The following is a 111,226-nucleotide window of genomic DNA, read 5'->3' as shown; positions in this document are numbered from 1 at the left end:
TCCGGTACGTGCCGATTATTATAATTCACCATAACTAGAATAAACGATGGATTAGATAAAAGTATACAATGTCCAAGTGAAAAAATTATAAGCTGATCAACATTCAGTGTTCACTGTTTAGCTTTTATGATGATTAATAACGGTACACTCTCTGAATTCACAGTTTAAATAAAACATTTCTCTCAAACAACAAAGTTGATTTTTATTTCATGCATATTTTGAACCACCTCGATGTCTCTTAATTTTGATTAAGTCGAATTGTTGTTTTTCAGTCTCCTGAGACATAGAGTTCACTATATAACTAACATCTAAATATTATGTTTCTGTATACCTATTAAACTTTTATAGAAATTAATAAATATTAAATACTATTTAATTATAAGATACTTAAGTATAACAATATGAATACGTCAATAATTATTGGAACCCGATAATAAACGATATTGTAAACTGATCAAATATATACTTTATAATAATATTACATAATATTTTGATAGTCTCCAACAAATCACAGTATAAAAACCACAGTACAATAATTTGCCTTGCAAAAATCTATGTGCGTGTAAATAATAAGAAACAAAATCGTATACAATAACGCGATCTGGTGATGAAAATATAAAGCGGCGCTATCAATCGGTAAAAAACAATTGTGACCATGTTACTTTAATCCTGGATGCAAGATAGGTAAAGACGGTAAGACCTACTTTAAATCATGCATTTTTCATAATACGACTTGGGGACCTACACTTATCTTCTTTACACTGTCCCAGAAACTTCAATTTATAGTTGCGCTTCTAAATGTGCATAAAATTGGGATGTACCCATTACAATTTACAAGATTAAATATAATTTTACAAGCTATATAATTATTAAATCCAAATACATAAATTTACAGATTAAAACAATTATTAATAAAATTCAAGACATCATGCAATAAAATATGATAACAGATTAATTAAAAATAATAGTTTATTTTTATTAATTAATACAACACATTTAAGACAAACCGCCTAAATATAAATATGAATAAATTTTGACGTAAAAGATGAAATTCTATTTATATATCACTTTTTGAAGTAAAATATTAACATGTTAAGTAAGGCGATAAAGTTTATCATCGGAATCGCAAAAACCTTAATCCAATCCAGATAATGATATGTATTTGATAATCAATATTATAAAATAAATATATCCTAAGTATAAAAAACAATAGCTACAATAGAATTTTCTAATTAAGTAAGTAACTAGTTAAATACAAAATACTAACATCAGCTATCCCTAATATGTAATTATAAACAATATTTACATTCTAGTCTAGTCTAGATAATATAAAACAATAACATAAAATATTAAGTTATGATTTCCACAATTTTTAGCCTAACAAAGCTATAGTTAAATTTACTTAAAAATTACTATTAATTCATTCATAGGGCGTATGTAATTTACGCCAAAAACAACCCATAAAAAAAAATATGTCATTTGCGCCACATCTAAAAATTTATTTTGGTAATTTGCGCCACTATTTAAATTTGTAATTTGCGCAAAATAAAACTAAATAAAAAGGCATTATGTAATTTGTACCATTGAGTACCTACTAAAATTGTAATTTGCGCTATTCTTCATCTTATTAAAATTGTAATTAGCGCCACTAATATTAAAATTATATAAATAAATGTACATAAGTAAAACAAACTCCATATACATTAAATAAGTAAATTTTCGTTTAGTAATAAAATATATAAAAATTAAAAATAAAATCAAAATCAATATAAAAATTATATTAGACACGCGTCGGTACGTAGTATTGTATATCTTATGCGATATCAATAAATTTATCTGCTGGTAAATTCTAACTGCAATTAAAATAGAAAGAGTAGCGCAAATTACATATTCCATTTCTTTTACTGTCGTGGCACAAAATACCAAAATTAATTTGTTTATGTGGTGCAAAATACTGTTATATTTTTATATTTTGTCGCAAATTACATACGTACTCAAATGTACCTATTCGTGGCGCAAATTACAAATAATAAAATTGACGCAAAATACCATCTCCTCAATCATCGGGTGTTTTGTTTTTCTCTTTATGATTGTACAAAATGATAAGTTTTTCACGGAATAACTTATGTTTTTATCACGCCTTATTTACAGATCTATTTTATGTAATCGAATACAATTTCAGTTTGTGTTTGTACTTTATATTAAAACAGAAATCACAACTGTATAACTAGAAGATGACGCTTATCAAACTTCCCGTTGAAAGTGAAGTAAAAACTTTCTGCAAATTTATAAAGTGATTCAGTAAAAGTTTTCAAATATTTTTTAAGCTCACAAATACATAGTTTAAATACTTTCAAAAAAGTACTTGAACAGAGTATTTTAAAAACTCACTAAAAGTATCTATATTTAAAATCAAATACTAATGTTTAAATACTTTTTTTTTAGTTAATATACTTTGTATTTTTAATTAAATCATAAAAAAAAAAAAAAAATACGAGAAATAATTATACAATTTAAGTCGGACAATAAAATCTATATTTTATATAAAAAAAAATATATATAAACTAATATTATACAAATTCGCCAGGAGTTCTATTTGTATTTGTAAATTTAAATATAAAATTAATGTAAGCCATCAAAATGCTATAAAAAATCTGTTTCATTAATTTATAAGATTTCAAAATATATTAATTAAAAATATTGATAATATCTATAAAAATCTGGATACACCAAGACGATATTTTAAATTTATACTTAGTCATAAGTATAATGTGGAAGAAGTGATATCCTTCTTTCTCTCAAATTATAATTTATAATAAATTCAATGTAGTCACTAAATAGAAGTTCTTTCTTCAAGTCTTATATACTTGCAAAATTAGTGAAAATATATCAAGACATCACTATTCACGTTATAATAACATGTATTACTTATTTATTTTATTTATAGAATGGGCAGGTAGCCCAATAATTACACTACAATATCATTAACTTATATACAATTTTTAAATATTAATAGAAATGAAAAAATAAAAGATAAACAAGTAGGTACCGTTTATTGTTATATTAGGTGTCGAGTGAAATATCGATAAAAATTCCATTATTCCACCAAGCCACAGAAATACTCAATGTGAGGGTTTTTAAAATGTAAATGCAAAAGTACTATGTTATATTAAATGAAATTCATGATACAATTATTAAGTTAGTGGATCCAATATAAATTTACAAAAGAAGATAATATATTTGTTTGAAGAGCATAGATAATATACCAAAGTTTCCCAACTTTTTTGTAATGGCGGCCCATAAATTTGCTGCTTGTTGGTTAGTAACCCACCCCAACAAACACTAAAAAAGAATAGAAAAAGATAGTATAGTATTATTAATAATTTTTAGTGTAAGCAATTTTATTATTGAATTTTAATATAATATATGTATAGAGTACTGAATGATAAATATAATAATACATAATTTACATAATTCTGTCTAATATGTACAAAGATTATATGATTATTTTTTAATTAAAATTGTATACTTGATATAAAAATAAAATATAAAAAAATTCAAAAAAATTAGTACAATATGGTAATAATAAAATAATTATATAGTTGCTTGTTTTACACTTAGTGTGACTTCTGATTCCAATGTTTCATAATATTTCCCACTGGGGTACAATTTCAGATAAGCTGATGTGCATGTCGTGTGTGACATCTTATAATATTTCTTTGTTTTGTTTTAATATTGGCCATGGATTACACATTAATATTATATGTAGAGGTATCAAACAAAACATAACTTAGGCATTTATAAATGTACTGTTAAAACTATTTTAAAATATATTTTAATTGTAGGTCGCGATGACTGGCACCCCTTAAAAAATATTTTGCGACTTAAAATTGGGAAACACTGCGCTATGTTATTTAAATTCAAATAATAAATATTTCTTGAACATATATCAAAAAAAATTTCAAACTTGTCAAAATTATTTTTAAATGCATTTTATACTGGTTCTAAAATTATTTTCTAGTGATTTTAAAATATTTTTACAAAAGAATAACAGTTAATGATATAGTTAATTATGAAGTCTTATGTAAAATTTAGATTAATAGTTAATGATACTAAATGCTACATAGCATATAAAATTTGCCTTCATATTTAACAGCAATGATTAAAACACTTTTGCAACAATGCACCAAGAAGGTTTACAATAATTTTTCTTAATCATTAGTCCTTGTAAATTTGATTTTGTACAAGGTCAAATACTTTAGAACATAATCAAATCTGACAAATGGTTCAACTAACTCCTCAATACTCGATATATTTAAACAGAATTAAGCTGCAAGTACAGATTCATTTTGTAAACAAAACATATTACAACATTGAATTCTTCTTTATTTTTATTTTTTTGAACACAACTAAAATTTTAACAAAATTATATGAAGGTATATGTTAATAATTCATACATATCAAAATATAAAATCATTGCAATATATTAAAAAAATTTTTGAAAAATATTGAAATACAAATGTAAAAGTATTCAAGATCCTCAAAAATAATTTTAAATTATCATATCAGATTTAATCATAGAATTATTTTATAACATAAAAAGATAATTATTTAGTATTTCTAGATAAAAATGCAAAAAAAAAATTATCAAAAACATAAAGAAGATTTAATTACAATAGGTTATACTATACTATTACTTGTTGTAAACATAAATTTGATTGATTCAATATAAATAAATAAGATATCACAACTATTTAGTTGTCAAATAATTGACAATTCACAACTGTATAAACATTTATTAAAATCTGAAATACACATGGTAGAATTAAACAACCTATAAGAGGCCTAATTATTAATTGATAAATTGATATTTGCCTAACTTTTCAAAAAAAACCAAACAAAACATTTTTAATTAAAAATTATAATTCAAATGATATTTATTAAAACATTGTTTTCATAAATCAAATACATTACTTTTCTACCTAGTATCAGGTAGTATGTATTAAAAAAGATACCTCACAATGAGTTTTGTTATGAGATGGGACAATATAACACAATATCTAATATTAGTAGTTGAAATCAATAAGCTCAACAAAAAACATTTATTTTAAACAAAAAAAAAATTAAAACAAAACTTTTATCACAAATTTGTTTCTAATAAAAATAATGAATAATATTAAAACTTACTAATTATTACATATTTTATATTGTTATCATATATTTAATTTTAATATCCTTATTACACAATTAAAATTTTTATTAACATACAATTTTTCTCTAAGATGTTTACTAAGAATATTAATAAGAGTAGTACATTAGAAAAGACGACAATTTTTTATTGGTCCCTCCAATGTGTTGGTTTTATAAGTCTTTTAAAATATTTAACATCTGTTAAAATTATCACTTAAACTATCCTGACATACTTTCAACAAGCTCATTAAAATAAATAGAAACAATTTTTAACTTTTAAAAAGATATTTGATTCACAATATAAATAAAAATTCAAATTTATATAATTTTAACATTATAATGTATACAATAATATACTATGATTCAACAAACATTATTAAATAATATAATATTGAAGAGACTTATATAAACTACATATCTTTATTTGCAATCTTTTTTATTGAGAAATTAATAAATATTTAATCAAAGTAAATATTTCAACTAATACTTTTATGTGACATTGGTTTTAACATTATTATATAAATTTAACATATTTAACATTATTGAAAAAAATTAAAAGATGATATATATTTTTAATAAGTGGATAGCTAAATGAATTTAATAAATATATATTTAACTAAGTATTGAATTTTTAGATGTTATTAAATGCCACTAGTGAATTTTCATAAAAGCAATTATTACACTATTTAGAATTTAAGTATTCCTTTTACAAAAAATGGAATTCAGTTTTTATCAAAAGTAGTTAAAATTAATATAATAAAATAATTTGACCATATACCTTGTTAGATTGGTCTTTATTAAATACAATCGGTCATATATAAAAATCTGAGTTTATATACCATAAAATATATTCAATTATTTGAATTAAACTGCATTATGAATGGCATTTGTCCTGTCTAAACATTGATCTGAAAAAAATAAAAAGACTGGTATTATAATTAACAAAGATTTAAAAATATTTACAGATGAGTACAATAAATTTTAAAAAGTAAAACTACATAAATAACAAAATATGTTCATTATTTTGTATCATATATTCTTCAAAAATAGAGTTGCTATATTTGATATTTCAATATTGATAAAAACAATTTTAAATATTAAACAATAGGTTTTGTTTTAAAAAAATAGAAAATGGTGTGTAAAAGAAAGATTCAAAAATTTGAAATTCTACAGAGTCATTTTTATTTAACAATAATTCCATAGAATAAAAAATGAGTTTTTTTAAATATTATTTTTTATAACAAAATTGCTATTTAACAATTTTTTTCAAAAAGCCATCAAATTTGATTGGAAATTCTACAATACTACAAAACAATATTAGTAAAAATTAAAAACTAATATTCCTTAACATATTTTTAATTTATAATAAGTATTAAAATTATAAAAGTATATCATGCTTTAGACTTCTTATAAAAACAGTGACAAATAAAAATAAAATCAACTAGGTATAAATTATGGTTGTAAATTATGGATTTTTTTTTTTTTTTGGATACTAATTTCACTAATAATATATTTTATATTTTAAATATAAATGTATATATATATATAGATATGGATTAACTAACCTCGTCTAAGTTGATTGAAATAAGAAAGCAATCGCACTAGTAATGACGGAGACACGGTAACTGTATCTTTTGATTGTTCCATCATTAATTTATTCCTTTCAACTAACTGAAATTAAAATTAAATACTTTAAATAATATGTATTTAAATCAACTTTACAATTTAAGTTAGATGCCATAGTAAGAACTATGGTTTTAGAATTTAATAAAGCATCTAAAATATTAACTTAGTTCAACTCTAAATAGTATCTTGTCCAAATAACAGTCAATTTTTGTTGTTCGTGTTTAAGTTAATCGTGATCGACCAGTCAATCACAAACAATTTCAAAGTCGATCGTGTTAGAATTTATTTTTAGACTACGCACACAAAAATTAGTTATGGTGGTATAGTAACTTAATAAAACTTTTTTATTGAAGTTAATCCTTAAAGGTGAAGTATATTTTTAGTAGATTGTGACCAAAAAAAGTTTGGCTTTTCCTGTTATACAGTATACAGAAATAATATTTGAACGTCGTTGATAAAAATATTAATTGATTATGACTGTTTGTGATAGCAAGAACTTCTGAGAAAAAATTAAATCAATGCTATAAGCAGAATTTTGGTGTAGTTCAAAAAATGAATATCCTCAATAATTATTATACAAGGCCGTGTTAGCAGTTTTAACATTTGCAACCACTTAAAAAGAAGTAACCTAATATAGGTATTAACAAAAACAAAATACTGCAACAGACTCGATGCTAAACCTAATATGATAATGCAACTTTCATCAATAAAGCCCAATATTAAGAGTATTTTTAATAACAAAAAGTAATTTCACTAATCCCATTAAAATTAAAATTTAGTCTAATTTAGATAATTTAAATACCTATCATTATATACAATTATTATTATTTTTATTTTTATTTTAACATATTTTTAGAATTAAATACCTTTAACACATAATTATCATATGAAAAAATTATAGTTTTTATAGCAAATAATTCTAAAAAAAAAAAAGTAGGGTTCCACGATAAAAATGGACATTAAAGAAGGTTCCACATATAAAAAAGTTTAAGGACGTTGTATTACCTTAATAGATTAATTAATATTATTTCATATAGTAACGGATGATCCATAATTTGTTTTAGTTATTTTTATATTATATGTGTACAGTACTCATATAATAAATTGGGAAAAATAAATAAATAATAAAAATATTTTATTAATTTTTTATTACATGAGAATTTTTAGTTTAATTTTACTTTTTTTCTCCAGAATTTTTAATTATAGTATGAAGAACTTAAAACCACAAATTGTGGACATATGTCACTACTCTTAGGTAAAAAAATACATTCTAGTCTTAATATATTAAACTCTAAAAGTTTAGACTTTGTTAGTCACAACCCAGCAAACTAATATTATAATAAAAACCTAGTAATTAAAAATTAATTAATTAACTAGAAATTTTAAATTAATATTTTAATCATACCTCATTTGCAAATGATTGATTAAACATTTTATCAATAGATATTGGACTCCAAAGCTTAACATTATGATCAACACCAGAAGTTGCTAGTAAAGGCCTACTTGGGTGTGGTTTAATACAATTAACCACATGTGAATCTGCCATTAGCAACATCACTATTTCACATGTATAACGATCCCATATAAACACATGTCCGCAATCACTACCTGACATAATAAAATCATTGCCCCAGAATGTTGCTTCTTTGATTAAAGTTCTGGAAAAAATTAAAAAATACATTATTTTTCTTTATCAGCTACCATTAAAATGTTGTGGATTAAATTTAAACTGTAATACTTTACTTTACCTAGCATTTCTATGACCTTTATACTGTGCTTTTATTGATTGAAGTGCAATAAAATCATCAAATACTGGATGTTTTTTATTAGTTTTTAAATTATTTTCAACTCTTTGGTTATTGCTATTTGAAGTAGACTGTACAATATTATATACACGTGATCTAGTACTATAATTATAAACAAACATTATTGTTAAATAAAATGTTTAATAAAAAAAAGAATATACAGTAGAACCTCGATTATCCAGGGTAATGATGGGGAGAAGGTCACACGGATAAATGAAAATCATGGTTAATCGAGACTTTTTATAATAATGAAATTTTTTATTTAATTATAATTGGAAATACCTAGGTACAATTTTATAATAATGAAATTTTAAAAATTTTGATTCAATTGTAATTAGAAATATACATAAGAAGACGTATACATACAATAATGTTATACATACATCCATAATATTGTATTCCTACAACAAGTTGTTAGGGCTTAAAATATGAAGTTATCATAAAAAATGTCATTAATACGATTGTCGATATCGAGTATTATGTTTAAAAATATTTGGAAGAATGGGCATAGTTAATCGCAAACACAGATAATCGAGGTTCTACTGTACTATTAAAGCCAAAATATATTATTAAGAAATTATGAAACTTGGTACTTTTTTTTTATATACAGTATGTTCACACTAAGAGGTATCACTAAATATTTCAGTTCGATGACTTTGTATTGAAATGGGGGGTTTTCACTGAATGATAGATAGTACTCAACTATAAATTCTCAGACAAATTTCAAATTTTTAATAATTTCGATACGTGTATGCGCGATACAACTTACTTTTTTTAAATGGTAACACCAAATTTTTTTGCATATTCAGATAGAGTATTTTTTTCTAAACAATTTATGTTTAAAAAATTTTTTTTCTGATTACAAAATTAGCATATGAAACTTGACGATAAAATTTAATATTTATGAGTAATTTGTTTTTGATAAAATTTAAATTAAATTCAACTTATTGTTACTTATTAATATCCAATATTGTTAAATACCTGTTTGCACACAGATAAGATAATAAAAATAACTTTGACAAAATTTGCCAGAAGTTAAGATAGTAAATCCTGTTCGTTATACATTTATTTTATAAATAAATGTTGATAAATTATTTTTGCTGACTAGTAATAATTATTTTCATAATTTCAAACTAGTCTTGTGACAATTACTATTCATGTAACATAATATTTTATTCTGGTTAAATATCACATCTTTTTCTGAAAAAATTGTTATTGCTTTAATGCACTATTTTACATAAAATAAATTTATTAAAATAAATAACAGTGATAAAGTCAAAACTTATTCTAATTATTGGCGAATGTAATCATAGTTCTCAACAAGTAGCTCAGGTGTACGCAGATCGGTATCCAGATAGGTTTCATTCACTTCATAATTATGTCCATAGAATTTTACATAGATTAAATGAAAACGGTCAATTTCCTAACAATCGAAATAGACAATGGCAGCCTAGACCAAATAATTTTGATGAAGACACTAAATTGCAGGTAATGGCCTACATACGTGCTTATCCACGTTCATCAATAAGACATGTATCTCGACAAATTGGTATATCAGTTGGTGTAATACATAAAATTTTGAAAAAAAACAAAATGCATCCAAATAAATCTGAGTCTATCCAAAATTTACGAATCAGAGATTTTGAACGTAGATTACAATTTTTGTCATGGTTTAGTGTTCAATTTTAAATCGATAATTTATTTTATAATAGTATTTTGTGGACTGATGAATCTAAATTCACAAACAATAGTATAATGAACAAACAAAACAATAGATTTTAGGATGATACAAATCCACACTGATCCTGAGAAACTAACTTTCAGACAGTTTGGTGTATAAATGTATGGTGTGGATTAATTGGTGGAGTCCTTATTTTTACGACGGAACACTTATAGGTAGAAGATATCTAGATTTTCTTGTTAATCAATTACCGTTACTGTTAGAAAATGTTCCATTAGCCACGCGAGAAAATATATATTTTCAACAAGACGGTGCACCAACACACAATGCCATCATTGTTAAACAATATTTAAATGATATTTTTCCTAACCGATGGATTGGTACCCATGGAGTAATTCCATGGCTAGCAAGATCTCCAGACTTAATCCCAGTGGATTTTTTTTTATGGGGACATTTAAAAAATGTAGTATATGTGGACCCACCTATTAATCTCCAAGATTTAAAAAACAAAATACGACTGGCTTGTAATAATTTGAAAGAAAAACAAATAAACGCTGCCACATTAAAGGAATTTTTAATACATTTGGAATCATGTTTGGAACATTAAGATGGAAACTTCGAACAATTCATTAGATAAAACTGTAAAACTTAATTGCAAATTATTAAATCTTTATTTCAAATTTATAGTGTGTACCTACAATTTTATAGTTTTCATTATTTTCAATTAGTTATCTTATTTCAGAAGAATGAATGAAAATAATGAAAGTAAATTATGATAAAAAAGTATTTATTTATATCTTATCTGTGTACAAACAGGTATTTAACAATATTGGATATTAATAAGTAACAATAAGTTGAATTTAATTTAAATTTTATCAAAAACAAATTACTCATAAATATTAAATTTTATCGTCAAGTTTCATATGCTAATTTTGTAATCAGAAAAAAAATTTTTTAAACATAAATTGTTTAGAAAAAAATACTCTATCCGAATATGCAAAAAAATTTGGTGTTACCATTTAAAAAAAAGTAAGTTGTATCACGCATACACGTATCGAAATTGTTAAAAATTTGAAATTTGTCTGAGAATTTATAGTTGAGTACTATCTATCATTCAGTGAAAACCCCATTTCAATACAAGGTCATCAAATTGAAATATTTAGTGTTACCTCTTAACGTGAACATACTGTATATATTTAACCACTTCTTAATATTTTTCACTAAAAACAACTTTAAATTGAAATCCATCTTTGTTAAATTATGTACCATTATTTTTTTAAATATTTTAATAGATGCAACATATATAAATACATTTTAAAATAGAATAGAAAAAATTAAAACTTACTTAGAATTAACTATATTATCAATATCAATAGGAACATCAAATTCATTTAATTCACCTTGTGGTTCAACTGTACTTATAGTACGTCTCAATGATGCTGAAACTGGTGGAGAATAGTTTGGTCTCCCTAAAATATTATTTACATATTATACTTCATTGTATACATCAATATAAACTATAGAAGTTATATATAATATATTAACTTACAATTTTGCATAACAACAGAATTTAATGATGGTGTATTAAGTACATGAATTAACATGTCAGTCATTCGAGTCATAACTTCAGACTGAATTCTTGATCTTGTAAGATTATCTAAACAAGAACAAAAAAATAAAACATTTGATTCAAAAGTATTAAAATACATAAGGTATAGCCTAAACTTAAAAATTAATATAAGATCAAGGTGAAAAGTTATTATTCATCAACAAACAGCATAGACAATTATATTAAAACTACAAAAAAGTATCTATATAAATGAAATTATATTTAAAACTTCTAGTAATAATATAGTATAGTATAAATCTTTCTACAGTAGCTTAGTGTGGTGTGATGTGGTGTGGTGATTGGCATAGGTGTAACTAGACCTTAAAGTTAGGGGGAGGGGGCTTCAGCACTAGAATTTTTATTATAAGTAAATTAAGTGGGAGGCTCTGCCCCCCATACCTCTCAAACACCTTACATTCATTGATTATACACATAATATGAATGTAAATTAATATTTAATTATAAAACAAATAATAAACCAAGTGGTATTGAGGTTAAATATTTATATATTAACATATTATTAAGTATTATTCTAGATATAAAGAGTTTAATGATTTTTAGTTTATTGATAACTTCTTAGTAGGGAATATTTGTGTAGTAAAAATTACACAACATGATACGTCTTACACAGGATCATTACATACAATAATATAGTTTAAATTAATATTTTTATATTAAATAAAACAATATTTTAAATTTAAGTTTAAAAATGTTACTATTATTGGCGGGAATGTGGGACTAGGAATTATGACAGGGGGGGCTAAAATTTATGTTGGGAGGACTAAGCCCCCCAAATCCCCCTAGTTACGCCTATGGTGGTTGGCCTCTCTAATGTGCTCTGAGGACAAGCATCAGTCAGTGTCGCTAGCTCTTGGATGGGTAACCACCCGGGTTCTTATTGACGAATCTATGAAACACACATATACACCCACATGTTCCAACTCTACTAGTCAAACCTTACAAACTTTACACAAAATACCTAATGTTCCTATGCATAGCTAATAGACCTTAGTTGTTGGGCTTAAATAAGATCAATAAAATTTTTATTTTTTTTTTTTTATACCTATATTCCTTTAATCTAATTGAACTATTTTATTTTTCTTTCAAATTAATTCAGTTAATACTTATAAAGTATATTATTTCATAACTTCATACCAGTAGATGGTCGAGATAAAGGTCCAGTATCACCCCAGTCACCTCTTAATCTCATTCGCCTGTATGGTGGTGGAATTGGTGCATTTTCTAAAAAATCATTTGCAACTGCTGTCGTACAAGAATCTTTATTCAAACTAAACAGATATATTTCTTCATAGGAGTAACTGGCAAGCATGTCTCCGCCATCAGGTGAATATGACAGAGATGTTATACGATAAGCACGATGATTTAGATGAGGAACAGTAAAGGAAAATTCAGGAACAATTTTTTGAAGTAATCCTGAAAACAAATTTAAAATAAAATTAAACTTAATTGTGCCAACAATTTAGATAAAGAAAACAAAGGAGTTTAACTATAGACAGTTTGCCTACATACCTATTCACAGTCTAAGGTTATTACCAAAACAAATAATTTCCTTATAAATTAATATATTTTTGGTAGAGAAAATTATAATGTTTAATAAGAAGTAATATTAAAAAGTTTACATAATATAATACACCATATTAAAGCTGATGTAATAAATAAATAAATCAAAGTTCTTGAAGGATATAAAAGTATAAATTAATGATAAGTTATAAATGTTTAACATATCACTTACCTTTTTTTATAATTTTTCTTCTGTCAACTATCCTAACCATACTGTCTATTGTTGCAATAGCAAGTTGATAAGGTTTAACTGGGTTTATTGCAATAGTGGAAACAGGTTTACCGCAATCAATCAATTCATGCTATTTGAATAAAAAAAATATTAGTATAATAATATATATATTTAAATAAAAATAATTTTAATTACGTCATTGCAACGTTGTTTAGTACATTTAACACCAGTTCTGAGATCATATTGACGAACTGTACCATCTTCACTACAACTTAGAAATATATTAGGTTCATCAGGTATTGTTTCTAGTTTATAACATTGGCTACAATGGCAAGTAAAAAAATTCCATTCTGTTTCTTCTAGTCTTTCTAAATCTAAAACATAAAAATACAAATATAATTAAAATTATTTAAATTAATAAATAGCAAACATGCATGAATATTTACCAAGATTAAGAACAGAACCATCTGCGGCACATGAAATGATACGGTTATCAAAAGTAGGTAAGAATTTTGCACAGAAAATATTAGTTTTATGTTGTGTTTTGTAATCAACAAGAATATTATATGAAAACGGATTAGTAATCACTAGATGTTTATCGTCTCCAGCCGTAAGTAATAACGATCCAGAATCATTCCAATTCACAGAATTTATACATCCGTGATGATTTTCCAAAATTTTTTCCAAGCCAAGTCGTTGTACAAAATGCTTACTATCTATAAAAAAAATTAGGGTATTTAAGAATAATAAACTATAAGTCAACGGTTCTTAACTTGTGCTCCTCGGCCTCTTGAGGGTCTGTGATACACATGTTGGGAGTCTGCGACAGCCTTAACACATAATATGTGTCAATACGTTAAGTATTATAAAAAAAAATTAGCAAGAGGGTCTATGATTTCTAAAAATCTTTGATCAGTGGTACATGATCGGTACAAACGGTTAGGAACTACTGCTATAAACTATTTACTGACTACCTCAATTTAAAATTAATGTTACTTTTAAATAATATAGTAATTTAATTGTTGTTCTACAGTTTTACCAATATAATACTATTGATTTTAAATAAATTATAATTAATGTTAATATACATGCAATAGGATACCATTAACTACTAATTCTAACAACTGTCAGGAAATATGTTTAGCAATAACAACTAATCCTTAGAATGGTTAATGCAAGTCGCAAAAATAGAAATCAGATTAGATTATATGTATAAAAACAATAAAATTCAGAAGAACAGCCAAATCATCAGAACCTCAAGTCTAAGAGAAAAGGTATAAAAACACCACATACAAGGAACTCCTCAATATGATACATTCAGATGTACCAAAGCCATTGAGTCCACACTCCACAGCACTTTATACAATTTCTTATTATACTTAAGGTTTAATTAAATAAATGAATTATTTTTGATGACAAATAAACTTAACAATCATTTCAAATCCACTACTTAAAGAGATAAAAAGTAAGCATGCTGCATAATGTATGTACTAATTTTTTTTTTTATTATTTATTTATTTAACAAAGTAGATCACGAGGCTAATAGAGTTTTAATCAACAGGGAGGCTTGCCAGGGAGCGATTTAGAGGAGAGGTTTGAAATTAGGGGGTTTGAATGATTATTAGTATTAGAATGAAATTGTTTATAGTATGCAGAAGTGAAGATGTGAAGAGTTAGATAATAATAATTCATTATACATTTTTTAACTAACTTTATAGATGCTATATACTGTATGCAGCAAATTTACAGCTAACTGTGATACAATTATAGTAATATACCTATCAACGCACACAATACATGCCAAGTAAACTATTGAAAATATGACCATGGAGTTATAAAATTTCATACATGGACACATCCCCACAGTTCACTGGGTCATAGGGTGGGTGAGTACAACTTACTCTTAGAAGAATTCCTCACTCTCGCTGAACCCTGGTCATTGTAAGGCTGGAAGAAGACGTTCCGAAACAATCCCTTAGACGGGAACATAGTCACGTTTTCACGTCGAACAGTAGCTCTTTGAATAATAGTTCACGTCGTAGAAGTCAACCGTTCTTGTAGCGACCGTTAATTGCGGTGTTTGGGACAACAGACGAAGGCCGGTGGCCCGGTGCCAACGTCGAACGAATATTCTGCATGAACTAGTCGCGCTGACGTCGGCCGCCTTAAATAACTCTCGTACGACCAAATAATAGATTATATTTATATACGTCATATTATCAGCGAGGGGGGAAATAGTAACAATAAAACTGTTTTTATTTTTGCCATTTCTTTTCAACGCATAATTGTCGCTTAACCAAAATAATTATATCCCGATGTACAAATATTTAACAACTATCCACCACAGAACACTGACTAGTGAGTAGTGACTAACTGAATACGTCTTAGCTTCATAATTATAAATATTATGATTTGTTTAGGAAGTAGGAACGAAACACGAAAGATCAGCCGGGAAAACAAAATAACATACAAAAATGAATAAGGAGATAGGTAACCATAACCATTAACCAATCATTTGAACCGCCAAAATAAAAATATTATTATTATTATTATTACTTAGGAATATGGTAAAATAATAATCATTGTATATTATATACTATGATCGTGGTCAAACTAAGTAACCGGAGTACCGGACCATAAAAATATAGATTAACCGGACGTGGAGGTGGTTCCTGTGTAGTGCGTTTGCGCCCGTTTGTTGCGTTTTCCGTCCGATCAGCTGTGGTGGTTGACGCTACCACTGTCATTGTTGCATCGCGAACACTGTGGACAGTGCGGACGCGGATCAAGGTCAACCGACAAAAGCGAACGGTCTCCACTATCGTAGTTGTCCCGTTGCCACCGCCACCGACGTTTCTCGCGTTCTACACACGTCCATCGGTTCGTCGACTCGACCGCCGTCAGTGTCAGTCGTCGACCGTCGTAGTGTTGTACTATCACACGTCAGTTTGGTTTTCGATTCTGTTGAGCGGCATCCGTCGTCGCCAACGTCGCGTTATCCATTCGATCACCGCGCATTACCGAGAGTATTTCCGCAAATCACTTAAATCTTTAAGCGGTAGACTCTGTGAGTATTTTCGCGCGTGTCCTGTGTGTTTCATTGCGAATAAGTCTATTGCGTGTTTGCTGTGACTTAGCGACTGTAAGGTACATAATATCTTTGGTGTCACATCCTGTTGGGTTTCTCGTCGGGGAATCCCGCCACTTCTGTCGATCGCCGTTGTTCAGGTCAGTGCGTGACCCCTTGTTGTAACATATTTCGTGGTTCGCCAACACTAGTAAACACGGCTCTCCGAACGCGCGCCTCGCGGCTGCTGATGACATGCCATCGTGTTAGATCCGACGACAGTGGATGTAACATGAACGACATTGAAACGATCGCAGCCTCGGTGTTCTACTCCGCCAGGGACGGACGGCTGAAACGATTGCAGGTGAGCGAAGTTGGCGCGTGGTTACTAGTTACCTCTAATACGGGGTTACGGTCATTGAAGGGGTTGGTGATAACTTTTGGTGCTGTGTGTTAGGATTAGCTATGATATGTTAATATAATGAATACAGTGGACAAAGGCTGTTGTCACTGTTTGCAAACTAATAGAATTATTTTGGTACACTTCGTTTCTTGAGTCACTGCACTTAGCCGATAGTATCAATTGTCAAAGGATACAGTACACTTAACTTCTTCATGTTGTACTTTCTATGATTATTTCTATCTTTGCACTTTTTACTTGGATCATTTTTCTTTTCCCTTATCATCTTATCCTTGATACAAATTTTAGTAAAAATATCTATACATCTAAATTAATCAAATGTACATTTTTCTCACATTTTGTACTTGATCGTATAATTATTTAATTTTATTAAAATATAGATATCTATCAGATTAAAAAGTTTTTTTTAAGTGAATTAGTTTACATTTGACTTAGATATTTTAATTTGTCTTTGGCTTCAACATTTAAATGTCATTCTTTAATTACATAAGACCACTATTTTTGTCATAGGTTATCTACAAACTACATTCCTTAATTTAACAGTTATACAAAATGTTTGATATATTTATTTCACTTATTTTAATTATATACCTACCATAAGTTTAAAATAAATTATCTTATGGACTTTTTACTAGTACTTAATTAAACAGGAATATCAACATAAATTTCATAGTTATTAAAATTGTTAATTAATGAAGTAGGTAGCTCATTACCTTCATAATGTGCTCATTTATCATGGCATTTGCCTAATAAGTTTAAAATATTAGTTATTTTCATTATAAAAAAAAATGTTTAATAATTCTGTAAGGCGAAGCGGATTCTCACTTTTATATTATATTTATTTTAAAATGTTCTTAATCAATTGATTAAATAGAATAGAATTCATTACTTAAAACTAATTGTTATTACCTGTACCTAATTATTCATACATTTCATAGCTTAATTTTTAAATAAGGTGTGTAGTTATACTAAATATTTCACCTTGTTGCATATGTCTCTAATTTTATTTACTTAACATATTTTACTATCAATCCTTTATTTATATTAATATTTGAAGTTAACTTTTACATCTATTTAAGTATAATTATATCGTAGATAATATCCCTGATAATACTATATCCTCTTAAGTTTCTTTTTACATTACACTGTGTACACACAATTATTTTATAAGTAGGCTAATAAAAATAAATACGTTTATGTTTATTTCCAGATTTATTTAAATAGATACCTTTTGTTGTGCTTGACACTTTCATATGTTTGTATTACCTTTATACCTCACTTCATACTGCATGCATGTATATTGTATACAGTAAACTATGTATAATAAAATATAAGTCATATTTGAATTTTATTAATAATAACATTGTTATGAATTATGATAATACTTACTGTTATAATATAAAGTGAAAACACATTTTATTTTCTTAATAATCTAGTTATTAGGTATTCAAATGGGTTAACCTAATATTTTAAATGAAATTTGGTTTTCTAGATTATAACTATAGGTATAAAACTTAAATATTAAATTTTTACTTCGACTAGCCCATTGACAGTTTAATCTTGATAAAATATTATTTTAATTTCCCACCATTGTTGTATTATTATTTGTTTATACTACTTTAGAGCTTTGATTGGGGCTCTTTTAGTAGAGCATTTAGAAATTTGATAAAATTAAATTAATTAATTTTGTATCGACATCGACAATGCTGATAAAATAAAAGTTGAAATCATTTCATGATTTATTTAGGTACTTTCATGTAAGTACTAAGTATATGATACAGATTATAGATACATATATTTAAGATATTATGTTAAATTATTGATTAAGAGACCCGACAAAAACAATTTTTTCGAACGTTGTCTTACATTTTTTTTTCTCAACTTAGAACCTACATGACAACATGTATTTATGCGATATGTATATAAAATAACGATATTAAAAATAATATAATAACACCCTCCCAAAAAACGTTTTGGAAAAAAACAAATTTTATAACACATATTCAAACACGTTTACCAAAACATTCTTATAGCAATGCATCATTTAATATTATGTAGTTTAAGTTTTTTTGTAGTTTTGGTAAAATATGCAAACACCTCAACCTGGGAGGATTCAGGGGGGATATTGGTGGCAAGTGCCACCCCTGTTGGAAAAAAAAAATAAAAATTTTAGTATCGAAATTTTTTTTTGTGGGGGATATATCTATATTATAAAATTTTCCTATAAAGTGCCCCAACCGTAAATACATGCTGGATCCGCCCTTGCACCTCAATTAATTAAACAATCAAAACGGTCGGATCACTTGAAACGATTTTTATTAATTTTAAAATAACATTGTCTAATAACATAATTACGCCGCGAAAAAAAATACAAAAAACGTGCTCCCATGTTTTTTTGTTTTTCTCGTACTCAATAAGAAATATATATATATTTAAACTTATTTCGTGTGGTACACGGTAACGGTGATTATCATCATTCATCATCATTTTACAAATATGAAAAATTGTTAACAATATTATTATTATTATTATCGTAATTACGTATGCACACGCGACCGAATAATAATATTAATAAAATTATTGCGCGTCGACATAAAAGAAAAAATACGCAAACCAAACACATTGATCGTACATTTTATTGCGCACCGCCAAAATAATATAAATCGGACGTTCTTCTCATGGTCACCACGTGACTGAGACGACAGCCGTAGATTGTATTTTTAACATTATTCGAAACCAAAAAATAAAACTACAGCTATCGTCGTAGACCGTAGTCCAGTTTTACAAACAATAATAAAGTTATTTAAAAAAAAAAATAATAAAAACACCAATACGTAACAATAGTGACTCTACAAACAGCCAAGTGTTGACCACGCGTGCATTTACGCAATTACATCGTAAACAAAACCTCTGTTGTCGACTTTCTGGCTCCTCGCTGTTTGGCTCTCGGTTTGCGTTAGGCAAATTAATACGACATAGCGTTGTAGCATATTTTATTGTAACGATATAGTAATACTATAACATCGGCCGATAACCCAATGACGATGACCCATTAAATTGAAGTGATTTTTCTTTTAAGACTTGCTCGTTTTCTCCGTTGGTTTTCCATAGATATAATTTTTAACGATTTGTAACACTACTCTTGGCGCACGGTAGAAGTCTTATTATTATTATCACCGTGTCCGGAGCCGATTTGATATTTCTCACAACAGTCAATGTATATATGGTGTATAAAATAACCAAATTAAAAGCGTGTATCGAACCAGTTCAATTTCGTATTTACGTTAATAGTCGTTTATCAACGTTGTTTAATTGCGTTGTTTAACAGCTGCTGCCGGTTATCGTATTTAACAGTTCCACGCGTCACTACTTTTCTTATCTAAATACTCGAATGAAATAATCGTTGAACACATTATTCAGGTTCAATATCCTATAACGGCTACGACTTTAATATTTTATTCTGTTCTGCGAATATAGGTTTATGTTTTTGGACTAGTATCTACGTCATGGGCAGTTGTATTTTTGTTATTATTTACATTCGTTTGATATTTCTAAATAGTATTTTTTATCCTTTGTTTTACTTTTTATATGTAGTTATTATGGTGTTAAATTAAACAAAGATCTATACATTTTTAAAAAAAATTTAAATTTAAATCCGGGTGTTCTTAGCCACAGAATATCTAAATGAAAGACATCAAAGCATTAATAACATTGAAAAAATATAACAATCCCTATTCGAAAAAATAAAATAGTAAATTACCATTGACCATTGGTTACACCAATGTACATAGCCACCGAGTTGGATGAGATTATAAAAATAATATAATTTATAGTTATTATATATCTAATATAGTTTATCATTCTTAATTCTTATCTTTGACTAAGCGTACATAATTTCTTGGAGTACCTACTGGGACGTCAGGACGACAAGTACAAAATTATTATTATTATTTATTATTTCTCTGAATATTCTGATGTAAACACGGCAGCAATAAGCGAACCGTTGTCCGTCGTTCAGTTCTTCTTTCCGCCACGAGTTTAGTTGCGGTTGCCAATCGGCGACGGCGGCGCCCTTGTCGTCGTGTCCAGCTCTAAAAACGGGTTTCTTTGTGTGCTCGCGAGTTATTTTCATATCGTACCGGATGCCGTCGACCGTCTCATCAACAACGCAATTGGTTGGCGACTGATCATTTTTCAACGAGATCTCCATCGGTATAAAAGATATGGAATAATATAATATGTAAATAAAAATAATAATCTTTTTCCGTCGTAATCTTCCAAATATTAAACACATCACACGTATGTGTGTGTTTATATTACCATGTTTATTAATTATCAATAGCCTACTCGCTTGTCGGCCGTCGCTTAACGCTTTCTACCTCGACGAATAACAATATTATTATGGCCGGTCATATTTACAAATTTGAGCGATTGGGATCCATCATCCCTTGAATTTTATTTTTCATCGCTAAACTTTTTTTTTTTTTTTTAAATAATAGTAAAATTAAAACTTTCCATGTTCGTATCATTTTTTCACATAAGACCATAGGTTGAGCATGTCGTTAAGAAGTAATTCAGATCAACCTAATAAAGTGATAGACATATTTGTTTAAAAACTTTTAAATTCAAGTCTTAGATACTATTTGTTTAGTAATAAGTAGTATTATGTTTTGTATTATCAACTATTAAGTTAAAAATTAAATTACGATTTTTTGTAGGTTTACCTTGTAAAACTAAATATGAGCCTAAAACGTTTTTCTCACTAGTTGGTGGTGTTTATGTATTATCATTTTACACTACTCTGCTTTCCAGTTTCCACAATCACGACTATACAACCAGGCACCAACTATGGTTTATTATTTTGTTACGAATTCTAGATAACGGTTTTCGCGATAACTGTTCCATTTTCTACTTAAATTATTGCTCTTTCCCACCGAATTCGCGTGTATTCTGAAACCAAAAACTAATTCTGTCTACTAAAAAATAAATATACCCGCTTGTTTTTAATTTGATTTACAAATATTGATTTTGCAATTACATGACTTGGTTGTAGTATATTAATTGTAATCTAGCAATTTATGTTCAATTGACAAGTTTTAAGTTTGAGACAACTTTTTTAAATACACGTTTCTCTTGTATTACAAAATTTGAAACACGATTTCCTTTCGTGATTTTCTGCCAAATTGACTTGATCTTCTATATACTTTCATTGTTGTTTTTACTGAACGTTTTCGGTTAACTAACTTAATTAATACCATAAACTACGTTTTAAATTGAACAAATTTTAAAGTTTTTTTTAGTTTTTTATGAATTTAAATTGCATGTTCAACTTAAAGAAGTTATTTATTAATATAATTTTAATATAATAATAATATTATGTATAATAGGTTTATGTTATATGTTGGATAATTTATTTTATTAAATAACAAATTAATACGAAAGTATTATAACACCAAGTCTATGACCTACATGTCTTAATTCAATAAATTAACCAAAACAATATATTAAGTAATATTAGATAAAATATGACCACGTATAAAACGGCTTAACGGATTTATTTTAGTTACGAATTGTATACAAGTACATTACATTTTAGTTCGTTTGTAATTAATTTTATTGTCAAGTAAAACAATTTTTACCGCCCATATATTATGGATGTACCGAAACTATTGTAAAGCCTTTATTAAAATTAATGAGTTTTTAATGATTTTGAGAATTTTAAATACTTTTACGCGCACCCGTTATTCTGGTTAACTGTAACTTAAATAATATTACTAAAACTGAAAAACATAAGTATATTATTTTCATATTATTTATGTGTTTTACCTACACCTAAACCAAATCCGCATATTATAATAAATAAAGAAAAAAGTTATAGAAATAATAATTTGACCGTTTTTGGTAATACTTAGGGTCATTTAGTATATTATAGAAAATAATTATTTCTCTATATACGCATTGGGTGTGTTTCTGCAGTAGAATACACGTGTATTAAATCCGCACGTGTTCCGGGCTTCTTGGCATTAACACTACTATACGTCTATACATATACGTCTGTTAATTATTGCGTTTGGTCTTTGGCAAGGTTGTTACACGACAATACCTGTATAATATTATGTTTTACTTCCTTGTTTCGTTTTTGCTTGTTGAATCACGATTGAAATATATTATTTAAACCATCGTTGATATAAAATTAAACGCAAATGACGGATGAAGGTGGACATAAATAGGAAGGGACGGGAGGAATACACTGTTCGCTATGTGAAAATAAAAATTTGTGCGAAGTCGAACGAATTAAATTTGTTTTCAATTTGAAACATTACAATGATATATTGTGTTGCGTAGTACCTGCTAGTTCATACACGATTGATTTTTATTACGGCAATGTCAATTAAACAAATGTATTGCTGTTTATAACGCGACACGTGTTTTAAATAGTGTTAACGTCCGCAATATGATTTCGTTCTATTTTACCTAACTGTAAGAAATAATAAAATAAGATATGGTTATTTATTAATTTGAATTTCATTTGAACCAATTTAAATCTATTTGATTTTGATATTTTCATTTTGTTATGCTACTTTCTGCCATAAATGTTTATATCTACATCCAGTTATAATATAGTAAAAGTAAATATTAACTAATATTCCAGTTTTGGCCCCTTGTACTAAATATTTTTGCGGGTCCTATAGAAAATTTCTAATTAACAACATAATATAATATTAAATATATAAAATAAGTAAATTTTAAAAATTTAAAATTCATTTTAACGACTGCAGTACTCCAGGTCCACCCCCTCCACTATGTGGAGGCCTTGATCACAGTTTTATAAAATTATAAAGTTACTAGAAAGTTATCAAGAAAAAGTCACCAAAATCAAAGTCCCTATTTTTTTTTTTACTATATTACATAAAAAATTTAATTATTGAAAATTATATTTATTAATTATACTAAATTATTCAACTAATTACTTATAAATAAATTTGTGTGTAATACAAATTGAATGTACCTAGAATTGTTATCTATATTCTATTGATAAAAGTTATAACATATTTTCTACATAGCTGTGAAAAATGTATTATTTCTGTATCTTTTAAAGTTAACCCTAAATGTTCAATATTAAATACCTACTCGTCAATCTTCAAAGCTAATAATAACTAAACACTATTTGTTGTTAGATTTTTGATCTACAAAAAATGTAGATATGGCATAATAATAATTGAATGAATATAATCAACAGATTTGGAAAAAAAAATAAAAATAATCATTCTAGTATGAAATATTTTTTTTTTTTTTAAGATGCTACATTAGACCTATCAATAAATCTTATGTATGAAAAATATAACTTTAAATCATAATCTATATTTATTTCAATTAGACATTGTATAGACTATATGTGCTTCAGCTTAAAAATAACAAAATGTACATTTTTAATGAAATAAAAATTGTGCATATCAAAATTTAATTGGAAGAATAATTCTTAACATAACATTCTAAACTAGGATAATAGAAAAATTATAGTGTTCCTGTCTCTAAAAATAACACTTCAGTTAAATAATTATACATACTAAAATATACTTATCTGTAGTATCTATATATTCAATAAGTTATTGACTGAAACTTGTATTTTTAAACACATAAAACTACAATATGGTATATTTTATTAATGCCTGCATACATTGTTATATTAATATTATCATTGTATTAAATTTCTGGAAGTATTACAATTGTGTACTTAAGTTTCCATTGTTAATTAGTATAGTAAATATATGTAAGTAGTTATAATCTATTTCTGCAAAGCATATTAAATTATGAATTTATTTACAATATAACTATATAATTGACCAATTTTTAAAATAAATTTCAATAATCCTTCAATGTATAAGACTAAAATTATAAAATATATTTTAACGCAATAAATATAACAATCTGCTCTTACGCAATGAATATACAAAAAGAATTATTTATTTAATTAATATATTATGTTATATGAAGTAATCCCAGTTATACATGTTGTTCTCTTTAATCAATCTATATAAATTTATGAATTGCATTGCTTTTTATCTATATTTAAATAAATTCATATAAATACTATAAAACTTAAGTCTCATTGATAAAAAAAGAAAATGATGTGTATTATTTAGGAATTTTTTAAATACAATTATGTAAATTTGGTTATAGTTTTTAAAAATATCTCTTTTTGAAGTCAGTGTCAGTCATATTGTTTAAGTATATAAAAAAATATATTTAAAGTAAATTATGTAAATAATAATTTGTGTATTCCATATTTTTTTAACCAATTCATGACGGACTTCATTCTTCAAAAATAAATTATGTTATTTGGGCTTATGGCGTTTCACATAACTATTATGTATGTATATATATTTTATATCTTGAAATAAATCAAGTAGATAAGAAAGGTCATTATGAATTATAATAATATTATTTTTAGTTAAATCCATTAAATTTTTAATATTATTATCATTACAATTACAGTTATTTACAACGATTAATTATATTAGGTAAATTTAATTCTATAAAATAAAATTCACAGAGTAATATGATTAAAGCTTTCTATTATAGTGACTAGGAAGTGAAAGGTAGAGTGACATTAGATGAAGTGATTCACAACTTTGTAGGTACTTCACAGACAACATATGTGTTAGCAAATAGTTCAATACCAAGGTCAATATTTTTCATACTGACAACAGTTTATAGAGTGTGATAATTTGTACCTATCTCATATATTTTTATATTGAAATAAAACAATGAAAACTAAAAATTAATATTATTGTTTGTTTTTTTTCTTTTTATGTTACCTATTTGTTATAATTTTATTATTTAAGTATGACCCCAAACAATAAAATCAATATAATTTGTTTTTTAGTTACCTAATAAATTATTAATTTGAATAATAAACCTTTTTTAATGTATTACCAATATGCTACATTTATTTAAATTGAAAATTAGTTATTAATTTAAAAAACATTTTAGCTAAAATAATGTTAATAGTTTTCAGATATTTTAATGGTAAATTTTTAATATCAGTTACTTCTCTCGGTTACTTCAAGGTAAAATAATATCCTTGTTAAATATTTTATATAAAGTTATTTTGTGTGTATTCCCTCATATTTATAAATTTAATTAAAATCTAAAAATTCTCTTTCAAATAAGAATAAGTTTTTATTATCAAAAAATAAATAAAATAATACTTCTTTTGAAATCTAATTACTCATAGTAAATAAACATTAACTAATTTAATTAAAATCAATATTCTAATTATATCTAATTATTGTTTTAGTAGGTATCTGTATACTTATTGTGTATATATACGTATCATTATTCATGAACATCAAAACAGGTTTATATTTGCAATTTTTAACTTATATTGAAACAATGATGTGCAATAAGCAACTAATCTACATATAATATGTAATTAAATAAGTATACTATGTGAGTATTTCATAAAAAGTATGAAAATGAAAATTATTTTTTTTAAACTGCCATCAATAGTGTTTACAATAGATATAAGTAGGATAACTGAGTTCAATGTCTGTATTGAGTGCATATGTACCTATACTATCAATATCCCACTACATTTTACTTAAAAAATTAATGTGCAGCTTTGTCTCCTTTCTTTCTTTTCTCTCTTTGTCTTGTCGGAATCATCAAACATGATCAATTATCCTCATAAAGGTGTTTATTTTTTCAAATAAATAAGATATATTTTTTCATCAAATTCATCTCAGTAATTTATTTGGATCAGCCTTGAACTGTATGAAATGACCACAATGTTGTACCATGTATGGAAGTATTTATTTATCGATGAAGTCTAGTTGCAGGTAGCTTGTTCCCTTGACCCTTCCTTATAAGCTAGTACACTTTGGAACTTAAAAACGTGACTGAACTCTACTTCCTGGTGGTGACAAATGTTTGCTAGTTTTAGGGTTTAAAAGTATTGATTGTCTAATGTCTAAATTGTCATTAATTGTTTATATTGTATAATTTTATTTCACCATAAATAATCTTAATATGTTTGTTTGCAGTTGCTGTTGGAAGGCAAATCAGCAATGGAAAATGCCAAACTGTTAAAAACCACTACAACTGGCGCTACGCCATTGCTGATGGCCTGTAGACATGGCCACTACGATATAGCCTTGTACTTAATCAAAAGACACAAAGTTGATATTGAACAAACAGGCTCAGGTAATAAATTAATTATTTCTGATGCATAATCTTTTACAATATTAGATATGTCCTTTGATTCCAATTTTATCCTTTTGTTTTATAAATTAATTATATAAGTATAAATAATAACTCTATACTATAAATCTGTCAAATTATAACTAATTTGATTCTATTTAATTTTAAATATTAGTATTTTATTTATCATCTTAACTATTGATAAATCAGATGTAATCTATATGTTTTAATATTTATTTTATATAATGTGCATTTTAAGAATCCAGTACATAGTAAACATATTTATAGAGGAAAATATTTGTTTATATGTGTATATTAGATATCATTACAACTCTTGTGTTTTTATTTTTTAATAATTTATGTTTATTTACATACAATTTGATTTTTTACTGATTATGATTTGAATTCATTCTATGATAATATAATATTATTTTAAATTATGCAGATTGATAGAGCTTGTACTTTTGACTTAGTCTTAGTACTTTTGTTGTCAGATTTTATTTATAATTTAAATAGTTATTACATCTTTGTTTAATACGTAAACATTCTATCAATTTTGTAGGCATATTAATCATTATATTACTAAATTTTATAGCTTGATTTATAATTGTATTTGAATTTTTTTGTTTAAAAGCTGTAGATTGATATTAGTAATAAATAAACAAATGAACTTTAATTAATGGCTTAAATTTGGTACCTATGTTGTATTTTTAATGTTCATAATTTTTATTCCATGTTGAATGATGTAATACTAATAAGTAACATTATAATTTATAATTTAAAACTATTTAGATAATTTCTACAATTTCTTAAATAATTATAATTACATAAACGTAGGTTACTTAACTTACTGCTGTAATTGTTTTGAATAATTATTGTTATTATTATTATTTTCATTTAAAGATATTTAAATATTGTTTTTACTGTTTAAAAATTAATAATTATAAAGTTATTATTTTAACTTCTGTAAATGAGATAAATTTATTCTGTGTATTGATCACAATGAAAATATATGTTGGTAGTTTTAACAAAAAATATTTTAATACCAGCATTAATATTTTAGAGCATATGGACCATGAACGTGTTCCTCTAAAGGCGTAATTTATAATTGTATAAAACATTTCTACTTCGCTATCAAAAAAGGTCATAATAGATTTTTTGTTATTATCTGTCATAACAAGGTTATCTATTCCTTACGCAGTGTTTGACCGTTAAAATATTTATATATTTTATTAATTATTTGATTCTTGTATTGAATTGTAGAATCAGTTAATATTTAGATGATTTTCGGTAATTGTTTATACTTATTCAATTTATTTTATTTAAATTTCTAGATTTGAAAAATAGTTTTTTTTGTTTCGCTGTTATCTATATAGTTATAATAAATATAAATTAAATTAATATTGTTATTAATTAGTAGCGGCTTGTGGCCAATGGGATTACGAAGAAATAGTGCATAATTATACATTAAATTCCCATAATATCGCATAAATAATATTAAATATTATCATAACTATTTTTTCCTTGTTAAATAAATAAATAAATACAAAAATTACAAAATAATATTATAGAAATAATATCACCTAAACAAAAACATACGAAAATGACCGACAACGAATAATTATTAACAAGAATTGTTTGGTTATGTGGTATGTGTAAGTAGTTTGTCGTATATTACTATTACTACTTGTATGCATGCACGCGCAGGTCTACTGAGTTCAGACTACGGACATGTCTGTGCACGTCTGTGCACGTCTGTTCGGTTAGCATCTTGTATTCTTGTTTCGACATGCAACGGTTCTCGTTTGGTATTTATACATGTTAGTGTATGTTAGATGCTGTAGTCGTAGTACCACTATACAAGAATCAGACTGATTTTGTCATTATTATTTATTACAATTTACAACCGTAATATATTATAATACCATACCACTGAAGTACTGAGTCAGATCACAGTGTACTGTGTAGGTTTTGTGTCCAATAATACGAGTATTATGAATATTTTTTGTGTTATTATATTTTATAATTAACCGGCGATTATATTATTATTCTATTTTTTTTTATTATTATTAGGCATTAGGTGCCAAGTATCCTATATATTACTGGCCACCATTGAATCCGTAGCCCTTTGTAAATTTAACAGTGTCTTTTAAAGTTATAAATATAGTCCCACATTTTTTTTTTTTTTGTAACAATTAAATTTAATAACAGATCTTACAAAACATTCCTTAAATCCATCCTATTAACTTGTATCTAAGTAGTTATTTAGCTTATAGAGCTCCAATAATTAAAAAAATTATCAGTAAATGTTACATATGAATGAATAATGTATATTATAAGTTATAACAAAGTTGGTTATGTAAAAAAAAGTTTTAATAATTTTATAAATATGTAAAGAAAAGTCTATGATAATTTTATTTTACAACAAGACGTCAAGACGATGTTATAATAATGAACGTACAATCAGTTATGCTAGATTAGTGTTACATAAAATTATTTATCTTTATATTATAATGCGCCTTTATGATAATGTTTATCTTATCATTAAATAAAATATCAAACTAAGGTTTGATTTAATTTTTGTAAAAATACTATAAGTATAATCATTAGACAAATCATTCAAAAATTACATTTTTAAATAAAAAAATTTACAATTATTAAATGATCACAGCTAAGGCAGTATTTACTATGAATTTTTTGTAAAACCCTGATTTTTGTTCACAGTTATGTTTGATGGTGAAACAATAGAAGGAGCTCCACCACTATGGTGTGCGGCCGCTGCTGGACACCTGAACATAGTAAAATTGTTGATCCGAGAAAATGCCATAGTGAACTCTACAACCAAAACGAATTCAACGCCGTTACGCGCTGCATGTTTCGACGGACACTATGAAATCGTCAAATATCTAGTCGAACATGGTGCAGGTGTGTTTGTCGTTCGTTTGTATACATTATTATTTCTACTTTATCGGCCTCCCTTAAAAATGTCCCGTTCACAATCCCCGCCCTAATCGGGGGTTCAGAATTTCAGATAGATCTTCACGAGATAGTAAACTCAAATATACGGATGCCACAATAAATCATTGTATTATAATAGAACACATAAATAAATAATTATTTAAATAATTTATAATTAACACGATTTTTAGAAATATTTAACCTAACCTTAACAAATAATTTATTACCATCTGTAAACGGTTAATTCTCAACGACTATGATTAACAACTACAACATGTTACTTTACATTAAACTTTTTCTAATTCCAGTAACATTTAACTTTTGAGCAATCTTTTATTATATTTTCAAGCTTTAAGTATTAAAATAAACATTCATCAGTAGGATCTAGATAAGACAAAACTAGAAATCCAAATTTGTTTTCAAATTCTATATCGCGTAATTAAATTGATCTTTCTTTTTTTAGCATGAAAAACGGTCCCTCTTGAATACCTCCAAGTTTTTTTTTTTAGTACACATTCTGCTAGAGTGGCAAATGTCCTATTTTTCGGGTAGCAATTAACCGAATACCGTTGGGTGGTTATTTACTAATGACTAGACGTATTTATAAGTGCGTCATATACTCCGGGAAATGAGAGTCGAAATGTGGTGCAATCGTACTCGAGCCAGAAACCTTGGTAGTCATTAATGGAAATTATTCCCACTTCGATTTTTATTCAAGTAAACTTTTTTTTTTAATCGTTTTTAGGTGTTATGGTTTAAATTATACACTTAATTGAATTAGTAAAAAATAAAAACAAATTCAAAATTTTTACCAGCTCTAATGCGTATGTATCTATAATGGCGAGTGGTCGTATGCTTTTTACAAAGAAAAAAGTAATTATGAAATTTCTCGTGTACGTGCGACACTCATCATACTCCTGTTTAATCGTTACCGTGAAGGTGAAATTTATTAATTACGGGAACGACAAATTATTGTTTTTCTTCGTCATCTAATTACCATTTTTTTCGGCGGCACCCATTCAATAGTAGATAATCGCTCAAGTGTTGAGAGAAAAGCGTATTCTATTACCTGGACAAATTATTTCTAAATAGTAACTAATAGTGATGTTTTGCCACTATTAAAACGTTTTATGATGTATGTTATTACTTGTTAAATTTATGTGTTTCACGAAAATTATAGATGGTTACATTTTTCTCTTGACAAAGGTATTTTCACCGTTTTCGACCGAGATCTTATTTTTTCTTTTACACAGATATCGAAGTATCCAACCGTCACGGTCATACGTGCTTGATGATTGCTTGCTACAAAGGCCACTACAAAATCGCCAACTTCCTGTTATCCCTAAAAGCTGATATCAACAAAAAGAGCGTCAAAGGCAACACTGCGTTGCATGATTGTGCCGAGTCAGGTAGCCTAGACATATTCAAAATGCTTATACTCAACGGAGCTAAAATGGAAGTGGACTCTTATGGTTAGTGTTGCTTGATTTTATTATTATGTTTTAAACACTTGTTGAAATATTATTAAAACAGTAGAAATAGTAATACTCTAATTAAGTAAGCGATAAGAGTCAAAAAAAAAAAAAAAATCAGCCGTTATCCGATAAAAGTAATAATTCTTATTTGTGTTTCCTATTGTAATCTATAGGGATGACACCACTGTTGGCCGCGTGCGTCACCGGTCACGCCGATATCGTCGACTACCTAGTTAAAAGTAACAACTTGGTATCGCGCAAAGAGAAAATCGAAGCCTTGGAACTGCTTGGCGCCACATACATTGACAAGAGGAGAGACTTAATCGGTGGTTTCGACCTATGGAAACAGGCCATGGATCTGAGGTTCAACGTGGACGACGAACAAGACATACCAAAACCAGACAACGCACTGCCGATTGAAGCATATGAATGGGCTCAAGAAGTAAAAAACCACGAGGAACTTAATGAACTTTTGTCTGAACCTGACGAGATGAGGATGCAGGTTAGTCGTTTTTGTTTAATCCACCGGTCACTACTCTCATTGGTCTAGGCCCTAGGGTTTTTTAAATGTTTGTCTTCAATTAAATTTAAATATATTTAAATATTTTTATTTTTTCAGGCCTTGTTAGTGAGAGAACGAATCCTCGGTCCTACGCATCCAGATACCAGTTACTATGTGCGCTATCGAGGCGCTGTGTACGCTGATGCCGGCAAATTTACTCGTTGCATATCTCTGTGGAACCATGCCTTGGACATCCAAAGAAGTTCTCTCGAGTCTTGCCACCAAATGACTGTCTCTTCATTCTTCTCCTTTGCTGAACTCTTCTCTTTCATGTCTGATGCATGCGCTACCAACGAAAACAACGGATACAGACAAGTGCCAGCGCTATTGACTTTTGAGGACATCATTCAAGTCCTGATCAAAGCTGTTAACGAATTATGTGAACCAAAAGTGCTGCCATCATCATTAGATTTATCCCCTAGATTATTGCTCATTTCATTGGATCTCTTTAATATGGCTCTCAAGTATGCTTATGTTTTTTTATATATATATATATTAAAGTACATTAAATTTGCTTGCACACAACATAATTTATTTTAATTCTTTCATATGATTTATATTTAGATTGATCAGGAATGATGAACATTCTCACCTGACTCATCGCCTGCTATATCGTTTGAACAAGTGCAATGTTGTCGGACATCTTGGTCAGACTCCTCTTCATTTGGCAAGCGCTCGTAAAACTGCTCTGGCAACATCTCGTCATTCTCAATCCATCAATTCTGAAGATGCGTCTATGTTGCTGAGAGCATTGCTCAAAATTGGTGCCGACCCCAATGCCCGTGATAATGAGGGTAATACACCACTTCATTTAGTCTCCCCCAAAGATATGACTACCATCAAATTGCTTTTGGGCGGTGGAGCACATTACGATTCTGTAAACATGGCTGGTCGCACTTTTTGTGACATGCGCAAAGCCACTCCACATAATCCGCTGTGCCACACGTCTTTGGCTTGCCATGCTGCTCGCACCATACGCAAAAACCGTATACCATTCGTTGGACATATACCAGTCACGTTGTACGAATTTGTGGAAAAACACTAGTAAAATAGACATTAGAAGACATACATGTATAATGATGGTTTGATGTTTCTGTAATTTATTGTATGCACGTAAAAAGAAAAAAAAATAATTATTATTTTATCTATATATCGTTGAAAGTTATAGTACAGACTACTACTATATAATCATTAATCAATAAGAATAAACTTTTCATCAACTGGAAACTATTGGGTTTCCATGTGTGCAGTTGTGTGTATACCCTTCTAATTTTTTTCTCTGTGTTACAATTTACTTTTATTATATAATATTATAAAGTAAACAAGCATTTACCTGCCTTGCTGGCTGTCAAATACCAAAATAACAATATAACATTTTTCTGTACAAGATATTATATTTTCTTCTTTATTTTATATAGAGAGAATAGACGTTTTAATGCTATTTTTATTTATGTACATTATAGTGTCTATAAACTTTGTTTACATAGATGAAGTTTAATAATTCTATTTTATAATAAACGTATTTAAAAAAAAAAATTACCTGTGTGTTTTATTTAATAGTATTTTATAAAAATAAATAAAAACTCTTACTTTTTAGGTACAGGTGACATATAATAAATAATTAATTCCTTGCACAACAAATTGTGAATATTTTTCTTATAAAAAATTACTTAATTTGAAGAGTGAACTCTTCAGTTATAACTAGTGGATTTAATTACAATGAATTATAATTTTATTGAAAAAAAAAAATGTTTTGAAAATTGAATTGAAATAAAATTGTTATTTAAAAAATTTGTAATTAATAATTATCTATCACATTCTGGAGGTAAAATGAAAAAATTGAATAATAAACATTGTTTTCATAACATTCAAATTTAATACATTTTACTTATGTCCCTTAAAAAACAGTTCCCAAAGTTTTTAGTTTAGTTTGATTTTTTTAACTCTGAAGCTAAAAATTTTTCACGGTACTCTACTGTGAGTACTTAAAGGAATGTGAATATAAAATGAATACGAAATACTATAAATAGTTGGACGAAAAATCTGAACATAACTTTGTTGATGAATGGCTTATCATATAAAATTGCTATTACTATTATTAATAATTAATAGACAAATAGTTATTATAAAATTCTAATTTAATTTAACAAAAATAATGACAATAAATTGTTAATATATTTTTATTTTTATATGAATTGGGCAATGGTGCACAGTTTAGAAACCATTGCCTCAATTTAATTAAAACAATTCCATTTTAAGCAATATATAAAAAATATTTTAATAATTCATTAAAAATAGTAAATATACAAGAATAATAAACAAAATAATTTTATTAATTCAATCACATTACTTCAACGTTGAACTCATTTAAGATTATAAAATTAACTAAGAACCAAGACATTAATTATGTTCAATAAAGAATAATTATCTAATTATATGTCTTATTGTATATAAAGGCATTGTCTTGTTCATTGAATATTTAAAAATCAAATTATGAGATAAATATTATTAAAAAATTCTTAATTATAAATTATACATGGAAGTCTTGTGTTATAACTGGTACAAAAACTAAATCTAACAGTTCTATATTTATTTAAAAATAAAATAATAAACTAAATTAATTACTATCTGAAGTTGACTCATATGAATTTACATTAAAACTTTTTTTGAAAACTTCTGACATACGTTTCATTGCATCCAGTTTTGTAGTTGTAAACCCATCTATACTGTCATCGTCGTCATCATCATCATCATCATCATCATCACTACTTTGAATCATAATTATATTTTCTTGTGCAAACAAATCATCATGAGCTTCATTTAAGTCCAGATCTGAGTTGATGGTCAATGGTACTTGAGTCTGCTTTTTATCCATTTCAGTGGCATCAGCTTCTTTTTTATTGTTTTTTCTTGTACAAGTTTCTTTTTTCCTTAAGATTGGATCAAATTTATTCTTAATCTTTTTCAAATATTTTGAACTGTTTTTATCATCCAAATTTTTTAAATATTTAATAACACGTGTCAATTTTAGACCAATTTTGTTTACTAATTCATTATTATCAAAATCAATTTCTAACTTATATAAAGTATCTACTAACATGGCTGTATAGGGCTGATTTTCGTCTAATAAATAATCAAGTATGGAACATGTCAGTTCACCATGAGCATTAATAGCCTTTTTTTGATTCCTGTACATGTGTCCTCGAGCTAGATTAATTAAAGTTGTGTTAACTTCATCCATTTTAATATCCAATTTTTCAGCTAAATTGTGATCATCAATCTCTTTTAACATTGGAACATAGCACATGGCCATTGCAATACTACTTGAATCAATATAAAACACATAAGATGTAAAGAATTTTGCCAAATGATTGTATGTAATGAATGCATCACGTGTTACACGTTTAAACCATAATATCAAAAGTTTAGACAATAAAATGACAGACTTGACTTTTTTAAATATCAATAAGTCACAAAAACCTTTTACAACAACTGACTTAAAGCTACTATCATCTAGTTCATAATCAATACAGTTAACTAGTAATTTTAAAACACTAGCAACGCTAAAGTCTTCTCCATGTTCTTCACCTGTATCCAAGTCATCATTTACACCAAATGTTCCAAGATCATAACGCAAGAACAATTCAAACATTACTTTGAATATCAAATGTCTATCAGTCAAAGGACTTGCTATTTCAGCGCATAAAGTAATTATATGTTCTTTGGCTGCTTGAACATTATTTACCAACAAATATGGTGAAAGAGAACGAATTGCTTCCATTCGTATTTTTACCATAGAACAATTTAAGTATTCAACAACAATGTTCTGAATAATATCTGTTAATAGGGAAAGTTCAGTGCCAACTTTTGGTAATTGTTGAACTTGAAAAATCAGTTCACAAACCTTAAGAATATTTTTCACAGCCATATCTACTAATATCTCTTCTTCTGGCAACACATTAATTTTTTTATACTGTTTTTTTATTTTCTTAACTTTAAATAATAACATATTTAATTCATCTTTATTTGAATGTTTATCAAATTCTAACTCTTGAATTTTAATAGTTTTTGATTCTATTTCATGTATACACACTTCTTTTTGGCCCACTTGATCAATTAAAGGGTATACATCCATTATTCTTGTTTGAATTTTATTTAAGATTTCTTTAACATAATTTAAAAGATCTTGACCACTTTTAAAAGTCAAACCGAATAATACTGCTATAGATTTTATTGGTCTTACAGATAACTGGTCATCTAATATTAAATCTAAGCAAAGTTTATTTAGACTTTCAGCCCCGACATCGTCTATAGCAAATGTACTACTCATATCCAACAACTGTGTCAGTATAAATTCTTTACTATTTGTAGAATTAAAATAATATTCACGTATATAATCAGAAAATTTTACCAAATCTGGTAATAAAACATCTATGTAATAATCATCAATATGTCCTTGGTTACGAGCTAATTCAATTTTTTTCTCAGTAGTTAAGTATTTTGCTACACACTTCCAAAGAAAAATTTTTTCAACAGTTAATTTATCAAAAGTAATCATTCGTGTATCTGAATTTAAATATTTGTTAATTAAATCCAGAACTTGACTATCATAATAGGTCTCAAATATTATATTCAAAGCTTTTTCACATACAACTTCATTTTCAACTCCCAAATTGTTCAAAAACACTATAAAATCATTATTACATTCATCAAGCCATTTTTCCAAAAATCGTTTTTTTACTAATGATCTAATAGATTCATTTTTATCTTCAAAACCATTTTCCAATAATGTTTGTCTTTGCTTTGATGATAACCTTGAAAATGGATATCCTAAAAAACGGTTGTAAGCTTCTTTTCTGACATTATCACTAACATCAAAAATTGTATTCTTCATCATTTCTTCAACAACATTGCTAAACATTGCAATTCCTTTAACAATAGCTATCCTAACTTCAATGCTAGAATCGCAAGTCATATGAAACATGAATTTTTTAACAATTGGACATTTAGAATCGTCTGATGTTTGCAACAAATGTAGAGCATATGCAGCTTGTGCTCGAACTTCTGGTTTCTTGTCTTGCAAGCGTTCAAACAACAACATTGTTGCAACATCACACAGTTCCATAGATAATATTGTTCCTTCTGACATGTGATTCAATAAGTGGTTAAGAAATAGACAAAATCTCCATCTGATAACTTTATCATTAGCATTTCCATACTTACGGCATAATTGAAAAATCTCGGATATCAAATACAAGCCACTACGACCGTCCTTGGTAGAGTATTCAGACAACATAGATACACCATTAGCAGCAAACTTGATCATGTTATTGATAGTTACACAATTTATGGTTGTTTGTGAAATCATAACAGACATAGTTGAATCAATGAACAATTTAGAAAATTCCTTCCAATTCATTTCAAGAAATTTTTCTTTAAGCATTTTTAGCAAATTTGGTTGTGGACCGACCTCGCCAGACTTCTCGAACAATTTGACAAAAGATTTCTTTAGGGCCATTTTTTGATTTTCAAAATATAATGCTATGCACGTACTGACCTATTCAATAGAATATGAACACTACGTTATTATACTGAATAAAATATTTACAAATATTGTTTTACAAAATACATAGTCAGAACTAGAAATATTCTACACAATACTCACATTTATATATATTAAGGTGTTCACTTAATTAGAAAATTACATATCCGATATATTATATTGTTATGAAAAATATAAAATACATCGTTCAACCAACTTCAACAGGCAACAGTGAACAAAAAATAGTAAATTCAAAATTATCACATAGATAACTGCCAAGAAACAAAACCACAATCACGGTATGTACAATCGTAACCACAATAATTATCATCAATCTTATTATATTATAATTCTATTCAAATTCTACAATCATCATCAACTGTAAAATAAATATCAGTAAATATCACGAGAATACGACGAAATAATAATAATTATTATTATTATTTATACGATTTAGACTCATAAAACAACATAGTATAATATCTAATAGAAATAAACACACTAACAAATATTTTTTTTAATTAAATAGTATATTATTATGATCTAATGCCGCGGGTAACTGAGGTAACTGATCCCGTCCCGATATTGATTACATATTTTTCTATTCCATAACATTAATGTTATTGATAACATTTTTTGTACCGTACTACCGTCTGATTTTTGATAGTAAGTAATAATAAGTTAAAAATTAAATAATAATAATTAAATATTTTGAAGTATAACATAATATAAATGACTGTTACAGTTTTATTGTATTCTATTATCTATAGTCGACTATAGAGTTTGGCAGTCACCAAGCTTTCCGACTTCAGATAAATTACTAACTTTCTACTGCCAATAATAATTACTGTCGTATAAGTTATTTCACTCACAAATTCCGGTGATCAGTGATTATTTCTCAACATTTCAAGTACAAACGTGTTTTGGTGCTCAAGTCGTAAGTTATATTATTCTGCTCTAACATTATTTTGTATTATTTCTGTTTTCGAACTGTTCAGTTTTGATAGTTATCTTTTTTTACCTATTTATTCAATTATAAATTATTCGGTATACAGTTTTTTTTCTAATGCACTCAGTACCATATTCGAATTTTATCTTTGAAGAACATAAAATATACGATTATAGTCTATATATTAATCTAATTTTTCTGTTGTTATTATTAAAGCATGATAGATAAATATACTTAAATTATAAAAAAAAAATGTTAAGACAGCCATTTCTTCCAAAATATGAAATCTTATGCCTATAGAAATTGTATAATTAAACATTATTTATTTTTATTTTTTTTAAAGAAAAATTTATACGTAGTCTTCTCAAAAAAAATATGGTTTTAATAGTATTATTCTTACAAACAGTTAACAATCATTTAACCAGTTATCTGTGTCAATGTTTATATTATAATTAACTAATTTGATTAAGGAGTTACAATTACTATTAAGTATTATAGAGCTTATTATTTATTGTGAATTAATATGTTTTTTATTTTTAGGTAAATAATAATGGAAACATTAATTTTGGAAGATTTAAGAAATTTAGGAAAATCCATTTCTGCTAAAGAATTTAAAAAATTAATTACTGGTGGACCAAAATCTATTAAGTATACTCAGTTAGTTGAGTGGATAACCAAGGAAATTCAGATACTATTAGGACTAGAAGAACATGTAAATTCTATAAGCACTGAAGCAGATTCTAGTTCATTTTTATTGGAAGTTAGTAGTTTCTTAAAAGAATCTGGTTGTTCTTATAACAATCTTGTTGCAGGTAACTTTGAAGATCGTTTAAATTCAGATGAAAACAAATTACTTTTATTAGATTATTTAATTGGTGAATTAAGAGCATCTCGAATATTAAATGCTAGCACCACTAATACCAAACGTAATATGCAAGTAACATTAATTGAAAGCAATACATCTAAATATGTTAAAGAGATCTTAATGACTTTAAAATTACCTAAGCCACCTCAAGATATTAGCACTACTTCTTTATTCGAAAAAGTTAATAAAAAATTGCAAGAACTTCTAATATCTGTTCCACCTGCATTAATTGGAAAGTCATTAGTTTCTAATTCATATAGTAGTGAACAATGGAAATACATTAATAATAGTATAGAACTTCTTAATGAAGAATTTAACGTACGAAGTAAAATGTCATTAACAAGACTTGACGTAACAGTACAATCATTTAAATGGCCCGACAGACTAAAAAATAAGAAACAAAAATTGGATGAAATTTACCAAACTAAATTAAATATAATTAACAAATTACCTAATTTTTGTATATCTGATTTTCTATCGGCTAGAAATGATTTGGCAATTGTTGAAAAAACTTCTAGTACATTAGTTGTTCAAAATACAAATTCATCAGTTAACAAAGTTATGATTGGTCAGGTGCCTGATAGAGGTGGAAGACCAAACGAGCAACAAGCACCGCCTCCTGAAATGCCTAGTTGGCAGCAAAGAACACAATCACAAGGTGGTAGAGGTAGTCAATCAAATAGAGGTGTACAGTTCAACAATAGAGGAGGTCGAGGTGGAAGTTCACAAACTAGAGATAATCAACCATATAGAAACTCAAACACCGGTGGTTTTCAAGGCGGATCTAATGTTTACCAGATGACTGATGGATTTCAATCAATCAGTGTTGGTAATGAAAGCAGAAATTTTCATCAAAACAATAGACGAGGACGAGTGCAAGGTGGCTGGAACAATAATCAGTCCAGGGATTACCATAGCGGAAATTTTCATGAAGGGCAAAATAGGACGTATGATAATTATAGTCAAGGAACCCATCAAAATATGGGATATGATAATAATAGATTTCAAGGTACTTCAAATGAAAGACAGTGGAGTCAAGAACCTCATTATGGAAATAGTCAAGATCAGTATGATGGCAATAATAGACAATATAATGACACAAATAAACGTGGTTATTCCAAACGAGGTAGAGGTCATAATGGACAAACATATTACAATCAACAAAGAAATTATTAAACTGATTGATTAAAATTTATTACTAAGTAATTAATATGATTGTAAACTTACCCCTTTGTTTTTAATAAAATTAAACTATTAATTCTAAGTAGGTTTATGATTTTGTATATTCATACAATTAAAAAATATATTTTCTTTGATTTTTTCTTAATATATTTACTATTTAGTATAACTAATTACTACAACTTGTATAGTAAATAAATAATTGTGTATTTCTAAGGTATCAAGTATGTTTATTATAATATTTAAAAATCAAACCTCATGTTGATATTTAAAGATAAACTTAATAGTATAAAAAATAATTTTAATTCATATATGATGCATATTGTAAAATTTAAACATACTATGAATAAAAATGTATTTATCAAGAACTAAAATAGCAGCCTATACTTTTTCCTTTGATTATTTTTTTATTTTATATTGTTTAGTTAATTATTTGACAAAAAAATTAATGGAAGCTCAAGAATCTTGACATTAAGATTTATTAATTTTTATGAAATATTGTTGGTATTATATTTCTAGACTAGTGTTTCTCAGCCTTTGTACTATGTATTACAATACATAATTAAAACATTTCGTACTTTTATGACACACATTAAAAATATAAGAATAATGAGTGATATTTTATTTGAATTGGTAATATAAAATGTGTAAAATATGTCAATAACAGATAACTTATTTTTAATCAACAAAGAAATTTTATCAATGACCTAATACATTTTTACAATTAATGTCAAAAATGTTTGTATATTCTGTGCCATTTAATCTACTCGTATTTTGTGATTGTGACACATATGAACTTATTCAGCAATACATTGATTGAAAAAAACTGTTCTAGACTACAATATTAAATATATAGATACAATAAATAGAAAATAATAATAATAATTTTAGCTATTATGGATTATAAATGTAAAGAAAAAGGTTATTGAATACTGGTAATTTTTGATATCGATGTTCAAAAAGGCAACAATTGTAACAGCATTAACTTAATTATATTTTTAAAAAAAAGTAACAAGATTTTTTTAAATTTAAATTGAAAAATTAAAGAATCAATTAAAATATTTAAATAATATAAAATTTATATTCATTCTCAAATTTTAAATCTATTTTATATACTTAGTTTCATTGTTTTTTAAAACATTCACGCCCTAAATAAATAAACTTTTGGTTATTGATGTAAATTTTCGATTAAAGATAACATGAGTCCTTTGTTTAAACACAAAACAATAAAATATTAATATTTAAATAACTATGGAGTTAGATTGTCAGATAGAAGTTTTAGTCTACAACTACTATAAAAAATAGATGTACATTGTACCCATAATATAAAAAGAAAGAATAAATAAATCAACTATAAGGGGAAAATAATTACAATAAGGATTCAAAAAATAAAAAAATATGTTACATGACTTATAATAAATTTTAGCAGAAAACAAAAAATTAAATTACGAGCTTATTATTATTTATTGCATTATTATATATATATTCTATGACGTTTATTTACACTTGACCATCTTTGAATATATTTAATTTAATCATATAGGTAAGTAGTATAGTTAATAAAATAAATACTTAATCAATGATAGGTAAAAACATATTATGGTAATTAAATCACTTAGATTTCCCAAGAATTAAATTATTTGTTTTTAAATTGATTTCTTATTAATTAAATGGATTTATAACTATGCAGTTGTTTCTTCTGCTTCTATGGTACCTGGATAAAATAATGCAACAATTAGCTATTATTAAACACATTACTATAATCCTTGCCAAATTAAAAAAAAAAAAAACTAAAAATATGTCTGATATAGAATAATTTTTGATATCAGCAGAAGAAGTACATTCTTCTGTAAAAAATAGTAATAATACTATAATATATAATGCTTCAAAAGCCTTATTAAAATGAATTTATAATAATTTACCAGCTACATTGCTTGAAGCTTCAATTTCAAAAATATCTGATTCTTGCATGATATCTCCATCAACAACAACTACAACTAATTCATATAATTTTCCTGGTCTCAAACCTTTTACATCTATAAAATTCTTATCAAATTCATGTTTAGTTTCTTCGTACAAATGATCAGATTTAAGCCTATAAAATAATTTATTAATTAACATTATTTTTGTACTTTTTATCTTTTTTCAAATTTTTTTATACTTATATACATAAATAAGTATTATGAACACCCATTATTTCGAAAAATATTAATTGTATTAACATTACTTTGGAAAATATAAGATAGGAATATCTAGTAAACGTAATTAATAATTTAAACATTTTAAACTATTCATTTTTCACTCTTTTTGTTTATATAAGAAAGATGAAATCATTATCAAACATCAATATACAATTAATTTAATAATCTAGTGCAGAGTATTTTAAATACAAATGTTTATGTATATTATACATCTAATACTAAAATAATAGTTGTTTTTTTCTAAAAATATTCATTACATCCATTAAATACTCTATAGTTCCATATAAACATTTAAAAAAAGTATTTTGTCCTAGATAATATGATATTAAAATGTTAAAATTATATAATTAATAAATTACTATTTGCTTGACTTCATTAATAAATATAAAGCAAAATAAGTAAGGTTTTAAAATTAAACATTTTTATATTTTCCAAAAAAAATGTTCCTGAATTCCTTATTTCACATTTACTACTGATAAAACTACCTTGAATATAGATGTCAGCTATAAATTTATAATTTTACTTGTATTTCACAAAGAAGTGAGATCCAGGGTTTCCATCAAGGTTTGGTGTCCACAAAATACGAACTGTATCAAACATTTTATTATATGTTTTATGGACATAATTGAACACTGGCTTATCTAGTTCAGTATCTATTGGTAAAGGAGGTTTGGTTTGCTGTTCAATAAAAAATCTATTGAGAGAAAAAAGTAATATAAGTATTTCAAATATAATATAAAATACCTACATAAATTATTTACGTACGGTTCACCAACACCAACTTTTGTAGTTGCTTTAATGTAAATTCGATAATTAGTTGATGGTTTTAATGAAGTCAATTTAGCAGTAGTCTGCTTAGGATTAGTAATAGATGGACGTTGTGCCCTTTCTCCAACCCCTTGTGGAGTCATTGATTCATAAGAAATCTCATAGCCTGTTAATACTCCATTTGTTTCATCTGGTGGTTGCCAACTTAACAAAATTGCAGAAGAACCCCATTGTTTAGCTTCTACTCCATTTACTGGCTCAGGGACTTAAACATACAATTTTGTCCTATTTAGTAATTTATATACATAATAAAATGATTTATAACTCCATCTTGATATATATATAAATATATACAAATTATTACATACATGTCAAATTATGAATCTTAAAAAAATAATACTACATAACATTAAATTAATGAATTAAATTAAATAAAGTAATAAATATTACAAAATTCATTAAGTACCTCCTTCAGGTGTATTAAAAGATATTGGTGGACTATGTTGTCCATTAAAACGACTATTGTATGCAAAAATAGATACAAAATTTTTAGCATTTGGAAAAAATTTTTTAATTTCCACTGATGTTTTGTCTAAACTAACTTCTTCTTCAATCTTATTATCTTCTCCATCTCTTTCAGCCCAAAATTGGATCTATATTATTAAACATCACATTATTTTAATGATTAACCATAAAACATCATATATTTACATAATAAAAAATATAAATACTTGAATGTAAAAGAATATAATATATATGTAGATAAATTTACTTTGTAGCCTTTAAAGTTTCCTTTTACAGATTCCGGCGACACAGGTTCCCAACTCAATATGGCACTTTTACTTCCAGTAACATTTATAACAGTTAAATTTTTTGGTATATCAATTGGAACTGTAAAATAACTTGGATAGTTACAATAGGAATAGCATCAATAAACAAATATAAGTAAATTTACCATCTTCACATGAATATCCAATGATTTCTTTTTGAAATCCATTAGATTCGCCTTTTTCATTAAATGCAACTATTTTTACTTTATAACGTTTGTATGTTGGTTGATTTGGGATAACTAATTCATTTATAGTATAATTCATTGTTTCATTTAAATTCCAAGCTTTGTTGGGCATATCTTGTTTCCAATAAATTCTATATCTTAAGCCAGGAGCGTTATGAGCAATTTTAGGCATCGGCTTAATGTTATTAAATTTTTTGTTTAAAATTACATCAAATAACTTAATTTTTTTAAATTAAATAATTACTTACTGTCCAATTAATAACTAGATTAGACGGTTTAGTACCATACACTTCAATATTTTCTGGATTTTTAAAAGGTACATCTGGCTGTGTGGTACAAGCACTTGAATGTAAAGATGGATTCGACTTACCAATTTTGTTCATTGCAATTACTCGGAATGTAAAGTTTGCCCATGGTGTCATTTGTACAATAAACTTGAGATCAGTTGCTGGTATATTATCTGATGCAACTAACCAAGTGCCAGGTTCAAAGCTGGTATTGTACTCAACAGTATAACGTAGTATAGGTGCACGATTATCTCCGTTAGGTTGCCATTGTACAACTGCATTTATTTTATTACAAGTGATTTTCAATAATGTTGGCAGATTTGGTTTGTCCTAATAAATTATGTATGAATATACATTATAATAAGCTAATCCATAATTAATGAATCTTTACTTGAACGATAAGAGTGGCATTAGCTGTTACTTGGTCCAACTCAGTTTTAGCTAAACATGTGTAAGTTCCAGAGTCCAATTCAATAGTCTTAGTTATTATCAAAGAATAGTCATTAGTTTTGACAAAACGAGGTTGGGTGTCATAATCTATGGGTTCACCATTAACTAACCAATCAATGTTAAGATGTAAAGAATGATCTGCAGTTGCTATACAATGAAATGTTGCTACTGATCCGGCAACCACCTCATTGTCTTCAGGTTCAGCGATAATTTTTGTATGTTCTACAAAAAGTTGTGGTTATTTTAACTGTATAGTAGGTAGGTACTAAAATGTATACACTTTAAATTGTGCACCTTTAACAGCAAGTGTTCCAGATGCAATTGCCGTTCCATAGTTATTAGTAGCAATGCAAGTATAAATTCCAGCATCAATAAAACTAATTTTACTGAAAACAAAAAAAATTAAAGATTAAGTATAGGTAGTATAATCTCGAATTGAAATCCTATACATTTTTTAAATAACCTTATTTGTAAATTGCCATTATCTAATGTTGTATATTGTCCACCAGTTAATTCAATACCGTTTCTTATCCACTTTACATATGGTTTAGGTACTCCATACGGTTTACATTTAATTACAGTATTACTACTACCGTCAAACGTTTTTATATTAAGTGGAAGTTCAGTGATTTCAGGAGCTAAAGCTATTATTATAATATTATATAATAGTTATTAATATCATAATACATTTATTAATTATTCGTTAAAACATACCTAATACATTAATGTAAACATCCTTGTATACATATCCAATGCTGTTAGTAGCATTACAACCATAATTTCCAGTATCATACTTGGTCAATGATGTAATTGTAATAGAATTAGAAGTGACAAAGCGTCTTGGATTTGGTGATGCTTCACTCAGTGGACGACCATTATGAATCCATTCGATTGATGGTTGTGGATTTCCACTTGCTTCACATTTAATAACAGCAGTTTCTCCTTCGCCTCCTTCCACGATTTGTGGAATAACAGTGAAAATTGGTACAGCTGTTAATTAAAACTGTATTTACTATTTAGTACGTTTGTATTTATTTATAACAATAATTAATCATATAATAGTATATTATTATAGTTGCTATAAATAGGTATATTATTATTATTATTGCAGTATCTACCCATGACATCAAGTAGAATATTATACGATTTGGATAATCCCACACCATTGCTAACTTCACACGTATAATTTCCTCCGTCTTTAAAATTTACTTTCTGTATAGTCAAACTTTTGCCATAATTTCCTAGGATAATTCGTTCATTAAATTGTATAACTTTTCCATCTTTAAGCCAAATAGTTTGGGGCAATGGACTGAAAGTTATATGTGGAAAAAAAATTACATTTATATTGACTCATTATCTAATTATAATTAATAAGAGTAGGGATTACATACGTTCCACCATAAACACAAAACAATTCAACTTTTTTATTTAACAATGCAACTTCATTCCTCCTGGATACATATTGTCGAATAGGTGGATATTTATTTTGTAAAAATGTTTCAGCATTTTTAATGACATTCACATTTACAGGATTGCTTAATTTGTATTCACTCCTAATAATAACAATTAAGTTAGACTGTTACCCTATAATATAATTTTTTTAATTATAATGTTAAAATTTTTTATACATTATCAACGACTTAGCATAGCAATAATACGTAAAGCTAGCGTCATATTGTGTTACGTTCGAAAACCAAAGATTACCCTCTGGATCTGTCGTCATTCTACTGCTGTCAGCAGTTTTTATCCCACCATCTTTTACCTGAATGTATATGAAAAATAATCATTAACCATATATTAAAATATACACTGTTGATAAATAATATTATTGTTAACATTTACCCTTATTATCCAATTTACAATTGGTTTAGGCCACCCAGTTGGAGGATGACATGTCAGTTTAAATGGCTCACCTTCTTGAGCGTCAATATAGATGTTCGGTTCATTATCGAATGAATTTAGTTCAGCTTTCACAACCATCACAGATTTAGAAGTAGCTATACCCCATACATTTTCAGCAAAACATTGATATTGTCCTAAAAAAATATAGTTTTTATTAAGTAGATATACATAAATAGTAAGCTTTTTAATATTTTAAAAATAAATATAGACCTACCGCGGTCTTCATCTCTAGGTCTAGTAACAATGAGTGAACCACTGCCAGGCTGTTGAGCTATTCTGTCATCATATGCTTGCCAATCAAAATTCTTACCATTTTTCATCCAACGATATCTTTCAAAAAATCGTTAATTTTTCAAAAATGTATTGCACACGATTTATAAATAAATTATTTATAATACTTTGGAGCAGGTTCTCCTTCTGCTTCGCAATCGATTATAAATGGTTTATCATTTTCGTATTGATCAGTAGTTACTTGAAATAGTAATTCATCAACAGATGGTTCTTTAACAATATTTGGTGGCGATTGAACTAGAATTAAATTATTTAATAATAGTATAAATTATATTTATATACCTACATCATATAATATGTCGTACCAATTAGACATTCAGATTAATTTCGTGAAATTTATAGAAATGTTATTCATTTCACAATATGGAACTTAATTTTTTACGCATCACATAATTATATATTGTGAATAACTTATTAGTTACCTATTACTAAAGAAACACGGAAACTATTAATACGAAACTTGTTCCGTAATCTATTCATGGGCGTTCTCACGGGGGGAGGGTGATATGGATTATGGAGCATAGATCCCCTCAAGATTCTTTATTTTACTAACTTTAATTTATCTAACCTAACCTCACCTTACGGCTTATTATGTAACCATTTTTTTCATCTCCTTCCATTGAAATAAAAGTAGAAACTTATTTAAAATGTTAATTAAATTCAGTTAAAATTATTTATTTAAAGTAATTATACATTTTAGTAAATTATTAAGTAAATAAATATTAATTAATAAGTTATAAATAAATGATGAAAAATTTCAGAAAAATAAAAATAAACATTATAGTATTACAATACCTTAACATATGATTTATCAATACAAATTATTAAAATTAAAAAAAATCAAACAAAATTATAGAATACATTATTTATTTGAACATACAATATTATATTATTATGATAACGACTACTTATTGAATTTAAAAACTATAAGTTGATAGGAATAATGGATAAAAATCAAGGATACGCGTCAATTTATCGTAATAGCAATTGACCGCAAACAATTGATCGCAATTACAATTTACCACACGGCAATTTTATTGATCGGAAAATAACATTTTCAGAAATAATTTTTAATTTGAATAAATTTGACATAACTCTATAGTTACATGTATGGTTAAAAATATATTTTTTTCATCTTGGATTGAAAATGTTTAAAACAATATTGTTAGGTATATAAAAATCAAACAAATTAAACTTAAAATTTTAAATTATAATATTCAATATTTTTTTATATAAATTGATAAAATTTGTACATTTAATTGAATATAAAAAAATAATAATAAATCATAAAGGCAGGTATATAATAATTAAAAACACTAAAATATATTAAGCTTGCAATTGAAAATCATAAGTAATGCCACAAAGAAAATCTTCAATATTTATACTTTTATAGTACAATTTTTTTTATTGCAGCTGCTCTATTTAGGTAATTTTTTTTTTTTGGGGGGGGGGGGGCGGATAAAACAGGGTACGAGTATAATGTTATATAATACTTGATCGATAACGACCGAATAATGTTATGAAAAAATACTATTTGCCTTAAAATAACCCTGCAATTACCTACAAGTATATAACTATGTTTGCGATCAACCATAATTTTAAATTGTAAGTTTAATTTGTTTAATTTTTATGTATCATACAAAATTTTTTTAAACATTTTTAATCTAAGATGAAAAAATATATTATTAACCATACACGTAATTAGAGTTGTGCCAAATTTATTCAAATTAAAAATTATTACTGAAAATATTATTCTTCGATCAATTGGTTTGCGATCAATTGTTTGCGGTCAATTGCTTATGATAAATTGACGGTATACCGCAAATCAGTGATTACTTTTAGATTATATATCTATATAAAAAAAAAAAAAAATAATATTTTTTATTAGTAACTTGCAAATAAGTCTCCTAATACAATAATTAGTCATTATGTCTTGTACTAATTTTAAATCAGTAAACTATTAACTAATAATGTAAACATAAAGTGTACTTACTTATAGATGTAGTAACTACTAAAAACGAAAACAGTAATGTAGTTGAACACAGCAAATATTGAGAATTTCTGTACATTTTGATTTACTTAAATTTCAAATAATGTACTAAATAAGCTAAAATTAATAAAATAAATAGTTTTGATTTTTATATTATTAATTAAATATATTAAATAATTTTTATATAAAATGTTAGTCAATAACCATTGCTGTCAAGGCCTATTTCGAATAATAAAAAAAAAAAATAGGTACTTAATCATTAATCATATTGTAATATTATAGGTACGATGATTTAAAAATTAATAATTTAAGTTATAGTTTAAATAATTTTTTAACGAAAAGGTATTTAACATTTTTATAATATTCGTTGTAGTAATAGTTATTTGTAAAAAGCATAATTAGTGCTAACAAGGACTAACAATAAACCAACAAAAAACATAAAGAAATTTAAATATAAAATTAAAAACATGAAATTATTGATTAGGCATTTGGTCAAACATAAATCAAAATATTAAATATATATATATATATGTTTGTAATGTTACGATAATGTACGTTGAGACGACGAACGATTCCCATTTCGCAGTTATTGTCCGTCACCGATAGACTTGACTGTATTATTAATATTCATACATCACACACATTCCCAGGTTGTTTTCGTTTCGTGCTACAATCTTATTAAGTATATAAATAAGGTTACCTACTACAATAATTTTACAAATTTTAATATTCTCAACAAACAAAATATTAAAAGAAATGTTGTCAAATTATTAAAGAATGACTATGTATTAGTAATATTATATAAGTAATTATTTAAAAGCAGAATATATATATATTACAATTAAAAATCCAATTAAAAATATGAACACTTAGCAAATTGATATCTATTTGCTATAAGTATAGCCATGTAAGACAATTAAAACAAACTAATGAGGAAAATATATGATGGCTATAGTCTTAACCTAACCTGCGTGAACTCATGTGAACTCTTAAACCCTTACACGAACTGTAGATTGTTGTAAATTCGACAGAAAACCGAGCAACACAACAGCTGTGTTAGCGTGCACAGCACAACTACAGTATTGTGAGAACACAAAAATTGAAAAAATCGTAAGAATAGATATTGACTTAAACTAGTGTAATTATATGCTCACATATCATTGTTTATTACATATACATAAAATTCAATTAAATAAATTAACGGTCAAGTTGTCGCACGCAGATTAAACCCTAAAAACATCCTTTTGCCGCTGATGAAAGAAAACGACTTTTATTATATGATCACAAAGGAATTGACACATGAGTTGTGACAATATCTCGCAAAGCGTGTGAACCAATTTCGTTAGCCATCGAAGGCGGGCCATGGTATAATGAAGCTCTGTGTCGTATAGAAGAAAGACTATTTCTTCGAAAAAACGCTGAGTCCTTTTTATGATGGCATCGCCTGCGACTCTGGCTGGCTCGACCAGGTCGTCTTCTCTCGGTAGTGCACAAGAACCAGACAAGCTATGCGTGCATGAGCACCAGCCAAACTATCGAGTGCATGAGCACCGATAAAAATTATGAGTGCGGGCGCACCAGACAAGCGAGCAGGAGCCTTTTTTCCAAAACCACCACACGACATACACACAAGACTCTGCGAGCGACAACTGGAATTCTTTCTTTTTCTAATTTAAATCAGTGTTGTTTTTCTTATTTAAACATAAGTTTTCCTTAAATCGTATCGTAACTTATGTCATCTTATACCTTTCTCCCAGGAACGTACTATAAGTATTCACTGCGGCGAATCAGGTAAGGTGCATGTCTAAAATACTAATTTTTAGTACAGGTTATGTTACTATATAATTTGTGTAACGGTGTATTTACTATTTGATCACATTCTTGAATCACGATCTCGAGAACCCTCCAAAAAACAGGAGGAAGGTAATAACACGAGAACAATAGAGACGATAAACTGCGGCAACCTTGCGTTAATAAGCATTTTATTTACGTTAAACGTTAAAAAATATACATAAATTTCGGTACCTAACCGCATAAAAACGAAAAATTTAATATAATTTTGCTTATTGAATATACATTTGGGATGAGGGAGGTCCTGCAGACTCAGTGGACCCTTCCACTTCGCAAGTACACCTCTGATGCCATGATGTGAAGTAGGTACAAAATTAAAGTAATAACATTTTTTTTTTTATTCTTACCGAACAATAAGGTATACTATTAATGTTTTGGTTTCTTCGACGTTTCACAAAGGCCTGGGCGCTTAAATTTGAGTTTATGTCATATTAACGAAAATTATTATTAGTCGATCATAAATATTGGCGTACGGTAATTCAACCATATAATGTACAAGAGTGCGGTTTTACTATTAAGTACACGAGATAACGGAGCGAAAGAAAATCGTGCGCACACATATCAACTGAACGACAACAAATAAGATATTACTTTAAAAATTCAGAATTTTTTCAGACTGTCATATTATAATATAATTGATAATAATATAATATAGGAAGTATATGTTTTCGTTATTTTCATAATCAGTTTTGTTTTATAAATATGCGAATTCTTTACTGTAGCGTAACAGTTTTTTGCGTACTGCAGTCTAAATTAAAGCATAATAAATAATAATTTTTTTTTTTTTTTTACTTGAATTTTGAATATAACTAATGTAATCACTTCTACTGACCAAATTTTAAAAACAACTATAAGTAGTCAGTGATGTCATTTAAGGAGGGGTCATTTTCTACAATCTTTATGCCTGAAATGACCTACTGTATTAAATTACTAATTTTAAATATATGATTGTATTTTGTCTACGTCATGTTAACTGTTAAGTGCGTAATTTATTGTTTTTGAGTGCATTAGCGTTCAAACAATTTTATAACTTATAGGTACATATTACTATAGAAATCAAAACGCTATTATAGGTAATAGAAATTTTATCAGTGATGTAGTCAGAATTTTTTATTCAATAGAGTAGGTTAACAATTTTTTAAGAAATTATTTAATCTGTAATGTTTAGTAATATAATATAATAGTTTAGTTTCAACTATTTATGTTTAAGATATATTTATCAAATAAAAGTTATAAGATAAAACAAATTAAATTTATTATTATCATAATACAATAATTAATCGCTAGGCGTTTTAGATAGACAACCCTATAGAAAAAATCATTCTTGAAACATGTCTCTATATTATGAGGCCCTGGTACCAAAAATCAATTTTAACGCTATCACACGTGAAAGGTTATGTTAACCGAGTCTGGACTTGCAAAGAAAATAAATAAAAAGTAATTTCTAAAAAATTGATTGTAAAATAAGTTTTGACTCGTCCAAGTAAGTAGCTTAAAAATTCTACTTACGCTACGTTCGCATCTAAGAGTCAGGACCCAGGTTTCTACTTACATTTTTATTGAATTACTTTTGCCACCTTACATATTTTTTAATTTAGATAATTTTTCTCTCATATTTACAACAAAACATTTTTTATTAACTAACAACATAACATACGAATATAAAGTATATTGTAAATATTGTATATTTTATTTTAATAAAAAATATTTTTAAACTATTAGTGGATATTCTCTTGTTTTTCATTTTTGAAAATACTATATCCACTGCACAGAAATAAAACCATAGAACAATCAATATTGTGTGGTAAAAGTAAATGATTATTTATGATTTCCAATATAACATAATTATAACTGATGCTATTCAATATTATCATATTATTGTTCAAGTACATACGATAATGTATGCAATAATCCTTTTCTGTCACACAACACACACCAACTTTATGCACGTCCCCTCATACGTCTATACCAGACTGGTATAACTAGTCCTGTGTCAGCGAGAGAACTCGGCAATTTATTTTGTGCATCTTCACGAGTCAACGGAGTCATCCCACCATGGTGGAACCATTCTCGATGGCAGGGTATCGCGCGCGGATAACCGATTTTCGTAGGATCGCGGTATATTCTTCCGTTGGACTGGATACAAAAATATATGTAAATACATTTTATTATTTAAAATAACGGCAACAATTGGACACTGTCCCATCGGACTGCTTTTAAAATAAGACAGAGGTCTCATTATCCCCACTAAATGAAACTATTCATCTCGGTCTGTAATGTGGAACTGGCAGCCGTCCAAAACTACTTTAAAATCTAAAGTTGGGTTGGGTTGATACATATTTCTGCCCTATCGCCTCTATTCCACCCAAAAAAACGTCCCTGCTTTAATGTAATGTATCACTGAGGAACTTAACTGGCAATTGCTTTCGCCGGCTGTATTCACTAATCATCATATTTTAATAGACAGTTCATAGTAGTAGTGAATGGCGTGGATCAACGACATAAGCTAAATATTTTAATTACGGAGTCGTGTACTCGTGTGTTCATTTTGGATCATTCATTTTTATTTTCCTGTTTTAATAGCATATTAATACTTAAAAGTAAAAATATAATACATCGTATATGTATATTGTGTAACACATTAACACTTTTGTTGCTATACTGATAGGCAAAGGTGGACATTAACTACTTAAAATGTTAAATTTTTTCACTTAACTAGTTAGTTTATTTTCTAATCAACTTATGAACTTCAAGAGTTTAATTGACAGTTGAAATGACTTAGCTTTTTGCAGTTGATATTAGACATTTTTTTAATAAAATTATAAATTATAAATTGTATTGTTTTAATGTTTTATGATCTTCAATTGCTGTATCATATAAAAAATGATATTTGTTAAATTATTAATTTGAGATGTGTATAGTTTAAATAAATAAATAATATATCATGTAACGTAAAAGGGTATTTACACTGTACAACAATCATTATGACAAAAATTAAATTGTTTTTTATGATTTAGTAAATTAGAAAAATATAGGTAGTCATTCTTTATGTGATTTACATGCTAATTAAAAAAAAATAGATTAACTTTTTTTAAACTGAGTTAAATTAGTATTTTTTTCTATATTAAATATTAACTTGTCGAGTTAAATTTATAATTTGTTAACGGTTAACTTCCAACTTATCGATCTTGTGCTCTTTTAACTTAACTTGAGTTAAATATTTTCATTAACTTGCCCATCTTTGCTGATAAGTGATAGGTTAGATCATTAGTGTTTAAACACTTTAAACTTTAAACTTTAAAATAAAAAAAAAACTTGATACACATCAGCTAACTAGAAGTACTAACTATATACCTATTAACTTCTTTGTAGCCACTAAAGTACTTAGTCTGACGAAAATTTGTTTTTATATCCTGCACAACAGCAAACTTAGCACAGTATCACAGTATTCCTTACTATCGTTATCTCATAATCATGTCAGCAGTCAGCAGTCCTGTAGAGTGTAGATAATAATTATCTATAGCGATAGCCGCAAACAGTATTACGTTGTTATCATAAGATTATTTCAATTTCAAATAGATTTTGATAAAGAATAATATAGTTTATTAGTTATTGACTGTAAATTGTAAATAATTAAATATGAATGTTAAATTACAATAATGACATTTTATTCGGTAAATTTAATACATACTTTTACATTTAACGATTAGTTTAAATCGTGCATGTCGTTTGTATTTTGCTATCTTTGTCAAGTATGAAGTTCTTTAATAGCAGATATATAATCAGATTGTATAATAGAACCTTGTGGCCAATTAAAAGTGTTCAATCAACACTTTCAAGTCATAAATTCTTAGTATGCCGTTCATATTCTTCTTTGACTACGGTGGACAATGGAATTTCTACTGAGCTATTAGGAAATTCAGGAGTACGATCATATTTAAATAAACTTATATCAGAAGATTACTCAGAAAACATGTCTAAACCTAATGTGTCTGCGTTAATATCTGCTATACGTTTATTAAAAGTCGATTTACAATCACTTAACGAATTTGATATAGGTTAGTATTACGTATATTTTTTCGTACAAAATATATTTTTTATTTAAATATTAAATATTTATGACTTATAGTATTGTATTTGTTAATCAAGAAAAAGAAAAAGACAAAGAATTCGGTGAACAATTACAAAAAGAAATAAAGTCTCACAAAGAGCAATTGACAAAACTAGAACTAGAAGTATGTGTCATAGTACTTAATCAACCTAATGCTTAAATCATAAAAAATATACAATATTTATAATCGTGCAATTTGTATTAGCTTCTTAATTCATTAGTGCCCAATGAGGAATTTGATTGTGAAGACATCATGTTAGAAATAACAGCTGGAGTTGGAGGTCAAGAAGCAATGATATTCACACAGGAACTTTTTGAAATGTACAATTCATTTGCACACTATAAAGGATGGAAAAGTGAAGTAGCTGATTATTGTCACACTGAAATGGGTAAATATTTAGATAAACTCAGAAACATATATTGAATATTATTTTACTAATGGTATATCTAATGTATCCATGTGTGATTTTATAGGAGGTATACGTCATGCATGTCTGATGCTTTCAGGCAGTGATTGTTACAGTTTGCTGCAACATGAAGGTGGTGTACATAGAGTTCAACGTGTTCCAAAAACTGAAAAATCAGGACGAATTCATACTAGTACTGTAACAGTAGCCATATTACCTCAGCCAACTGAAGTAATTAATTATTTATAATTAAAGATATCAAAGAAATATGCAAAACAAATGGGTCATTAATATATGCATCAATATACACAAATAATTGTAAAATTTGCTTCAATATGAATCATACATTTATATTATTAAAAAAAAAAAAAATGAGGTATTTTTGTTTTAATAATTTTTATTACAATTGAAGTAAAATAAAGAAATCATCATTTCAGTTTTTAGTAACAAAATTAAATACTTAAAATAAAATATATTTTAAGTTAAAAAAAAATAAAAGTAGAATCATTAAAACAATTCAACCAAAATAATAAGATAACTGTTTAAACTTTTAGTGTAAATACTAAACAACAACAAATAATTTTTATAGAACTTAAAAAAATTAATTTATAGTAATTTTGCTTATCAAATAGCAATTAATCATCAATTCACAATACACTTTTTTTTTACATTAAGTAATAAATAAAAATTCTAATTTCCAGAATCAAGAGATAAAATGATTTGATTATATACCAAAATTTTACAAAATATGCCTTAACTCTCCAAATATGAAATTAAAATTTAATCTAATAAGTTTGATTTGAAATGCAGACATTTTCAATCTTGAATATAGTGCATAAACTCAGTATGAATGTGAATGCAAATAATAATGATTCTCTATTTATAATTTAAAAATTATAAAACATCACATGATTGACTATTAAATTATTAATATTTTATTACTATATAAATTACCATTCAAAGCATTCATGTCACTAACTGTATCATAACAATTATAAATTTATAAAAAGTTAATATATTTATATATACTGAGTTGTAGAACCTATTTTTAACATATTTTTTATCTAACTATTTAATTAATTAGTATTCAAATTTATTTATTTTAATATTAATACTAAATTTCTTATTTATTTATTTATTTTTTTTTCAACTAATTTAATGTCTTTAATTTTTTATTTTAGTTAGATGTGGTGATTAATGATAGAGATTTGATTATAGAAACTAAGCGGGCATCTGGTGCAGGGGGCCAACATGTCAACAAAACTGACAGTGCTATAAGAATGCACCACAAGCCAACAGGTAAAAATAATTTCATTACAGGATTATGTTATCTTTTGTAATTTTGTCTTGTTATCAGGTGTCGTAGTTGAGTGTCAAACAGACAGATCACAAATTAAAAATAGAAAAATAGCGTTACAAAAACTAAGAGCTATAATTTATAAAAAACAACTTGAGCAACAACAATCGTTGACTAGATCTGCTAGAAAACAACAAGTAAATTCTTAAAAATAACATTATAGATTAAACAAATTGTGATAATTATTTTTTTAACTACAATTACTATTTGATATTATGTTGTAATCAGGTTGGTTCTAGTGCAAGATCAGAGAAAATTAGAACATATAATTTTAATCAAGATCGAATCACAGATCATCGTCTTTCTAAAAATTTTCATAATTTAGTCGGGTTTTTAGAAGGCAGAGAATATTTAGATAAAGTAGTCATTGAATTACGAGAAAGAGCAAATAAAATACTCTTTAATGAATTTATTGAAAGTATTTCTGAAAAAAAATAAATGTTCTTTAATTTACGTAGAGCTGAAAATTATTTAGTTAAGTTTGAAGCATAATTGTAAATAATATTTTTGGTGTCATAAAAATAATAAACTATTATATAGTTATTTCTTTTTTTCTTTATATTATGATAATAGTATAGAAGATAATGGTTCTATACCATGTTATTAAATAAATAATAATAATTCTTTATTATATATATATTATAATACATAATATATTGTTTATTATATATTATATTAAGGTTTATAAATATTATAATTATCGCCTAAATGTTAAATTATTTAAGACTTAGTTTTTCAATAATGTGTTTTTTAACATAAAAAACATTTTTATTTTAATAAAAACGACAAATAACATATTCATGATCTTGCGGATATAAACCGTGTTCTATGAATAATAACTAAGTAATTATTTGTTGTGTTATTATTTTTCTTCTTGCTTATGTTTGTATAAGTTAAAGTAATAAGCAATAATCAATTTTAATTACCTTTTACTAAGGTTGAATCTACATTCTGTCCAGCGAGAGAATATCAGAAAACACATCAATTCTGCACATTCTCACATGACATCTTGCCATCGAAACTGATTCCACTACGACGGAATGTCAACATGAGGATACGTAGAATAGATTTTTCTTGGGTTTAGGTGTGCCCTATAACTTAACCGAGTAAAAGACTTTTTTTCAGTTATGTTAAGGACTTTTATTCTTGTTAGATATTAAATAGTATCGTTATAGAATAAATCCAAAACAAACTTAAGTCAACACAATAGTAGTAATTATTTTTATTGTTGTTATAATTATTTGTTGTCAGAGATTTTTAAGTGAATTAGTTCATACTCAGTAGATTTGGTTGTTCGCATAATATTATGTTACGTAGACACAAAATGTATTAAATCTACATATACCGGTTAATATGGAGAATTGGAATATTAGGTAGATAATGTTATGTTTAGCATTCTCATAAGTAAAACATAAAACATTCAATTTCTACCTACTTACATCATCATCAAAATATTACATTTAATAAAGGTAATAATATCATGCTATTATAATATCAAGATTTAACATATATTATATTGTAATAGACGCAATAGACAAAATATTTAACATCGATGATAACTTTATGAACAATATTTATCAATTAACATAAGTAAGAGAATTTAAATTTTTGATTTAGAATTAAAAAATTATAAAAACCTTATCAAATTAAACGTAGAAAAAAAAATTATTGACAAAGTAATTGGTGTGATTGTAATCGTTGTACTGCTGCCACACATTTTGTCATAAATTTCGTGCTCCTAGAAAAAAAAATACAATTTAATTGAGTAAACCATTTCATTACAGTTCCCTAAACAGCTAAATAAAAACTTTATTTCGTGTTATGAATTTATTTTCAAAACTGAGCTTTTATTAATCTTCTTTTTTTTTATTGTGTATGGACACATACGCACTGTCGTACGATGTGCCTAATAGATAAAATACCTAATAATTCATTTATACACGTTTAATTTTTGAGTATTGTTAATATTACCTCCGATGTGGCTATAAATGAAAAAAAAATAAATAACTAGGTAAGTATTTTAAACAGGATAGATGTAATACAATTTTTGACCATAATATTCTCTATTTTTGGCTATACCTTAGGTTGTACTGTAGGTACTTCAATGATTTTAAATACTTCTCGAATAATGTGTTGTATTTAATAGGTACCTAGTTAAAAATAATGGGCATTCGAATTTGACATGTAGACGAATGATAATTATTGATTTAAAAATATAACAAGTCCGTTAGACTTCAAGTACCTACTGTTCACGAATTACCTATATTTACCTATCTATGAATAATTAATATATTATTTACATAGGTACCTACACATAATATTCGTGAATAGGCGAACCTTAAATATATTTTTTTGCTTGATGATTTATGATGACGGTCATAGGAATATACTTACGTCTGGATGTGTCCTAATGCAAGCTGTTTTAGGTCTACGCCGCGGTAAACTATTAAACGCTTTATGACAACCCAGCGAACTATTGAACTCGTACATAACTTCTTTTGGCAAGGTATCAAAATTTTCCGATTTAGATGTTTCTGGACAATGCCCATTGACGACCAGTAAGATAAGGTTGGTGTTCATAATTTTTCGCAATTCATAAGGCCTGTTAAGAACATATTATATAATAAATGTGTATAGAGGTATGTCACTATAGGCATACTCCATCATACAGGATTAGAAATTCAAGAGTTAAGAGATGGGTTTAAATACAAATAGTTTTATATTTAGTAACGTAACTTTTCCATAGTATACAGGTATAGTATAGAAATTATATCAGTTAAAAAATATTATTTTGGATTAGGTTTTATAAAGTAAAAAATGTCACATATTAAATTAATGCCTTTAAATTGAACGGTCACGGAGTCACGGTGTACAATAATTTCGTTAAATAGGTAGGTATAGGTAGGTACGTCGTAGTTTATACGTACAATATCACTAGGAAAACCTGCAGTGGCGGGCCAATAGGAGAGTGGAAAGGAAGAAAATTTTAATCAAAACTCCAAAATAATTATTAGACAATTTCAATTTTAGATTAAAAAAAAATGTATATGGTATATTACCTGTCGCACATAGATTTACGTTCAACCTTTTCTGGAATTCTTGAAGTTAGCGTAAATAAATCGACGACACGATCGCAAGATTTTGGCCGAGTTCGATTAATTTTAACGTATTTTAATGCTTTTTCACCTTCGATCTTAAAACTGGCAATAGTATCTGCACTGTAGTTACTTTCTTCATCTTCTTGATAATCTGGAACTGAATATAACAATCGCAATATCGTTAGGGAAATGAAAATAAAAATAAAAATTATTAAAACATAAAAATAATTATACTAACTGTCTTCGAATATGGCTTGAGCCTTAGACATCATCCATTGGAAATTTGAATGAGCAGCCAACCATAATACACGCCCAATTAGCCATCCAATTAATTGTTTTAAGTGATGTATCGGCTACCAGAAAAACAAATTAATTTTTTTTAATTTAACTTATAAGACATTGAATATTAGAACAATACGTATATTTTATAAAAAATGTATTCTTTTTTTTATTTGCTGTTGGCTTCTATTAACATTCAGCTCCAGTAAAACTATAGAAGGATACTAGTGGAATTAGTAGTTGGCGTATAGTATTAGAAGCATTAGTGGGTTTAAAATTAGAATTTAGTTTAACTGAAAATCTAAACTACTAAACTAAAATAAGATTTTTTACATATTTTTTTAAAAAAATACGTTTTTGTTTACGTCATAGTGTCATACTCTAAAACACCGGAAAATGGACACACGAAAGAGGTGTAGCTAAATAGCCTATCCAAAATGCCGCGAGAAAAAATATATTTATGAATATTTAATTAATAATATTTTGTTTTTATAAGCTTTATAATTAAATAGTGTAGTTAAATAATTATATAAGTGTATTCATAAAATAAAAATTACTAAATTAAGAAAAAAATTTCAGAAGAAATTTAGATAGAAAAGCTATCGTTAACGCTAAAATTCATGATGACTATGGTCCATGGGCTCCTTATGATTTCAAAAGAGAGGTGAACAGAAATTAAGAAATTTTATATCGAAAGAAAGTTCAGCCAAAAAAAGAGCAATCTTGGAAAAAAGTGAATAACTTTCGAAACTATAATAATTAATTAAATACTTACAGTATACAAAAATGACGAACTATTTGAATCGTCTTCATTTTCTCGCTTAAAACATACTCCTTGATAGTCAAATATTGTTATTTTTTTGTAAATTTTTTCTTTTACCATCATGTTCATAATTGGTCCTTTGACTTGACCAAAGAATTTTCCAGTATCCATCGGATTTTCCGATGCAATAATATAACCATTGTTATCAAGTAAGTAACAATCTCGTTCTAAGGATTGACAAGTGTCTTTTGCCGATGTACAACCAGTTTCTGAGTAACACTAAAATATTTATAAAAAAAAAATACCCTTAATTCAAACCACCTATAATAGTTAGAATGTATAAAATATAGAATCCACCTGTTTTGTAATGTTTGAAAACAATTCTTGAAGAGCTGAGTGTCTGAATTGATAACCGACAACTGCAGCAGCACCTTTCTTTTTATTTTCTTTACTTGTAACGAAAACCGCTTGACTCGCTGTTACCAATGTTGATTTAATGTTTTCTAAAAAACAAATATTATTTTTTTTTAAAAACGACTAAAATATTTAATTAATTATTTTTTTAATGTATAATATTTTTGTTTATTCAAATAATTTTAAACAAGTAAATTTAATTGATTTCTAGTAGTTAATAAACAGAAGACATAACTATATGTAGGTAGTTTTGATTCGATGAAAAGCGAATGTGTATTAGAAAAAAATCATAAATGTTTTAATAGGATACGTTTATGTAACTTATTCCGGTTAGGTGAAAACGCTATTTGTATTAAAAATGCAAACATGGATTTTTACTTATTTTATATAGTTTGTTATTGGACATTATAAATTTATTTATAAAAATTCTCAATATTTAACCATCAAAATTGATTACTTGCCATTTTCAAACGGTACAGAATATACATAGCTTTCATCGTTTACCATGTTATATTCGACCGCCCTCCTGTACCAAACTTCTTCGATAGAGTAAACATTTTCGTCAATGAAATGTCTGTAAATTATATAAAATGAATTTACAATAAATGATAATTTATTAAGACTATTGAATATTTTATTTTACGGTTGTTGGTTTTCTTGGTTATAAGAATAATTGTACGATGTCTTGGGTTTGTCTTCATAATCCATCCATCGGGTAAGACCACTATGAGTAGCAACAAAAGCCAATGTAACTCCAAATCTCTTTTCAAATTCGTTTCTAAAAACATATAAATAAAAATAAATGTTAATTAAATTAGTTTAACCGACCCATACAAGTACTTTACCTCGGTAATAAACTCATCAAGACCGCTGCTGGACTTCATTAAGACAAAATAGTGCGATGTGTTAACGTGAAAAATATTAAGTGAAATATAATATATAAAAGCGCGTGAGTAGTGCATATAATGTGATTTTAATTTTACTCAAACTAATAAATAAGCTCATAATAGTATAACATTTTTTTGGATATTATACATTTAACTGTAGTTTCTCATATTTTGATAAAATCAAATCAATGAAAAATATAGGTGTTATACGTATACATCTATAATACGCATAACTATCATGCGCATGAGTAGATATTAGTCTTCAAATTATTAAATCTCAAATTGTGAATAATTGGCTATGGTAAATTAAGAAATTCCAAAAAAATGTTATTGCACAAACATATTTTTATAATTTTTAATTGAATACTTAACTATATATTGTGCAGTTGGATTCGTGAATTAAAAAAACCAAGCTAAAATTAATCATCTTATAAAATAACTTACTTTTTTTTCTTTTCTGTATCATTTTTAGCTTCTGTAAAAATACCTTTAGTCATATTGGCATCGTATATCAAACTAAGCATAAGTTCTTTGTCACCTGAAAACAATAAACCTTAAATAATTGTTACTGCAAGTCTATGCATCATAATTTGTTGTTATTTATTGTAAGCCATGCTTTTTGGATAATTTTAATTTTAAAATTCTTTAATTTTTAAACTTCATTTACGAGTTTTAAGCCTTTATATTTGATTTATATTTGTTATATATTGCAAGCAAATAATATCAAAGCCAAATCATAATGAAACACAAATACTAACACAATCAAAATATTATGTTAACTTTTCAAGTCAAGGTGCCATGTATTATAACTAATATGTACATGTGTGTATAATTCATAAAAATCATGAAAACATTTTTATATACAACGTTTGGTAGAGGGTTTCCGGAGTATAATTTTATTGGATTCAAATATAGGTAAAGTTATATAATGTAGACACTAAACAATCTGAAGTTATATTATTCATGAACAAAATATAATCATGAAATATGATTTACGCACGATAAATAAAAAATATTAATTATATATGATTATAATCACTTTACATAGGTACACGATATCATTCACAAATATTTCTGTTATTATTTGGTTAGTAGTAAGAATTACATTTTTTCGTTAATTGAGTGATATCCAATGATAGGTATTATAAAATATATATACTATGCTATACCAGTTACTATTAAAATTATCAAACCTATATGACTCTATATTTAAATGAAAATTAAGTATATAAATACATACGCTATGTAGGATGTAGCCATTACAAATACCTAATTAAATTTTTCATCAATAAGTATTTGATACAAAATATAGAATGTAATAAAACAGAAGATATTATATTCTAATAATAACAACAAAAAATAATAATAGTTTATCTATTTTCCTATGAGTAAACTAAATATTTGAAAATGCAAGAATTAACTTTACTACAATAAGTAACTAATTGAATTGTTTTTATTTTTATTGTTATTTGATTTATAGAATTACAATGATTATGGATATTGTTTAACCAAAACTAATATTAATTGATATAGGTAAAATAAGTTAAACATATTGGTCCAATATTATTGGATGCCAATTGGTTATTAGCTATTGGAAACTCATCTAATATAACTATCTATAGTTTGTTTCTTCTATGTATTTTTAAAAGTACTTTAAATTTACTTTTATCAGTTTTAACTTTCAAAAATACTTATTAAATCCAATTCGCTATCAAAAACCACCATTGAAGTTAAAATTTGAAGCAGTGAAACAACTTAACGCAATGTAAGACACAAACAGAAAATAAAATTGGTAAGTATAAAAAAAAAACATAAATCATTATAAAACAAACAAACTCATTCATTGCTTCACTCGGAATTTAAAAAATATGACATTGTTTTTTTTTAATATTGCCTAACTATTTTGTAAAAACATTTTAATATTTCATAATATAACGCAAAAAATAAATTATACCTACTATTTTTATTTTTTTTTAAATATTTTTTTTTTTGGTTTACGTGTTCAGGATTATAAAAATCAAATAAACTGATTAAAAATATAAAATAAATATTATACTCCACAACATTTTAACTTGCATAAAACACTGCGATCAAGCTTGATCATGCAAAAATATTAACACTAAACTCACAATGACATTTGCAATCGAATTTTTCTTCGGGTAATATTGACCCGTTTGCTGCGAAAACAAATAATTACTAATCCTACAGCTCGTTAAAAATATATATCATTATTTATAAAGCTAATACATATTATATTTTAAGGTATTATTAAATATTATTACAAATGTTTAATGTTACTTTTTAAAGATGAAAGGTAAATAGCTATACGAGTATAGGAAGCAGGTTATTAGAAGCAAGACTTAGAATATATACTCACAATCGTATGATTCACTGTAAAATCTTGGAGGAGGCCATTTATTCCAACTATTATCGGTTTTACTGATTCTCTTTAAAAAATGCTTAAGTTCATCTTCCGGGGTTTTAAATGACGTATTATCACCATCATCGTATGAATATCGACAATAAAGCCTGGAAATAAATAATAATACGCATTTCAGTTTGAACTAATTGTTTTAGCAATACATAAATATTTTTAGTTTAATAATTTGTAATTTCCAAGTAAAAAATTATAAATTAATATGTATGGTGAAAAAAATGAAAAATAGATTAATAAAATAAAGTAATTATTAACTGATATTATTTGATAAAAAATAATAGCTTAAATATGTAAATTATTTTTTCAAATAAAAAATTGTTGAAATGTATTTGTTGAAATGTATTTATTAAAATATATAAAATCATTTATTTTACTACTTTTTTTTTTTTTTTTTTAGAGTGATACAATTTAGTGTTTACCAATCTGGATGAATTCTCCACTCGTCATCTTTGAAATAGTCCAAAAGGGATGTTCCTAGATAGTTTATAATACAATATTAATTTCAATTTCATCAATTAGCTTATTTTTATTAAAAATTACTTGTTGTATTAAGATTTTGAAATCTGTCTGGTATTTTGACTCTGTATCCAAAATGCTTTTCTTGTAAAGCAACCACTACTGTAAACGGAGTTCCTTCAACAATCGAAAAATAATAATGCCTCTCTGCCGTTGTTGCACGTCTCTTTTAAACATAAATGATACTTGTATTATTCATTTAAATCAATAATTAATTAATTCTATAGATTACATTTAGTTTATTTATTTATTTGTGTATGCATTAGATATATTATTTTTTTCACAACTTAAACTTTAGGTTTTATGATCCGTACGTGTATAGATTGTATATAACAAATAAAGAAAACAAAGTTTTTATGATAAAAATTGTTTGTCATACTAACAAAAAACATATGATTTTTTTTTTTTATTATTTATTAATTAATTATCTATCAAAGTACTATTAGTTATGAATATACATAAAATTATTTATTTTGAATTTAGTCTCAGTTAAATGCTTAATATAACTCATGATACACAAATTTAGTATGTAGATGGGATAACCAAATTGTTAACATAAAAATATATTATATTTTTCTTATTAACAATTTTAAAGTAAAATTTGATTTATTATTTTTATTTTTTAATAGATATAAATAATTTACTATATTGTCGTAATGATATTTCACAGTGATTTCTCGATCGCCAGTTGTTTGATTGATGATATAATCACGAAGCTGTAAAATGTAAAAGAGACAAAAAATTTAGTTTTAGGTGCATGAAAACAAAGCGATTTATATGGTTTTAGATAAAATATTTATTTCAGCAGAAAATATTAAATTGATTAGTCAAGCTATAGTTCAATGAGTATTCCTTATAAAATATAAACCCAATGACCATGATTTTGATGAACTGGAAATATTTCCTATTTCATAATATTATATAAGACAGTAATAATTTCAGAAGACTTCATTTATGTTAGATTCGTCATCTACATTATTTCAGCTGTTCGAAATAACCACCTAAAATTTAACAATGACACGGAGCTTTGTAAGTAAATATTATTCATAAATAATTTTTGTTTAAATAATAAATGATGTATAAAATGTATATTACACAATAAAATGTTGAAAAAAATCTTCTAAACTACTGTATTTTTTTAACACGTATATACTTTTTATTAATATAATTTTTTTACATTATTTTAATTATTTAATACCTACCGTATAACGGCATTACATTATAGCTTAAAATACACACATAAATCTTTTATTTTAAAATATTTCTGTTTAAAGAACAATATTTTCATAAAATAAAATTAATACTTTTGTTGTGTAATAAATTCAAAAATTAAATAGTATAAAGTAAAATAATTTTACTCTGTTTTAATTTTTGTCAAAAAACAAATACAAATTTACAAATTAAATTTCATTACAACAAAAATCTAATAAGCATATGCAACATGTTTTAGAAAAATTCAACAAACAATAATTATAAAACAAAATTTAATATAATAATTAAAGTATTTTTGCCTTGTTTTATATCTAAAATATATTACGAATAATACTTAAATTATAGTTTATAGAAATATTGGTTAATAGATTGAATTTAAACGATTAGTAGTGATTTTTATTATATTATCACGAGTACATGATAGATATTTATTGTATTAATAAACAGCAATATATTTTTAAAATTCTATTGATATTTTTGTCTTTATAATGTTGTTTATTAAACAATGACAATTAATTGTTTTTGTTTATGATTATTATTAAAATTTTATTAAGTTATAAGGTTATATTAAGTTTTTATTTAAACCATCTAATAGGTACTAAAGAAAAATTACAAATTGGGCGAAAACAGTTGTTTGTAATAAATAATTTGAGTTAAAACCTAATCAATTATAAATAAAGATCATTATTATTTAATAATGACAACTTTAATATCTTAGGTATGCTAATTATTTTTTTTCGCAAATGTATAGGTGGTTTGTATAGTTGTAGCTATTTTTTCTCGTCTCGATTGCAAAAACATAAATGTTATTCATAAGTCTGGTGGTCCAGATAATGTCATCGAAAAAATTCTTTTACCACAGAATGAAACAACAGCTTTTTTTGAGACAGACAATACAGCAATCACTGATGACCACAAAGTTATAACACCACAGAATAAAACAATGAAATTTCAAAAAAACATCACGTCCTCCACCACCCAGCAAAATGAACCTGTGGTCGAACGGGATCATTTAAGAACTGATCGGAAACTTAAGATTCGTCAAGTGCCTGTGGACGTTCTAATGATGGCTAATACCAACGCGATGAACAATATGAATGCCGACCAATCATACTACCAAAGTCCTTTAATGGTATATCCGTTTTCTATGATGAACACATATTATCCCAAATACTTTCCATACACATACCAGAGAAACCAGGGCATTCCTTACATTGGATAGTAATAACAATATATTAATATACATTAAAAAATAAAAATAAATTAATAATAATATTACGAAATCATATAATTGTTAATTTATTATGTAATGTTAATTTTTTTACTAACCGCGAGTATACTTTCATTGAATACCCTTGCATTATTGTCAGATTCAACAAGTTCCACTTCAGTCACATCAATGCTATTGTAATTCGGCTTCAAAATATCTCCAAACTAAAAACATTTATTTTTGTAAAAATAATATTCGTTTGTAACTAATCTAATAAATAAATTTTATTTTAAAATGTAACCTAATTTAATTATATTTTATAATAATTGTATAATAAACCATACATTTATTCATTAAAAATTAAAATCAGTAATTCATATCAGATATATATATATATAGTGATTTTAATAAAAAAATAATTGAGATTTGATAAGAACATTTTAAAAATAATATACAATCTAAATATACATTTTTAGACAGTAAGTTTATATGTTTATTTTTATTTATTAAGATACGTGTTAATAAGTGGAGAAAAAACGATTGTAGATTAAAAATTTAAAATATTTAACGATGGAAAGATTCTCAATATTTAAGTAGTAAATTTGACATGGTCAAATGTTTGAGAAATGTCCAAGAATACTGTAATGCAAATTTTTCTCCAAGCTAAGTGATTTTAAGTCAACAAATTGATGAATTTGATGAATACTCGATTAACGTTCCGTCAATCAAGCCAATAATTGTTAGGTAATATTAATATTTTTATTAAATGTGTATATGTTTTAAAATATGTTTTTCAAAAATGTTTAAAAAAATAAACTAATTTGGATGTAGAATAATTTAAAGATTCGTTGAAGATTTTTCTATTAAAATTATAATTTTAATTGTCTACTACAAAATCGAACAAGATAATCAAAATTCAGAATTTAATTAAAAAGTTATCATTTTTTTTTTTTAGTAGTTGTCGTAGGGGATAAATCATATTAAAAATCAATTAAACCAATGTTTAATGTGTATCAATAGCCAACGAGATCGAACAAAACTAGAACATTATTTTAACAGAAACGAATTTATACAATTAAAAATTCATCTAGGGAAAAATATAATTGATATACATGATACATTTTTTTTTATCTATATATTTCGTTTTATACTAAATATTATCGTATGTATTATAATACTAAAATGTGTTTAAAATATTTAGAGAGGCAGTGTTAAGAAATGCCTGATTATTTGTTTTCATATTATATTGCTATCGTTCATTTAACATTTAAATGGAACCGTTTAATATTTTTTCATTTTTTTTGTTCAATCTTTTAGAATATTATTGTTTTTTTTTTTTTAAATAACTAAATATATATTTTAAAATATACTCAATAGTGAATAAAAAAAGAGAAACATTTTATATTTACTTTCAGAAATCACAATTTACTTACAACTGGTCTGAGATCTGGATGTGTGACAATAAAACCATTATTTGTAACGATGAATGCATAGTTATTGACACCCAACTGAAAATCACGGATAAATATTATTTATATTATAAAACCAATAAGACATATTTCACTAACTATGTGAGGTGACATTGCTTCTCGTAAATCAGCTTCGGGAACATCAGTTCCAACAACACCAAGTAAATGGGCCACTTTTGTCTGCAAACATTAAACTTTTTTACTTATAATAGGTTAACAAAAATAATTATTTCAATAAAAAATGTGCGACATTCAAAGTCACCCTTTTAAAAATCGCACACCAACTAGTTATATTATAACTTAAAATTATATTTCAACAAAACAAATTAAATAATACTAATAACATAACATTAAATTTGTCTACTCTATTTTGCTTAAATTAAATCAATTTAAGGTTGTTGTTTATATCTACAATATACTTAAATTTCAAATTACTATTGATTCTCTACGCGCTAGTCTTTGACTAAAATATATAAAACACCTTTTCAAATTTGAATTGGGTTTCAATTAGGCCAAGTATCTATTTGAAACCAAATATTAGTTCTAACTATAATTTCTAACTAGGTACCTAAATAAATATAATTAAACATATTAGGTCCCTATCCGTCGCCATTATTTAGAAATTCTATCTAAAAAAATATTAATTCTAAACATAGATTTCTAGGCGTTCTAAATTTTTACATTTAATCTATCTAGTGCGTTAGTTAGGCACCAATATTTGACACTTAATTTTAATTACTAATAATACAATATATAATATAGTTGATAATAGATACAGAATTGTTTGATATAGAAGAATAAATTTCACAATATAATGTACTATTATAATAAAATATGATTACTATAAAAATATTAGGATTTTTCTAAGGACGACCAAAAAAATTATGGAAGACTACCTGCTGAATTTTTAAATACCTCTTTTGTTTCCCAAACCCAGTAGTTATCATTTATTAGCCTTCTTATTGTGATATTCTGTTGGGAAATAATTATTAAACATGTTTAGTATGAGCCATTAAAAAAAATTATATTAAATATTTGTTTAATAATCTGCCGGTATTAAAGTATTTGTCAAAAATATACATACTATATACAATAATAAATTAATATGTTTTTTTTTTTTTTTGAAGGAGGGGAGGAAGTAAGTACCACCACATAACGTGTAGTATATACATTAATAATATAAAATTTAAAACTCATACATCTTAATAGTTTTTATTAAATTAATTTTAAATAAAAAGTTTTAGATGATGTATTATTTTATAGGCATTAAAATAAAAATTTTAAGTTTAATTGAGAAATTGAGATTAATAATTAATTTAATGATAGATAAATAATTTATAAAAATAAATACTTAATATCTATACATTACTTAATACTTATATTTTTATTTGTTTGTAATGTTGTAAATTCAAAAGACTGACAACCAACAGGCACATATTTTTAACCAATAATAGGTAATTTAGACTCGACACCAAACTAACGTGTGATCTACCAACAAATGGCAATCTAAGATAAAGCGTTGTAACCGTTGTAGCCTGTAGGTAAAACATATCATCTACTGATTGTTGATAATTGCCATTAGAGTTCTAAGTTTAATAATAATTTAATAATTTAATAATAATGTCGATATTTTTTATATTTAAAAAGATAGGTCAACAAATACTTTTATAAAATATAAAAATGTGGTAAACATAATAATATTCACACTGATTGAAGGTAAGGAATATAAAACTCTTGTCATTTTAAAAACCACAGATTATACATCAATCTGTAAATCATATTTAGTATTTTTTGTATACTAATATTATAAAATAGTGAAAAATAGTCAAGATCACACAAAGGACTCATCCCTATAGTTCTTAGAAAACATAAGATACATCCTTTTTTAAGTATTTTAGCCTTAAAGTATAATAGTGTTATATTATATTATATTGATATACAACTTAGTATTTATATAAATTATTTTTCTCGGTTATAGTGCTTATAAACTATAGAATCTAAAAATATTGTGTTTTCGAATAACGGTATCTTAAAAACTATAACATTTTAATCTAGTTTTTACTTAAGTAATGCAATTTACTATGACAGTGTAAAACTTTATGATATGCCGTAGTCAGAACTTTATTTTTTGGATAACTGCATTTCATACTTAATTTTTAAGTTATTACTAAAGATCTAGTTATATAACTCATTTTTAAAAATAGCAGTTTTTGACTTTTGTCAAAGCCAATCCAAGTAGGTATTACGTAATTAGGAAAAATCAATTCGAAATTAGCACACTTATTTTTAACAGTTCATCGAAACGAGACCAAAATTGTTTTATTTCTAGAATGCATTAATATATTAAAACTTAAAAGAAAACATAAGTTCAATAAAGCTGATTTGAAAAATGTATTTGACAATATAAACTAGATTTCTTTTGAAACAAATAGGTAATTAGGGAACAATGAAAAATTGATTTAATTGGTCTGAAACACTATGTCTACAATTACCTACGAAAAAAAGTTCAAGAGGGAAGCGAAACACGCACTTCTAGTCTCTTTTTGACTACGACATGGTGACTATGTATATGATGTATAATGTATTTAATATTTTAATGTGGTGTGTATTCAAATAATTGAAATTGTATAAAATCAATAACAAATCAACGTTGCGTTGGAATACAAAAAATTGTATTGAAAGTATTCCAAAACAATGTACAGCTTTAATCCTTCTAAAATGAATTTATAAACAAAATGAAAGAAATTGATGATTGTTGCATGTTAATGTGACTTCAAAAATTATTTTTTATAAACTTACCATTTCAGTTTTTTTGTCGAATGCTGGCATCGCAAGAGACGTTATTAAATTGTGTTTTTTTTGCCTATTCACGTTAACATTTTGATCCAATTCCTAAAAACACATGAAATATAATTTAGTTTAAAAATATATTTAAGTATCAGTATGTACTTTTCTTTTTCGATCTCGTTCTCGTTTTGCTACATTCTTTGGATAGAAAAATGTGTCTTTTGTTCTTTTATAACTTATCGTATCATCATACTGTTGTTGACATTCTTCTTGTTCCCATAAATAATCAGTCATTTTTGGATCCTAAAAAAATTATCAATTAATTTTATTTTGAACTATTTATAAATGATAAACTATCATTACAGTAACATCGGCGTATAAAGGCGTCCAAATAACCGGATGATGAGATTGGTGCAATACCAAGGGCCTAGCCATTACCGGTAAATAGTGTACCACTTGCTCTCGAACTTCTTCTACCGTACTTAAATGAACAAAATACCCTAAATTAAAAAATGTTATAGTTCTTATTATCTATTTATGTATGGTTTTAAATTTAATACCTATCTAACATAAATTTATATCAATTAAATTTAATATTTTAGATTATAAAATATTTACCATGATTTGCACAAGCCATCCATTGCATGTCTCTTATTTCAGGCAGTTCTCGACTAATTAGATAGGTAAATACTCTTACTGGCATACCCATTGTACCATTCTTCCAATTATGTGATTTAAATAATTCATAAAAGTTTTCTGGTACACCATCAGTGACCAACATGATGGCCTGATTACACATAGCACCCAAATTTCGTTCGCGGTACTAAAAATAAATTGTATTTTTTATGTTATCAAATTTAATTATGTTTACCAAAAAAATAATTAATCTAAAGTATTAATTTATTGTGAATATTAAATACCGTTTCAAGCGTGTCAAACGCCTTGGTTAATGCTTCGCTAAAATCTGAGATATTATTTGGATCAGCAATATTTTCCACGCCTAATTTTAGTTCTCTGATATTTGCAAGTGTGGCCTGAATAAGAATAAAATATCCTTAATAAGATTTAACATTTTTTTTTCTTATAAAATAATAGATTATAATATTATTAACTAGTAAATATTTGATTGAGCTTAATTATATTTTTACAACAATATCTTGCGAAGATTTTTTTAATGTATCTACACTCTACAGTAGGTAATATACATTAAGAAGACGCCACACCCGTATGTGTTGTTTTCGTCTCACATAAATATAACAATACATTTTTGTTTGACAGAATCCATTTTATATAGTTAGCTTTAATATTGGAGTAAATTTACCTATTATCAAATTTAAAGGTAAGAATATTATTAAATTCATCTTATAGGCTTTTATTGATATTTTCATTTTTAAGTGAATTATATCTCTATACAATATTACAACTTTAAAATGTTCATAACTTATTTTAAAATTATAATATAAATAAAAGCCTATGTGATTGTTTAAATAATATTCTTTCCTTCGAATTTGATAATAAGTAAAATTATTCTAATATTAAAGTTAACAACAAAATATATAAATTCTACTGAACTCAAATTTGTCTTTGAAAAAAAGATGTGTATTATCAAAAAATGAGATAAGTATAATAAATAATTTATCATAAAAATTAAATATTTAATAATTCATTATCGCTTTAAAATTGTAATTGAAAATTAAATCCTTTTAACTATTTTATTTCTTAATTTTTAAAGTTGAATAATTAATGCATACTTGTACAAGTAAACCTTTGAAGCACGGCACGACTTCATTCGTTACATTACTAAATACAAGAACATTCACGTAGTCGTTCACTGATAATGTATCCAATAACGTATTTATCACATGCCTGGCAATGATTTTACTTTGTCCCATCATTGACCCAGAATTATCGACTAATATAAGAATATCTTTTGGACTGGCTGCTGCTTCTACGTACCATGGTCGCATTCGACAGTCGTACAAATCTTCTGGTTGATCTGGTTTATCTGGCCATTCCATTGCTATAAATAATATACGAGTAATAGATTAGTAAGTAATTAGCTAAATTAATAAATACAAAAGAAATTGAGAAATTTGAGAGTATTTTTTCAACAAAATAGTTTAAAGCTCAAAACATTTGTAAATCTAGAATTTATTTAATTTTGATAAATTTGTTAGAAGTTCTAAAGTATCTTATTTGATAATTTTAAAATAAATACAATACTATTTTAATATACCTGATTCGTGTTTTAAAAATTTTAAAGAATGAATGAAGTTTTGTTTATTGATACATTTTATTTATTTAAAGAGACCGCAAGTTTGTATTTATTTTAATATTAAGTACTTTAAGATATACTTATAGAATCTGAATCAAATAAGTAGATACCAGTATTTTTGGAAATACGAATCTTAACTAAGTAAAGCATCATGCTTTCATGATTCGTCCGATCAAAAGCTTTTGCAAAGACAGTATAAATTGTTGACGATTAAAATGATACACACACATACATTATAAATATACTAATAAAAAAATATATACTTTGTATAGTTAAAAATATATTGGTATATATTATTATATAAACATATATATTGGAATATACCTGGAAATTGTCGCATAAAACCAGTTGTACTACCAAAATATTGCCATGATAATCTCGGATCAGTTTCGTAATTTTTTTTAAATGTCGCATCCAGGTTTTCTGACCATTTGATAGCCTTAATTACATCAGTTGCTAAATTGTAATGTATTAAATATTTAAAAATTATTAATTATGAATTAAACAAAAAAATATTAGAATCACGAACACGATTATGAGTCTAATATGTTCTGTTTATGTATATAAATATTTTAAAAGTGTAGTTTAGTGTCTAGACATTGAACTCACCCCGGTCATAAACATAAGTTGGTATGTGTACAGAACTATACGTAGTGTTTACAGGTGTATTGTAAAAATGAGAATTTTCTTTTAGATCATCTAATAATATATTTGTATTTGGTGTAGCCTTTTGTGGTTTTGCATTTCGAATCTTATAATCATTGCCCGGAGGTTCATCGTCATGTGCTGAAACTGCAACTTGTTCAACGCTTTCTAAAATTCTCTACAAAACAATGTATAATAATATAATCATATTTATTAAATAGTTAATATTTTTTATTAAATATCGTGTATGTATACATACGAAATTAATTTACAAAACTTAGTTATCAGAAATATATATTGTTACTAACTTTTAGAGATTGTTGTTTTTTATCCATCATTGATTTAATAACACTCGAAATGTTTGCTACCAAAATTTGTCCATTCCTTGCTTCTAATTTTGATTCTTTGTTATATTTCTATGCATAAAAATAATCGCAAATGAACCAACAATATATTTAAATAATATTTTATTGTAAAATAGTATACTATTTAAATAAATTAACTACTTTTAAAAAAAATGCAAAATTGACTGATAAATTAAATTTTTAATGTATATTAATGGTTAATATCCCATTGAATAAATGTAATAAAATTTAAAAAATGTTAATTTAATTTTAGGAAAAAATATTAATTTTTAAAATATGTTCTAGTGCCTTTTTTTTTTTTTTTTTGTCTAACCTAATCTAATGATTACCTAAAATTTAAATTATTATTATTATACGAGTAGTGTATTTTTATACAAATTAGGTACTGATATTGGTTGAATTATATAATCTGATCTAATCTTTATTTACGAAATCGTATTTAAATAAAATGGTGTGGATATCTTCTCATAGTTTTAAAGCACATTACTTAAGTTCCGTAACTAGGTTTAAGTGTATATTTGAACATTTACCAATTTATTATTAAGTTATGTACAATTCAACAGTTTTAACTAAATTTACTGATAGTTTCTTGGTGAATTAGGAAAAAAAAACCACTGCTAGCCTTGACCACCTGTTGACCAATTTTTGATGGATCTATTGATTAAGATTAAGTGAGATGCTGCTTATACTTTTAATAAGTATTTCACACATTACAATTTTTAATATGAAAACTTGAACGGTACATTATACGTTAGTTTATTAAAGGAATATTTTAAATTAGTTATGTACGTAGCATAATTGATTATTAGTATAATTGACATAATTAGAAGATTTAAGTTAAAACTTTAAGCTATCTTCCTCCTTTCCCTTTAGAATATTTAGTTTGTCTACAGCACTATTAACATAAATAGATCTATTGTCTGTTTAATTTTTAATATACTATCCTATTAATTTATTTACATTTATATTATAACATTATATTACTTAATATGTTTGAGGCTAAAATTTATAGTCAGTAAGTTGAAGGTTGCTTAATTTTGATAATGGGTAAAATTTCAAGCGTCAAGCCCCCTATATATTCAACCAAATGTCCGCCAATGATACGTAGCGATTAATTTAATCACAGCTATAGACTTTACGGAGTATTTAGTCTGTTAATAGAGTATAATACATATAAGTGGTATACAGTTATGATTTTTGTCAATAATAATCTTTGTATGTGAAGATGAGTGACTTTTGAAACATTGTGTACATTAAAATGTTTTATATTTTTATATTATTGAGTTACATTAAATCATTAAAATAACCATTTAATAATATTAAAATGTCATATTAAATGCGTGACACGGATTGAGTAGATATAATATTTATTTTTACTTATATAATGAAATTATATTTTTAATTTAGTTAATTACAAAATGTTGTAATATTCAAATTATATATTTAAGACTTTTTAATACATGGTAATGATAAACCTGAAATTTTAAATTCAGATAAAATGATAATAGGAACTAAATAATTTATCAAAAATCTAATTTATTTAGATATAGTTAACTAAGCCAACTAGAGCCTAATTATAATCCTTATTAATTTTTTTTTATTTATTTAGTTAAAAACTATTAGTATAATATAAAATAATACGGATTACATATATTATTTAACATACCTATAACATTATTTTTTATAAAAATTGCAATGATAATTTAACTAAAGAAAAATATTTTATAACAAAAATCTCAATTCTAAATACTTTACACTCACATAAATATCATATTTAATTACAAACGTGTAAAATGTTTACCATATATCTAGCTAAATTAAAATTTATGTAATAGTACTTCAAACTATTAAAATTTTTAAATATTATAGTATTAAATATTGTAATTTTTATATTTTGATTGTACCAGCTAATTATAAATATATATCTATCACATTTATTTATGTGTAATATGTCTCGTAGTTATAAATATACTTACGCTTTGCAGTGATTTTCGATTAGTTATATATTCTCCGCAGTTCCACAATTCAAAGTATAATTTTTCAGCCCACGTTTGCAGCCTAAGGATACATTTTTTTAATAGGTATAAGTAATATACAATAAACATAAATTATTTTTACAAAATATACATAAATCGCTATCGTCATTTTAACAATGGTTAATAAAATTAACAAAAAAAAAAAGAATTGGATAGGGGGCGGTGGAGTGTATACGATTTTGTTTTTTCATAAATTTCAGTGTTCCCTTCATTTCATGAAGTAAGAGACGCTATATAAACGCGACACCATGGAAATGTTTACTTTTGAATGGTATGTATGGATTTTGTTTTCGTTTATTTAGTAAAATAATAGTTATTATTCATAAAAATTGCCTATAAGCTAGTAGCTTCTTTGGATAATACAATAGACACTAAAGAAAATCAAAATATTCAGGTTTAAATAAAATGTTACCATCCAATGAGTTTATACTTAATCTAAGAATATTACATATGATAATTTACATGAGTTGTTTAATTTATTATTGCAGCGATAAAATAGAGGTTTAAATTTGTCTTTAGCTCATACTATACTTTAAAAAATCATTTGTGTTATTGATAGTATGATTGTAACATAGAGATTAAATCTTAAGGAAATAAATTAAGAGTTTCAGGAAACGTATTTTGAAAAAATAAAACTTACAATTTACTAAGTGTTCAAAAAATTAATTCTACTGAATTTTTTATAAGTCTTTTAAACAATCTTAAAATTAGATTATTTATTACACAGTCGTCATATTCATCTAATTTTTATCTAGGTTTAATGAAGAGTATGACCAATTGTTAGCAGATTAAGATAATTTTATTTCTAAATTTGACCCGACAACTTCTATGTACAATATGGTGATAAAATGTATACGCTGCTTGTCTTAAAATTTAAAGTTGATGAGACCAATCCTAATGGAGGTTTCTGTTAATTCAAAGACACAAAAGAAAAAAACTCTGAAGATCTTAAAATAATTAATTACTGCAATTAAGTATAGCGACTTTATTTTTAGAATGTAAGCGTTCATTGAGTTTAATGAATTGTATCCCCTAAAAGAAATTCTTTGGAATCCGTATTCCGTACATATTTCATCGTTAGTGCTTAAAATTGTGTTGGTTCATTAAAATAGATCATGGATTGAGAAGGGCAAATAAACAACAGAGAAAGAAAATCGTATTAAAAAGATATAGATTAAAGAAGAAAATGTAAACAAGTCTGTGAAATTTAATCAAAGAATAATTTATTTTCTGTAATTATTGATTTTTTCATAAAATAATTTTGTATTTATGAAAAAAGTTCGAGTAACACTACTCATAAATAATAAAATTAGTATTTACTATCTAATATGTTGCTGTTTTTGTATTAATTATTAAATTTATTATGTGTGGTACGATGGACGTCGTTGTTTATCTTAACATTTATCTGCTATGGAACGGTGTTTTTTGAACTAAAACCTACGCCCTTCCTCAATTTTTATTTCAATTCTAGCACTGTAGTAATATTAAACACAACATTTATAACAGCCCTTTGTTCTTAAAATTGCTTTTTAAATATATTGAATAATCATGATCAATTTTATTATTTTGTTAAATATGTATTATAATATTGTTATTATAATTTATAAATATAACTGTATATAAGACCTCTATTAAAAAAAATGTATGATTGAGTTTTTATATGTTTAGATCAAACATCTCGTAAAAATTAAATAAACAATTAAATATATTTTTTTTAATATTTTCCTTGACAGAAAATACAATTGTGATAGTATTAAGGAAATCGATCGTCTTTCTCTCCTCTTAGGGACTTAATTCATTCATTTTTAAACGTAAAAATGTATATAAATTGTAGACTGTTAATATTATAAGTTTTAAAATATAAAAAGAATAAGACGTTAATACTTTTGAACTAAGTTTTAGGTAAAAGTACGAAAATTTTTTTTAAATATTTATTTGCGCTATGACACTAAATTTATTATCATCCCCGAATAAAAATGTTGTCAACACCACTTAAAATACGTATAATTTATAACACAGGCTCGTTAAATTTTTATCAATACTGAAAACCAATTTTGGATTTTTTTATAAATGTTTTACGACGTGATAAAAATACATGAATAGGTACAAAATATGTTTTCAGATCCCCAGACGTATTATATTATATTAATTTAAGGCCTACATTTTCGTATTCTATTATATACCTACGTTTAATGATAAATTTTAAATTATTTTTAAACTATATTTAATACATTATGCTAGCTACCAAAAAATTATTTTATCTGCTCCGTTAACTAAATATATTCTACACAACATTTAAGTATAGTTATTAGGTACAATTTATAATATCAACATGTCTCCCCCATTTTTTGTCGGATGATTGTATGAGCCGTCTGGCTATTTGGATTACAAAATGAGCAAAACTTCAACCCCCCCCCCCACCGATTAAATACAATCACATATTCAAATTATAAGGGTGCTGATTTCAAAACCGGAGATACTAAGCCACCCAGACCCACCTCCCAAGTTGCGCCTGTGCACGACGAGTACATTAATATAATATAATTAATATATAATATTAGGTATCTATTTCGAACGACCGATCACAATATATTATAATACCTACGTAGGCATGTCATCTATTTGTTTTCCCGTGACATGTATATAATATATAACCTTGGTATATAGGTACTTACAGAGCCGTTTTGACGGGTTCGTTATTGTCGTGTTGAGCGCATTCCCGAATCGTGCAACACCCGTATAGGAATAAGGCGACCAAGACTTTGGCGGATTTCATGTTATCGTCTCTCTCACACTCTCTCTCTCTATAACAACGATTTTAATAATATTATATACTATGTAGTATACTGCATGGCAACCTGTACGACGTGATGCACAGAATTATTGCACATAATGTAATTTATTTCTATATCATGAGTATGCAGACGATAACAACAGTGATAAAAAATATGAAATTATACTGCAGACGTCGAGAGGGACGAAGATTTAAAATAAATAATAATATTATAGTAACGATACGGTTGAACCGGACGTGCACGAGCGTACATGAATATGATATACGAGTAAACGGCAATAATTAAATGTTAATAATAATTATTGTACGACATTTGTGAAATGTAATTATTGTGTTATCGGGTTTGTTTTGGTTAAACCGCGGTATCCGTCACCCGCCGCTGCCGCTGGAACACTAATGACACTCTGCATCGTCGCGCTGTCGGCCGGCAAGCCACGAACCGATCGATACGGAGACCCCGAGGTGACTGAAACGAGTGAAACGCATGGCGCATGTGTACAACGCGCGCACACGACCGTCGCGTACGACTCGACTTCGAAAACGTCGGTTACGCCACCACGTCTGTCCGGGCACTGAATGGCGATCGATTGTGTTTGGTATTTTTCTATTGTCGCGTACCCTTAACGTTTATCACGTTATTGTTTTATGATGGTAGTGTGACGAGATTCTTAATATTAAGCAACAATAATTAATACGTACAAATTTAATGACTACCTATAACTCTGTAATATACCTAGATAGAAAAGTTTTCATTTTGTTAAAACGCGTCTTTGCTACGGCGTTACCGGAGTCTCGCCATAAATTATGTACACCTACCTAATTATTAATACGTATTATTATTATCGAAATCCAAAAATTTTCTAAAAAAACTAAAAAAAAAAAAAAAAGGGAATCGGCCACGATAGAGAAAAAAGGCTAAGAAAATGTCAAATGCTTACCCGCCTTTAATTATATAACCACGCTACCTGCAGTAAGTTAGTTAGTTACTTATATGTATAATATATTATACTACTTATTTGTAAATGACCTATTTCGGTTTGTTTATAATTTTACACAACTGTTGTAGAGCTTTGAGATAAAACGTATTGAAAATAATATACCTAGTTTTTTTGAATTTAAAAATTTTAATTTTACACTAGATATACTCAAATATCAATCTTAAAAAAATGTAAAAAAATACGATTCGCAGAATGAAAATTCTTTTTGTTTGAGAAACTTAGAATTAAAAACCATATAGGTAGTGAACTTATTTATAGACTCATTTTATTTATAATTGTAATACCTATATGGCTGTATGTACATTTGTTTAACAGTGTTTTTAAATTTGTAATATAATGCATGTAAATATTAAAATTTTATATTTTTCCTTTATTAGTTTATTACGAATATAAGTATACATAGTTTCTACTTCTACTTATTAGAATTATTGCTGAATTTAAATGATCTATTATAAATTAGTCGAGAATCGCCATTCATTCAGGTATAATTATTAAAATCATAGCCCATAGGTAATAGAAGTATAAAACATCATCTTCGTATGAATTATCTGAAAATATTTCACGATTTTCATTTTTTATCTAAATATATATAATTAACCATGAATTAATATAAACAATCATACTAAAGATCCGATGATTTAAGAAGCCATTACATAGATTAAAAATAAAAATCACTCAATATATAGCAGTTTAACATTATAAACACTTATCAAAATCAGAAATCAGTGATAGAATTTCAATGAAAAAATTGGAGGTAGATACTAAACTTTTTATTTTTTGACAAGTTTCGCAAATGGTATAAATTATGAGAATGTAAATTACCGCCCAAGCCCTCCAAATTCCGCCTGTACTGATTATTCATATATTTTCTTTATTCATTTTACAAAATTTGTAATATGTTGATGATTTAAATGAAAACTAATAGTATTAAAATTATAGACGAATAGTAAGTTTACCTACTTGTATTAACTAAAACTATCTATAATAATCAATGAATATGACTTAAAGCTTAAATCTTAACAAAATTGAATATAACATACTTGTATTTAACTCGAAAAGTTATTTTGTTGATTCAAATCAAGTACACTGATGTAGAATAGATACAATTCGTAAAAAGTAATATATTTAGGGTGCTTATCTAAGCATACAAATATGATATATTAAATAGATACCTACTGCAAAGTCGCGAACTTTTAAAACCAACAGTTGTCAGTCGTGTGATACTTAGATGGATTCATGCAAAATAAGGAAGAGAAAATAGAATATTAAAACCGATGACGCCTAGGTGGGTTACTAAGTAGATATTTAAAACAACTGCATATGCTCTGGAGGAGGTTGGGTATAAATAACTGATATCATATGAAATCTTATTATGTATATTACAATAAATAATTAATTAATTCTTGTGTTTTGTGTGAATAAAAATGTTGTTACTTGTTGAGAGTAGCGAGAACATTTCTTTACATATAAAAAAGCGATAGATGCAGTAATACTTTTATCAGTTGTACGAGCTCTCAAATTCTTCAGTAGGTACGTCACTTATTAGTACCAATGTGGGCAAGTTTGGTAAGTATGTAAATTAAAATTTTTGAAATTTTTCCGACGTCAATTAAAAATTTATGAAAATAAATTGTTCAAGTTAATATTATATTAAATAAATATGATATTATGGAATTCAGTGTTATACAGATCTTTACACTACTTCATCTTGCACTTTTATGACACTGGTATAGCCTAATCGCGGATGTTTCGCTCCCGTCAAAAAACCGGTCCACGGACATTTCGTCCCTGACAATAATTAAGATAGGACGTTTCGTCTAGGAAAGTTATTAACCATAGGACTTTGGTCCCCGGTATACAATATACATTGATAATCTAAATAATTATATTTAATGTTTAAATAACAATACTACAAAATATACAAATACATAATCAATATTCATACAATATAATCAAATAGTCCAAGATTTAAATAAATCACAATTATATTAAGACAAATTGTATATTTATTTTAAGTCAACTGATTTATGTTTTTAAATGGTATAAAATGTTTTTATTACTTACCTATATAAAGCCTATATAGGTACTATATTAGACATTACAGAATTGTTAATTAAAAATAAATGTATTGCTAGTAAAATAATGAACTTTGAAGAAATTAATAAATAAAAATTATTTAAAAAAACCTGAGAAGTGAGAACTCAATGACCTATTATCAAAGTATACCGGGGACCAAACGTCCAAAGGTTCAATGGCTAATAAAGTAATAATTATACGGAACGAAACGTCGGTTGACTGTTTTTTTTTGACGGGGATGAAATGTCCGTTTGCCGGTATTTATAATAGCCGTATGCGTTTCTGTACTGATAGTGATGAAAGACTTCGTATGGCACTCAATTAACGGGTCTAGACCAGCGGTTCTCAAACTTTTTATTTCGCGTACCACTTAAGTATATTATCAATCAGTCGCGTACCACTGAAGATTAAAAATCCTACCACCATGCGGCCTTCCGCAGTTCCGCGTACCATCATGTAGTCTTTCGCGTACCACAGTTTGAGAATCGCTGGTCTAGACGATGATAATTGCTGTAACGCTATCTACCTATGTCATTTTGATTTTTTTAACGAGGACGTGAAACATTGTTATATACTCATATAGTGTTGTGTACTTGTGTGTATAACATAAACCTTTTTTTTTTTTTTTGTTCTGTTTAAATCGATGACGCCGCGGGAACTGCTTTTGCATTACTTCCATGGCGTCGCCATCGTTTATTGAAAAAATAATAATCAAAATTACAAAAAACATTGTTAGTGTGGGAAGGCAGGGACAATCTAACAATATATTATGCAAATTGGGTTTATTGTTCTACTTTCACTTCGCGAGCCGACCTAAGTTCACCGCCCTGGACTTCGCGTTCTGGGTGAACTGCCGCGGTGTCTTTGGTGGTAGGTGAAAATCGTGGACTCGTGGTCGGTGACACAATCGACTTTTTGCGGTTGCGATATACACCTGTGTCGGTTACGATCTTCGTCCTGGTCTCTCCTGCTGTAAGGTTCAACAGGTTGGTCTTCGGCCTTAGCCGTTTACGTTTCGCCTGCCGTACGTCTTCCTCTTTGTTCGACAGGATCGAGACTCAATCATGCCGATCAACTTCGGCCGGCTTTGCTAGTGTGCACCATACTTTGGAGCATTCTGGCATTTTGTCGGATAGAACATAACCATAGACCTTATATAAAAACAAGAACACTCGTGATGTCTACCACGTCTTCAGTCGCTAGATAGAAATGTTTACACGATTTTTATTTTTAATGGCCCTGCTCGTATATATTTATTATTTAGTTATTAGGCAATATATGTAATATCTTAGTATGTGGGAGTTAGCGTAAATTGTGCACAAACGATAATAATTATTACTAATTATTAATATCAGAGCGGTTGTATGCGAGTACCAGTAGGAGCCTTGATGAGCTTTTATGTCAAGGCTCTCTGGGGTACCTACTACCTACCGTGCTATATACAGTCACACCCATGTCAACGGCACTGCCAATCAAAACTTAAAAGTGTGATTTTTTGTTTAAAACACATCTTTAGGGAAAATCTCACTCACTCCGTAGAATGATCTGATTTAATAGATTTTTTTTAAAAGAAGGATTGTCTACGGAATCTTTTTTGTCGAATTTATGTATATAAGTTACAAACATAAATTAATTTATATGTATAGGAATGAATTATCTACAAAAGTCTCTTTAGTTTCTTTATTCGGAAGAAACCCTGAATATAAACAAAAAAATATTCGATTTTCATGAACCAAAACGAAATATTTGAATGAACTGCCCTATGGGAATTGAAAAACGAAGCGCTGCACGTTCCCGGAGTGTTTACTTTTTAGTGTACACACTGCAGTAATGAGTGCATATACACATATAGTGGAAACAAGGATTTTAATTTTATATTAAACATGAGTAGGTACCGAGTACATTAAAATATGAAGTTACTAACATAAAGAAATAAAAAACAATACTATCATTTAATAACTATGAATACCTATTTTTCAAACTATGAAATCTTAAATTAAATTATACATAATTCAGGTCTCAGATTACATGTTTGCTACAGTACGAGATTGAGCAATATCTTTCATGCATTCATTACTCATTATAGATTATATTTAATATTACCTTTCAGCAAATAAATTTAAATAGTTCTAGAAACAGGCTATTACTACAACTAAAAAAAAAATCAAATATTATTAATAATATCAATGATCTTTATTGTTAGATTTGATACACATTTATCAACAAATGGAATGCAGAAAAGTAGTATTAGTTTCCAACAATTAACGTATTGTCATGATGCTAAAAAATTTACTACTATAGCCAATAATTTATTATCAGCTAAATCTTAAAAATAAAAGTTAATATTATTATATTGAACAAATAAATAACAGTATGTATAGAAACAGCGGCTTAAGATTATAGTATAATTGTCACATAACACAATTTTATATAACCTAAAGAACAACTGAATAAAATAAAATACTTTTATTTGGGGTTTTATATCAATGTGAAAATGTGAGGTAAGCTTGGCCGTTTTATATTTATTTATGTTTTAAATTAAGAATTATTACGAGGATATAGAAGACGTTTATTTATATTATTTGTTATTACTATTCCCTACTAGATATAAAAAAAAAAATGTACAAATACATTCAAAAGCTCGTATTTAGAATAAACAATATTCTTTCACATAATTTGCCCCTAAAAATGTTCATAACAATCAAAAATAACAACAGTGTATAAAATATAACAAAACATAAAATTGATGGCCATTGATTTAAAATATCCAAGTAAATATACTTGTGATTAAAACTCATTTTTTTTTTTTTTTGTGACAAATTAAATAATTATTTATTATGATTATAGATTTTAAGAAAAAATGTTAAGAATTTTATGATGTAATAATATTATTATAGTATATATAACAAATTAAGAGAGATAAAATATCAATTAACATGGTAACAATATGGGCTACAATTTCCATAGGTAATTTCATAGATACAAATAAATAATAGGATAATGATAATTAATAAATAAATAGTAAACAGTAATAATTATAATATTATACTGCTACTCATTATAGTAACATCATAATAAGTGTTAAGGATATGGGCAGTGGTTTTATAACTACAATTCTGTTAATATTTATAATTTATAATCATAAATCATTTATAGCTTTTCACTTACTATTTTAAAAGACTTTTTTAAATTAAATTTAATATCATTCCATCTAAAATTACAAATAAATTAATATATTTGTTAGTGGTAACAATATAATTCAATCATTTTTTAAACATAAGAAATACTCTAGATTATTCATTCATATACAGTGTGCTCAACATTAAGTACTTTATAGGTGGACTTATAGTCAATATAATTAGACTAAATGTTAACAACATAACTTTCATAATATACTAGCATATAAATATTATTATGATTATTTAATTTTTTAACTTTAGACATTAGTTAACTTCAGGTTTAAATTTAAATGTAACAATATGTTTGTTTTTATGTTGGAAAGTAGTACAGAACTGTAGATTTTACTATCCAAAAATCATTAGTACATCACCTTAAAAAAGTGTGTGCATTTTTAAGGGTAAAATAATTACAACTTGATAAAAATATATATAACAAAATATAATACTACATTTTACTGAGTAGAATGATGTTAAATTTTCAATGTTAAATAATAAATAAAAATAAAATTGGTACATAATGTGCATATTGTACCTATTACAGTTTAAAATAACTAATAAATTAATATATTATTTTAATACAAAGTTTAATTTTTGGTAGTTGCATTTTACATACTTCTATTGTTATAGTAAAATTTTTGACCTATTATCAGAAGATGTGGCTTTACTTAGCCTTAAGGCCAGTTCAAAATCTGATTTTTCTTGCTCTAAACGAGCCTTTTCTTCTTCCATTCGAAATTTTTTTTGGGCTTCCCATGCAAGTTGTTCATCACTAAAATTAACTTTTTGGGATTCGTCAGAAGAAAATGCACCATCGCCAAAGGGATCTGTTTCAAATCCTGCATCTGAGAAAGGATCAATTTTAAATGGATCTTCATATCTATAGTCCTTGAATGGGTCTTCAGTAAATTCAAAACTGTGTGACTGCGAAACTGCTTTTGGCTCTGTCTTGGTATTACTCTGTGAAAACTAATAATAGAACGGAAAAAAAAAGAAATAATAATAAAAAAAAAAAAAAAACTTAAATAAAAATAATAAAATCATATCTATTTCTAAAAACAAAAAATAAATAAAATAAAAATAAAAATAATAAAAAAAAACACAATTTTTTTTATTAGTAATTGATTAATAGTAAATAATGTTTATATAAATTAGGATGGAGTTAATTCATTAAATATTAAAATGAACTGGTTCATATAACATAACATTAACCTATTAAGTTTCTTAGTTCTCTAATAAGTAATAATTGAAATTTTTAAGAAAAAAAGAACAATTTTAACACAAAATAACGTTGATTATTAAGTTAAATATATTAGTAATAAAAATCATCAAATAGACAGAGCATGATAAAATTTGATATCTTTATCATTTAATTGCCGCATTAACTATTTATTATTGTAAAAAATAACACTTTAATTCATCACTATTTAATATACTATTTACCATTGCATATTAAGTTTATCTATACAAATTATATTATTTTGAAAAACTAGGTTTGTATTTCAAAGAAAATCTAATACTTAACTTCCCCCTGGTAACTTTGTTAATTTAAAAGAATATTCTATCAATATAATGAAGGAAATTTAATAGAAGCTTTAGACAATTCAAATAACGAATGATACTAGTTTATTATCGACCTGCCATCCATAATAATAAACAGTATATAAGTGATTATGCTTAATATATTTCTTTAAACACTTCCAGGGATTTAAAAATATAAGTAACATTAATCTATTAATTTCAATCAAAATGAAAGTATGAAATAACAATAATTAAACAAACAAGATAAAAATTAAGGATACCAAAATTTGAATAACGATAAACAAAAATATTCTGAGATCCAAGTTAAGATTAGAATTGGTTATTGTAATACTTTTTATTGTTTGATGTATTGATTTCATTATTGATAGATTAACAATTTATATGTGATACTTATCTACAGTATATATAATAATGTTAAGTTTTTCCCAAGGATCATCAAATCAATAGATTATTAATACAATTATATAATTTTTTTACACACAACATCCAGGCAATAATAAACCAGTAACTAGGAAATCAAGAAATGAATAGAAAATATGTATACCTTTTGAAAATAGTTATAATAAATTACCTTGTTGCTAAAATTTGCAAAATCAGCAAACTCTGAACTTGTTGAAGAACTGTTGAGAGATGTTGGGGCATGATATGGTGCTGGCCTTGGCGGAGCAGGTCTTGGTGGTGGTTGTTTTCCTTTCTTAGGTGGAAGTGCTGGGGTGGGACTTTCAGGTCGCTGTGGAGGTGGTGCTGAACTTGGTCTTGTTGGGGCATGTAGTATGGCAAAAGGATCACAACCAAACTCGTCTTTATCTTCGTGTCTCTTTAAAAATTTAAAACAAGTATTAATTTTATCAATAATTATATATTAAATGAATTAATTTGTTAAATTATATAATAAGAAAATAACTTACATCAGACGATTTAGATACATTTGTCTCACCACCAAATGGATCAGTACTTTGACCTTAACATAAATGCACCATTATATGTAAATATTATATTTTACAATATTATAGTTTCAAGTAGGCATTCTGTAAAAATATGGAACTTACTTCTAGTTCTGGAATCATCAAATGAAGTAAATGGATCATTTGAAAAAGTTTCCTATAGCATAATAAAAATAGATCAAGAGTTGTATTAATATTATATTATAATTATATAACTGTATGTACCGCTTTATTGTTCGTGGAAAATGCATCATTATTTGTGAAGAAATCTATGAAAAAATTTTAAGCAATTAAATAATTTAGATTCAAAAAAAAAAAAATTACACTAATTACCTGTTTTAAATGAATTTTCATCGCGTGATCCACTTGGCCCGCTTGTTGGAGTAAAACCGTTTACATTTTCAAAAGAATTTTTATTATCAACCTAAAAATTATGTAAGAAATAAAATTATACATAAAAAATATTAACAATTTGAATATGGTTCTTATAAATTTTAACTTACAATTTTTCCCAAAAGTCTACTACATTCAAGATCCCTGAATTCTAAATTAAATGTTAATAAAGAATCTGGAATGGCATAAATATTTCCTTCAGCTAACGCTTTTTCAGTTGACTCAATTGTATTTTCCATTTGGCGCTTATTCTCTTCTAATTGATTTACTTTATTCTTGAACTAAGGAAACTCATGACATTAAAATATATATTTTAAATGGTTTCTATAATTAATTTTACCTGACTTATTTGTAGTTGTGAATTTTGCAACATGTTATTTAGTTCTTCCAATCTTTTACCCATTTCAGCTTGATCTTTTTCAAGTTTATGTTCCAAAGTTTTTAGTTCTTCAAGCTCTTGTTTTTTAGAAGAAAGATCAGCTTCTTGCGCTTTTAATGTAAGTTCTTGCTCATCAGCTTGTCTGCGAAGATTGTCTACCTGTTGAATAATATATTTTATTAATTTACTGTATAAAACAATTAATAAAAGTAGAAGGTATGTTAATAAAAATTAAATCTGATCAAATGAAAATATAATTTGTAATAATTATGTTCAACTAATTTTAATAGGCTATAGAACAAAAATCCAGAATGGTTTTATTACAATTAATATATATTCTACTGGATGAGATATTTTGAAATCTTTTTAGTACATATTATTATATAGTACTGATTCACTTAACAAATTAATTGCTATACAGCTATTAAGATGGAAAAAATCCCCTAAAATATTATTATAGGTAGTTTTTTACCACACAAATAAATGTTTAAAAATCTAAAAATACATCTTTATACAACTTTGCTCTATCCAATATTTAATAATAATTATGAAAAAATAAAATATTAACAGTCAATTGGTAATAATTAAAAAAAATATCGAAATAGATCAATAATTGCAACATAATTTTGTATTTTTATTTATTTATAATGATTAATAAAGATAAGTTAAATTATACCGCATAAATCATACCTATATTAACAAATAATAATTAAAAACAAAAACAAAATATTGGCTACCATGATTTTTTCTTTTCAATTATCATATAAAAAACAGGAAATCACAATCTATAGAATTTCTTAGTAATTTATTTTTTTGTTAAATTTTTAACAATTTATTAAACATGCAGTTAAGTATAAAAATAAGCGGGATAATAAAGCTAAGGTTTAGGATAAAATACCTGTATTTGTTCAGCCTTAATTTTCTGATTGGTGTTGATTATTTCATTCTCTACCAACAGAGTCTAAAATTGTGAAAATGTGCACATGCAAGTTAAAAGGAGGATTAAAAATAATAAATTAATAAGCAGACAATCAATAAAATCAGTGTTACATAACTAAAATGCAAAACAAATTCAAAATGTTAAGACTGAATTAGTAAAATTATTCTTATGTTAATTAAATAATAAACAATACAAAATAATACAAAATACTATTCAATAATAAATCTTATTTACACTTGTTATATTTTGGTGATATTTGATTAAAATCTAAGTTACCTGGTTTTTGAGATCATTCAGTCTTTTTTGAGCTTCACCTTTTTGATTTTCTAACTGTTTTAGGGTAGCAGATAAGGTGTCTAGTTCTCCCTAAAAATAAATTGATATTAAATTTAAAGTTAAACAAAATTTTATACTGTAATAACATATTAAGAAAGATTTTTTGTTTGAAAAATATTCAAAATAATTAAAACTTTTATATACAAATAAAAAAATTAATAAAAGTTTAAAATATTTTAATAACATCTTTATGAGTGAATTAATTTTATGTTTTTTGTATTTGTTAATTATTCAGTTTTAAAAATATTCATTTACAGTATTACTCTCAATTTTTTAAATCATTTACCTGTAAACTTTTGACTTCACCAGAACGTATTTTCAAATCAGCTTCTTTTTGAGCAATTTCTGTTTCCAGAATAAGTCTTTCTTTGACTAGTTCATCAATATCTTTTTGAATCATATCCAGCTCAGGATTTGTATACATTGGGGGCTTTTCTAGAATCTTAAAAAAACATAACTATTAATCAAATACATCCAATTATATTTTTACAATATAATTATATTTTACTACTATTCTCTATCTCTGAGATTCTTAACTTTTAATAAGCATGATTCTAGTTTTAAATTTAACTTTTTGAAACCCTTAAAATAATAACTAAAATAAATTACCAATATTTTAAATTTGCATATTATATTATATTTATAATATTCATAAATGTTGAAATAATATCTGAATATACCCATGTGATTATTAAAAATACTTCTGCAACCCCAATTTGGATCACGAAATGAGGTTGAGAACCACTGATATATCCCAAATAAAAAAGATAGTTCAGTAGGACTGAGGATGAAACTGTAATAAAATTGGAGTATTTTTTCATAACAGCCATTAATAAGAAAATTACCTAATCAACAATGTTATTTACTAGCTTTGGTTACTAAAACTAATTTTAATTGTTTAATTTAAAAAACTAAATTAATTTAACATATTTAGAAAAATGTTAGCTTAAAATTATGAACATGCAGGTAATTTCTATAGCAATACTTGTTTTAATATTTTCAGAAGATATTATATCTATTGATTTAAAATCAAAATGGAAGAATTTGCAGAAAAAAACAAAAAATATTTTAGAAGAAAATTGGAGTAAAAATCGTGGAATTTCTCAAATAGGACCTAAACCGAGTTCTTATCTTGACTATCCTGGAAAAGATTTTGAAAAAATAAATAAAAATAAGCAACTTTGGGATTTATACTATAAGTGTTTAGAAGAGCTTCTTAAAAGTATCAATGAAAATAATATTTTCCAAGCAAAAGTAATAACTACATTTAGAAGCTCATCTTTAAGGTCTTTAAATTTTTACTATAGTTCATAGTATAATATAATTATTTGAAAGTAAAAGTTTAAATCAGGTAAACCTTAGAAATTTCTTATTATAACACTAACTACCTACAGTTCTTGGTAAAAACATCATATTTTGACTAGCAAATATATCTAGTTCTATTGTAAAATCAATTGATTATTGATTAATCAAATATTTATATGATTGTTAGTTAATATATATGGTACAAACTTTATCAAACTAATATAGTACTGAAGCAAGAAGATAACTAAATTACTTTAGTATAAATCAATAAATAAAATATCTATATAAGATATAAATATACTAAAAATATATTATAAAATATACTATAATGTACTATTTAATATTTGATGTATGATTACTTTATTTAGTAATAATTTTTAGTTAACGAATTTATTTTTGATTTCTTTTATTTTTTTAATTAACATTATAATACTACTAAGGCAAATATAAGTGTAAATAGTATAACATAATTATATTTCTACATTATTGTCAATTAAAAAAAAAAATTTACATTAATGTAAAATATTCAAATTTATGATTAATTTTTAAAAAGTTTTACTCAAATTATGTTACTCATAACTAAGTTTGTCTGGGAAAAAGTCAAAATATGTTATTTCCAAGTACCATAGGCAGTTTGTATTTTAACTGGAAATATTGATATTTATCTGATTTTAACTTATGCCGCCTATAATTGACCATAACATATATATGTATGTAACTACAAACAATGTTTTTATAATTAATAGCTTAGAATGTGAACTATGTATTTCTCCTAATGATATACGTCACAAAAATGTATGGTACTACTCATGGATAGGAAACTCAAATAATTTAAGCTTGATAGAAGAAAATGATTATTTTCGTGTTTCATCGTTGGACTTATCTTTAACTATAATAAACATGGATGAATCTAAAAGTGGTTTCTATCAATGTAAATTGTCTAATAATGATGCAGGACCTTACTTTATTGAACTTATTAATGATAATAAAGAGCTGATCATTGATGTAGATAAAAAAATAAATTTATTATTGAACAAAATACATAATTATTAGTATATAACATACATTTAGATGAACAATACTATTTTTTTCAATTATACATCAAGTGGAAATATAATTTTAGAAGATGTAAATCTGAAAATTTGGACTCAATGGACTCAGTGGTCGTTATGTAGTAAATGTGAAGTGATGGGCAAAAAAAATAAATTTGGTCATTGTCAGATATCATTAAAAGGTAACTAAGAATCTAAGTTTTATGGTCTTAATGTGTTACAATAAATTAGGAATATTTAGAAATTTAACATTTATATAAAAAAAAGTAGATTTGACTACCTAGTTAAAAAACAAACATACATTGTATTTACCTAAAATACAAAAAAAAAAAATTATTAAAAATGACTAATATTTTTTTAAATAATAGATAATGTCATTAATGAAATAAATATTAAACATAAAAAAAACAAAAAGAAAATACACGTTTTAGAAAGATTAATGGCTGCTTTTGATACTGGTTTACCATGTGAAAGTAGTTTACTAGATTTGTTTGGTTATTATGGTATTACAATAATGAATAAAGAAATAAGAGTAATGATTGAACATTGCCAAGTAATATAATCACATACTTTTAAAATGTAATAAATCAAGTATTTTTAATTTTATTAATTAATTTTTTTAAGGTTAAATGTAATAAAGATGATTTATTTGAAATAAAAGATATTCTGGGGAATGTTAAAGAAAAAGTTAATAATTCTGCTGGTATATATTCACCATTGCAAATAATACCTAAAATGCCACCAAAAGTAGAAACTTCAGTGATAATTACATTTTTAAATGAACAACTCAATATTACATGCCCCGGGTTAGGAAAAAAATGAGTTTATTCATTATACCTAAAACACAACAGTATTAATTTGTTTAACTTTTAAAACATAAATAGAAATTTAAATTCAGACGCTCCATATGAATGGAGGGTAAATAACCAGATTATTTTATTATCCAATGAGCGAATAACTGTTGATATATTAAATAGACTAACTATTAAAAATATAACTGAAGAAGATGAAAAAATATTTACGTAAACATAATATTCCTAATATTACCTATGATACATAAATGATTTAAAAATTATAAAACCTTTCAATTTTTAGATGTTGGCAAATTGATGACCTAGCTGGAATAGTGGAGATAAAATTAATTAAAGAATTTAATATTTCAAATCAAAGAGATATATATTTTTATGCTGTTTTTGTTGTCCTAGGGATTTTTGTATGGATTGGATTTAAAATGTTTTTTGATAAAGAAGCTGCATATTCTAGGTATTAAATATATAAAACAATTTTTTTTTATACATAATTAATAATTATCGTTATTCTTACTTGAACAGAATTTGACGGAGTAACAGTTCTACTGCTTGGAGGTACCATTTCAGGAGAAAGTGTATTTGGTGGATCAATTCCTTTGAGTTTACGTTCAACTAACCACATTGCAAGACTAAACTGCTCCATATCCAATTTGCCGTGTTGATTAATATCACAAAGACTCCTAGAATATTTATAATTAACAAAATAATTATCAATAAAAATAAATAACTTAATTCCTAAAAATTACCATATATGTGCTAATATAGATTGATGGATACCAGTTTTAAGAAACCTATCTTTGATTTCTGGTCCAGAGACAAAACCATCCATATCAATATCAGACTCCAAAAACATAGAATCGTAACGGGCTTTTTCTTCTGCAGTAACTACCCATGTAGCTGGTAATGACACTAAACCTATAGATGGAGTAACTGGTCTCTAAACAGAAGTTAAAAACAAAAATTAAAACCCATTGATTATAATATAAAACTCACAAATGAATTAAAATGTTTAAATAATTTTTATTAGTACAATATATGATAATTTAAGTTAAGATGTTTAATTAATAACAGAATCTGTATTACTAGCTAATTAAATATCACTTATAAGTAGTTAAAAATATATTACAACTTAACTATATTATGTATATTTTCTTGTTTTATTTCTAATTTTAAACATATATTATATAATTTATAGAAAATACCTATCACTTTTTAACCTTAAAATATTTATTAATTCTAGATTACTTACAACTTATCAATTCAATGAATACTGATCATTTTTAACTTGTTTATTATATACTTTTCTAACTCCTATCAATTATTCCTAAATATTGTTAAGTATCTTTAATGATAAAGTACAATACCTTATTGTTATCAATTAGGTATTGACCATTCATTAGCAAGACCCATGTTATCTTTTTGACAACTGGTATTTAATTCTAATAAAACAACATATTCTACATTATATTTTTTAACTTGATAAACCAAAAGAAATAAAAGTATATTAATAAGGTTAGTACTCTAAGATTTAAAAATAGATAAAAAATATATTAAATTTTAGATAATTTATTTTGAATGAGACATGTATAATTAATATATGCATATATATATATATATGCAATAATTTGTGACTAAAATAGCTTGCTTTCCAGCACTTATTACTCAATTATTTGATAAGTTAATTTTTTTCTTATTAAAAAAATAGCACCATGGCATAAGTTTAAAAAAATTTAATTTAATTAATTTAAAAATTACTAATTTTAGATATTTTTCTTTTAAAATAATATTTTAAATTTAATATTGATTTTTGAATAGTACAAAAAATTGATTTGTACTTTCTTGTTGTTATTAAACAAGTTTTCACAATTCAAAATTATATGATATGCAAATATTTTTAATAACTATTTAATTAAAAAGTATCCTAATTTGTATAAATAAGAGTATAATATATTTTAAATATTTGAGAAAATTGTAGTTATTTATTGATTAGGTTAATCCAAAAACTTACTTTGGGTGGTTGTTTGACTAGATTTGAAGTTGCGCCAGAAGAAAGCACTGGTAATATAGGTACAGGTGAATTAGCCACGGTAGTTCCTTTTCTTTTTGCTGGCGGTAATAACTCAGTAGGTAAAATGCTAGGAATAGCATATTTTTCTAACGCTTTATAAACTAAATGCATTGCCTAAAAAACATTATGTTTTTAATCAGTTTTTATAACATAATAATATTGAATATTTAAATATACATACAACAGCAAACTCATGTTGATCTAATTTTCCATCTTTATCCATATCAGCCAAATCCCAAATTTTGCCCAAAGTATCAACTGATAGTTTAGAATCAATAAGCAGTCCTTTAACCTAAATATATATGTATACATATATAAAAATATACAATTAATATAATACTACATGCTATTTACTTTATCTCCAGCAACTGTTCCATTGGTTGGTCTTAATGATTCAAACATTTTATCGTAGTTCATTCTCTCTGAAGGCTTCATTGACCAGTCATTCATATTAGTAACAGCAGTAACTAATCCTGCTGTTAAAACATTGCTTGCTATGTGTTTTGATGCTTCGCCCTATATTACAAAAAATTATCCAATATTATTTTTATACAGCAAGTCAATAATTTGACTTATACCATGTTAGGTGGTGTGGTTTGTTGAGTGATGTTTAACATTGATATTTCTCGTCCAGCTTGTGCTAATGCTATCAATTTAAGTGCCACAAAAAATCCTTGTTTGGTTAAGAAACCTTTGGCAGTTGGGTCTGATAAATCCCAAATCTTCAAAACAGTAAAAAAATATTTGTAATATATTTTTCTATTTTATTAAAAGGTTCTTTTTTCTTTAAAATTTAAAATAATAACTAGTAAGTAATGAATATAATATTTATAAACTTACTTGACTAAGTATAATTTGTGATAGTCCAGACTTTTTAAGGAAGTTTGCTGCATCCATCGCTCCAATATTGCCTTTATTTGTAGGATCTACCTAAAAACCAAAAAAATTATTTAATATACTAATTATCATAAAAAACAGCAAAGTCGAAAATCTACATTTAAAAAAATATATACATATAAATATTTAATATTAATAAGTATATAAACAGGAAGAATAGCATTTAATATTTATGTTGCTAATAAATTTGTAACTTCCAGTCAAATGAATGTATTCCGCTTAAATTTCTTAAATGTAGAATAAATAATAGGTAATTTAATTGATTTTAAAATTAAATTTTATGAACATTTATTTTAAAATTCTATGCTTTGGATTAAGGTTAAGCTAGTATTGTAAATATTATACATAACTAATTATTTTTAATGAACTATTACTTTCTGTTATTTAAGATTTTAAGTTATTTATGAATAAAAGGTTTAAAAATAAAAAATAGGTTAACTTAATCTTATAAGTTTTTTTTTTTTTTTTTTTTTAAATAGCGTTTATTTGAAAATTTACAATCTATACAAGTTTGTACAATGAGTAAATTGGTGGGAGGGGTGACAGTGAGGGGGCGGTGAAGGGAAGCTCACAGTTGAGCTACCTTTTAATGAGTCGTAAATCTAGTTATAACACATGCTTTGATTATTAGAAAAATATATTCACTATAATTATGAAAAGCAAATTGAAACAATCAGTTCATTTTCTTTTTAAAACTATTCAGGACAAGCATAAAACATATTTTAAAACGTAAGTAAACCTAAAAAATGAGTGTCACGACTAATTTTTTGATTTAAATAATGATATTCAATTTAATATAAACAGGCTTATAAAGAAGGTATAATATGCTTATACTACTGTTTTAAAATACAAACTTTTAAAGTTGTTGCGCTTAGCTTTCCAAATTCAAATCAAAAATGATAAAAAGCTTAAAATTTAAAATCAAAGTAATTACTTACCATATTATAAAGTGCTTCATAAATTGGGAAGTGACTTCCAGCTACCTATAATTATGCATTAAATATATTTAACATTGAACACTAATAAAAATGTTTCAAAATAACCTTGATATTGGATAACCATAAGATATAAAATATAAATAAACATTATTAATAAATTGATTTTAGGGTGGAGTCAGGTAAGTAGTAAACAATTCACCCCATTGAATAACTAAAATACATTATAGAATCTTAAGATAGTTTTACTTAAAACAAAATATTTTTAATTTAAAATTTATTAGGTAAATAATTATTTTATCAATTTCAATCAGGTTATCCTATTTCAATTTAAAGTTAATTATTTTTCTCACTTCATTTGGGGAAGGCAAAGTAGCCATCCTGAACGCTTTTGTGGAACTGCTGCAATACAATTATTAAAACAATGTTATATCAATTTCTTCAAATATTAAAAATGAAGGCAATAAAACACGACCAACTCGTTCAATCACTGTTCTCGGTGTGTGCACGTAAAAATTACAATAATTTTTAACTGTCGACAGAAATATTAATAGGACGTAATAACAAAACACAAATAAAATTGATTTTTTCTGGAATCTTTATCAGGAAATACATGACGTTTTATTGCAGTGTTGCAATGATCATGGTGTGAAATTCAAAATGCTGTTTTGAATTTTACATTGGTGTTGTGGACACGTTTTTCCACTTGCTAATCCACTCTAATTTGAAATTTCTAACCATTTTCTATGTCAACAATAGTTTTTGAAAAAATTTATTTTTTTAAATTATTCTTGAAATTTTACATTGTCATGTTGGATAGAAATAACTGTGTTTATCCTCCTTGACATATTATTATCTACAATTTGTAGAATCTCTTATCAAATTTTACTTAGGAATGGCGTCATGTTTTGTTTTGGTGTAGATCGCAGAATTGTACAGTATCATTGTATTGTATAGTGTGTAGTGTATACATTCTCTAGTTTTTGTCGTCGACTCGTCGTGTTATCGGCAGTCTTGTTCATCTTCGTGTTTAAGGTAAATTTCAAAATAATATTTTATTTCCTAACTGTATTATGTATATTGTTATTTTAATAGATTTAATAGTATTTGCTTGACCATAAATCGTAACAATATTAATATTACCCTTGAAACTAATCGGCATCATTACATTACGCACTCCAAATTACTCGTGTCACATGGTCCTTAATATTAGGTTAGGTATCTTAAAATTTGAAAATGTACATTAATTTTAAAACTTTTGTTTAAATTTAATTTCCATTTATTTTGATACTAATTAAATATAATTCAATATGTTAACATTGTTTTTTAATAATTCATCACTACCTACATCTTATAAAAGTAGTAATTGCTTATCTAAAGGATACATAAATATGAAGTTTAAAAACCAAAAACCTATACATTACCTAAGACTTTTGAACAAAATAAATTATTATCTACTCAACTTTATTTTCTTAAAACTTATTGAAATAAATATGTGATTCAAATTATAACAATGAATTATTTGTTGATATTATACTTCGCTTTGAAAGACTAACAATAAGCAATCGTTTATATTAATTTACTCGTAAAAATATATATTATATACTTTACATCTTGAAAGAAACTTAATTTTAGTTTCAGTTGTTTTTACTTCAATTTTCAGTGTACATAAGTATTAACATGAAAGCAAACGTAGTAACTTTGTCAAATAAATCATTATATGAATCTCTGTGAATATTCAATTATGTGTAAAATTAGTTTTACTTAAGCTATTAAAATCCATATTTGTATTGGAAAAATTAAAAATGAACGTTTACTCTTAACACTTAACGTATTGACTACATGCTCACCTGCGACCTAAATCATATTATAAATATGACGCCACTTGGGTTGCCCGCTGCACAATTTAACATCAACCTAATCTAATACATATAACTCTTCAAGACTTGAAAATAATAGTTTTTAAATTGAACCACGGTGTAGACAAAACAAATTAAACAATTAAAAAAAAAGAACATTAAAATCGTTCTACTGATTCTAAAAATATCAATTTTATTAAAATTGTACAACTGGAGTTTTTTTTATTAATATAAACATTTATGACAGACCATGTAAAAATAGTATGGCATATATGACTTGGTTGCCGGCGAGCATATGGCATTCAACGTGTTAATACTATAATGTAGATCTACTTTTTTTTTTTTCCTTAAACTTAGAACTTAAAATGAATTGTATTAATTTAAATATTTTATTTATGTATGTATGGATTAGCTGAGATTTTGTACTTATATAAAATCAGTAAAAGCTGCTAATACTATTAAATAAAATATTTTTAATTATTATGCAATAAGTAATTAATATTATCTATTTAACTTAAAAATAGAATAAACTATGTCTGATTATTTTCTTTCAGAAATTATTATCTTATAAACTTGCAAAATGGCCAAGTCAAAGAATCATACCAATCACAATCAAAGTAAAATTTTAATTTTAAATTCTTTTAATAATTATTTAATAATTCTCTTCTATATATTTATTTAGATCGCAAGGACCATCGTAATGGTATTATGAGGCCAAAGAAATTCAGACATGAATCACGTCGTGGTGTAAGTATCAAATTCAAATTTTTTGGTGTCATTAAATATTTACAATGTTGTTATTTTTATAGGTTTGTCAAAAGTTTTTAAGAAACCAAAAACATGCTTTAAAAGGAAATCTGTCCACTGCAGAACAATTGGCCAGGGCTAACGAAAGAAGTGAAAAGAGGTTAGCATTAAGGACCAAGTTTGCTGAATTCAGGAAGAAGAAAGCTGCAACTAAAAAAGCATAATTCTAATTTTTTTTAAAATGTTTGACATCAATATATTTTCTTTTCGTTTAATTTAAACGATCATTAATACAATTTAGTGTCTTATTTTTTATTTAATTCTTCCTAAATTTAAATCTAGTATACAAGATAGTATGAACTAAATTAAGATATTATGATTTCAACCAAGAAAATTAATTGTAATTGCATATTTCTAAAATTATAAGACAAGCTACTATGATAATTTATATTATTCTTGTTTGATTGCATTAAAAATCTAAACATAATAAATCAATAGGTAGCTCTAATAGTCCCTTAAATATAATTTAATGAACCTTAAATTAATTACATTTTTTATGCAACTTATCAATAATAGTTTAATAACATACAACTTGGTTTCAATGGGCATATTTGGCTAAGCATTTTATTTTTTATGATATAAATAAATTAAACAATCGCTTAATATTTCAAAAAAAAAAAGACTTATTTTTGTCAATTAAACATTATATCATCAAATATAACATATATTATACATAATAATTTAAACTATTATATTCAGTTGATTATGTTTATATATTGTATACATTTAATTTAAATTATAAAGTGAAGATTCTTCCAGATATCTCATTATTATAATTAAGAAATTATTTAGGTCATTTATGAAATACATTAACGCTGGCATCATTTTTGTAATAACCGCAACAATACAACATACCATCTTCGTTGAAAGATGATTTAAATTAATCAATTGTCTGTTGGTAATTATTGCTCTTATTTTAGAAGTAGAATCTATTAAACAAAAATATAATTTTTAAATTTATCAAAAATTATGTTACTAAACTTAATATTAATATATTTTAAAAATGAATATGTTTAATAATTAATTATTCTAAAAAAGTTTTGATTGGTGTCTAGAAGGAACTAATAAAAGAAAAACCTACGTTTTCTAGTAAGAAGTTTAAGTCTATCTGCATCGAAATAAAAAAGGTACAATTTTATTAATACCCCTTTTAAAACAAATTTATTTAAGTGTAGATTTTATAGTAATAATGATTAGGTTTTGTAAAATTATAAAAAGGTACCTATGTATATACTATAAAATAAAAATTAATTATACTTTATAATATAATGATCATATGGATAAAATCTTTCATTAAAAAAGTGAATTACATTTTATATAATACAGTACTAAACTAATAAGTTTGGTATTTTATAAAACTATAAAAAAAATTATAATTTTCATTTTTTTTTTAAAGTTATATACTGTTTTTAAATTATAGTTAATACTTCACTATTTTTTTTAAAAATTCAAATATATAAATACAGCCCTAAAAACATTAAAATATCTTTTAAATGTAATAATAACTTATGTTTCAATATTTAAAATGTTATAATGGTCAACTTTGAATGTCAAATTATGATTTAAATAAGCTTTAACAAAATTATTTTTTAATTAATGTATAATATTAAAAACATAATAGTTAAATTATTAAAAATAGGTATGTAACTAGTTAATTAGTTTAATATACAGATACTAAGGTACACTTATTACCAATATGTTAATTTTATTACATAATATTAAAAAACAAATATAAATGTTTGCAACATTACTGGCTTGACTTAATGTTTCCAACTTGAATGAATAATTTTGCTAGGTAGTCAAATTTTATTAATATAACGCTATCGTTTAGTATATTTTTTGATTAGTAAACTAATATACATCTATGTATGACCATTTCTTTCAATTGTTTAAAAAAAAAAAAAAATTATTTGTAAATTTGTTTATAATTAATGTTTTACACAATTTTATTTATTGTTACCTAATTAAACCATTATTACCTTTTGACTATTGTTAAATGTATAGGTACGCATTCAAATATGGCGCAAAAAGGCTGTTAATAAAAATGTTATCATAATTTTTTATTTTGGCATAAACGGGTACCACCTAATTCATCCTATGATTATGCACTTGAATAATTTTTTTTTTACACAATTGGTAAGTAGGTACCTACTATCTACTATCTACTATCTAGTAGGCATTTATAATAAACTATTATAAATTTATAAAGGCAGCCAGTATATACTAAAGCATGTTAGAGTGATGTGACTTCAGTTGAAAGTTAAACCCTAGGTAGGTATTAAAAATTTTAAAATATTTCTGACGTTGAGATACGGAAGTGATTTTAATTAATAAATATCATATTCAAAAACAAATAGATAATATTGTTAAACTTATTGTATGCTAATAATGATTTGAAGAATTAGCTATTTTATTTTATTTTTTAACGTAAATAATTGTTAAGTGCATATGTGATATGACATTTATATATAAAAATGCTTTCTTATGAAAGTTTAAAGTAGGTACCTATAGTAGATATTATCCTTAATCACTGATTGAACATGTCTACCTACTTATCAGGTATTTATTAAGTATATTTAATCAATGCCCAAATGCCCAATAGTATTATATTTTAACTTTTAAAATTATAAATATTAAACATTTTATGTACATAATATTATAATATTATAGCCTATGCTAGCTGGAATTTAACCATTAAAAAAAAATCAATGTGTGTAAGGTGTTTTTAATAAATAAATTATACTTGACGGTTAATATCGGTTTGTGTTATTGTACCTACTGTTATACGATGAAAACAAAAAAACAAATTAAAAAGGAAATCTCGTTAAATGTAAAATCAATAAATGCGAATAAAAACAAAATATACTACTGTACCTACTGCAAGTATAAAACAAAACAGTACACATATATATGTTACTTATAGGTTAGGTTAAGCTGTCAATAGCGGCGCTAAGTTTTTTTTCCAGGGTAAGCCAAAAGAAACTGGGAAGCCAACACATATTGTGACAGGCACAGTCACATGGTAAGTAATGACACAAGTGAGCAATAATGGCATTCACCGTCTGGACCCAAGTACGATACCTATCTTGTTCTTTTTATTCTTCGTTAGCTCAATGGTCCATTCAGGACCAGCACACTGCCATCAAAATTTCTTTCTAATACGCTGTCTGTATAACGTCTCGTTTTGGTCTATCGTTGTTTTTGTAAAAATGTCAATCCATCAGGTATTGTTTTATTAATTTTGTCGATTAAAACATTTTTAATTAACTAACCATTTGCTCTCCGCGCATGGCCGACCCGTTCTAACCGTTTTCTCCTGATAAAAGAGAGCATATGTCTGGCCAATTGTATAATTTGTATATAGTCTCTTTATTTTTTCATCGCTTCTTCTTTAATCAATCTATGTTTCCGGATTAAGGATTGGCCTGTACATGGTTCGTAATACTTAATACTTTCCTTTCGAACGTGGTAACTCTTCTGTTATCATCTTCGGTCAGTAATCAAGTTTCAAAAGTATATTTTATAGGTACCTATCTTAGATTCTATCGGTAATATTTTTGATCTTAGGAATTTAATAGCACTGAAATAAAATATTATATTCCCATTTATAATTCGTCCATCTCTACGTACACGTCATTTTTATTACCTATTAAATATTAATGCTGATGCTTAAATGTTTAAAATCATATTATTTTTTTAATTCAGCGGTACCTTTGTTATATAAAAATACTTATTCAATGCAGAATTTAATTTCTCAAGAGGACATCACACCGGTATTCGTTGTACCCGCTGTTGTACAAGTGCACAACATAGCAAATTTACGATTATCAGTTCACATTTAGCTTCATCAGCTTTAATATTAGAATAAATCAACCTATTATGAAACTTAATGTTAAGAATTTTATCAGAGTTCTTAAGTAAGTTTTTTACGATAATTCAATTTTTTTATTAAATTTTACATTGGTATATAAAATAGCCATAACTCGCTTAAAATGGAATTATCGTAAAATTTAAATAGGAATACAGATTAAGGTTCTTACCATCAAGTTTCATAATAGGTTGGTAGATTTGCTTTAATATTAAACCTAATGAAACTACGAGTGTCTACTTGTTGTTACCTAGTTGCTTTATATTATTCGCTACATTTTACATGTACCTACGCATGAATGTGTATTGTATATGGTCATATTTTTTTTAGAATGATTTAAAATGAGATTTGCACGGTGATAATATTCTTGTCTAAACCATTTAAGCAAACAGAACATAATACAAAACGTACCTAAACAACGTACACTTGTGTCTATGACCAGCGTGACCGAGTGTGTATGATGTTAAAATACCACAACCCGACATTACACATATCTATATTTTTAAAACTATTTACGTAATGATATTTAAAAATTCAAATTAATACTTGTGTGTTAAACTGTTGAATAAAAATTCCAAGACGAGCTAACGAATGGGCCATAATTTTTTAAGGGGGGAGGAGGTCATGGCCCATTCGGGCTTGCCTATGGCGCCGCTACATGGTAGCTAATAGCTATAGAGTTTTCGTTTCATTCACTCGTTAATAGAAGTCTGTTTAAAAATATAACCTGACTGTCAAATCAAAGACAGCAATATGATAGGTATGTCATCTTATGGATTGTAGATTGTACAATGTACATATAGATAAGACATATTGTAACTAAAAAAAATTTAAAAATGTGATAGATTATAAACATAATAAGTGAATCGTGAATGAGTACAATCCGATTGTTTACGACTTACCTTTTAAGGAACACTATTGTGTATGTTGATTGAACAACAATGGAAAACCATAAATATAAATATACGAGTATACAACACGGTTGTGTACTAAATGTTGTCAAATTTATAATAATATTATTTACAAAACTACAGGATATTATAGATTCTGAGCGGAGCGATAAATGTGTATTGATTTTACAATGATGTTTTACTTTTGTGTCTATCGTCACTTTTTACAGGTACTTTATTCAACCTTGAGGGTGATTTCTGGCAGCAATTTGGATCTTATTGATATTTTAGAGTTAAAAGTAAAAAATCTTTGATACTTTTCTTAATAGTTGGGAAAAACAAAAAAAGAATTAGAGAAAACAAAAAGTTTTACGCAAAACGTGTATTAACTAAATTTATTTTTAAATGTTCTTGCTATTCATTAATAAATAATTGTATTGATACTATAAATTTTCATCAAATATTTATATGGTCATTTTTTATATATGTTTTAATTTTTAAAATTTTGAATCACTGTTATCTCTCATTCAAATGAAGTGAATATCTCGGTTTAATATTCAATCGACGTCTAAAATGGTCATCTCATCTCAAAGATAAACGCAAAAAGCTTAACTCAAGACTTCACCTGCTAAGATCACTTTTCCGCTCAAATCTAGCGTTACCCCTTAAACACTTCTAGAACCACTTTAGGTGTACGGGGTAGTAAAAAGGGATTCTGCTAAAATATCAAAGAAACCTTTCAGAATATTTATTTTGCTATCGTATAATTACCAGAACATCCTGGTAAATCTCCAACAATGCAATAAATTCAGACCTAAAAATCTGCTCTGTCAACGAAACCGCTATCAATATCACTAACGCTTCCACGCAAAACTACAATCCAACCCCAATCAGTTCATTAAGGACCTTGTCATATCAACACTACCCGGAAATCCAACCAGCTGACTCAAGCGGAACTGGTGTCGAGACTTAAAAATTGTATAAATTGTAAATGTTAATGTAAAGCCACTAGGTGTCTCTCTAATGTGAGATTTCTTACCATGTTTTCATTAGTTCTTAGTTTTTAATTTTTACTATAATTATTACTTATTGTACGCCTGTATAGATTGTAATATTCCATAATAAAGTCATATTTAAAAAAAAAAGTTGAATATTTTGAAGTTATTTAATGACTTTTTCAATTTTTTATCTATAAATATCGATAAAAAAGTTTCTGCTAAGATGCGAAACTTGAAATTTGAATTAAAGTCATAAAGGTATGAATTATCGTAAAAGTTATTTAAAAATAATTCTAAGTTTAGTAAGAAAAAGTTCGTCAAAATCACGAAAATTCGCAAATTATTTTTTACCCAACTTTAAAATTAACTTAACGAGTTAAAAATATTAGTTTACTTTGCTAATCTTAAGATATAATGTCGTCTATTCTTTATTAGTATAATATAAATTGTTCCCCAGCGGGCAGCGAGGAAGCATGACAACGTATAAATAGCAAGAACTCGATTTCACATTATGTATAATGTTTGTCTGTAATATAGAATTCATTTGAATTTTGAACACAGAATGAAAAGAAATATTTTACTAGTTTGCACACATAATGATAATTTGTATAAAGCAAGGATTTCAATTAAATCTTAAGTGTAGTTTAAAACATATTATAACTTATTATCTTTCATTTCTAATTTGACGTAAGCTGCTAAAAATGTTTTTCGAATCTTTCAAAAAATATTGATAAGGAAATTAATTAGTTTAAGGAAATACAAAAAGCTTTGTTATTCAAGGGCGAAAAGTTTATTTGCTTAAATAATCACCAGCGTCGAAATGCCGGCTAGCCAAAGTATCGGCCTACCGAGTTTTAGGATTTTTAAATTTTAATGTATGCATGAATGTATGATTAGTTACTGTACCTACAATTAAATGATTCAATTAAATTATATTTTCTTTTAATTTTTGTAGTAATTTATCATCATCATATTATATTTTAATCATTTTTTATGATACATAAAAAAATAAAATCACGACCAAATAAGTAAAATCGGCATTTTTTTGAATGGCGCTCCGAGATTTTCTCGATAACTCGCTGGTCCAACTATTGGCCTGGTAATTACAAAAATGTAGTAATTATTCTAACTTGTTCAAAAATTTTTAATATGAATCTAATGTTCAACATGTTTTTGAAAATTAAGATGGCACATTTTATAAAAACTGTCCAAACATTTTTAATCAGTTGTGCACGATTCACATTTATATCAAAATCAGTTTTATGTGCCAGTAGTATAATAGTATTTCAAAGATAAGTCAATGTCAACATATAAACTATGAATAATAATTTAAAATGTTTGTGTTCATACACTTTATCTAGAATTAAATAGGTACCTATTAGAGTTAGTATAATAATCAATTAATCAATATACTTTAATATGAAAATATAGGTAACAGGTAACATATCAAATTTTCGTTTAGCAGTTTAGCATTTTGTGTTGTTAGATTTAATATTAGAGTATCAGACTTATTATCAAACTTAAAATCAAGAAAATTATCTGTGTTCTCTTGTTGGTTTTTTTTTTGTAAAATTTTAATTTTTAAGCGATTTAAAAGAATTTTTAAATTTAAATAATTTATATACCTATACTCATAACTTGCTTGAAAATTAAAATATTGTAAAAAACCAACGGAATAACACAGACAATATTTTTATATTTAAATTCGATAATTATAGTCAACTTACTTTAGTACAAGGGTGGCCAACATGATGATAGGTTCGCGGGCCACACAGATAAATACAATGATACCGAGAGCCAAAATGTTTGTAGGCACATTTTATATAATTTGATAATTTTTTACAAGCTAATACCTAAAACATTAAAATTCATAATGATATTAAATAAATTTTGATTTCATAAATAAGACGCGAATCACATCTTACAATGACGAGAATCACGTGTGACTCGCGAGCTTCAAGTTGGCTACCTATACTATGTTCTAGTAGTCTAGTATAACAACACAAAACTGAAACTATTGAACCTAAGTATGGTATAAGACGTAGATAATACATGTGGGTACGAGTGGTACGACGTTCTCTTAAATCGTATATCATGTTGATTGAAAATATTATCGAAACCATTAACTTTAAGCCATTATATCCAAACACTTACACATTTACTTTTTAATACTATATTTATTAGTTTTGAAGTTAAATGCAGCATGTGCACTTGTTTTTTTTCCCCCACTTAGTTTGTATACCGCTGATGTTATTAAATTTATTTTTGGTCGACATTAGGACATTTGATATTCAATAATATATTATATTTTTGCGTCTCGAATGTTTAATACAATATAGCTTAAAATTTGTAGTCGAGTAGTCACTAGTCATGTTAATGAGTGGGTATGCGAATGACGTGCGATTGTTTTATAATCATATTATTGCTGTTACGCACTACACCACTACCTACGCAATAAGACTAAGAAACGGATACTCGACAGTCGACACATCGAATTTATTGTTTGTTTCTATTATAATACTCTCTAGATAAGCACCTACGTTGTCTGTCATTGTGTTCTATCACGGAAGAATCTCAAATTGACCATATTATAATAAATGCGTCGCCAATAAGCGACCTGTGGGCTGTAGGTCAAATCCGGCCCGTGGAAAGAAAATAATCGGACTGCCAAAAATATTTATTTTTTTTTGTGATGCAGGTTTCTCGCACATTGCACATAATATATATCTGATTTATTTTACGATGGCGTTCATCGCTTTTAGAATAATAATCTCGATAAAACAACAATTATTAATTAATATTTAAGTTTATTCTGGCCATCGGAATTTTTTTTTAAATTATCTGGACCGCCGTAGAATTTAATTGCCAACCCCTGTTATAGCGTATATGTTTTTAAGACAGAGACAATATGAGACTAACTCATGATGGGAGTATAATATAATAACGTCCTAGGATATCCTAACTGCGGCACTAAGCTATTAAACCCAATAAAGTAAACTAAATGATTTTAAAATTCCCAAACCACCTAAGACATTCCACAAAACAAAAATCTGTGTAATCTTATATCGCCAAAATATTTATGGAAATTACTTAAGGATGTAAAATAACTCGACAACTAGGGGAAATTTATATTTTCCTACTGTAACAATACTAATATTATATCCTATAGAGCTACATATTGTAGGTATCTAAGTGATATATTTTTATATAAGATGTCTATTTATATATGTCTTTATTCATACGCGCCACAGAATGAAACACAAAGATCTGACATTTTTACTTAATTTAAATAATAAATATATATAGGCACAACTGTAAGGTCTTCATGACTCACTCGTTTGATGTATTTATTGAATATATCATATAAAAAAGGCCTTCTGTTTAAATTGATTCCAAACAATAACAATAGGTTACAGACATTTTATACAACATTTAATAAGTGCATATCACATTTAATAGTTTTCTAATATTGTCTCAATTAATATTACTTATTACTTATTAGTCATTAAATTGTTTCAATATTTATTGCGTAAGTTAAATGAATTTTATTTTTATACACGTTGTTCGTTTGCAGCTATTGTGATAGAATATTATAAGTATATAAAATGTATAAAATTATTATACCTACCTAAATTTTCAATTTAATGATATTAAAAACAGTGGCCAATTAAAACTTGAAAAAATATTTTGTTCCATATAGTATTATACCACTAGTTACGACTGTACTCACATGCATTTAAAACCCATTATTCAGTTAAAAATTCATCATTTTAATTTCATATGTTTTTTTACTTATTAAAGTATTATTCGTATATGACTACAGACCAGAACTAAGGTTTTCGAAAACAAATTGTCTGTTTTTTAGAGAGTAAAAATAGAACTAAATGTTTTTCTAGCTTTTTATTTATGATGTGAATTCTTTATTAAAGCATTAAGATATAAGAGGTATATGTATACCAGTATATAACACGCAGTAGGTAAAGTTTACGAAGGAACTTTTATTATTAAAAAATATCCATGTATAGAATAACTACGCATGCGAGGTATACCTATTCAATTATAACCAAGTATACATAACAAATACATAGTAAACAATTTAATTTTGTAGGTGAAATGATAAAATATAAAAATAATCTATTGACTATTATTTAATAATAATAAATGACATAGTATAAAAATTAACATATTGTTTATAAATATGCTGGAAAATGTTACACGAATAAACGTCGCGTATTAATAAAAGTGCGTCTAA

At 26.1% G+C, this 111,226-nt stretch overlaps 11 protein-coding genes and 1 long non-coding RNA gene across 22 annotated transcripts; 6 read left to right on the top strand and 6 right to left on the bottom strand.

The window, feature by feature from the left end:
- Window positions 1-5,815: 5,815 nt before the first annotated feature.
- Window positions 5,816-16,221, bottom strand: LOC112602025 (DDB1- and CUL4-associated factor 6-like). The gene is made up of 11 exons (XM_025349941.1): window positions 15,566-16,221; window positions 14,111-14,380; window positions 13,860-14,038; window positions 13,665-13,794; window positions 13,067-13,345; window positions 11,852-11,959; window positions 11,648-11,771; window positions 8,565-8,723; window positions 8,222-8,474; window positions 6,756-6,861; window positions 5,816-6,098 (listed from the first exon to the last, which is right to left on the bottom strand). Exons 1-11 carry the CDS (start codon window positions 15,651-15,653, stop codon window positions 6,055-6,057), a joined length of 1,740 nt encoding a protein of 579 aa, XP_025205726.1. The 5' UTR covers window positions 15,654-16,221; the 3' UTR covers window positions 5,816-6,054.
- A 191-nt stretch (window positions 16,222-16,412) lies between these two features.
- Window positions 16,413-33,803, top strand: LOC112602024 (protein fem-1 homolog A). 2 transcript variants are annotated; one of them, XM_025349939.1, is made up of 7 exons: window positions 16,413-17,095; window positions 27,199-27,358; window positions 30,080-30,280; window positions 31,567-31,785; window positions 31,962-32,290; window positions 32,408-32,814; window positions 32,915-33,803. In XM_025349939.1, exons 1-7 carry the CDS (start codon window positions 16,982-16,984, stop codon window positions 33,393-33,395), a joined length of 1,911 nt encoding a protein of 636 aa, XP_025205724.1. In that variant the 5' UTR covers window positions 16,413-16,981; the 3' UTR covers window positions 33,396-33,803. The 2 variants fall into 2 exon arrangements, with proteins under 2 accessions (XP_025205724.1, XP_025205725.1); XM_025349940.1 differs by lacking the exon at window positions 16,413-17,095 and adding an exon at window positions 21,222-21,364.
- A 1,012-nt stretch (window positions 33,804-34,815) lies between these two features.
- LOC112602016 lies at window positions 34,816-38,197 on the bottom strand. The gene is made up of 2 exons (XM_025349930.1): window positions 38,016-38,197; window positions 34,816-37,907 (listed from the first exon to the last, which is right to left on the bottom strand). Exon 2 carries the CDS (start codon window positions 37,866-37,868, stop codon window positions 34,968-34,970), a length of 2,901 nt encoding a protein of 966 aa, XP_025205715.1. The 5' UTR covers window positions 37,869-37,907; window positions 38,016-38,197; the 3' UTR covers window positions 34,816-34,967.
- Window positions 38,198-38,494: 297 nt separating this feature from the next.
- LOC112601977 (protein FAM98A) lies at window positions 38,495-41,059 on the top strand. Of its 2 annotated transcripts, XM_025349884.1 has the most exons (3): window positions 38,495-38,558; window positions 38,638-38,829; window positions 39,382-41,059. In XM_025349884.1, the coding sequence occupies exon 3, from the start codon at window positions 39,392-39,394 to the stop codon at window positions 40,880-40,882; it is 1,491 nt and encodes a 496-aa protein (XP_025205669.1). In that variant the 5' UTR covers window positions 38,495-38,558; window positions 38,638-38,829; window positions 39,382-39,391; the 3' UTR covers window positions 40,883-41,059. The 2 variants fall into 2 exon arrangements, with proteins under 2 accessions (XP_025205669.1, XP_025205668.1); XM_025349883.1 differs by lacking the exon at window positions 38,495-38,558 and having other exon boundaries at window positions 38,579-38,829.
- A 1,323-nt stretch (window positions 41,060-42,382) lies between these two features.
- LOC112602019 (neuroglian-like) lies at window positions 42,383-52,186 on the bottom strand. 4 transcript variants are annotated; one of them, XM_025349932.1, is made up of 20 exons: window positions 51,988-52,186; window positions 49,793-49,906; window positions 47,907-48,036; window positions 47,723-47,838; window positions 47,449-47,642; window positions 47,235-47,368; window positions 46,998-47,159; window positions 46,725-46,915; window positions 46,321-46,596; window positions 46,070-46,250; window positions 45,901-45,992; window positions 45,548-45,828; window positions 45,118-45,486; window positions 44,810-45,044; window positions 44,627-44,745; window positions 44,321-44,507; window positions 43,852-44,119; window positions 43,610-43,780; window positions 42,808-42,980; window positions 42,383-42,599 (listed from the first exon to the last, which is right to left on the bottom strand). In XM_025349932.1, the coding sequence occupies exons 2-20, from the start codon at window positions 49,866-49,868 to the stop codon at window positions 42,568-42,570; spliced, it is 3,387 nt and encodes a 1,128-aa protein (XP_025205717.1). In that variant the 5' UTR covers window positions 49,869-49,906; window positions 51,988-52,186; the 3' UTR covers window positions 42,383-42,567. The 4 variants fall into 4 exon arrangements, with proteins under 4 accessions (XP_025205717.1, XP_025205718.1, XP_025205719.1 ...); XM_025349933.1 differs by lacking the exons at window positions 42,383-42,599; window positions 42,808-42,980 and having other exon boundaries at window positions 43,640-43,780; window positions 43,835-44,119; XM_025349934.1 differs by lacking the exons at window positions 42,383-42,599; window positions 42,808-42,980 and having other exon boundaries at window positions 43,640-43,764; window positions 43,835-44,119.
- Window positions 52,187-55,264: 3,078 nt separating this feature from the next.
- LOC112602008 (peptide chain release factor 1-like, mitochondrial) lies at window positions 55,265-57,974 on the top strand. The gene is made up of 7 exons (XM_025349918.1): window positions 55,265-55,698; window positions 55,790-55,875; window positions 55,957-56,140; window positions 56,226-56,389; window positions 57,340-57,457; window positions 57,516-57,652; window positions 57,744-57,974. Exons 1-7 carry the CDS (start codon window positions 55,395-55,397, stop codon window positions 57,951-57,953), a joined length of 1,203 nt encoding a protein of 400 aa, XP_025205703.1. The 5' UTR covers window positions 55,265-55,394; the 3' UTR covers window positions 57,954-57,974.
- A 1,142-nt stretch (window positions 57,975-59,116) lies between these two features.
- LOC112601964 (voltage-dependent calcium channel subunit alpha-2/delta-3) lies at window positions 59,117-81,158 on the bottom strand. Of its 4 annotated transcripts, XM_025349863.1 has the most exons (30): window positions 80,584-80,684; window positions 77,849-77,930; window positions 75,816-75,923; window positions 75,472-75,685; window positions 75,187-75,318; window positions 74,339-74,607; window positions 73,508-73,621; window positions 73,206-73,410; window positions 72,951-73,087; window positions 72,750-72,890; window positions 72,600-72,692; window positions 70,716-70,772; window positions 69,900-69,980; window positions 69,765-69,839; window positions 68,451-68,555; window positions 66,554-66,625; window positions 65,934-66,075; window positions 65,813-65,867; window positions 65,334-65,485; window positions 65,086-65,133; window positions 63,401-63,494; window positions 62,915-62,947; window positions 62,713-62,847; window positions 62,531-62,643; window positions 62,013-62,158; window positions 61,668-61,934; window positions 60,852-60,966; window positions 60,575-60,770; window positions 59,910-60,117; window positions 59,117-59,253 (listed from the first exon to the last, which is right to left on the bottom strand). In XM_025349863.1, the coding sequence occupies exons 1-30, from the start codon at window positions 80,682-80,684 to the stop codon at window positions 59,143-59,145; spliced, it is 3,801 nt and encodes a 1,266-aa protein (XP_025205648.1). In that variant the 3' UTR covers window positions 59,117-59,142. The 4 variants fall into 4 exon arrangements, with proteins under 4 accessions (XP_025205648.1, XP_025205649.1, XP_025205650.1 ...); XM_025349864.1 differs by lacking the exon at window positions 62,915-62,947 and having other exon boundaries at window positions 80,584-81,158; XM_025349865.1 differs by lacking the exon at window positions 65,086-65,133 and having other exon boundaries at window positions 80,584-81,158.
- Window positions 66,834-68,409, top strand: LOC112601966. The gene is made up of 2 exons (XM_025349867.1): window positions 66,834-66,938; window positions 67,873-68,409. Exons 1-2 carry the CDS (start codon window positions 66,924-66,926, stop codon window positions 68,341-68,343), a joined length of 486 nt encoding a protein of 161 aa, XP_025205652.1. The 5' UTR covers window positions 66,834-66,923; the 3' UTR covers window positions 68,344-68,409.
- A 6,317-nt stretch (window positions 81,159-87,475) lies between the features above and the next one.
- Window positions 87,476-99,138, bottom strand: LOC112601979 (epidermal growth factor receptor substrate 15-like 1). 2 transcript variants are annotated; one of them, XM_025349888.1, is made up of 20 exons: window positions 98,906-99,138; window positions 98,556-98,600; window positions 97,561-97,650; window positions 97,299-97,442; window positions 97,075-97,236; window positions 96,902-97,012; window positions 96,661-96,834; window positions 95,399-95,589; window positions 95,167-95,332; window positions 91,773-91,928; window positions 91,427-91,516; window positions 91,109-91,171; window positions 90,172-90,369; window positions 89,942-90,112; window positions 89,772-89,862; window positions 89,664-89,707; window positions 89,544-89,595; window positions 89,403-89,455; window positions 89,066-89,311; window positions 87,476-87,921 (listed from the first exon to the last, which is right to left on the bottom strand). In XM_025349888.1, the coding sequence occupies exons 1-20, from the start codon at window positions 98,930-98,932 to the stop codon at window positions 87,577-87,579; spliced, it is 2,619 nt and encodes an 872-aa protein (XP_025205673.1). In that variant the 5' UTR covers window positions 98,933-99,138; the 3' UTR covers window positions 87,476-87,576. The 2 variants fall into 2 exon arrangements, with proteins under 2 accessions (XP_025205673.1, XP_025205674.1); XM_025349889.1 differs by lacking the exon at window positions 91,109-91,171 and having other exon boundaries at window positions 98,906-99,137.
- Window positions 93,692-95,113, top strand: LOC112601981. The gene is made up of 6 exons (XM_025349890.1): window positions 93,692-93,796; window positions 93,863-94,025; window positions 94,212-94,396; window positions 94,468-94,649; window positions 94,728-94,865; window positions 94,939-95,113. Exons 1-6 carry the CDS (start codon window positions 93,692-93,694, stop codon window positions 95,111-95,113), a joined length of 948 nt encoding a protein of 315 aa, XP_025205675.1.
- Window positions 99,139-99,482: 344 nt separating the features above from the next.
- On the top strand, window positions 99,483-101,454 carry LOC112601982 (60S ribosomal protein L29). The gene is made up of 4 exons (XM_025349891.1): window positions 99,483-99,587; window positions 100,966-101,028; window positions 101,094-101,158; window positions 101,221-101,454. Exons 2-4 carry the CDS (start codon window positions 100,992-100,994, stop codon window positions 101,380-101,382), a joined length of 264 nt encoding a protein of 87 aa, XP_025205676.1. The 5' UTR covers window positions 99,483-99,587; window positions 100,966-100,991; the 3' UTR covers window positions 101,383-101,454.
- Window positions 101,455-101,981: 527 nt separating this feature from the next.
- On the bottom strand, window positions 101,982-108,963 carry LOC112602017. Of its 2 annotated transcripts, none has more exons than XR_003115081.1 (3): window positions 108,900-108,963; window positions 108,702-108,827; window positions 101,982-102,147 (listed from the first exon to the last, which is right to left on the bottom strand). It is a non-coding gene; the product is annotated as an uncharacterized LOC112602017 (long non-coding RNA). The 2 variants fall into 2 exon arrangements; XR_003115082.1 differs by lacking the exon at window positions 101,982-102,147 and adding an exon at window positions 107,995-108,070.
- Window positions 108,964-111,226: the final 2,263 nt, after the last annotated feature.

Source organism: Melanaphis sacchari, unplaced genomic scaffold, assembly GCF_002803265.2.
Source record: "Melanaphis sacchari strain LSU unplaced genomic scaffold, SCAv2.0 Contig80_pilon_pilon, whole genome shotgun sequence".
NCBI classification, from domain to species: Eukaryota; Metazoa; Arthropoda; class Insecta; order Hemiptera; family Aphididae; genus Melanaphis; species Melanaphis sacchari.
The sequence above is the reverse complement of the archived record's forward strand: the minus strand, read 5'-3'. Positions and strand labels throughout refer to the sequence as shown.

Coding starts and splice junctions, on each gene's coding strand:
- LOC112602025 (XM_025349941.1), bottom strand. CDS start 15,653: ATGTTCCCGTCTAAGGGATTGTTTCGGAACGTCTTCTTCCAGCCTTAC. Junction 6,862..8,221: donor ATCAATCATTTGCAAATGAG/GTATGATTAAAA, acceptor TTTTAATTTCAG/TTAGTTGAAAGGAATAAATT. Junction 6,099..6,755: donor TTTCAATCAACTTAGACGAG/GTTAGTTAATCC, acceptor TATTTTTTTCAG/ATCAATGTTTAGACAGGACA.
- LOC112602024 (XM_025349939.1), top strand. CDS start 16,982: ATGACATGCCATCGTGTTAGATCCGACGACAGTGGATGTAACATGAAC. Junction 30,281..31,566: donor TCTAGTCGAACATGGTGCAG/GTGTGTTTGTCG, acceptor TCTTTTACACAG/ATATCGAAGTATCCAACCGT. Junction 32,291..32,407: donor CTGACGAGATGAGGATGCAG/GTTAGTCGTTTT, acceptor TTATTTTTTCAG/GCCTTGTTAGTGAGAGAACG.
- LOC112602016 (XM_025349930.1), bottom strand. CDS start 37,868: ATGGCCCTAAAGAAATCTTTTGTCAAATTGTTCGAGAAGTCTGGCGAG.
- LOC112601977 (XM_025349884.1), top strand. CDS start 39,392: ATGGAAACATTAATTTTGGAAGATTTAAGAAATTTAGGAAAATCCATT.
- LOC112602019 (XM_025349932.1), bottom strand. CDS start 49,868: ATGTACAGAAATTCTCAATATTTGCTGTGTTCAACTACATTACTGTTT. Junction 48,037..49,792: donor AGTAGTTACTACATCTATAA/GTAAGTACACTT, acceptor ATTTAATTCTAG/TTCAATCGCCACCAAATATT. Junction 46,916..46,997: donor TTTTGTGTTTATGGTGGAAC/GTATGTAATCCC, acceptor TATAACTTTCAG/TCCATTGCCCCAAACTATTT.
- LOC112602008 (XM_025349918.1), top strand. CDS start 55,395: ATGAAGTTCTTTAATAGCAGATATATAATCAGATTGTATAATAGAACC. Junction 56,141..56,225: donor TTATTGTCACACTGAAATGG/GTAAATATTTAG, acceptor GTGATTTTATAG/GAGGTATACGTCATGCATGT. Junction 56,390..57,339: donor TATTACCTCAGCCAACTGAA/GTAATTAATTAT, acceptor TTTTTATTTTAG/TTAGATGTGGTGATTAATGA.
- LOC112601964 (XM_025349863.1), bottom strand. CDS start 80,684: ATGAAATCCGCCAAAGTCTTGGTCGCCTTATTCCTATACGGGTGTTGC. Junction 65,868..65,933: donor TCAAAATCTTAATACAACAA/GTAATTTTTAAT, acceptor TAAACTATCTAG/GAACATCCCTTTTGGACTAT. Junction 60,967..61,667: donor GTTCGTCATTTTTGTATACT/GTAAGTATTTAA, acceptor TTTTTCTGGTAG/CCGATACATCACTTAAAACA.
- LOC112601981 (XM_025349890.1), top strand. CDS start 93,692: ATGGATGAATCTAAAAGTGGTTTCTATCAATGTAAATTGTCTAATAAT. Junction 93,797..93,862: donor ATAAAGAGCTGATCATTGAT/GTAGATAAAAAA, acceptor ACATACATTTAG/ATGAACAATACTATTTTTTT. Junction 94,650..94,727: donor CTCAATATTACATGCCCCGG/GTTAGGAAAAAA, acceptor AAACATAAATAG/AAATTTAAATTCAGACGCTC.
- LOC112601979 (XM_025349888.1), bottom strand. CDS start 98,932: ATGGCTACTTTGCCTTCCCCAAATGAA. Junction 97,237..97,298: donor AAACCACACCACCTAACATG/GTATAAGTCAAA, acceptor TTTGTAATATAG/GGCGAAGCATCAAAACACAT. Junction 89,596..89,663: donor TTTCCACGAACAATAAAGCG/GTACATACAGTT, acceptor ATTATGCTATAG/GAAACTTTTTCAAATGATCC.
- LOC112601982 (XM_025349891.1), top strand. CDS start 100,992: ATGGCCAAGTCAAAGAATCATACCAATCACAATCAAA. Junction 101,029..101,093: donor TCATACCAATCACAATCAAA/GTAAAATTTTAA, acceptor ATATTTATTTAG/ATCGCAAGGACCATCGTAAT. Junction 101,159..101,220: donor GACATGAATCACGTCGTGGT/GTAAGTATCAAA, acceptor TTATTTTTATAG/GTTTGTCAAAAGTTTTTAAG.